The sequence below is a fragment of the Mytilus edulis genome, chromosome 10 (assembly GCF_963676685.1).
Source record: "Mytilus edulis chromosome 10, xbMytEdul2.2, whole genome shotgun sequence".
Classification (NCBI taxonomy): domain Eukaryota; kingdom Metazoa; phylum Mollusca; class Bivalvia; order Mytilida; family Mytilidae; genus Mytilus; species Mytilus edulis.
The window spans coordinates 7517629-7661807 of NC_092353.1; the positions used below are offsets into that span (position 1 = coordinate 7517629).

The 144179-nt window shown below is 32.0% G+C and overlaps 5 protein-coding genes and 5 long non-coding RNA genes across 10 annotated transcripts; 5 read left to right on the forward strand and 5 right to left on the reverse strand.

The window, feature by feature from the left end:
- The first annotated feature begins 10569 nt into the window (after window positions 1-10569).
- Window positions 10570-11754, forward strand: LOC139493271 (uncharacterized). The gene is made up of 2 exons (XR_011656961.1): window positions 10570-10659; window positions 11227-11754. It is a non-coding gene; the product is annotated as an uncharacterized lncRNA (long non-coding RNA).
- An 11650-nt stretch (window positions 11755-23404) lies between these two features.
- On the forward strand, window positions 23405-30748 carry LOC139493272 (uncharacterized). Its single transcript, XM_071281507.1, has 4 exons — window positions 23405-23532; window positions 23999-24316; window positions 27591-27674; window positions 28839-30748. The coding sequence occupies exons 1-4, from the start codon at window positions 23463-23465 to the stop codon at window positions 29363-29365; spliced, it is 999 nt and encodes a 332-aa protein (XP_071137608.1). The 5' UTR covers window positions 23405-23462; the 3' UTR covers window positions 29366-30748.
- A 3291-nt stretch (window positions 30749-34039) lies between these two features.
- On the forward strand, window positions 34040-39592 carry LOC139493273 (uncharacterized). The gene is made up of 3 exons (XM_071281508.1): window positions 34040-34153; window positions 36414-36792; window positions 39127-39592. The coding sequence occupies exons 1-3, from the start codon at window positions 34108-34110 to the stop codon at window positions 39566-39568; spliced, it is 867 nt and encodes a 288-aa protein (XP_071137609.1). The 5' UTR covers window positions 34040-34107; the 3' UTR covers window positions 39569-39592.
- A 4152-nt stretch (window positions 39593-43744) lies between these two features.
- On the forward strand, window positions 43745-57852 carry LOC139493274 (snake venom 5'-nucleotidase-like). The gene is made up of 9 exons (XM_071281509.1): window positions 43745-44105; window positions 48006-48219; window positions 50032-50217; window positions 50924-51121; window positions 51499-51630; window positions 53880-53999; window positions 54904-55059; window positions 56472-56675; window positions 57413-57852. Exons 1-9 carry the CDS (start codon window positions 43794-43796, stop codon window positions 57718-57720), a joined length of 1830 nt encoding a protein of 609 aa, XP_071137610.1. The 5' UTR covers window positions 43745-43793; the 3' UTR covers window positions 57721-57852.
- A 2733-nt stretch (window positions 57853-60585) lies between these two features.
- LOC139493275 (uncharacterized) lies at window positions 60586-63704 on the reverse strand. Its single transcript, XR_011656962.1, has 4 exons — window positions 63591-63704; window positions 62405-62497; window positions 61911-62027; window positions 60586-60608 (listed from the first exon to the last, which is right to left on the reverse strand). It is a non-coding gene; the product is annotated as an uncharacterized lncRNA (long non-coding RNA).
- A 24127-nt stretch (window positions 63705-87831) lies between these two features.
- On the reverse strand, window positions 87832-90232 carry LOC139493276 (serine protease inhibitor Cvsi-2-like). Its single transcript, XM_071281511.1, has 3 exons — window positions 90083-90232; window positions 89351-89467; window positions 87832-87982 (listed from the first exon to the last, which is right to left on the reverse strand). Exons 1-3 carry the CDS (start codon window positions 90117-90119, stop codon window positions 87870-87872), a joined length of 267 nt encoding a protein of 88 aa, XP_071137612.1. The 5' UTR covers window positions 90120-90232; the 3' UTR covers window positions 87832-87869.
- A 6210-nt stretch (window positions 90233-96442) lies between these two features.
- On the reverse strand, window positions 96443-99008 carry LOC139493279 (uncharacterized). The gene is made up of 2 exons (XR_011656964.1): window positions 98882-99008; window positions 96443-96568 (listed from the first exon to the last, which is right to left on the reverse strand). It is a non-coding gene; the product is annotated as an uncharacterized lncRNA (long non-coding RNA).
- Window positions 99009-107694: 8686 nt separating this feature from the next.
- LOC139493277 (serine protease inhibitor Cvsi-2-like) lies at window positions 107695-109868 on the reverse strand. The gene is made up of 3 exons (XM_071281512.1): window positions 109710-109868; window positions 109034-109150; window positions 107695-107837 (listed from the first exon to the last, which is right to left on the reverse strand). The coding sequence occupies exons 1-3, from the start codon at window positions 109744-109746 to the stop codon at window positions 107737-107739; spliced, it is 255 nt and encodes an 84-aa protein (XP_071137613.1). The 5' UTR covers window positions 109747-109868; the 3' UTR covers window positions 107695-107736.
- Window positions 109869-130641: 20773 nt separating this feature from the next.
- On the reverse strand, window positions 130642-134604 carry LOC139493278 (uncharacterized). The gene is made up of 3 exons (XR_011656963.1): window positions 134506-134604; window positions 131985-132101; window positions 130642-130764 (listed from the first exon to the last, which is right to left on the reverse strand). It is a non-coding gene; the product is annotated as an uncharacterized lncRNA (long non-coding RNA).
- Window positions 134605-136285: 1681 nt separating this feature from the next.
- On the forward strand, window positions 136286-141405 carry LOC139493280 (uncharacterized). The gene is made up of 3 exons (XR_011656965.1): window positions 136286-136402; window positions 138595-138705; window positions 141231-141405. It is a non-coding gene; the product is annotated as an uncharacterized lncRNA (long non-coding RNA).
- Window positions 141406-144179: the final 2774 nt, after the last annotated feature.

Genomic DNA, 144179 nt, shown 5'->3' on the forward strand with positions numbered 1-144179 from the left:
AAATAATATAAAAAAATAAGTTTATTCAATGTAAAAATAAACAACTTTTAAGTTAATATGGAACCGCAATATTTCACACAATATCTTATTGAAACTTCTACGGTGTGATCATTTAAGAATGGTCTACTATTTATTCAATGCTAACCATGTGGACTTTGTTTGTGAACAGTTACCGATTTTGTTTTATACCATAAATCGATTCGTTCATTCAGATATTTGTCAGTTTGACTTCACGGGCTCTTCAGTCCAACACACAACTTTTCACGAAATTAGTATTTTTCTTACAAAAATTACATTCATGTGATGTATTCTTTTGATGGAGAATGAATGTTGCACCTTATTTTTTTTGTTATCGTTTTTTTTTGTGTGTGTATCATTGACGTATAAGACAACCTGAATCTTCTTTATTCAAATTTAAAACATACGAGATGGCAATTATGACACAAAATAACTAAATTAAACTTACAGCAGAAGAAAGATAATGAACACCGCTTTTATAGTCTTCTAAATATCGAAGACGCGTGGTCTTTTTATTTAAAAATGATGTAAATTTATAAAGGAAACAACAAACAAAATAGTTCGAATATTTATATTGGAAAAAGTAACGGTGTGTACATCATAGCAATTATTTTATTTCAATTGAAAATCAAACTGTTGAATTTTTCCGAATTTTTAATTTTGGTCGCATATTTTAAAATCAATAAATCTTGTATTCTTGTTAGAAGTTGCACTGTGTAGTTTATACTCTTGTATTTTTTAATGCTACACAAAAATACAGACAAAAAAATGGTAGGCTTAAGAAATAATTGATGCACACTATACTTTATTGTAGTTTTAACATGGGTAGGCAATTCGTGATAGTTTTTGCCCAGGCGATATCGAAAAACTATTATAAAAAGTGTACTAGTTCAGTGAAAATGTACGTCATACTTAACTCCTAAACAAATAAATGAACAAAAATTAATAATCATACAAGACTACCAAAGGCCAGAGGCTCGATTAAAAGATGCGTCCTGTATGATTTTGTAAAAAAAAGGTGGAAAACAAAATTGTCTGTCCAATGGAAAAGTCGATGCCAAAAAAGATGAAAGGTGCATTTAATATAGAAACATAGAAGCTGGTTGCAAAAGTTGACGACAAGATCTATTTTATAACTTGAGTATGGCCTAATACTATTAACCTGAAATACATATATTTATAGCAATTCCCTTGATACGAAAGATCTACATGTTGCCTTGTGCTTTTTTTTGCTCTTTGGTTGGGTTGTTGTCTTTATGTCAATTCAATTCTTATTCTTATCATAGATATAACTACATGTAAAAATAAGAATATGAGGTACGATAGAGAATCAGAAATTTTTTTCCAGGTCCCCGTATGGCCTTCAACCATTAGCAAAATACACACTTTATAGGATGAAATCTCAAAGAGGTCTTGGCTTGTAAAAACAAACACAAAAGTTGAGTGAGAGAAAAAAAAAATAGGGATACCGCATGAAAATTGGAAAATGGTCCGCAATATTACTTAAGTCAACTTTGCTTTTTCCAATGAATGTGAGGTATGTTTAAAAAAAATCATGATCTGTTTGGACATTTTTGTAATTCAAGTCTTGGTTTTAAAAAGTATTTGGAAGTAAGTTTAAAGTCATTAACAAATAATCACTCACAGAAAGACGTCAAATCAATCAACAAAAGAAAAAAATGAATAGACGACCTACAACGCACAGAATATCATGTATGTGTTCCGGACCATATAAGTATTTGGACCATACGCGTGTCATGACCATACGCGTATACTCATATGGTCCGACCGTACGCGTATGATGGTTCAACTATTCATATGGTCTGGAACATATTTTATTTAGCGATCACAAAATGCACAAAGTCATCAATTTCTATGTAAATTGGGTCGATTTGAATATAAATAAGATGAATGCGTTTCTGTTGCCAAGTGTTTTTCATAAGTATAGTAGCAGTATAGCAGAACAGTTTCATATTATACACCAAATGATACAGTTAACCAATACAAAAACAAAAATGCATGCACAATTCACAAGGTTTAATCCAAATAGCTTTCTTACTATCCAATAACTTTCAAGAACGAAAAGTTTGTATTTGCACAACTTTTGAAAGTGGATTATGCATTCGTTCTAAAATAAAATTGTAGACCAGTTAAAGTTAAAAGATGACATAATTCGACAATCGCAATTTTTAAATCGCTTTGACGTCCTTAAAAGATAATCAATCAACACATGCATTGCAACTTTTAAAGCCAATAAGTAATTCTTTTTTCTGAAAGAACATGATATCATATTATGAAAATTGATTGTCAAAACACAAGTAAAGGACGTTTAATTATTCAATATAAATCAGAACACAAATTCCTAATAAGTATTTCGAATTATTTTATTTAGGCGTTGAGAACCTTTGGTGACCCCACGGTTTAAATGTCTATACTAAGGACGTCGTGAGCAATGGGCTTTATAGACGAACGTTCACCTAATCTGTCCCAATCAATGGGATAATAAAATGCGCCAATCAATGTCCACAGCCACACTGTTATGAATTCTATATCACAAAAAAATAAAGAGTGTTTTTTTAATTTCAATTTCAATTTGGTGTTGCAATACTTTTTTCCATGTGTATATATGCATCTTAAGAAAATATAAGACAAAAAAGGGAATACGAACTTCAAGACGATTTGCGTACACAGAACACAAGTTACTATGAGAATAAACTTTAACTTCTTATAAGCTCGGGGATTTATGTACACTTGACCAGATAAGCTCGCTATAAGTTTGGAAAGCCAACACTATATATAAACAACGGCAGTTCTATCCGGAATTAGTTATATTAGCAAACATGTACAGTTCTTATGTCTTGGCTTGTCTGTACAGGTACAGTGGAGATCACTTCTAACCTCTCATTAGAAGTCCCACGGCCCCAGCTTGTCTGGCAAAACAGCCGTTTGACGTCAGAGTAATCTCGGACTATATATACATGATATACATTTGCACCATCTCGTCAATTTAGCCAAACTTATTCATAACGATTATAAATGATATCTGGGAGTATGGAACGTCAGAAAAATATACTCGATCTGAACATGAATGAAACATTTGCCCCTGGACGTTCGGCTACAAACAAAATCATGCATTTTTCTTTGCCTTCTTCAAATTATATTAACAGTATACTATTCCAAGAAGAGAACTTCCCATACACATGATGCATGTACTTTTTATTTTAAAATAAAGTATATGAATCAGTCATGTGAGTGTTGGATGATGCCGTTAAATAGTTTGGTTTAAAAAAAAACCCATCACAAACTATTGACTAAAAAAGTCACTTTAGTGACGGTTCATTATTATTGATACAGAGGGGATCAACGGCGTGTAAATTTTTAGATATGGTATAAATACACCTTATCGCTATTTATCCGCCATTACTGTAAATCACACATGTTACCCTAAAATTTTGACGTCATAAAACAAAATATCTGACGCCACAATGGAAAAGTGATTGTTGTATGCTTCAAAAGTTCAAGCGGCCGGGTCAGCCAGGATTAGCGATAAGGTGTATTGTGTTCCAAAGTTGGTGTCATTTTTATCATACGATCGGTCCTGATATATAAATACTATTGGTTTACAATGAGGCCATATATATTTACCTGATAAAGTGTAAATATGTTCAGTTTTGGTTGATGCGGTCAAATAATTTCGTTAAAACGACTCAGTCCTACGGGTGCGGGAGTTTCTCGCTACATTGAAGACCCATTGGTGGCCTTCGGCTGTTGTCTGCTCTATGGTCGGGTTGTTGTCGCTTTGACACATTCCCCGTTTCCTTTCTCAATTTTATTTTTATGATATATAGAAACTACTGAAATTTGTTTACAATTCAATATATTTGAATAAAAAGAGGACTTGCAGCTGGTACTCTAAATTGATGTGGAATTTTTTTTGTAGCCAATGTGTTCCAATATTGCTGTCATTTGAATTATATAATCCATCTGACATGTAACTATAAGTGATGTACTATGCGGCTATATATGTATATTAAGATTTACATAATAAAGTGTAAATATCGTCAGTTTTGGTTGATGCTGTCACATATGGTCAGTTTTGGTTGATGCTGTCACATATGGTCAGTTTTGGTTGATGCTGTCACATATGGTCAGTTTTGGTTGATGCTGTCACATATGGTCAGATTTGGTTGATGCTGTCAAATATGGTCAGTTTTGGTTGATGCAGACAAATAATTTTGTTACATGAGTCAGTCTGAGATATCAAAACTACTGAAATTAGTTTACGATTCAAAATTTTGATTAAAAAGAGGACATGCTGGCACTATAATCTGATGCGAGCATAATTTTGTTTTCCAATATTGCTTTCATTTATATTAAACAATCCATCCTAATATAAAAATATCATATAGATTTACTTTGCGGCTATTAAGATTTACATCATGTACATCATACCCGTAGCCAGGGGGGTGGTGGGGGGTTCGGACGAACACCCCCCCCCCCCTTGAAAACAAATAATGACTGTTAAAGTCAACGTTCTGTTCGAATTGTGACTGTAAAAGTCGAGTTTTTGAGGCCAACGAACCGCCCCCCCCCCCCTTGGAAATTCCTGGCTACGGGCCTGTGTACATAATAAAGTGCAAATATGGTCAGTTTTGGTTGATGCGGACAAATAATTTTGTTATACCAGTCAGTCTGAGGTATGAAAACTACTGATATTTGTTTATGATGAAATATTTTGAATAAAAAGAGGACATCCTGGCACTCTGAATTGATGCAAACGAAATTAGGTAGCATTGTGTTTCAATATTTCTACCATTTGTATTATACAATCCATCCTTACATAAAAATATTAAAGATTTACTATGCGACTATAAGAGTTACACATGTACATAAAAAAAGAGCAAGTATGGTCAGTTTTTGTTGATGCGGTCAAATATGGTCAGTTTTGGTTGATGCGGTCAAATATGGTCAGTTTTGGTTGATGCTGTCAAATATGGTCAGTTTTGATTGATGCAGACAAATAATTTTGTTACACGAGTCAGTCTGAGGTATGAAAACTACTGATATTTGTTTCTGATGCTATATTTTGAATAAAAATAGGAAATGCTGGCACTCTCAATTGATGCGATGGTCATTGATTTCCAATATTGCAGTTATTTATATACTACAGTCCCTCTTGACCTAAAATTATAACTGAATTACTGTGCAGCTATATAGATTTACATGAATAAAAGCAAATATGGTAAGTTTTGGTTGATGCGGTAAAAAGATTTTATTACACGACTCAGTCTGAAGTATGAAAACTACCGTGCATGAGTTTTTGATTTTGGTTATGATTCAACATTTTGAATAAAAAGAGGGGGGCGGATCCAGGGGGCGGGGTTCCAGGGGTTGGAACCCCCCTTTTTTTGGACGATCAATGCATTTGAATGGGAGCATATAGTTGGACCCCCCTTTTTAAAATGGCTGGTTCCGCCCCTGCATGCTGGCACTATAAATTGATGCGATCAAAATTGTTTTCCAATATTTCTGTTACTTGTATATTACAGTCCCTCTTGACCTAAAATTATAACTGAAGTACTGCGCAGCTATATAGATTTGCAGAAAGAAAGAGCATATAATGTCAGTTTAGAATGATGCGGTGAAAAGATTTTTGTTAAACAGGTCCGTCCGAGGTGACTACTCGTAAACAGATATCACATTTGTGGATTGGGAAACAAGTTATTACATTTGGTTAATGAGGTCCCCCCCCCCTTCCATAATACAGGCACATACATGCAGAATATGGCGGGGTTAAACATGCCTATTGTTCTCTTGCCGATTATAAATCTGAAATAAAAGCGGCAAAATAGCAAAACTCTATATAATATTAATCGCTATTTTGCCGAAGCCTTCATATTTAGACAAAGAGTTCTTAAAACTTATAAATCAATTCTAGCCGTAGAATTTATAAATCAATTTTAGCCGTAGAATTTATAAATCAATTCTAGCTGTAGAACTTATAAATCAATTCTAGCCGTAGAATTTGAAATCAATTCTAACCGTAGAACTGTTCTAAAAATAGAACTGTCTAAAACTGTTCTAGGGTAGAACTGTCAGGATCAGTTCTAGCTCTAGAACTGTCTAAAACTGTTCTAGAGTAGAACTGTCAGGATCAGTTCTAGGTAGAACTGACCAAATCAGTTCTAGGTTAGAACTGTTCTAGCTAGAACTGACTAAAAGGTGTCAGGCTGACAGTTCTACGTACTGTCCTAGAACAGTTCTCCTGACAGATTCTGACAGATTTAATGAGAGGTTAGAAGTGATCTCTACTGTAAGTTCCATCAAGTTTTTTAAACCCCCAAAACAATTCTGATGTCAAAAACTGTCAATATGATCTGAGGTAAATTGCAACTGACACAAATAGATCATGCACTTCTGTGTGTCCTGAAATTATGAATTCTTTATGATAAGAAATATTTTTGGGACGAGAGTCCATCTCCGGCGAAAGTACAATGATGAAAACCAGGTCGTAAGTCTTTTCATTCAATGATTTACGTTTGATAATGAAATTCAAATGCATATACACAGTGTAGATACTATTCTGTACGCCATCCGGAAGTCGCGATTTTCGAAGCGATGATTTCCAACTGGCTAACAGGACGGTTTTGCCTACGGTTACTTTTCTCATCATTTGTTTACTTCTATATCTACAAAGTGCTTTGAACATCTTCAATGTATACATAGCATCATAAATATGAGTTACTGTAACAAAAACATGCATTAGAACATAAAATATACGTGTGCATCACATCAACTTGGTAGAAAAAAGTGAAATCGATGGACAATTTTGCTCTCGTAGTACAAAGCAAATAATCTTTTATTGCAAATATTTGCATCAGTTTTCAGTTAAATATATACTGTTTCAATATTCTTTTCGTATTTAAGTATAATATTCGTATTTCCCATAAAAAATATGTTTTCCTCGAGGATCCCAAAATAAATTACTGTACGATCAGTCTAGAACTGACTGTATTCTAGAAGCGATTTCAGATTTTTTGACTGTATGACAAGTCGTGATTTTGAAGAAAAAACAACAGCAATTTGAAGGTTTATACGTGTATATTTGATATTATGAAATATCCAGGGAACTGTAACGTGTAATTACTTTCATCAGACAATACAAATAGATTTCTGATGATTTTTTTAGACGGTAAAATAATTGTATTTTTGTTCCATCAGTCTTATTTAAAATCAAATGCCTAAAAAGTAATACATGATTCGCTTGTGGACTTTGTAATAGTGTTACTGTGTATCGTTACAGTTATCTGTTTAGCTATTACATTTTTAAAGATTATTTACACCGTCCGCCGATGACCAATTGATGATAACATAAATCAAGCTTGCCTCTTTTAAAATAATAAAAAATGAATAAAGACAGCTTTGCGTAGGGGGATAATTCATGTGATATAATTTTGGTAAGTTTATAGAAATAGAAGGTCCATAATGCATTAATCGAGTAAAAATGGAGCAATTTCAGAAAACTTTAATGATTGGTTTAGGAGGTGTTGGAAATACCTGATGGGTGCCCCATATAATGCAATGTTCAAGTCCGTATCTTATATAAAGTAATCCCATGAAAGATTTTTACTAAAATTCTAAATAGACGGTGCACAATACAGTCATTATCATTTATGATAAGGAATCCGAATGAGATTAATTAATAGTTATATCAGTGACGGATTAAAAAAAAGGGGGATCCGGCAGTTTAAAACCCTTTTTTGACTATCAATGCATTTGTATGGGAACATATATTTGGAATCTCCTTTTCTCCTGGATTGGATCCCCTCTCCATTTAAAAATGGCCGGAACCCCCAATGTATATTAAGTGGTTTATGAGGAGATGCCTTTACAAAACCGGCGAAACATATACCGGTCCAACGGACAAACGGAAAGACGGACTTCTTTATCACTATAACTGTACAATTGAGTGTCAAAGGGACAGCTCTACATCTTAAACAAAGTGAAGGAACTGTGATCAATTTTAGGCTACAGAACATGCATTTTTATATAACAATTAAACTGTGTGTTTGTACAATTTTAAGTATAACGGATGACATTTCTGAAACTTGTATATACAACAAACTTTCCTCTTATTTTAGCAACATTTAAACATCCTTATACTTAATGTAGTAAGTCGAGTACACCCTATCAAGCTAAACCATGTTTCATAAGTTTGCATGATGTGAATGTATTGAAATATATTTGTGTTATTTGGAAAAATGCCATCTTCTAATGTATCGTAAATAACTTTGAAATCACCACTAGAATACAGTGACATGAAGACTGATCATACAGTTTTAAAATATACAAGCGAGACTGATCGTACAGTGAGAAATTCAAACAAGTGTAATTTTCTTATTTCTGGCTTCAAAGATCTGGTTGAAACTTTTACCACCACTTGAAATATACTTCATTTAGTTAATTAAGTCTGGTTTTTACGTTAATTTGTACACTAAGAGGGTAAAAAGATTGTTTTTAGGTTCGCCGACTGATTTTTCTTAGTGATGCACTTGAAAATCTCTTGATTAATGCAAAGATATGAATAAGGAATGTGCGGAATTTAATTCTAAACCATTTGAGAATATCGATGTCGGCTGAATTAATCATTATAAAGCAATGTACAGATGATCAACTTACCGTTTAATTCAGTATACCCATCAAATTTAAAATATGATCCAAAAAGTTCTCGCTTCGAAAATCGCGACTTCCGGATAGCGTACAGAATAGTATCTACACTGTGATATAGATTTACTACTTTGCGAAAATATATCGTGTTGTTGTATTATGAATATTACAATTTCAGAGAAAGTTCCTCAAGGATATCCCTATATGTATAAGTGAGTTGTAGCAATCGATTTGCTTAACCATGTGTTCAGTTTTACTTCCTTTTCGATCATCTTTTATGCTACATTGTGTATTTATATTAAATATATATTTTCCTGTGTGTTAAATGCAAGTTGACAATATGAAGCCTATACGCGTGAAGCCTATGTCTGCGTTGATTTGATTTTCCTAATTTCAGACGCTATTTGATGGACATCATGTGCATTTCTTTTAAGAAGTTCGTTATGATAGTAATATTTTTTTCATCTGTGAAACGTAGAATAATAAGAATAAGAATAAGAATATTTTATTATTCCAATCAAGGGCCCTTGATGGGCAGCATAACATGTATACATAAAACAGTAGATGAGGTTAAGCAAGCACTCGGTTGATCTTGTACTGTGACACATTGAACACCGATTACAATGCTTACTTTTTGCAAATTTCTCAGTCATGGTTATTTTTTTTATAAAGATTTAAGACCGTTGGTTTTTCAGTTGGAATAATTTTACACTAGTCATTGTTGGAGACCTTAATAGCTTGCTGTTCGGTGTGAGCCAAGGCTCCATGTTGAAGACAGTACTTTTACCTATAATGGTTTACTTTCACAACATGTGACTTGGATGGAGAGCTGTCTCATTGGCACTCATACCACATTTTCTTATATCTATGGTATGGTAAAACGTGTGTTTGGTTATCATTTAAAATAGATTTGACTTGCACATGTAACATTTATCGTGGATGTTGATATTATTTTTAGTTTCGCATATTTCCAACTGATATACAACAGCAAAAGTTTATATTGAAAATTATTGTAAAGAGAAATACAATATAAAATTGAGAATGGAAATGGGGAATGTGTCAAAGAGACAACAACCCGACCATAGAAAAAAACAACAGCAGAAGGTCACCAACAGGTCTTCAATGTAGCGAGAAATTCCCGCACCCGGAGGCGTCCTTCAACTGGCCCCTAAACAAATATATACTAGTTCAGTGATAATGAACGCCATACTAATTTCCAAATTGTACACAAGAAACTAAAATTAAAATAATACAAGACTAACAAAGGCCAGAGGCTCCTGACTTGGGACAGGCGCAAACATGCGGCGGGGTTAAACATGTTTGTGAGATCTCAACCCTCCCCCTATACCTCTAGCCAATGTAGAAAAGTAAACGCATAACAATACGCACATTAAAATTCAGTTCAAGAGAAGTCCGAGTCTGATGTCAGAAGATGTAACCAAAATGTATACTTGGAACGAAAAGCTGAAAAAAAAAATTAAACGAAATGAATAAACGTAAGAGCTATACAATTTGGCAGGTTTAATTTTTAATTTGATGTAAATAAAAAAACATCAATAAACTTCACAACAAAAAATGGAAAGAACAGTTGATTTCTAATCCATTGACCTTCAAAAAGATAAAATAAAACACGTCAATCGAGAAATATCGTCCAATGACCATCACGTGATTCACAAAACATGACAGATTCATTTATGTTTGCAGTTTTATGTTCAAATAGCCATTATAAATGACTATATGTACGTCAGGTCTTAACGTCATGGTCATTGTAACTGATATAAACAATATATACACATCATTTGTTTTAGCCAATCGTTTAATTGATAGTTCTAATAAGGAAACCATCAACCATATAAAAGAAAGCTTTGGTACGTTGTTATCATTCATAAAATCTACACGCATTGGTCTACACCAGTATGAAGTCTATTATCTATTCTATCGTTCTCTTAATTATTTCTATTTATTCCATTGAAGGTATGTAAAATGCATAGAGTTTAGAGAACAACGAAGATACGTTTTAAAACATTAATTACTACTAAATTTTCTTGTTTATTTTCTTTTACTGTTTGTTGCTTTAAGATGACTATATATTAGACTTGTTAGATGGCTACTCCAATTAAAGTTAGAATTATTTCTAAGATTAAATGAATAATTTATCAGCATAAAATAAAAATAATTTGCAGAATTGAGCGTATGTTTCTTTTTTGTAGCACACACGTTGATAGAATAACAACGTTACAAACTTAATATTGTTCTTTTTATTTGTTAATTAAATTGAATTTATCAGCTTATATCCGTATTAAACGAGTTGTCTCCCTTGAAATCATGACAGTAAACTGCGAACGAGACTAGTTAGCCTGACAACCATAATAAATTGAATACAATGAATAAATATTTTTTCGTTTATTTCTAGTTATAATATAATATTATAACTAGAAATAAACGAAAAAAATAATGACATTTTGAATTGACTTAAAGTTTATGTATGCTTCATATAATTAAAAAAAAAAGATTCAAACTAAGTTTTAATCTATTTTGTAGGTCGCAGCTATGGCTACCACAAGAAGACGAAAAATCTTTCAGTTGTGTTACCTAGCAACAAAACTCCACTCTGTAACGTTGGATGTACAAGACAGTTTATATCTCTAGAATGTAGACAGGAAACATTCGGATTTGAGAATGGTGTGAGATGTCAGGGATGCGACATTGATATTTGCAGAGGCAGGGGAGATAATTTCAACAGATGGCAAGATAATGAAAGAAGAGAAAATAATGGGCGCTGGAGAAACCGGGATCAAGGAATCGATGTTGGATTCATTGATAACATTCAAAATGACTTTATAAATCAAGGACAAAGGTTAAATCAAGGTGAATGGTCAAGAAATAGATTTGATACCAGAATAAATAGACAATTCAGAAATGAATGGAATTGATAATCGGACTTTAGTTTTTGGAAAATTTGCTAACAGCTATCATGTTATAACTAGTCATGAAATCCACGTTATATAAGTGAAACATTGTGTATTTTTTATATATTTTTGCAAATAAAAATTATGTTTTTATCAAATATATATCGATTATTTTTTTATAAACAACGCAGTATAAACCCCGCTAAATATTCTCGGTATCAAGACTCCCAGACTTTTGGACTTCTTATGGTGGGGGAGGCAAAACAAAGCCAATGTTTTGGCTCCTTGAAATAGAAATTAAAAACATATTACATCTCTCAGATGTTCCTTTGGTGTAACGGATACCAGTTTTAAGAGTTTAGATAATAACTGCGAGCATAATCTTTAATGCTCTATTGTTTATTATCACTTGTTTTGTGTTCTTGTATCTATCATTTATGTACAATCAGTATAAAGTTATGTTTTATTTTTGTTAGTTTTTATTGAATATACAAATTAGGAGATGTGAAATGATTGCCAATGAGACAAATATCCACAGAGTCTAAGTATTCCTATTGGACCTGTAAATAATGTTATAGATAGATATAAAAAGACGTGGTATGAGTGCCAATGAGCCTATTGTCAAGATTTAAACGGGATATTTTTAGTATATCAAACCTCACAACATTTGAATGTGTCTGTCAAAAATCAGGCACCCCAACAGTATTTGTCATGTCAAGTACCTGAACGTAGTCAAGTACCTGAACGTCTTGCGATTTAAAACTGCATGTATGTATAAAACCTTGCAAAAGGTGGATCTTTTGTGGACTCTGTGAATTTCTGTTAAGACTGCTAGTCTCGTTATAATTTAGAGCTTAGAATATCGTAAAGACGCTGATTTATTGTTGACAACGTTGATCTGAATGTTTATTGTTGTCGGGTTTCTCTCTCATTGACACAGATCTTCTAATTCAGATTACAAATTTCAAATTGCTATAAATTGTATCTTAATGTTATCAACTGGGACAATCAAAACTCGTAATTAAGTTCAATATATTAAGACAACACACAAACAATCTGACACACAAATAAACCGAAAAAACAATAAGAATACATTTTGTTTTCTTCTAAATATAGCATATATATATGACAGACAAGTATATTGAAAAGTGAAACGGATATAATCCAACTCAAATGATTCGATTAATAACCATGTTGTTCTAATATTAAAATTGATGATTCCTCATTAAATATGAAATAAAAGTTATGGTAGCTATGACTTAGTTATATGGATTCGCTGTAATGGTCTTCATTCAAATCTTGCAAGCATAGATAAGGCAAAGAATGATCGACGTGTATATACGTCCCGGCTATTACATTGAATGTAGGCATAGTGACGTTTGGGGTATTTCAAAGGACGTTATTTTGTAAAACTGTTCAATGATTGCATTATTTAGCAATTTAGTTACCATAAATTACTCAAAACCTTTACCAAATTCTCTCAAATATACAGATATACAAAGATTTGCTATTGGGGTTTGACGGTACCTGTAACAGTCGTATTACAAACGAGATATCACATCCTTATTTGACGGTGATGTTGTTTTTAGAGCCTGTAAGATTAATATAAATATTTGCATGTTTTTTTTATATTTTTTAGATATAACCAAATACACATGTACGTATGGCTACAGTTGATTTATAATTTATGACATTCTGACACAAAATCCTTGTCAATCAAAATTTAGTTTAATCATTTAGTTGAAATTAGCTTTGTAAAGGGGCACTAGCTGTCAAATTCATGTTCACCGATTTGACTCAAAGTCTCATATAACAGTTGAGACTTGAATAAAAAAAGTAGTGCATATCAACTTTCTGTTTTGGGAAAGAATGTGTAAGGACACTCTATAGTAAAAATTGATTCAGCCGTAAATGGAGTTCATACGGGAAATGGCATTATCAATATTCAAAGAAATGTAACTTTACTAGATGCACTACAAATCATTTGTATAATACTATTGTAAATTTTAAAGAACAATGTTTTGATATATTTATTGGGAATAATTCAGATAAATAAATAAAGTTAACATTATTCATGTTATTTAATGTACAATTTTAGTGGTGTCATCCTGGTTTGCCCACTTTTAATTACATGCATATGTAAACATAAGGGGAATTGTTGTTTTAACAATTCTAGTTTATTTCTGAATTATAGTCATAATTTTTACCTTTTATCATGTTTATTTTACCTGTAAATTTTTATAAATGATACAATATTCTGCGATTAAATCAAGAAAAATGTGCAAAATGATTTTTAGTATATCTGTTTATTTAGATATAATGGGTCTCTGTTAATGTCTTTTCTAATATGCTTAGTCTGTATGCCTTTTTATGTTTCTTTGATACACATATGACGTGGCTCTGTACCTAAACACCCCGTCATTGTATTATTGCACTATGGTAAATATGTGTATTATTGCCTTTAATTTTTTCTAATATGCTTGGTCTATATGCAATTTTTCTGCTTCTTTGTTACATATTTGTTTGTTTGTTTGTTTTCATACTGCTTAAGATTATATCACAATGTTGTCTTTTGTATCCTATCTTTGACATTTTTACCAATTATGTCTGTTTGTTTTGTTCCCACATCGTTGTCAATATGATGGAATTTGATGCGACTGCAATACAAATGTTAGAGGTTTAACTAGCTTTAAAACCAGATAAAATCACTATATTCTACATAAGAAAAAATGTCTGTACCAAGTCAAGCATAAATATGGCAGTTGTTATCCATTCGTTTTATGTGTTTGAGCTTTTTGATTTTGCCATTTGATTAGGGACTTTCCCTTTTGATTTTACTCAGAGTTCAGAATTTTTGTGATTTTACTTTTTACATATCAACTGAGAACATGATGAGTATCAGTGGTAAGTAATCAGGTTTTCCTCTGGAAATAAAGATAATGTTGGTTGAGTCAAATATATAGAGTCTTTTTTTGGTAATCACATGTGCAGTTTGTTGGCGGAGCAAGTTCGTTCTATTATGAATAAAATAAGAAAGTAGACGTTTAGAATCTTTCGTAAAACGTACAGGAGAATTGGTAGGCTCACCCTGTGGAATCATAATTTTTCGATGGAGACCAATTTTTGTGAATTTCGAATGTACATGTGAACACACATTCAAATGTTCAACCAAAATACAAATGGTCTATAATAGGCTTTCTATTAAAACAAATCAGCAAAAACCACGAAATCAAATATCTACCAAAGTGCAAGTTTTCCTCAATTCGCGAAAATTGATACATAATTATTCAACCCTTATTTCTATTACCTATATTGCCATTGTATGCAGAATAAATTTATTCGTTCATTGTGTGTTAATTTGTGTAACTATGTTTTTTGATTGAGTTAAGCCTTCCAATTGATATTCTCTATGCTGTGATGTAAAACTATTGTTTCAGAAAAGGGGTAGGTTTGGTACTATTAAAACGTCTAATCCCGCTGCATTGTTTGGACCTGTCCTATGTCAGGTATCTGATGTTCAGTGGTTGTCGTCTGTTTATGTGATTCAGAAGTTTTTCTCGTTTCTCGTTTTTAATAGATTAGACCGTTGTTTTTCCCGTTTGAATGGATTTACACTAGTAATTTTGGGCCCTTTTATAGCTTGTTGTTAGGTGTGTTGAAGGCCGTACCTTGACCTATAATGGTTAACGTTTATAGATTGTTACTTGGATGGAATGTTGTTTCTTGACACTTATTGACACTCATACCACATCTTCCTCAATCCGCGAAAATTGATAACATCAAAAATAAAAGAATCCACAGTGGTGGTCTCTGTAAGGGTCTGTTACAACGAATACGAATATTTACTGTGTATCGTGGCAAACTGTGTATGATAAAATTGTGCTATGACAAAATGCATATCATTTTTGAAATTCTTAAATTTTACATGAATACATACAGAGATTCATATTGTAATGTTTATTGGTCGTTATGGTTATAAATCTGGAGAATCTTGTATTATATATGCATATTTTATACAGAAAGAAGCGTTGTGTGGATTGAGACGTTTGGCGGGGAAATTAGTGGCAGGGTCGAAAGTTATAGGGGTGATCGTAAGGGACTCTCTATGCTCCGTAAGGGTAACATTTAGAGAACACCCCTATCCAGAAAATAGTATATTCGCCCTGGGATATATAAGAGAGTGAGAAACGGCATTTGAGGCTGTCAGTTGGCTGTCGATGAGCTGACATCCTTCAACAAAGCGTACGTCGGATATATTAAGTGCTGGAAGAGCCTTGATATTCAGAGGACACTTTGTACTGGGTACAAAGTGGATGTACACGTTCATAGGATTGACATAGCAGACTGTCCCACTCGGAGGACAGGCTGTACCAGGTCGCACTGTCTGGTAGTGACAGACTGTCCCACTCGGAGGACAACTTGTACCAGGCTGCACTGTCTAGTAGTAACAGACTGTCCCATTCGGAGGACAAGCTGTACCAGCCATACTGTCTTTAAGTGACACATCGTCCCATCTTGATGACAGGCTGTTCTATTGTATTATAGTTGTATATATGTTCCAGACCGTATGAGTATTTGGACCGTACGCGTACGGTCTGGACCGTATGCGTACTTTTTCAAAATACGTATACGGTCGGACCGTACGCGTACGGTCTGACTAATATTAAGAAGTTGGTCAAGTTTATTAGATACAAATGTATATAACAGATCAACATAACTTATATCACAAATTAATATAAAAAAGTTCAATAGTAATTGAAATAAAAACTTAATATTTTAACTATTTAAAAAAAATCACGCTTATTAAAATCTGTTAATCTTCTGTATTTAGCATGTCAGTAATTCATTAATTGCAGCTCAGTATGCTCATTGAAATTGAAGTTATCGGAAGTAAGCATAATGTGGGAGGACAATTGTTATAGAATATCTAGGAACTTTACAAAAAAATGCATATGCAAAGGAACATGCATGAACAAAACATGTTAATGTAAAAAAAAATATGACGTTCCTTGTGGTAGCAAGACTATATTGTCACCTTGGGCCAGAGTAACAAAATAGGATTTCGATATACTATTAAACAAATATTTAATGTCAATTTGTTCGCTTATTCACTTCATCTATCTATTTGTAATAATAACAATTTGTATAACTAAAAATAAAGATTTTGATAAATGTTTGTTTAAAGTTTAACCCATATGATCTCAAAACATGTCTGGTCAGCTGGACCGTACGCGTATACTCATACGGTCCGACCGTACGCGTATGGTCGGACCGTACGAGTATACGCATACGGTCCGGACCGTACGCGTACGGTCCAAATACTCATATGGTCTGGAACATATATATTTGTCTGTTGTAACTTTATTCCGACAAAGAGTCAGTGTGTATATTTTAGTTCATTGTGAATAACGTAGATAGTTGTAGTTTTTAGTATTGCCGTATTGTTTGTGGACAACTTGGATCCAAGTATTGACTGGAACGGACGTTTCGGATATAAACGCCTGGTTACACGTTACAATATGTAGAAATAAAATGGCGAAATGAAATGCATGTATGAACGTTTGGGTAAATATTCAATCAGATGAATACACACCAAATTAATATTTACAACAATAGCAAATACAAAATATTTCGATTGCACACATCATTGATAGACAACAGATTATAAAACACGCCACTTCGGACATATTCATTTACAGCCTTCGTCAAATGACCATCACGTGATTTACAAAACATGACAGATTCATTCATGTTTGCACTTTTCTATATAAATGGTCATAATAAATGACTATGTGTACATCAGGTCATAACGTCATGGTCATTGTTACTGACCTAAATAATATATATACAAATCATGTGTTATAACCAATCGTCTAGCCGATAATCCCAATAAGGAAATCCTCAACCATATAAAAGAAAGGTTTGGAGAATTTTTATCATTCATAAAATCCACACGAGTATGAAGTCGATTCTTTATTCTTTCGTTCTCTTAATTTCAATTTACTCCACTCAAGGTATGTAAAATGCATAGAAACAATAGAACAATGAAGTCAGATAATTCTTATTATAATAATATTTTCATTTCTTCCGTTTATTTCCTTTTTGTTTTGCTTTCAGACGGTTTTAGATCGAGTAATTAGTTTTTTCAGTAAAAAGATAAAAAAAAATGTCGTCTCTTTTAGAATAATAACAGTAATAAAGAGTTTCAACACGAAAACAAATAATTTATGAAATACGATTTCAATTTTAACCAGCACTAAACGAGGGAATAAATACAATTTTTACATTCCCTATGAATGTGCATCTTCAAAATTAATTAAAAAAAAAAGTGTCGAACTAATATTAAAACTTTTTTTAGGTCGCAGCTATGGCGACCACAAGAAGACGAAAAAGGTGAAAGTTGCGTTACCTAGCAACAAAACTCCACTCTGTAACGTCGGATGTACAAGACAGTTTATATCTCTAGAATGTAGACAGGAAACATTCGGATTTGAGAATGGTGTGAGATGTCAGGGATGCGACATTGATATTTGCAGAGACAGGGGAGATAATTTCAACAGATGGCAGGACAATGAAAGAAGAGAAAATAATGTGCGCTGGAGAAACCAGGATCAAGGAATCGATGTTGGATTCATTGATAACATTCAAAATGACATTATAAATCAAGGACAAAGGTTAAATCAAGGTGAATGGTCAAGAAATCGATTTGATACCAGAGTAAATAGACAATTCAGAAATGAATGGAATTAATAATCGGACTTTATCATGGCTTATGTTCGTTCTATTTGTAAGCTATCATGTTATAATGAAATCCATGTTTTATGTGAAACAATATGTCAGTGTTATATTTTATATTTTTACAAATATTTATGATATTTCATAAAATTTATTTCAAAGCTTGACGCAATATTTTTCAATTTATTGACAATCAAATTTAAACACCATGACAAAAGTAGAACTCTCAGACGTTTAGACGTTATTGGAACGGGGAATATATAAGCAGGTCGTCTCTGTTGCACCCTTTTGAAAACCGAAAAGCATTATATCTACATGTGAACAAAAATATCAAATATACATGTATAAAGTAACATCTTTTAAAGGTGCGTAGGACATAAGTCTGAAAGGTATCTAGGTTTTAAGAGATTGGACCTGATCTCAATAACTCCGAGCACTCTTCAATACTATATCGTTTATCAAGATTTCCTTTGTAAGGGGTTTTGTTATATTATCAGATAGTCATAATACAGTTTAGTACTGATATTCAATATAAAAATAAGAAGATGTGATTTTCAATGCCAATGAGGCAACTATCCACTAGAGGCCAACATTTCCTTTCAATTTCCTCACATTGTGTTAAAAGCCTCGTGTACACATTTAAAAGGACAATGGGTGAGTTATTTACCCAAACACGTGTATACATACGTCTTTCGAATTCCCAAGTCATGAACTTTTCTCGTCTCGTTTATAGAAACTGATACAGAAGATTGACCTGTCATAGCCCTTGTTATATTCTGTTAAAATGAATGAAAATAACACTTCATTTATTATGCACGAACGAAGAGTATTTTTCTTGATTATACCGTCATCAGAAGCTCTCAAATATAAACATTTAAAAGACAATGATGTATTAGTACCGCAACACGCGAAGAGCTATAAGACAAGAAGGGACCTGATAAAAATAGTCAAATCCATCTAAGGTGCACATTACTTGAGGGAGTTGGAACCTTTGTTTCTAAATTATTTCTTAATTTATGAATGAATAATTTATGAAAAGTAATGAGATGATGTCAATACCAATGCACCTATTAAGCTTGTGATGCTTAAGAGCTTGTAATTTTTATAGACCTGTCTGTTATCTAAAACGTTAATCTCAATTGTTATTTTTATATTGTCTTTGTTGGATTTCTGTCCCATTGACAAATAACTAACATCTTTTTTTTTTTTTTTAGCTCAAATGGACTAATGGGCTAAGTGAGTTTTTCTCGTGACTTAACGTCCGTCGTCCGTTAACTTTTATACAAATCTCACCTCTGAAACCACTGGCTCAAATTTAACCAGAATTGGCCACAATCATCATTTGGATATCTCGTTTAAAGAATGAGACCGCGACAACCACCGCCTGCCTACCAACATGGCCACCATGGCTAACAATAGAACACAGGGATACAATGCAGTGTTTGGCTTGTATCTCTGAAACTAAATTATGTTAAAAATAGTTAAAGTAAATTTGACATGGATAAGCATGTTAATCAGGTTCATATATATCTGCCCTAAAATTTTCAGACGAATCAAACACCGTTGTGTGGTTACTACCCAATACATAGTAATTTTAAGGGAAGTTTGAAGTTTTTGGTTATTATCTTGTATATGATTATAGATAGAGATAAAATGTATGAAATAATGTTCAGAAAAGTAAGATCTAAAAATAAATTAAACTTAATCAAAATTGTTAATTGCCCTCTTCAGGAGTAATTGCCCTTTACAGTTAATTTTTGACAAGTTTTCGTAATCTTTTACAAAAATCTTCTCCTCCTATTAAACTACACAATAGACAAAATCAACAAAACTTGGCCACAATCATCATTGGGGTATCTGGTAAAGATCTATCTGCCCTGAAATTTTAATACGAATCAGACAACCCGTTGTTGTGTTGCTGCCCCTGATTTGGTTATTTTAAGAACATGTTGCAGTATTTGGTTATTATCTTGCATATTATTATAGATAGAGTTAAACCGTAAACAGAAATAATGTTCAGCAAATTAAGATCTACATATAAATCAACATGACCAAAATTGTCAATTAACCCCTTTTAAAATGAGTTATTGCCCTTTACAGTAAATTTTTAACACTTTTTAGTACAATTTTTGACCTTTTCCAAAAAAACTTCATCTCTGAAACTACTGGGACAAATTAAATCATACTTGGCTACAATTATAGTTAAGGTATCTAGTTTAATAGATGTTTCCGTTGACCCCGCCTGCCAACCATAATGGATGACATGGCTACCCATAGAACATACGGGTAATATGCAGTTCTTGGCTAAATTTTCTGATATTAAAGCATTAATAGGAAATCTGACAACGGGTAAAAATAGTCATCATTTTAATATCTATCTGCCCATTTTAAGACAATCCTTTGTGGGTTTGTTGCCCCTGAATTGGTTATTTTACGGAAACTTTGAAGTTTTTATATAGTAACAAACTTAAAGCAGCAATAATGTTCAGCAAAGTTAGAGCTACAAATCAATCAGCATCACCACAACTCAATTGACTCCTAAAGGAATTATTGCCCATTTAAGTAATTTTTCTACAATTGTTCGTAAATTCTTCTCCTCTGAAACTAGTAACTTGGCCACAATCATAAATAGAGTATCTTGTTGAAAAAATATGTCCGATGACATTTCCTGACACACCAACATGGCCGACTTGGCTAAAAATAGAACATAGGTGTAAAATGCAGTTTTTCGCTAATATCTTTGAAACTAAAGTAAAAGTATAATGGTTGCATTATTCCATGCATCAATTATAAACAAAAATATCAGGTGAGGGACACATGCTCCTTGAAGCCTCTAGTTTTATTCATTAAACAAACCATCTACCTCAAAGTATACTTTGACCTATAATGGTTTACTTTGAATTTAAAAATTGTGACTTGGATGGACAGTTGTCTCATTTTTTTCCTCATCTTCTTATATCTAATCAAATCATGATCGCGTTTAAGAGATTTCTTCAATGAAAGATTTCTGGTTGAAGAATTCTGTTATTTATGCAAAAGATCGATACTACACTTTTCCTCATTGTAAACACAAAGGCATAGCAAAAGTAAAGAATCATCCTTTTCATAGAATAAATCGAAATCATATGGGCATTCTTTGGCGGATTTTGGTTAAGAGTTTGGAAAAGGCAGTTTGCAAGCAATAGAATGTATCCTTTTGTTAATCTGATTGTATACCACTGGACTACCCGTAGAACCTGTTATTACGTCATGCCCAGTTATAAACAGCTACACGATGCCATTGTACGTAACGATTCTAAATTCACAACAAAAAAAATATTACTTTGATAATCGCTTCTTTCTCCAGCTCCAGATTTTCAATTGATATAATACATCAAATCCATGTACGTGTTATACATTGATACGTATGTGAATAAGCGTAGCACGGTTACGACATATTACAGCAACCTTCATGTATATAGGTAGTTTTTCAACATGTTAAGAGAATATTGAAAAAATAAGGCTTGTTTTTTATGTTGTAAATGTACAAAGATTATTGAAAGCTGATCCAGAATATGTCAACGGGAAATGACCTCGATGAGTTACTATTTTATCACACGGTTCATGTTATATTTTATCATATTGTTTTAAAAATAAGGTCAATTGGAAATAGTCATTGTAACCAATTATTAATAAGTGATCCTCTTTAAAATCATATGATACTTCAAATTTATATAAAAAATGTTTAACATATTGTAAATGTTACCAATATAACTAAGTTAAACTATACGTGATGCCCATCTCTGGGTGCGGGATTTTCTCTCTGCGTTAAGTTGTTGATTCATTGGTGGCCTACGGCTGTTATCTGCTCTTTAGTTGGGTTGTTGTCTCTTTGACTTATTCCCCATTTCCATTCTCAATTAACCATGACACCATTCTTTAGAAATTTCGACAAACGACCAAGGCACGTGCAAAAGAAACTCTTGAAGAACGAATCGGTACACATACATTGAAGGAAGATACATGTATAATGAAGTATGATTTGGATGGAAAAAAATACGCGACAATCATTTAACAACTTAACAATGTCAAAAGTAAACAAAAACAAAAAACAAATATACATCGTTTTATCATTTCACTTATTCTTTACGTTCTCTTTGATTTTGTGTTGATGTTTTTTCGATAGATGATAATTGTCAGCACCAGAAACTTAACAGTTAACTAGCAACAGACGTTTTTGAACATTAAATACAGAACGAAAGATGTTTTGTCGATTATACGTTAAAGATAAGTATTCACGTCCACTCTGTTTTACAGTTGGATGTATTTCTATTTTAATTCATTTGATGAGTTAGACTATTTCAACTGATAGTTATAGTTTGTTCAAATGTTGTACTGATACACCACTGTCCCAGGTAAAGGAAGTGTTTGATGGTAACATTCTAGTTTAAACCCGCAACATTCTGTTTGTGACTGTCCAAAGTCAGGAGTCTATATTTCAGTGGTTGTCGTTTGTTGCTGTGTAACATATTTGTTTTTTCGTTCGTTATTCTGTGCATACATTAGACCATATTTTTTTTTCGATAGAATTGTTTTAGATTTGTCACTTCAGGTCCTTTAAAAGCTGACTATGCAGTATGGGCTTTGCTCATTGTTGACGGTCGTTCGGTGATCTATAGTTGTTAATTTTTGTTTCATGTGGTCTCTTGTGGAGAGTTGTCTCATTGGCAATCATACCACATCTTCATATTCTTATATTGGTTAAATAAACTCCTAAAACCAAATAATTTTCAGGAGCTTGTTTCATATGAGTTTATTATTATTACTTTAAATATAATTCTGAATAATAATAAGATCTATCAAATGTTTTTTTTTTTATATCTTATTAGTATAAATAGTGAAAGAAGTATACACCAACAGGCATATTACTAAGAAATATCTTTTGGGAAAATTTATAGAAAATTATTACTTATACATTTTTCTGGATCAAAGTTCAGCCTAAAGTCATATTAATAGAAAATATAGCTACATGTATTTTGTACAATTGAACCAATTTCCGGATTTACACATATTTTAAGGAAATAATAAATATCCTTATATTATAATAATAAAGTCTACTATACATGGTTGTTATATTTACACAAAGAATCTATAATGGTGCCTAACTTCCAAGATTTATCATTTTTGTTGAAAATAATGTGGATCTGTATCACTGAAACAAAAGGTAAATAGAACTAAGATAAAAGAAGCGAAAACTCATTTGTTAAAAATATATACAGCTTGATTTGTTAAAAATTGTTTTTTACAGTTACGGCCTTTTATAGTGGACTATGCGGCATTGTTTTTTTCTCACCGATGAAGGCTGTATACACGGTTGCCTGTAATTGTTTAAATCCACTTCATTTGAACTTTGGTGGATAGTTATCTCATTGGCAATCATTTTACATCTCCATATTTATTAGAACGGATTCTAATTAATTTACTTTTGATATCATGAAAAATTAACGGATGTTATTATTTTGTTTTGTTTTGTGCAGCATGGCTGCCTAAAACACACCGTACGGTTAGGTTATAAAAAACCTAAAAACTAAATCACAATCAGAAACCGTTACGTTTATGTTAACACATTTAAGTTCAATATGTTTCTTCTTTTCTTAATGTCATGCTTATATTTTCTTTATTATGTACAGACACGGACAACATATTGACGACACATATTATGTCTGGTGAAACTGCAGTGCTGCCTTGTCAAAATATACCAGGAAACAATGTCATCCAATGGCTCCGTCTAAACCCAAGTAAAAATGTTACGGAAAACACATACACAGACGGACAGACCGTTAATAGTGAATTACCTTTCCATAGAAGAATTAGTATTACCAATTCGCCCGAGGATAGATACGACTTGACTATTGTGAATGTGTCTAAAAAGGATGAAGGAACATACAGATGTGCGTTTATTCAAGGTACCAAAGTAAGGTCACACGATGTTCGTTTGTTTGTACAAGGTGAGCAAATTCAGGATTTTATTATTTTTTTTATATTGATTTCATTCAATTGCACATCGTTTTCCTCTGCATTACAATATACGTGTTTTTTTTTTATAATTCTCAGATACAGTATGAAGATATAATTTTGAGTTGAGTTTATATTTTTACGAGTCATTTGAACTTTTTTTTTCGCATGTGACCAGGTTTTTCCCCGTTATTTATACTGAAGAGGAGGAAACATTTTTTTTTAAATACTAGATATAAAAGTAACTGAGATGTAACTGATAGATTCAGTCAATGGATATGCCAGGCAATGAATAAAAAAGGCAACAGTAGTATACCACTGTTCAAAAGTCATAAATCATTTGAGAGAAAACAAACAAGGGCTACACACTAAAACCGAGGAAAACACATCATCTATAAGAGGAACGACACGAAACAACAGAACATGTGGAACAAAAAAACACAACAATGCAACATAAATAGAAACGAAATATTAGATTTCAACTGCCATGATGATATTCATGACGTGGTACAGGACATTTTAAGAAAAAAAGGTGGGTTGAACATGGTTTCGTGACTAGCCAAACCTATGCACTGTATGGCAATGTTAAGGATATCGCTAAAATGACAACATCACATGACGGGAATACAGTGCAAATAAATGCGTGAACACACAAGACAGAGAAATACATAAATAAATAATATAATACATTTGTACTAATAGAACATTTAGACATGCTAACCACAGAATAGCAAAGAATAACTAAAATTAATTTCGGACAATACACAAACGCAGCTTATAAGAATTACGAATGCATCAACGAAAAACGAGAAAATTTAAAAATAAGTACTCTTTTGAAATGGATTTTTGCTGTGTGGTTAATGATACAAATCAAGATTGGGAAACTAAATGGTCAATCAATTATACCAATGTTACCTAAATCTTTAAAAACAAAATTGTTGCCAAACACTTGACAAATATGGGATTGCCCCCGCAGATAAATCCCCAAACTCCATCATTTTTGTGTGTAAATCACTGCACGATAAATGAAATAGGTATTGACCATTCACTTGGGAATTCAACATATAACCCCAGGACACATACTAAAGAGAAAATCTCGGTTTCTTATAAGTCTGTTCTATGTTTTTTGGGTATTTGAACTGGATCTTCCAGGTGATCCACGGAACTTCTTTCTAAATTATTATTATCAATTTTATCAGCGATCAAAGCCGGTTTTTAAAGTTATTGTGAAATTACCTATTCTATAGGTGGCGTAAATCAGATATGAATACTTAGAAATCATTAAGATCTTTTAGAGTACATACCATTTAAGATTCTTTCATTTTGCAATAGGATTATCTACACTTTTGGCAATTATTCCTGCTTCAAACAAAATAATTCTCCGAAAATGATATTATAAAAATGCTTGATTTCTTGATTGGCAACATATTTTTCACGTTTAGAGGACACGTTTAGTAACAAACAATCGACATTCTCATGGGAACCAACGGTACCACTCTTCTTGCGTCTGACGTATAAAATTATAATTCTGGTACCTTTATCCACTATAAGCATGTCAAAATGTACTATTGTGCTATTTATTTGATTATTTCTATGTCCTCAATGTTCTTGCATTTATTTGTACTGTAGTCTTGTCATGTTATGTAGTTATTTTAGTGTTAATTTTAACATTGCCATAAAAACGCGATGTTCGGCTAGCCACAAAACCAGGTTCAACCCACCATTGTTTCTTAACATGATCTGTACCAAGTCATGAAAATAACAGTTGTCATCTCATGGTTCGTTTCTGTGTGTGTTGCATTGTCGTTTGTTTTTGTTGCACTTCAGTTTTCTGTTGTTTCGTTGGTTTCCTATTATAGTAAATGTTTTTCCCTCGGTTTTAGCTTGTACCCCTGATTTGTTTTCCCTCATTAGATTTATTACTTTCGAACAGCATTATACTACTGTTGCCTTTTTTTTTTTTTGCTGACTTTATTCTTATGAGGTTGACATCTTACAGAAACGTTTTAGGAAGAAAGAAAAGAAATTTGCAGTATCGTTTAACTTTACTTTCCGTATGAGGAGGATGTTCTCAAACTAAATAATCCAAAATTTTGTGACTATTTTAAAAATGCATATATCCCGTAAAACTTGAGATAAAGGATACAACAGATACAGTTACTTCTGCATCAAATCTTATCAAACATCTGAAAATGGACATTGAGTGTTGGTTGGAGTATAAATCTCCAATTGATACGATAATCTCGGGCCTGTATTTCCTATCATGATTTCTTTAATAGAGACTTGCTGCTCATTAGGAAGCTATTTAACCAAGAGTTCAAAATAATGCAGTTGAAATCAGTCCGTCGTAAATTTTACGGACGCCATCACGAGTTGTTTGACCGTAATGGAATATCCATTTCGCAGATAATAGAGGATATATATTTATACTGTCGTCACTACAATCCCGTTCCTTTTTCATGAACGTGACCTACCAAATTAGACTTATTACCGGATGTGTACTAACTTGAGCTACTCGATAGGTTCCAAATGTGCAGCGGTATCTGCTGACCCTTCCGGAGCACCTGATATAATCCTCAGTTTGGCGTGGGGTTCGAGTCTAGTCTTTAGTTTTTTGTGTACCTTTATGTGTTTTTGTGTTTAATTGTTCTTTTACAAACGTATCTAAAGAAAATGCATTTTTAAAACTTATGTTTCTTAACTTTACAGACACTTATTAAATAAAAGACTATTTTGAGATTTTAATTTTTTTTATTCATTTTTAAGAACAGTCCAGGTTTTTTAAGGGGCGTCCAGTTTGTTCGACTGAATAAAAAAAAAACTGAATATACTTAATTATGATTCATTTAAAGTTAATATTATACGTATACGAACAGCTTCAAATAAAGTATTTTCAAAACACCAGGCATATCACACCCTTAACAGTTTTCTAATTATGCCGTACTTCGACATTTAATAAAAAAAAAATGTAACTGGTAAGTACATACTATTTTTATTAATTGCTAAGATGCCACCAATGCTGATCGAAAGAAAACAACAAAATATACGGACAAACAAACGCAAAAAAAAACCAGGACTTTTGATTTGAGTCTCTTTTAGTCATATACCTCTTTAACTGGTCCAGTTCTTATATAATCTTGACTTTCAAATGCTTGGCTTTCAGAATTCATGATGTAGATGCGTTTCGGGTACATACCTGACAAAGTATTGTTTTCATTTATAAGTGTTGAAGTTTATGTTAAACCTAATTCCTTTTTTTTTGTACAGAACAAGATGATATTCCACCAGTGAATTTAGAGATATGTGGAAATTCGACCTGTTCATACATAGTACCTGCAAAGTCCGAATTAAGTAAACATATAATTGTCATTTTTTTTTTAATTTGTCTTTTGCAATGCTTTTCATCTCAAAACTTGATAAATGCAGGCTTAATATAGCATTTTACTCTTTAAAAGATGGTGTTGTGATAACAAAATTCTGTAATGGCCTATTTCAATTCAGTTGGTATTTAAACAGAGGTGAGTTAATTTCTCTAATTATATCATGTATATGGCAATCTATCTCTTTCCGGATCCATTTTATAAAATAATTCAACCAACGTGTTATTGCCGATGAACTCATAAGTTTAAAGGTCATAACCTTTATTAAGACAAGTTTAGACAATTTTATTCTTTAAAACCACTTTATACACATTGGTACAAAGAATGAAATAGTAATACATAGTATACAAAATAAATTGTGCACATGACAAGATAAGAATGTGACAATTTCTATACAAGATCGTTTAGTTATTATAATAGAAAATAAAATAGACAACGGCTAATCAGGAAGACCTGCTAGTGAACTTATTACCTTTATAAATTTACATGTATATTTTTTAACTTATTCCTACATATTGTTTGTAATAATTTACAAAATCTAATTTCATTTACTCTGTTACAATAACAATTATCAAAAAATAGTGTTCTTGTGTATCTAGGGATCTACAATTCATGAGCTTAATGAATGAAACAACATGATCTAACAGGTGCTAATGCAATTAAAGCCTTGTGGAATGTGGAAGGCACTCGAAGGGTTTTTTGTTAATCAAAAATAGGAATTTATTTGATTATCATTAGAGATACATATTTTTACGTAGATTATAGGATTTATTCAATCTCGCCAAGGCTCAGACATTAAAATTTTATAATTAAACTATCTCTATTGGATTAATCCGATAATCCACTGGTACCAATGTACGAGTTGTCCATTGCCATCATTATCAGAAAATTATGCTGTTTTACAGTTTACAAGTTTCATCATATGCACGAATATAGATTTCGATTTGTTGAATTTAGGAGAAGGCTATTTATTGAAAAAAAAATAGTTATTGAATATAAGTTTAGAATAGGAAAGACTTATTATCATGATTTATTTCATTTATAAAATGTATGTCATGCAAATATTAATGATAACTCCTTTTTCCACCATTCAAATAATGTGTTTTATTTCAAACTGATATGATTACTATTTCAGGTTTTACTATCAATTCACTTTTTGGAATATCTGGCACAATTGGCGGCTGTATGATTGTTGTTGCAGCATCTGTTGCACTGCACGTTCTGTTTAGGAGATGTAAAGCCACTCCACGAGACAAAGGTACGACCATTGCAAGTGTAGATGCGTTTTGGAGTTCCCCGACATTGTCATCTGACAGTTATGTTTTTGATAATGACTTAACACAAGAAACCTTCCTGGAAAATGTACAAGAGTCGGAGAATGAACGTTTACACGGTATCCAAACACATTTGACCAACATAACTAATAAAGGGGCAACTAGAAGAAACCAGAAAGAACATAGTCCTCAACAAAATACTTCAGATGAAAATATTATGATAGTCGCGGACAACAATTATGAGGAAAGCTATGATCAAAGATTACAATTACATGTTGATATTCCACATGTGTATGATGAATGTGGAGGAGTACTTTCATCCACAGCGACAAATACATACCAATCTTTGACGAGGAACTGGAAAGATACCCCTCATCTTTATCAATGATGCGCATAACTTGAGTTTTCATTTGATATTTACTCTATTATATTTGTAAAATTATATCTTAATGAAGCCCGTACTACAACTAAGATTACGTTTTATCAGAATTGTCCTTCTGTGAAAGTAAACCTTCATATAATTATGTAAATGAATTTGTATTTCTTCATTATAAATTAAATAGGCAGAGCAAACAAAATTAATATAAATGGCAATGATTAATTCCATTTCTTGTATAGATAAATGAACACATCGTTATTGGTTGTCTGTCAATTGGCAAGCACATAGTAATGTTACTGCTCAATTCCGACGTTTTGGTGTACGATTTTGAAAATAAGAACCAGCGACTCATTTAAAAAAAAACACCTTAGGAGGAAATACACTGATACGTCATAAGCTTTTCCGTATGACGTACGACAATATCTACTATAAAACAAAGTGGTATTATAAATCACAAAATTACAGAACGCCTTCACCAAAAAATAATACAGCACGATAGTCTACATTATCGAGTGTAAGAATTTTTAGTAACAGTCAGGGAGGAACCATTTAACTTCAAAAAAGGGATATAGTTTTTTGTCGGAGTCAGAAATATTCTTTTCACGCGTATTTTATTTAGTTTTTAAACGTTATCAATCAAATTATTTTTGAGCAATCGTTACGCATAATTCCTGTTTTTACATGTACTTCAACATTTGTTTGAAACAAAATAAAAAATAATAATATCATAACTTAACAATACAGGGAAAACGTATGAAAAAAGAAGGAAAACCATTTAAACCCTTGAGAGACCAACTAGTATCGGTAATTTTCAAATAATGCTTAAAACATTTTTCAAGTCCGCTAAAGCATGGATTGAAATGTTAGGCATTCAACTTCCTGTGGAGGAAACTGAACCTCTTAACATTTAACTCATCACGTTTTGATTGGTTACTGTGAAAGTGGTACATTAGCACACATGGTATTAGAAAAACACACAAAAAACAATCGAGAGTGTTAAGTTTTTAAAATATTTCCTTGTTATGACCATGTACCATATCCATCTATATATCATTATACATTTATATAATAAATAATAATAAGTGTTACAATAATATATAATAAATAATAATAAGTGTTATGTCGCCCTTAACCGACAGAGAAACACATGACACGTTTGAATGCCAAAATATAAGTAAGGATAGATAATAATACCGTGAAAGTGCATATGTGTGTAACAGTCATATCTAGTATCTGGTTTAAATTTACTGATAACATAATCAATATTTATTACAACAAAAACAATATCAAATGTATAATAATTTCTTGGTTGATTGTATTTTGTATGTATTTACCTCTTGTTTCACATGTGAATGTGACGGAGTGTTTTTAAATAAAGCATATTGTATTGGTTGAATTTGTTACCTTTTATAATAAGTTTAACTCAATTATCTTGGTAAAAAAAGTGTAGACTCATCAATTCTTTAAGGAAGTGAGGGAAAATAATACAATGTAATGCCAATTTGTTTATGTTGTCATCTAAAATCTGTCATGACCCTTATATACCTTCAATAGCTCTAGTCTTCATTAAATAGGTATATGAATCAATCTTTTCGTCATCATATGCGGATTCAGTACACGCATTTGCATTACAACACACTTCCCTATTTTTGACACGAACACGTTCGGCACAGGACAGAGTTTGTTTGAGCTCAAAGATTTACCTTCGCAGGTACAAAGTTAATCTTGTAAGTAATCTGGTGACATTTGTCCCATGAAAAATGTTGAGGTTTATCCATTTTTGTCTTCCCAGTTGAATTTTTGAAAGAATTCCGGACACGAACAGGACCTCTTATACCTTTGGTACAATGAAACAGCCACCAACGATGATGCACTGTCAGTCAATTGAAAGAGTTATCTTGACCTCTCTTCACTTTTATCTGACGAATTCTGAAATCAATTGTGGATTGATAATAAAATTGAGAATGGAAATAGGGAATGTGCCAATGAGACCATAACCCGACCATAGAGCAGACAACAATCGAAGGCCACCAATGGGTCTTAAATGCAGCGAGCAAGCTGTAAGTCTGCTCCTGCAATGGAATGAAACGTTCCTCACAATCAATTGTCTTCGTGTTGGTGACTATATTGTCGGCACTTTGTTTTGTATTAAACATCCCCCTTTGTGTTTTGAAAAACTGTCATCTGGAGCGTAAATATCTTCTTGATTCAGTCAAACTCGTGCATGGCAATGCCTGTCAAGTACAGACTTACCTCTGCATAAGAAACACAAACACTCTATGAGTACAACGTTTATATCAATGTTCGTGTCCCATATTTCCACATTCATAATGTGACTGCACGGCCAATCCCAAATGTAATGACGCGAATGTTGCTACAGAAACTATTTATTTTGAAACACCCAACGAGGACATAATTCATAAGAGCGCTGGCGGCATAGTGAAGTAATTGTTCTTCTTTTAATGTATCCTTGATATATTCAGACACATCTTGGTGTAGTTTCGACAGACTTCAATTTTCCTGCAGTAGATATGGCATCCCTTATATTTAGTTCAGAGCTAAACTCTTTATTTGATACCCCTTGGCCCCGCCTGTCTAAATTGTAAGGTGTCATAATATCTAGTTAGTTTGTTCTGGAGTTTGGCATTTTGGTAAGCATCAGAGACAATCTTGGGCAAACGTGATCGGTACATGTCAAGGATGTGCTGCATGAGAAATGCCTTTTTATGAAAGAACAGATCATTACTTACAATTGTTATCAATGAATTGACAGCAAGTTCAAATTCTAATTTTTCAGTAACTATTTTACCTGATTGCACAGGTGTTGACGTCAATAAGTACTTGGTAATGCATGCTGAAAGGTAGACAGCATTTGAAAATAAATCTGTACTCGCAATTATCTTTACCATGCCATGCATGGATAAATGATAACTAACATTATCACACCTCAAAAGACTGTCAATACGTTCAGACGACTCATTTTTGTGTAGTTTCTGTCATTTTTAAAAATTGTGCTTTTACACACAAAACCTGTTTTCATTTCAAACTATAAGTAGTAAACTGAGCGCGAGATCGAATAAAAGTGTCAGGTTGTGAGGATACATATGGATCAGTTTGATCACATATATGGCTTTCTGTTGTTACTAATTAAAAGACGCAACAATTCTGCCTTCGGATATAAGTCTTATAACATCACTGGTGATTCACAACTCTTTCGGTCAAGGAAAACAGAATATCAAATGAAGTTGGTTGTAGCATCTTCTCGTCACATACCAAATCTCTGCGAAACTTTAATAGGACTGTTCCCCCTACCGCTTGCATGCATATTAATTTGCTCTGAGGTTGAGCATTCAATTTGACATACAATGTATTTTCTTCCACATAATATCAACTATAGTCATTATCCGGAAAAAACATCTTAACCGATATCAAAATCTTATTGACTAAAATATAACTTATTTACAGAAAATACACGATAAAACTACTATATATATTCAAATCTCTCAAAAATAAATTAACTTATCCTAGAAAATGTACATTATAACATCGGAACTATATATCAAATTCATTGTTTAAGGAAAAAATAAATGGTGGAGCTGATTGACGGATAGGAAATTTCCGTAATTCAAAAAGGTACAAATGATGTTTTTTTTTGTTGAGTTTTTGACACAATCATTTGGAATTTGCCTAACAAAAGTTGCATGCAGGATCGCAAGAATATATTGTGTCCTCTCAAATGTCAAATACTGTTTTTGAATCATATATTTTCTCGTTTTCAAAGAAAATAGCGTTAAGTTTCCATCTGAAAAACAGCCACCTTTAAGTTTGAAAGTTTTAATAGGAGATGGTATTATATTTATTTCTTTATCATTCCGATGATCCTTGATGATATGTGCATCGAAAATATTTACGAAAATACCGAGAAATTTGACATAAACAGTTTGTTTTTGGATTTGAAAGTGACTACCCAAAACCGTAAATTGAGAGGTACCTCATTAAAGGGTTAAAATACAAAAATGTGACCATTGAAACTTTTTACGACCAGACGGAAATTAAAATATAGATATTATTCTATCATTTAAAACAATTTGCAGCTGTGAGTTATTCCGGAACATGAAACTCATTAACTAGGCGTCTTTGTCGAGGTCGGTTGCAGTACTAATACGATAGAAACATAGCAGGAAAACAACATAACAAATACTGGATGATTCAATTAACATGTGATTTTTAAAAAAAAACGACATTAATCCCGACCAATCTTATTTTAGAAGTACTATTTGTAACTGAAAAAAAAAATACGTTGAAATATTAAAGAATTGTACATTAATCCAAACCAATCTTGTGTTAGAAGTACTATTTGTAACTAAACAAACATTACGTTGAAAAAACTAGAGAATTGTCGCATTACACCACTTTACTTCAAGAATTTGCAGAAACATGATTAATTTTACATACTACTCTTATTATCTGACATTTGTAGTTGTAGAATTATAATATTGAAAATGTATAGCAGTAAATAGACGTATGGAAAGACAAGAAACGAAAAAAAATAATATGAAAATAACACTTTTAATAAATACATTCATCCGCAAGCTCATTTCTTGATTTCATCCATCAGGAACGCTAAGATCCGAATATTTCAAAACACAGACACGTGATATTATATGACCAGCACTGATATGACTTACGATTGTAAAGGACCGTGACCCTATTAGATAGCATACGATTTGTCACAGATATACGTCACAATCATGTACGTTGGATATATTCCACTCGTCTGTTTATTTTATATATCTGGTAAGTTTTTTGTAGTTAATAATAGATACGTTCACTTCGTAACAAATATCTTTGAATACAAAATTACGGAAAACCCTTTGGAAGTAATTTAAACAAATCGTATCAGAAAACCACTTTACCATTCTCCATTAATGTCGTCTGGGTTACTGGTTATAGGATGCAACCGTAAAATATCAGAACGAAGTATTCAAGTCAGCAAGAGGGTTGAATCATTATGTCGATACTTAGCACAATCAAATAACAAAAAGAGTACCCAGTTACCGAAAGCTAGTTTAAGGTCAAAGCTTATCTTAAATATGGACCATGGTTTTACAGACATAATCTAAATTCCCAAACCTCAGACAAATCATGTGTCTATTTCCTAAGAATCCGTACTTGTCATTGGCTGACAACCATCGATAGCTTTCCAAAGTTATATTTTATCTTTTATAAAAGGCATCGTCTATGACTACACGTGCTTCCCTAAACAGCGACAGAACATGCATGGGAAAACAAACAAAAAATTGATATAACTCGTAAGTGTTTGGTGTTGTAAAATATCAATGCAATCATGAAAAATGAATTCTTCTTTTAATTTCATAAGGTGCTAAAGACGTTACGCACGGTATTCGGTCTATGTTTCATTTGACCATTTCTTGATGCATAAGTATGACAAAAACAGATCAAATCTACGCATTATTAAATAGTTACTTGTCTTGATTTTTCATTTAAATCGAAATTAAATAAAACCTGATTTTAATAAATTTAATGTTATGTCTCATTATATGATTAAACAATGATTTTGTGTTCATAATTTGTCGTATTTGCCGTGTAAGACGTAACAACAAGCGTCAACCATCCAAAGATAAACGAAGAAAAAATACTAACTACTGAATGGATTTCGATGAAATTTGTGCAGATGGGATATGATATGATCATATTTATTATGTTAAATGGTCACGATAAATATCCTGTTCGCAATCTAGCAGCCATTTTCGAAATTCCATATAGCTGTAAGGCCCAAGACCACAATTATTGATCCCGCTTTTCGTTGTCCGACGAATATAGTTCCCTTTAATTATAGTGTATTTTTTCTTTATCTTTTTTCTTTTCCTTCCTCATACATTTCTTAGTTTTTCTGGAGTTGAAATGAAAGAAGAGATCTGAAATAAACTTTTGGATGTTTTGTTTTAACTGATTTTGATATGGAATGAGTGATTAGGCCAGGTGCAAAAAGGTGATATTTACAGTTTTCGGAACATCTCTTGACTTGTCCATAGGGGTATGGATGTGTATTGGCTAAATTTGTAAAAAGCAACAGAGCAATCTTTCTGAATGTTGGATATATTTTTGGACTAGAACTGTACTTTACACACACAAAAAATTTGACAAAAAGATTAGGTGCATTTTATTTAATGAAACAAAACGTTATAAAAGAACTAATAGAGAATTTAATTGTGGTCTGTGGCCGTAAGATTTGAAAATTCGAGTACACAAAAATGAAAGCCAACACTTCAATATTATAATATTTTCATATAAATAATAGGAAAGGTTCGCCACCTCTACATAAAAATGTGATTTTATTGAATTTTACAAAAATATTTTTATTTTTAACATAGCTTCTCCCATTTTATATTTTTTCAGTATTTTCCGTGTCTCCCGTAAATGTTACCATAGAGACATTGTTCAAGATTTTTGAGTACGATGATAATTTAGGGTATGTTAGATTTGTGACAGACAAATGAACTATGAAAACAAATGTTATTACTGAAATGTGATTTTTTTTAAAGATTTGGTTAAGCCTTCAAGGTTAAGGACACACCAAATTTTACATCAATTTCCATCAAGTTGTCCGTGTCTCCCGTAAATGTTACCACGTCCAAATTGAACGATTTTTGCACGGAACGTGAATGTAACGTTATGATATATAATTGTACTTCCCATTTACTGAAAGTGTAGCATGTTGTGTCTTTAGCATTTGACACGTTCTGTGTGATGATATTATTTTGGGAGATATTTTTTTTGAATAATTATTTAAATCAACAAGAAAATTTGCGCTCATTATAATGGCATCTCTTTCTACATAATGTAACTAATATATAAACAATTAGTAATAATTAAGATATGGTTGTATATTAGGTATACGCGACGGCTATAACAATTGTTTTTTGATGTGGTGCAAAGATTTTGTATTTTAACATACTCTTTGTCTTAGACTTGTATTAAGTATATTTCAATATTGTACTAATTATCACTCACTACATATATCTTATCTTGGTAGCAAATGCTCAGTCACCATTCGGTTCTGGTATAACTGTGGGCACTTTAGACTCCACTCACTTAGATGAAGCATCTGGTCTGGCCGCTAGTCGAGTACACCCAAATGTCCTATATTCACATAACGATGGTGGAGATTTATCGCGGATATTCGCTGTAGATTCGACTGATGCCTCTGTTATAGCTGAGTTCGGTATCTCTGGTGCAGATCATTATGACTGGGAGGACATTGCAATGGGACCGTGTCCAGATAAATCATCATGTATCTACATAGCAGACGCAGGATTGAATCACCATAGGCCAGTCAATATGATCTATAGAGTACGAGAACCAGGGGCAGTCAAAGATCAGACGTTAACTATCATCGACAAGCTACCATTTATGTATGTATTTGTTGTGAATGAATGCTAAATATCATTTTCATCAGAATTTTGTTAAATACATGTAGTTGTCTCATTTGCAATCAAACCATTCACATGTTATATTTTAAAAAAAAACTATATATTCAATGTTAATTGAATTAAATTTGATATTTGCATTTAATTGATATAAATCAAATATGTTCCATTTAATAAATGAAGTTTTGATTAAAAAACGAATCACGAATAAGATGTAAAAAGACACAGTAATTTAAAACCAGTAGAAAGAAAATAATGACAGAAAACTTAATAAATATCACCCCAAGTTCAACTTTTTGCATCAAATTATCAGTCACATTATATAACCTATCCGGTTTAGATTTACTTGCTTATTCATATTTCTTTTGATTTATCGAACAGTGTTATAAAAGTTAGAACTTTTATATATACCAATTTGCTTTTTATATATGTTTTATAAGATGCGCATTCCCGTTTGTATGGTGCACATTATTTTTATGGTACGCATTTACATTTATATGGTGCACATTCCAATTTGTATCATTTGTATGGTGCGCATTCCCTTTAAATATTTATTATGATCCATCTATATATGTAAGTAAAAATCATTCTACACAAGGAAGAAAAAAGAAACGAAAATCAAACAAACACATACATGTATTTCTTTTATACATTGGATATACAGCTGTTGTCTGCGTTTTCTCTATCGATATCGGTGTCCTCAGTTCTAGATGATAAAAATAACATGCACCTGAAGTGTTTCGTATCTATATTCAAAACCTGTATATGTAATTATACAAATGACAGAGCTGTACACATACGTACTAATAACGGTGCGAGTGATGTGGCCCAGAATAACCAAAATTATCTTGTGCCAATCTGCTCTTGGGAGTTGAAACCTTACTCTTTTGGCAATTTCCATATGAATCACCTATTTTGTTTGTAAATACTTGTGGACCACGGACTTCTGAGCAGACGATGGCTTCAAAAACTAACACTCTACCAGACGAATTGAAAAAAAAATAATCTTTGTGTCCTAAACAACCAACTTGTAGTGTATGTTTCATTAAAAACATTCTTAATTTTTCTATTTCTTTTCATGTACATTGCTTGTGTTTAAAATTTTATCCCCATTATACTTAGAGACAATTTGGATACATTTTCTATGCGTTTGTTTAACGTGGCTCGGTACTTATACATCCCGTCAATGTGTTTGTATTGTCTTTCATATTTTGCTGGTGTGTTTTGTATATATGCGACTTTTTGTATTTCGTTGGTTCTTATAACGTGACTCTGTACTTTAAAAGATCCCGTCAGTATGATATTGTTCTATTTTATGTCATTATGATATATTTCTATATGCATTACAAAATACGTTGAACCACAAACGTCAAACTCATTCAATCGCGTAGTGGAATTAACTATTTGTGGATTCTTATAAATTCTATATAACTTTTGGGCTATTTTAAATCTCGGTCTTTTTCTGAAATTTATTCTTACATACTTTTGATTTTTTAACCCTGTATGCTAACATTGCCTATGTGAAATTTTTAAATTGTTTGAATGTACATTGACCGACAAATATATTTGCGTATAAAATTTTCTGACGTCAGACACGCGAATAAATGAATGTGTTTGTAGATAGATGTTTTTGTGTTCTGTTAAAAATTGTTCCTCTTAAAATTTTTACAATTGACTGTCATCAAAGTTAGAGGATTAGCGCTATAAAAGCAGGTTTAAATAAACTCATCATAGATGCCCGGACTAAATTTTGTATATATACGTCAGACGCGCGTTTCGTCTACAAAAGACTTATCAGTGACGCTCGAATCCAAAAAAGTTAAACAGGTCAAATAAAGTACGAAGTTGAAGAGCAGTAAGGACTAAAGTTCCTAAAGGTTTTGCCAAATACAGCTAAGGTAATCTATGCCTGAGGTAGAAAAGCCTTAGTATTTCAAAATTTCAAATTGTTTTAAACAGGTTATTCATAAATATAACCATATCAATGATAATTCATGTCAGCACAAACATGTGTTGACTACTGGGCTTAATCCACCATTTTCTACATTTGAAAATGCCTGTACCAAGTCAGGAATATGACAGTTCTTGTCCATTCGTTTTTTTGTTTTTTTTTTATTTGATTTTGCCATGTGATTATGGACTTTCCGAATTGAAGTTCAGTATTTTTGTGATTTTACTTTTTAGTAATTAACTTTAAACGTTATATCTTTAGAATGTTCTTTTATCATTGTGATTGATTTTTTTTTTTTGGAAAATGAAGTAATGTTATATATTGCTCTTATATTGTATATATATATATATTTGAATTATATTTTTCAGATGGACAGAGGTTGACGGTCAAACATTACTAGTAGATAACCATGGGGAAATATACATGGTTTCCAATGTTAATGGCGGGAAAGGTTTAATGGTACATATTCCGGCTTCAGCATGGGGATCTGCGACACCATTCAATGCAACATCATCTGTCCATCTGAATATCACCACATCCCATCACGACCCAGGGGCAGGCGACATATCTCCAGACGGGACGGAGCTAATCATTAAAGCAAGAAATCACGTTTATTATTGGAAAGTTCTAAACAATGACTATCTATCGGCAGTTGAAACTCCTCCTATTGAAATACCACATCACAGTGAACGACTAGGGGAAGCAATATGTTGGGATGTCAATGGTACAAATTATTATACACTCAGTGAAGGAAGACATGCACCTTTATATGAATTTGTAAGACTACCAACTGGTCCTGCTGTGGGATAATAAAAGAAAGTGCCTGATATATTATTTAGTTTGAAAATTTTCTTTAATATATTTACTCTCTGATGGCTTCATTAGCAGGAAATCTTCAAACCCATTCCATAGACAGTTATTTTTTTTTATCTATCACAGCTATTTTGAAACTTTCAAAGATACATTTGTAGTTTTGTTTCATTGACATTTTTTATTTATTATTTGAAACAAAAACGTTGAAATTGCTTGCGTACGTAGTGCTTTCCTGGAGATATAGATATAAATCTTCAACAAGAACGCTCAAACCTAAACATATTAAAGCGAAGAATGAATTAATTAGTAAAAACAAAATAATTAAGTTTATATATATGTAAGAGTCTTTGAAAGTTTGCGAAAAATCAACATGCAAGCGTATTAAGATATACCATTTTTCAAAAGGCCAATAATACATTGGATTTCAATATGTCGTTCGAATGTCCTACCTGCTTATTATATATTTAAAAGAGAAAAATAAGTAAATGAGACAGCAACCCAATGACAATAAACAGAGGAAAACATACAGTGTTCATCAATTATTCATCGTTCAAAAATCTTTCTCCTTGATTAGAAACATAATTAGTAATTGATTTTACTTAACTATGCATAGACTTTGATCTACCCACAATTACTGGCAAGAACTTGTATTTATGATTATTGTTGTCATCAATGTCCATGTTGTTATGTAAACTAGTGATGGTGTTTTCAGTACATAAAAAATGTTTGGTATATTATGCTATAATGCCGCCCAAAAGTATCGTCAATTTTGGATTACGATTGTTCATCCGTTCTTTCATCCTTCTGTCTGTCAATTTTAAGATCCGTCACCAATTTATCTACCTTGTGCCGCATACATTTTTGTACCTTCGGCACTTAATTAATGACACACAAGAAATGTGTTTTGTATTTTCTTAGCAACTAGCAACTTTTTCTTAGCCTCTAGCAACTTTGAACATTGTTGAAGGCCGTACGACGACCTTTAGTTGTTAAATTCTGCGTCATTTGGTCTCTTGGTCTCTTGTACCACTTTTTTTTTTATATTATATATAGTTTTGATATTTGTAACAATGCTTTACATTTGCATGGCATACCGTGTGACTCTTTTTCTAATTTTTCCAATGATCTATTGGTATTTCCTGTTTGCTACATACATGTTGTTTATGCTAATTTAGTATTAAGATGAAGGAGATTTTATAGGAATTTCTGGTACATTTAAATTCCGATAACCTTATATATCTATGAAATAACCTTTTATACATAACACATACATAACAGATGTCTTTAAAAAGCAGTGAATTTTCAACAAAAGAATTTTATGATTGCTGATATTGAATCAGATGAATTCATCTTCTTCAATTGCGGGGATTTTCGTTACCTAAAACTCGAATTCTAACTTAATCTTTATTTATGTAAATAGTTTTTTCGTTTCCTTTTGTAGAATGACGTCAAACTATATGACTTATCGGAAAAGATTTAGTTTTCGATTTTTATCATTCAAACTTATCTAACTTGAAAACGAGTTCATGGACTACTCTTTTTTAAAATGTCATTTGGTTTGATTATCAAAGAATATTATGTGTGCCAATTTTCATAAAAACGTCAATAGCGCAATTTTTTAAAATTTGATAAATATACAGCAAACAATGATGACTTTTTTCTACAGTTGTTAAATATCACAAATATTTTAAAAAACATACTGGACAAATTAAAGGGATATTTTTCAGAACAGAATTTACAAATAATTTAACAAAAAACAGCTTGTGTTTATCTTTTAAAACAAAAAAGTTATGTATTTCTGTCGAAAGGAAAAATACGTCCTGAAATCCAAATTTTGAGCATATATATAAAATTTCGACCTCATTTCACTAAAAAAAAAGTAGCACATGAAGGTATATCTTTTTATTACATATTTGATTTATTCAGGCAAAAAATAAAATATTTCTGAAAATTGACAGCAAAATTTCAAAATGGGATCAAAACTATATCGTATGCCCTTAAATCTGCCCTAGATTTGGAGAAAACAAAAAACTGCCCTAGATTTATGATTTGTTTTGCGTTTGTGACGTCATTTTACCATAGATTACTACTATGTTACACATAATTTGCATTTCACATATTTTAATATTGTAGTTCATGGTTAACATGGTTAAATTAAATATGTTACACATAATTTAAATTTCAAATACTAATATAATAAACTCGATGTCATTCGGTATATAGAGAAAATGATCGTTAAATAATAATTAACGGTGGTCAAACATCTTGATCGGGCCGTGAATGACCTGGAATGGGATGTTAAAATGTAAAATTAACTGTAATTCTACTTCAAAATAAACTGTTTTTTTTACAATTATATTTTTTGACTAAACTAAAAAAATAAATAACTGTAAGACCCATTTTAGTCATATAAACTAAAAATCAGGTTAAGAAAAAAAGTTTAATTCTAGAAATGTTTGGCTCCTCAGAGGCGTTAATCCTTAATTACTTAAGTTAAAGTTACTCAAACGTTTATATAAATAAAAAAAACATCAACTTTTGACTTTCTATTTGTTTTCTGATTTTAGATACTTTGACGGCATTCGTTTCACACTTATGTATTTGTTTTTGATGGAGTCATTCCGGGACTATTATACTAATAATAGTCCCAAACTGATTACAGTTATAAAATTAGAGTACGAATAATTATGCGTTTAGTCAAAATGAGAATGATATGTAAGTAGTGTGACAAAAATGCAGTTTATGCATAAGATAATATTTGCAATTGAATTGTGATCCATTATAAATAACCCATTTGAAAAATGCGTTAAAGAAATCTTCATAGAAAATCATCCTTGTATCCTTGGTTGCTATGAGACTCTCTATGAGGTCCGCGCTCTTGGATTGTGGAGACACCAATTCATTGCTCGAGTTTGTCATTTGTATTTGGCTGTTGAGGAAAGCATGAATAAATTATATACATTAAACTTAAAGATCTTTCAGAAGAATGTGGAGCTCAAAAGTTAGTTGATAAACCACTAGGATTAAGTTGAAAGTTTGTGGTTTGAAGCAAACAGTTTAAAGTCTTTACGATTGTTGCAAACTACCGGGTTGTTCTAAAACTGTAAATTTCCTCGGCAATGGTCCCACGATTTGAACAGGTATACGTAGCTTCTAATAGTCTGGTGACTTCGGTGGTACGGAGACTAGGTGTTTCAAAACTAGTTGTCTCAGAAACTAGTTGCTTTGGAGGCTAGGTGTTTCAAACCGAGTTGTCTAAGGAACTAGGTGTCTAGGAACGGACTAGTTGTCTCAGAAACAAGGTGTCTCGGGGACTAGATGTCTCAGATCTAGGTGTCTCTGGAACTTATGGTTTTGAGGCTTGTTCTTATTTAATAGTTTTTGAATTATTATACTTGTTGAGAAAATCCGTTGGGTCCTCGGAGTCAGTGAAAGGATTTAGGATGAATTGAGGTTAAAGTTTTTGTACTATTTTTTGATACTAATATAAGTCAATCTTTAAGTTTAAAGGTTGGTGTCGTAGTTCTCAAAATTGTAGTTATAGTTTATGAGTTAATCAAAAGATTGATATTGGAGTATCTCAGATTCTGTGAAAACGGATACGAACAGATAGTTTATAAGACAAACACTTTACAATAGTTTACGATATTTGTGGTCGTATAAGTACATTGTGAATCTGTTTTTGTTAAATAAGCAAATAGTTATACTTGTATGGAACTATTATGTCAAGATATGAAATGTACATGTTACCAATGAACGTAGTCTTTAAAGTAGGCTTTTAAAAAAAGTAGAAACAAGATAAAAGAAAAAAACCCAAATAACCCTTAGACTTTTCACGAGTATCGGCTAGATTAGACATGTCTGTTAAGTCTCTTTTTAACTATCATTTTTATGAAATACATTTGAAATCATTTGGAATTGTCAAAATGTAATGTTGATAGGTTTAATTAATATAATTTAAGAAAACAACTGTATAAAAAAAGAACAAATAAAACAGTCAAATTGTAAAACTGCTAAACATTTGTTCAAAAATTGATTATTCGTGTGTAACATATAAACTTGTCATTTTAAATATCATAATACATCGATTTGTTGAAATATTTTTATCCAGCTGTGATTTAATTATGCGCATGCATAAGTATTAATAACAAAAAAGCAATCTTCATCTTACTTATTTTAATAGTTCAATAAAATAATTATACATGATTTCAACATTTGCAGGATGAATGTGATTTTATTTTCTTATCTTATGCTTATAACTCGTGCGACGTCTTTTAATTTAACTATTTTGCATACAAATGATGTTCATGCACATTATAATGAAATAAACACATTTGGTGGTCAGTGTAAAAATATAGAAAATTGCTACGGAGGAATGGCGAGACTCAAGTACAAAGTGGATGAAATAAAGAGACTGTATCCAAATACATTATTTTTGGATGCCGGAGACCAGTACCAGGGCACATTCTTGTTCTCAGAGTTTGGTGGGACCATTGTTCACACGTACATGAATCTCTTGGGGTATGATGCCATGGTAAGTACACCAAAATGTATTAAGGAGGCTCGGGGGTAACAAAATTTCATTATCTTTTTTACTCTAAAAAACAATCGATTTGCTTATTATGGCCCCAGATGACTTTTAAAATGTTAATATCATTGTGAAAAAGCTCCAAATTATCTGCCTTTGGTGCAAACATACCATTTTTTACTCAACGGTGATAGATTTTTTTTCAGATAAGCTGTACTCAAAACAAACTAAATAATTGGAAATTCAAGCGATTTCTGTTATTTGGTGTTTTTTTTATATTTCTATATTACCTATTTTCTCCTATTATTTCAACAGAAACAATTACCTTAAATATATATGCTTCTTCCGAAGCTATATTGGGACCATAATTGAACGGTGACCCCGTATTTTTATTTTATTTTTCTATTAAGTATGAATAAATTTCATCTATAGAAAAATAAAAGCGAAAACCTACAGTTTGGTATAGCAAAAGGTTCACCAAGTTTAACTTCATCATTGACTATTGATTGACGATTGAAATATATATTCGACCATATATTAAGACGAACTAAGTACCAAATATATATCTGTTTATTTAGAAAAATAATAAGCAGACTCAATTTGGCAAATATCTCCATACATTGTATTACCAAATCTGTTTGTAACACAAGGTTAATTATGTCGCGAGTAACCGTATAGCTACACTTGATTGTTTTTTTTTAAGATACTCATCGAACAGAGAACGATATTTAGATATTCAATTTTTTAATGCTTTGTGTTGTATATTTTCTAGTTATTTAGTATATTTTTGCTAGTCTTGACCTCAGAGCATTTTCAAAAATGCTTAACCCAACGTGTTTAAGATACAAACGAGTCTGAAAAATTATTTTATGTAAGATGGTTTAAAATAGATGTAATAGCTAGTTTTGAAAGCAAAAACTCCTGGTATCTTTGATGAGATTATTCACAACCACTGGATTGATGCCACTGCTGGTGAATTTTTAATAACCTAACGGGTATCAACAGCCCATTTGTCTGCACTTCTGTGTCAACTTGAGTTAGCATTGATATGTTCATAATTACAAATTTTAAAACTGTTAAAAGAAAACTTTGAATTTTCAAAATACTAAGCGTTTAAACCTCAGGAATTACATTTAAAATTGAGAATGGAAATGGGGAATGTGTCAAAGAGACAACAACCCGACCAAATAAAAAAAACAACAGCAGAAGGTCACCAACAGGTCTTCAATGTAGCGAGAAATTACCGCACCCGGAGGCGTCCTTCAGCTGGCCCCTAAACAAATATATACTAGTTCAGTGATAATGAACGCCATACTAATTTCCAAATTGTACACAAGAAACTTAAATTAAAATAATACAAGACTAACAAAGGCCAGAGGCTCCTGACTTGGGACAGGCGCAAAAATGCGGCGGGGTTAAACATGTTTGTGAGATCTCAACCCTCCCCCTATACCTCTAACCAATGTATTAAAAAAAATAACGCATATCAATACGCACATTAAAATTCAGTTCAAGAGAAGTCCGAGTCTGATGTCAGAAGATGTAACCAAAGAAAATAAACAAAATGACAATAATACATAAATAACAACAGACTACTAGCAGTTAACTGACATGCCCGCTCCAGACTTCAATTAAACTGACTGAAATATTATGATTTCATCATATGAACATCAGACTCAATCCTTCCCGTTAGGGGTTTAGTATTATACCATCATAACATATATGAGAAGAACATAACCCGTGTCATGCCAACAACTGTTTTTAGAATAAATGTCTTTAGTTCCGACGCAAAGACCTTATCAGTGACTCAATATTAACGCCAAAATATGCAATTTTTAATGACTTGACAACAGTATCGTAATTATATCCCTTCTTAATCAGTCTATTTAAAGGTTTTGTAAGTTTCTGAGGTGAATACTGACACCTTTGTGCTTTATAAAGAATATTTCCATAAAAATATGGATGTGAAATACCTGAACGTATAAAAAGTCTGCATGTTGAGCTATATTTACGAATGATGTCTTTATACCGATGATAAAATTTAGTAAATGTTTTGACTAGTTTGTGATATCTGCTGTATTTGGTATAACTTTTAGGAATTTTCGGTCCTCAATGCTCTTGAACTTCGTACTTCATTTGAACTTTTTAACATTTTTTTTTCGAGCGTCACTGATGCGTCTTTTGACGACAAAACGCGCGCCTGGCATCAGGATAAGTAGATCCCTACAAACAACTGATGATATTTCTGTTTATAATGGATACCTTTGTAAATGATTACAAACATTTATATATGGCCAAATATTTTTTTTCATGTGTGATAAGACAAGGCTACTCATTTTAGTACAAATGGGAATTTGGGTGTGTGGGGGCTAGAATATTTATTTCTTAAATTTGCCGGACCCCAGCTTAGACTTTATAACTGTTCCCTGACATATCATGCTGATTTTGTTAAAATTATAATTTTTGATGAACATATTAATACATAACTTAACATTAAGTGGTAACATCTGTTTAAATTATACATCAGTATGTCACAGTAAAAACAATAATGTCTCCAGCATCGAATTAATGTTCGATAATAATGGATCAATACACAGGAGTGTTAACATTATTCCAGAGCATATGTTCCGAATATTTATGATTTAATGTGTCATAAGACAAGATTGTTTATTTATAAAATCTCGTCCAATATCAGCCATCGGGACCTTCGGCCATTGGGACTGGTATTTGTTTCTCGGTATAATACAGCATGCGATACGGATTTTAACATGCATTATTTCATATCGGTTACGAATATGCTTCTAGTATTGGATAAAAAGTGGCCACATGACATTCATTATTCTTCAGAAATAAATCGGTCATTACCAGAACAATACGTACAAGAAAACCGGTCGTTGACAATCTTTTACATGATAATGACGTGTGGGGCGTGGTTTCCGTCTGATAATGACCGTCGGGGCGTGATTTGTTCTGTTAATGACTGGTGGGCGTGGTTTCTCTGTTTAGAAGAGAGGTTTCACTTTAATAAAACATTTTCCTGTTTTCAATATTATATTTAAGTTGTTGAATTGTTTGTGATAAGTTTTCATTAATTATAAAATTATAGAGAACTTGAATAAATATTTATATACTGAACTGAGAATTGCACTAAAATGAATGGCAGTATTACTACGACTGGTCTTCACTCTTTGTTTTATGCATTTTGAAATTATGCGAATTTTCCAAAACATGGTTTCTCAATGAAATATAAACTGAATATTTCTTGAAAAACTGATCATTATCGTGATACATGGACTGCCCGTAGAACAGTGGTATTGACTGCAGTATTACTACGACTGGTCTTCACTCTTTGTTTTATGCATTTTGAAATTATGCGAATTTTCCAAAACATGGTTTCTCAATGAAATTAACTGAATATTTCTTGAAAAACTGATCATTATCGTGATACATGGACTGTCCGTAGAACAGTGGTATTGACTGCGACAGCGATGATGACATCGCCGTCGGCTCAGTCAATATCACTATCTTAGTCAACACCTCTGTCCTGTGGGCAGTCCATATATCACGATAATGACCAGATTTGCAAGAACTATTATATTATTTTTCTATATGTACCAAGTCAGGAATATGACATTTGTCTTCTATTCGTTTGATTGCTTGGAGTTTTCGATTTTGCCATTTGCTAAGCGACTTTCCGTTTTGAATTTTTCTTGATATTTTTTTTAATTTTTTTTTGCTATTTTATATATGTTCAAACAGTAATGTTAGTCAGTTTAATGAAGTTTGGTAATATTTGTTTTAGATCAACAATCTGTCAATATTCTAGATCTAACACAACATATACATTTCTTACTAATCTGCTGAATCCTTTTGAATATACAAATTAATCTTTTACCATGCTTACAGGCTCTAGGAAACCATGAATTCGATGATGGCATTGAAGGGCTCTTGCCGCTTGTAGAAAACAGTGATTTTAAAATTCTTAGCTGTAACATCGCTACATCTGGAGAGCCTTTGATTCAAAATAAGTTTCTTAAAAGTGGCATTATAGACGTAGATGGAGAAAAAATCGGCATTGTCGGTTACACAACAAAAGATACACCTATACTATCCAAGCCAGGTACAACAATTTCCTTTCAAATACTTTTAAATATTCGAACAAACATTATCCAGCTAACATGTTTAACCCCGCCACACCATGTATGTATGTACTTGTCCCAAGTAAGGAGCCTGTAATTCAGTGGTTTGTTTATGTGTTATCGTTTGTGTTTTTCTCTTATTTTTGAGATATTGAGATAAGACGTGACACGGTACTTGTCTATCCCAAATTCATGTATTTGGTTTTCATGTTATATTTGTTATTCTCGTGGTGTTTTGTCTGATGCTTGGTCCGTTTCTGTGTATGTTGCGTTTCGGTGTTGTGTCGTCGTTCTCCTCTTATATTTAATGCGTTTCCCTCGGTTTTGGTTTGTTACCCCGATTTTGTTTTTTGTCCATGGAGTTTTGAACAGCGGTATACTACTGTTGCTTTTATATATCTGTTTTTCGTTCATTTTTGTCGAGCTTTCGACTTTAGTTGAAAAAGCGAGACTAAGCGATCCTACATTCCGTCGGTGTCGTCGTCGTCGGCGGCGTCCACAAATATTCACTCTGTGGTTAAAGATTTTAGAATTTTAATAACTTTCTTAAATTATCCTGGGTTTGTAACAAACTTTGACAGAAGCTTATTTATGATCATAAGATAGTATCCAGAAGTAAATTTTGTTTTACTTTTAAATGGACTTAGATTTTCTTCCAGTTAACATTACATACAGTCTGCAGTTACAGTTTTTAAAATATTTATTAGATTCATTAACTATCTTAGATTTTTACAAAACTTGGACAGAAGTTTCTTTCAATCAAACGACAGTATAAAGAGGAACATTTTTATTGATTTTTTTCCTCATTTTTGTTGAGCCTGCGATTTACAGCAAAAGTAGGCGAGACACTGGGTTCCGCGGAACCCTTACATATTTTTATATAAATAAGGCTGTTAGTTCTCCGTTTGAATTGTTTCATATTGTCATTTTGGGGTCTTTTATAGCTGACTGTGCGGTATGGGCTTTGATTTATTATTAAAGGCCATACAATGACCTTTAGTTGTTAATTTCTGTGTCATTTAAGTCTCCTTGTGGAAAGTTGAAGTCTCATTGGCAATCATACCACATTATTTTTATACAATAAATTAAAAGTGTTTTTCCTACACTAGTAAAATAAGGCAGAAATCAGATCTTTTATCATGAATGTGGTAAATGTAAGAAGATGTGGTATGAGTGTCAATGAGCAACTATCTATCAAGGTAACAATTTGTAAACAGAAACCAGGTCACTTTACGGTCCTCAATTCGAGGTATCGGCTCACACAGAACAGCAAGCTATAAAGGTCCCCAAAAATGGTAGGTGTATAACCATTTAAACAGAAAACCAAACTGTCTAAATTATATATAAAAGAACGATTAACGAGAAACTCATGTAAATCAAATCAACAAACGACAACCACTGAACATCAGGTCCTGAGTTAGGACAGGTGCAAACAAATGCAGCGGATTTAAATGTTTTTTGTAATAGGTACCTACCTTCACACTTATCTGCAACAATAGTGTAAAATCCCAACAAAGAAAGACATACTATAAAATATCAATTGCAATGGCTGAACTCAATCAAAAGAAACATGTTTGCTTTTATTGTATTTTAATGAAGTGTAACAAAAATATATATGTAAAGTAGATGTGGTGTGATTGCCAATCAGACAACTCTTCACAAGAGACCAACTGACATAGATATTACCAAATATAGGTCAGTGTACCGCCTTTCAACAATGAGCAAATATAAACATTTGTAAAGCATGCACTCAAACACAATAGTATCTTATGTACCAATTTGTTTATGTACAGGTAATTTGGTGTTTTTGGACGAGGTCATATCCATTCAAACACAGGTCACCATGCTTAAAAACCAAGGAGTGAATAAAATCATAGCTCTCGGACATGCCGGATTTAATGTTGACAAGAAAATAGCACTTCAAGTGGAAGATATCGATATAGTTGTTGGTGGTCATACAAATACATTTTTATATACAGGTATTCTTATATGTGTAATATTACAATGCATATGGTATTTATAAATATCATGTATGGTTTGTAAATAGTTATTGTTCATGGATTATTCCGAAAGTGCCTGTGTTTGATATTTCCGTATGCTATACATGGTATTTTGTTGTAAGATTTGCTAATACATTCTCATACATTCTCATACCGAAACAGTGTGTTAAAAGCCAAAGAGCAAACACTTTAAACATTCAAAGGGTAATGTTGGTAATGTTTTAGTTTCTGAGGTCAATACTACATTTATTGCAATAACGTTGTTCTCGGGGAGAATGTACAGAACATTGAACATACGTCGGTTTAACAGAGGAGGTAATGTTTTTGACATCTAATGGACTACGGCAGAACTACGAAGGCAGTTGACATACGAAAGAAAAGTCTCATAAATTACAGCATTAAAAATTTGCAGTGAGTATAAAGAGGTATCATATCAATATACACATACTGTGAATACTTACATTTCAAGCGCATATATCTTTTCTTGTATGATTCATAGGAAGAAACAAAATGAGGAGGCTAACCGAAGAACACAATACAAAACAAGTATTCAAGTTCGTTCTTCATAATCTCATCATAGATACAAGGATTGTTATTACGAAGGCATGCGCAAATTTTTTTTTGGAAGTATTCTGATATATATCAAAATTAATACCTTACACATATTGTTTTTATTAATATCTAGGTAAACCGCCTTCCAATGAAGACCCAGCAGATGTTTACCCAACAGTTGTCAGTAACAATAATGGTGACGACGTTTTAGTAGTTCAAGATTATGCCTTTGCCAAATACCTTGGATTTCTGCAAGTGGAGTTTGATGACAACGGAAAAGTTATACGTTATAATGGAAACCCTATATTACTAGATAATTCTATACCTAAAGGTAAATACTTATATTTTTATTTCAAAATTCTTTGCGCCAAAATTTATTAGAGATACCAGACTGATTATTTTGTATGCCGGGCATGCGTTTCGTCTTATTAGTTATCAAAGGTACCGGGATTATTATTTAGTACACCAGACGCGCGTTTCGTCTACATGAGACTCATCAGTGACGCTCATATCAAAATATTTATAAAGCCATGAAACCAGTACAAAGTTGAAGAGCATTGAGGATCCAAAATTCCAAAAAGTTGTGCCAAATACGGCTAAGGTAATCTAAGACTTACGTAAATGTAACAGTGGAGCTTCAAATAAGTGTCGGAATCGCCAAAAAATATCTTTTAGAAAATAAATTCATAGAATATACTGCAATTTTAGATGTCCAAGTGCAGACTGTTACTGATGAATTTGGAAAGGGACTGAGAGAAAGAATAAACAAGGTTATAGGACGAACACTAGTTTTCCTAAATGGTGGAAGACTTGTCTGTAGATTACAGGAATGTAACTTAGGTATGTACAATACCAAAAGTCATCCTTTACAAGTTCATTGCTAGAATTAGCTTAATTTAAAGTCGGTTAAGCAGAATATTTTTGTTTAATGTACATACTGACGTGTGCATTATTGAGAGGCAAGTTATCATCCAAAAATCTCACTCAAAGTGTTATACAATTTATGTATCAGATGTTGTTTATATGGGTCTTTGTTGATTTTTGTTATAAAATGTAACTCATAACCATACAGAAACAGGTTTGCAATAGGAGGTACATAATTGGTCTCATATGGAATTCCGATAACTTAAAGATATTAGGAAACTTCATTGTGAACAAATATTTTTTCTAGTTTTCATTTTAGTGCAGTTATCGTTTTGAATTAGGACCAATTGACATAGTTCATTTGTTTGTTTAATTAAAAAGGGACATATAATACAAAAAAAGTTTGAACATATATACTCGCATTCTGAATTTGTAAATGCCCATATGATAACATGGAGATGTGTGAAATTTTCCTTTATAAGATGATGAGGCAAAGTGGTTCATTCTGTATATAAGACAGGAAAATCAAAACTTTTAACACATTCGAACTCACTAAAATTGAACATGCAATTAATCATTACAAGTACTAGTACTTTGAATTTTTTACACTTCAAAAGTGATTGATTCCGCTATTTTCAAAGGCATTATTTGAACAATTTATAATTACAAAAACGTCAATGCGAATTTACACTTAGTTAATATGTCACAATAGGATACATGATACACTCGGTAAAATTACAGAACTGGTAAACATATTGATGCTTTCAATAAAATAATTATAAAAGGTTATCAATTCAACACTGTAATTAGATCTTTGAATATTGTTTTAATGTACTGTAAACCAACTTATTTTCGCGAGCGATTTATTTTCGCGACTTTCGCGAGTAGAAAAATAACGCGAAAATAAATCGTCGAGAATATATAAATCTTGGATCTATCCTTACCAAACTACATCAAGTAAATTAGAAAATCGCGAATTTAAATAGCCGTGAAGATGACTAGAAAGAGGAAAACGCGAAATAAAGTATCCGCGAAAATAAGTTGGTTTACAGTATTGATTTTGGATTTCAGAAAAGTAAAATCAAACAATATATTATTGTTCATTAATTAACCTGCAATCTCTCGATACCTGTATTTCGACATTGTATAAGGTCATGTTTGTCTCTGACTGTTTATTACTCTAGTCTAAATTTATTGGATGTTGGATGTGTACTGATTGATAATTTAGTCTTAGATCCCTGATCTTTTAATTGATTGTTAGTGGCTTTGAACTAGCTTTCATTAATTGTGAATACTGTCAGATCTGTACTTGATGTATATTTATTATTGATATAACTGTGCCCGGCTACGTCCACTCTGTGTGTGTCGTTCATCTTTTTATAGATACATTAGGCAGTTGTTTTTCTCGGTTAAATGGTTTTATATTTGTCATTTCGGAGCCTTTTAAAGCTGACAACGCGGTATTGGTTTTGCTGATTGTTGTAGCCGTACGTTGACCTATAGTTATGATGTGTTATTTAATCTCTTGTAAAGAGTTGTCTCATTGGCAATAACACTACATCTTCTTTTTGAACAAGATATGATAAGACTTCCATCATTTAAGTTCACTAGAATAGCTTTGATTAGTTAGCACTAATTGGAATAAATGGGGATTGTTGTGTGACATAGCATCATCAATAATAAAATTAACGGTACCAATTGTCTTGCACCAGATGCGCATTTCGACAATACATGTCTCTTCAGTGATGAATCAATCTACAATGAGCTGTAATGCATTGTTGTCAATATAATGGAATTTGATGCGACTGTCATATAAGTGACAGTCTTTGCTAGCTAAAAAAAACCCAGATTCAATCCACCATTTTCTACATTAGAAAATGCCTGTACCAAGTCAGAAATTTGACAGTTGTTGTCAATTCGTTTCACGTATTTGTTTTTTTTGATTATGTCATTTAATAAGGGACTTTTGTAATTTTACTTTTTACTCGTACACCAGAACTTCCAAATAAGCATTAATCTACCGTCGATCCTTTCAAGCAATATTGCCCTTTCTACATTACGGTAAATATTGAATGTCAATTGTGATTAAATCAATGGGACATTACGTATCTATACCACACATTGTTTAATTTTACGCTGACCTCTTTAAATAGCATCCATATGTTATCAAATTGATATGTAGGTTATCAGTACCAGTGTTTATATTTTTCTTGTCATGGTTTCAGGGAATTTGATAGCTGACGGCATGGTTCATCAGAATCTTTTACACGCAGACAGCGTAGATGGAACTAAAGTTTTTATATCCATTGTCAACTCAGGATCAATACGATCATCTTTTGAAAAAGGTACCGTTTTAATCAGATGATACAACTCATTTAACAAGAGACGTAAAACCAAATTATGACATGTACGAAATCATGTCTGTTTTTAAGAAATTATACCGACACTTTTTAGTTTTGGTATTGACCTTACTTGTGGTCATTTCGAAAAATAAAAAGGGTAGAATAGAATGCAAAAATAATATAGAACAGTAGTTGAAATAATTGTTTCTGTTTCAGTTATCTTATACATTATTGCCAGCTTCATAAGTAATAGGATCGATATCAACCTTATCTATAGAAACATTATGTATAAAAAAAGAAGATGTGGAATGATTGCAAATGAGACAACACTTCAAAAGAAACCAAAATGATACACAAATAAACAATCATAGGTAACAGTACGGCCTTCAACAATGAGCAAAGCCTATTCCTCATAGTCAGCAATAAAAGGCCTAGAAATGACAATGGAAAACAATTCAAACGAGAAAATTAACGGCCGTTTTTATTTCTAAATAAAGAACGAAAAAATCGGTTACACATAAACAAACAATAACCATTGAATTTCAGGCTCCTGGTGTGTTTGTCTTATCATCTTACACAGAGAAATTATAATCACAGCACATGAATTGAAAGACAATATTAGTTCACATGAATCTGACATGAAATTAACGTTAATTTTAACTCAAAACTGCTTAGACGTGCTACTCATGTTCAACTGACGTAAACCTTACGTGCAGAGTTTAGATATTATATAACAATAACATCTCAATTTTCAAATTTGATTAAAATCATGATGTGAATTTCACGTTAAATGTCATCACAATAATTCACGTAAGAGTACGACCATGTAATAATACAAAGTAAAGAGAAAAAATACAGGATAAAATAAGTATTTTTACTGAAAGTCTGTATCATATTTTTTTTCCAGGCAACATTACAATTGGCAATGTTTTAGAGGTGAACCCTTTTAGGAATACAATTGACACAATTATGCTAAGGGGAGACTACTTACTGCAAGCACTAGAACATAGTGTAGCAGACTATGATGTAGACGGACCAGGTGGCTCCTTCTTACAATATTCTGGTTAGTTTTTTGTAAATTATTACTACATTCTTGTTTTCATACTTAAATGATAAAAGGAGAAGCAAAGGGTTTCTGATAATCTGTTTCATTATGGTTACCAATAGCAGAACGAATACGGCGTGGTCTATAAGAGCAACTATACTCATCTATGTTTAAATTGAGCAGTATTGATAATTTGTAGTTATATGCTATTTCTTTTTCCACAATTGCCCGTCTTAATTTTCATTGTTGGATATCTGTTGATTAATTTATTGACTACAAGATACTCGCAAAAATGTGATTTTCATTTTTTTTATCCTTTTACTCCAATAACCGTATCAGGTACGTTACATCCGTTTACATAACCGAAGGTGATCAAAATGAAGAACACTTGACAAAATCCCATCTAAATATGATGAAAAATAAAATGAAAGTCGACTGAGAATGTGCAAAAGCGTATAAGACACGAATCTATAACGATATCCGAATTTGGATACTTAAAAAAAATAAATAGGCGCTTTCTTTAAAGGAAAATAAAACGGTTTCAAAGACAAATTCAGGAAGTTCAAAACACTACATTTGTACGTCAGTTCACAAAATATCCGACTTTGTATGGTTTCATAGAAGTTGTGACTAAATGAAATGGATCTTTTCCTTGGTAGAATAGATATCAATTATATCTATAGCTTCGTATTAATCCATTCATATGTATACAGACATCGTAACCGTCGTTATATTGGACTTACATATTACATCATCTCATTGAATCTTTATCTATTCGATATTGCGCTTTTTTTAAAGAGTTTCGGACGTAAAAAATATATTAAATGTCATTTGCTCTGTACATCTATAATAAAGGTATATCATAAAAGGTGCGTCCAAAACAATTTCTGAGGAATTGAAGACATTTGAATTTTATGTATTGCACATTTACTCAAGTTTATAAAAAGAAAATCCAAACGCGACATACACAAAAAAAAGACAAAAAAGTTGCGACATTTTGAAGTTTATCATTGCAATATGGGCATAACTGCTTATAATGCTCACGTTAAATGCCACACTTTATACCATCAAATTAAACGATAACTGGTGTAACCTTATACCTACCTGTACATACGTCTGAATAATTTTGCATAACTTTGCAGCTTTTCGTCCTCGAAACTAACTCCGTGGTGGAACTTGTAGATTATTAAATAGAATTTGTAAAGAAAATCTACTTGAGGAAATCAATTTAAATTTCATAGTGTCGTGAGTTTAGGTGGTTTTGACCGTCGTAATTATCAATAAAACTGGCTCCTATCCGTGACACTATCAACACCAAATAAGTGAGCCCAAAGTTTTCCATGAATATTGTTGATCGTTGAATCAATTATGCATCTTTTTTTAGTTGATCACATGTATCATAAATTGATAAAATTAGATTATTCTTTCAGGAATAAAAGTAAAATATAATCTCGCAAAACCAGTACAACAAAGAGTAGTTGAAGCCTTAGCTATCTGTCAAAACTGTACCATTCCTGCATATGAACCAATTGATGCGAACGTAATGTATAGTTTGATATTAACTAATTTCATACGAAATGGTGGCGATGGATATACAATGATCAGAGACAATGCGGTACAATCACATACTATCGGTAAGCCACTTAGTGCTATTTGATTATGAATTCAAAAAATCAATATGGATACTGACCAGGAGACTAATCATTGAAAGTTAACAACACTATATCAGATACCAAATATCATAAGAAATATGTTTTTGTCATCAAATTTGATTCGATTGCAGTAAAACTGAAACTTTTGATACCATTGATTTGGAACCTACTATACTAACAAAATTAACGGACATGCAAACACGAACTATATCAAAAGTGACAAATCGTCAATGGGGTACAACCTCAATGTGTAATCAATTGATGCATTATATATTTGTTTTTATAACCAGATGGAACATATTTAATTGAAATAACAAATATGAAATAAGATATTTATAAAAGTTGAGAAAAACGGGTACATTTCATTAGAACGAACACCATTTAAAACTCCTTTTGTGATGTCAACCTTATTTGTTAATAGTTTAAACATAAACAAGGTACATTGGATATATTACACAACAGAATAAAATCACATTTAAAATGATTCGACACATCGAGGTTTAAAAAAACCTCAGTAAAGCATATATCATGTAGATAAGAAATACACAGAGCCTGTCATATTTATAGCTGGCATTATACTATACCAGGTTTTTTTTAATAAAATACAGATTCTTAGAGTGGAAAAAATCAATCGAGGTCAAATTGCTAAATATTGCATAAAGATAGAATTTTGCGTTCTCTAAAATATTATTAACACATATAATATTCCTATTTCATAGGAGATCTTGAGGCGGATGTTTTAATGGAATACATTAAAAATGCGTCACCTTTTTACAACGGCATTGAAGGGAGGATAATTCTGGGTAATTCTACAGAGACTATTGATAAATTAACATGTAATGACGGAAAAGTGATTACATGTGACGACGTTAATACAAACACCTGTGACAGTTTAACGTGCGAGAATGGAAATGTATATACATGTGATTGCATTATGAATTTAAAGCAATACACATACTCTAGGCTAGCAACACAGAAACGAAGGAAACGAAAACGAAAACAAAAACAAGTAAACAAAAACAAGTAAAAAGAGATGAAATAAGTCAAGAGGTAATAATTATTAAACTGATAGAATGCATATTGTTAAAAGAAATTATAACTGATAATTTCATTTTTTGAAGTTTTGCATTGGTTACAATAAATATACCTTAGGCATCAATCTAGTTGTTTCTGTATGTATTTTTGTTTTGCATAGGTTTTCTGTGCATGACGTGCGTTTCGTCTTCAGCTTTACGAGTTTAAAAGTTATGCGGATAACAGAAATACTAAAAATTTATGTTGGACAATATAAAAGACCACAACCATCAAAAACAGCATTTGCTTTCCAAAACACAAATATTAAAATAAATCACACACATTGTTTAGATAGCTTCAATATGGTGAAGGTATTTTTATTTTACAAACATTTTCCCTTTGTCTGTCTAAACCGTGCATGGTTAAATTAATACACACAATTTCAAATCTGCGCAATTTGTAATACTTCGTTTAGAGCTGTTGTAGTGCAGTGGCAGTGTTCACAGACGTTATGATATAATGGCCAATGAGAAAACCAACAGACACTAGTTCGATGAAAGACAAAAGAAACTAAGCAAAAACGCCGACAGCAGCCAGGAAGGGTAGAAAAATGGTCGACAACATGAAATTACGCAAGTAGCAAGTGACACTGACGATAAGAGCAAATTAAATTACGCAGAAAAATATGGCGTTCGGTACTCGCTATTCACAAATGAAAGCGGCTGCGGCTGAGCATAACAATAATCATGTTTCGAAAGCGCCATCTCAATTTAATAAAAATCAACCCGTTCGTTATACCAATCCTGGTACAACAGTCATTAGTGTTAATAGCAGGCTGAAACACAATATCTGTATGTTCTGATTTTATTTTGCACACTATTTTGATAATGCTCCACTGTCTATATATATTAACAAGTAATATTATGGCAATCATCCAAACCGAGTTTGTCCTAAAAGATATTCATGATCTTTTGATAAGGAGATTTATTGAAGAATAGTACATTCAATCTACAAATTTACTTACATTTTATAAGTCTGCCGGTAAAAGGAAAAGTCCTTTCAGATCTCAGACATATAAATAACTATTTTTTTGAAAACTAGTGTAAAATGTGTGAAGATATTCGTAGTGACATACATTCATTACAAACAATTCTTTCTGTTTCCAGTTTAATGTTATGTCACTATATCACATTTTTATCTAACATATAGAATTTTAGGATTTTCTTGGCAAGTTAAATACATTGTTCGTACTTTCTTTTTGGCTATGGTCAGCTTAATATATATTAACCTTGATCACCAGACCACTTATAAAAATAGAAGGGTGAAGGTTTACAAGTATTATTGTACATATCTGATAGTTTAGATACGGAAAGAGACAATGTTATTTATTCAACTGTGTCTGAACAACTGAGACAAAAAATCATTTATGAGCGGTTAAGATCTCAGTGATCACCTTTGATTATTGTGGTATTCTTTGGTTATTCAATTGACAACTACCAGGGTACAATTTTATATATGACATCACTTAGCGTTGAGGTTTTAACTTATTCGGATGTGTCTAATTTTTGTACATTTAGTCGAGTTAAGTAATGTATCGGTTGTTTCCTGTAATTACTTAATACTTCAGTTTTATCATATATCTTTTGTGTAGTCATTTTGTAAAATGTACTGTTTGCAAAAGTATAAATAATTCTTCATAATAGGGATTTTCTGGTACCTAACATAAACCCTGGCCTTTTTTTGGCAACTTTTTGAATTTTTGGTCCTCGATGCTGTTCAAGTTTGTACTTGTTTCGGCTTTCAAACTTTTGTATCTGGGCGTCACTGGTAAGTGTTGCATGAACAAAATGAACTTCTAGCGTATTGAAATTTCAAACTTGTTGCTTTTTGTTAGCTATTATTTGTGTGTTTCTTTATTATTTGTGTTCTCCACATGAGAGCAAAAAGAGGGACGAAAAATACCAAAGAGACAGTCAAAATCATAAATCAAAAACAAACTGACAACGCCATGGCTAAAAATGAAAAAGACAAACAGACAAACAACAGTACACATGACACAACATAGAAAACTAAAGAATAAACAACACGAACCACACCAAAAACTAGGGTTGATCTCAGGTGCTCCGACAGGGTAGGCATATCCTGCTCCACATGTGGCACCCGTCGTGTTGCTTTTGTGAAAACAAATCCGGTAAATAGTCTAATTCGGTAGATCACATTCATGAAAGGGAAGGGGACTGTAGTTACGACGTACGAAAAATATCCGATATCTTTTGTGAAACGGTTATTCCATAACGGTCAACCAACTCGTGATGGCGTTCGAAAAACCTACAAAGGGAGGAAAGGATCACCATTTGAAACTCTTGGTTTAATAGCTTCCTTGTGAGCAGCAACCCTCTATAAAAAAATCATGATCGTAAATGCAAGCACGGGAATATCGTATCAATTGGGAGATGTATACACCGTATGATGCTGTTGAAATGACACAGAAATAACGAAAAACAAATATGAATATAAAGGAACACTAAATGTATTTTAATCTTTTATTCAGCTATTATTGTGTGTTCGCAAACTGACTTTTCTGATCGTTAATACTAGATTAAGCATGATTGTCTCTTATTAAAAAAAAATAAAACAGTTTGTTCTGCTAAGCTGGCTTTAAAATATTGTTACGACTCATATGATGAATCACCATAGTCATAAGATTAGAAAACAAATAAAAACAATTAGTCTTATTTTTACAAGCATGCCAAAGATAAGCCAACAGTTAAATAAAATGTTTCAAATTTCATTATGACTTTCGTTATTTTGTTTATTAGTTTCTGCAGTGACACCTTCCGTCGATACAGTGGGCATTTCTGTCATGACAATCGTGACGGCATTCGTCGGCGGACGTGCAGGCTGAAATGAAACAAAACCATATCATTGTATATCATTTATATTTGTATCATTGTTTTCAATAGCTTAAATTTGTTTATTTAAACATTCAAAATCAAATAAAATTGAGAATAAAGAACAAGGAGAATGAGTGCGCATCTTAATCCAAATATTAATAATAGTCTAAATACATTGCATATGTCCCATTAACTTTAAAACTTGTTGAATATTAGATACAGATATAAGCCTTTTATAGCTGAGTTTCTGGTATGGACTGTGTATATAGTTGAATACCATACAGGGACCTACAGTTGTTCATTTATGTTTTATTATGTTGTTAATTATTCATTTGGCATTGTCAATCATACTACATCTTTTTATTGTTATAAGATAAGTCCTTTTTTTAATATTAGTATTTCAATTCAAATTTATCTGTATTTGTAAAATGGTGGTTGTTAATATGAAAAATAAAGAAGATATGGTATGATTTTCAATTCAAAAACTATCACGAGAGACCAAATGACACAGACATATCAAATATCAAACAAATTAAACGAGAAACCTAACGGCCTACTGTATGTACAATGCAATAATCGAAATGAAATACATCAACATACGACAACCACTGCATTACAGTCTCTAAGCCATGGACAGACACATACATACAGAATTTAGCAGGTTTAAACCTGTCAGTAGGATACCAACCCTCCAACTAATTTGGTACAGTGGTGTAATAGTACAACATAAGAACGAACTACAAAAATGTATACATGTCAGTTGAAAAAATCAGACTGATACAAACACCAATACACATAACAGAAACACAGAGTGGACGTGTCTGGGTTATTGTTTATCCCAACATCAAAACGACACTTAGTACAGATCTGAGAGTTCTAACAATTACATGCACTGAGATCTAGTTTGAAGCTGAGAAAAAAACAAGTCATGCATCTAAGACTAAAAAGTCGATCAGTACACATCCAAGATCCAATGAAAATTGAAAAAACGTAAAAAACAGTCAGGGAAAACGTGACGTTGTGCATAACCTATGTTTTTAAACTGGGTTGTGAGAAATTATAATATGGTAGAAACAACAAAGCTATGGATGAGAGTTGAATGACACTTTAAACTAAATATCAAATCATTTTGTTGTTTACTTAATCTTCACCGGACCTTTCAAATTCAAAAAAGAATATACAGGTCTACCTCTATTTATGTGTTAGCTTTGTTATTTCCATTAGATGATATTTCACAGATTTAGTAGTCAGTTATATTTGGAAATAAAGAAATAAAAGATATATAAAATAACCAGGCATTAAAACTTACTGGCTCCACTTGATGTTGTACAGGTACATTCACCATGTAAACACACTAGGTTAGCATTTGTAGCACACGTTGTTAAATGGCAGTCATTCGTTTGACGGCACTGCTCTCCCATTACGGCTGTAAATACGAATAACAATAGTATGTATTATGGTTCTACAAAATTTAAGTGCATCTTTTTTTTTACAGGTATAACATTACTACTAGTAAACATAAAAGCAATATTTCAAATCAAAACATTTGTAAATTGCGTTGACAATAAATTATTTGACAAAACAGATATAAATTGTAAGTACATGATTATGATTTTTTTCGTAAGTAATGTCTTTCTAACATCCTCGACAATGGTTAAACATATCTCTACAAAAATTAGAGGCACACTTAGAAAGGTTTGTTAAAATTGAAATTATAAATAAATTCACGGATCAGGCAAGCTAAATCAACAACATAAATTACAATTCCCACAAATGACAATTTGATCATCCACAGATGCTAACGTTTATGTATGTGTATTCGTTCTTCATAAAGTTTATCCAGAAATGCGCCTCCGACCCATACAGTTGATAAAATTCTCGTTTATAATTTGCGTTCTACAATAAAAACGATAACAATCATTGATCTTGAATTTTTCATGTTAGAGAAGATCATTTCCTTTTTTTTATTTACAGTGATGTGCTCATTAAGCATAATTTTTTCCAACAGCAGTATGAGTGAGGACAATTGACTGAAATCGACCTTGCACTGGCTTTATGGGCACCATCGTGCAAAAGTTAACTGAAAATTTACAAACGACATATTATCGCGGGTTTCGATAATTAAAAACAAGCATATGGTCGTCTGATTTTAGATTTTACAAAAAGTAAAATTCGCATTACAGGTGGTGCATACTTACAAAGCATGCAGAACGCTACGCTGTCACTGAGCACGGTCTTTGTACTTTTGAAAATTATGCTACTCGCTCGATGTTTGTTTTCTTGATTTTGTTTAATTTTTTAACGATTTACAAGATTTGTCTAATATTTAATCAACAACACTTTTTTTAATAATCAAATTTTGAAAATAACGCCGTGTAAATCTTGTATAAATCATGACAGTATCATAACCTCATATATGATCATTCATTTCGGCCATCGAAGAGATCAGTTATTTAAAGTTCTGGATCAAATGCATTGATTTGGTGAATTAGTTTGCTTTTTTTTTTTTATAGTTTTGTTTTCCGCTTGAGGTGATGTTTATCTAGTTAAAACAAATTATTGGATATGGAAATATGTAAAATTGATTTCGTACTGAACTTTATACTCAAAATAGGAACACGAGATGAAATGTTGGATTTGGAGTTTTTTTCACTAGAACATTTGCGTAAACCATTATGCTGTGTGCGCATAAATTGTTCAAGTACTGTTTCCTTTTCACTTATTTTACAGTCCAATAGTTTCATAGAATATATTATTGTACGTAATGATTTTACAACATTGAAGTTCAACCCATGAGCCTTATGTAGACGAAACGCGCGTCTGGCGTATAAAATTATAATCCTGGTAATTTTGATAACTACTTACAATAAAATGAAAAAAATAAAATATGTTTTAATTTGAAATACAAGTTTGATTATACTGATAATATCAATGACTGAAAAGGTTCGAAATTAAGAAATAAGTAATGTAAAAGTAGGCAGTCACTTACCGACACAAAGAGCCAAGCACAAAATAACGAATTTCATTGTTAGTTTTTAGTTTTGTGAATAGTTTGCTATGCAACTTTGATCAACATGTGTGTTCTTTTTATAGTATATCGATGTGTGCATAAGACCTACAATGCTCTCACATTATAGATAATATTCCCTATATAGAATATGATGTCATGATTGATATGTGAGGGTCAACCTATGCATGTTTATGTAGACCATATCCCTAAGTAGTAATGATCACGATTTATGTAATATGTAAACAAAATGTGTTGGGAATCGCACGCTGGTTCATAATATAACCTTACTCAGGATGTCTAAGAACAAAACCAAGTCATAAACTGTGAATAATTATTATTAATTTCATTGTTGATATGGATGTTGAAGGCTTTCTATAACGACTGATTGTATCAAGGTTTCGGCTTACTGGTTAGGTATTGAAAAAACTTTCATTACTGTAATGTTATAGTCCACATCCACATGTACGGAGATTTACGGACCCTATAATGCTGTTTTGACCATTATATCATAGTGTTGCCACACGTTCACATAAACATATGTTCACGATTTAGTTGCCAAGATTGTGTTTATCGATTTCAACCCCTTTAACGTTAATTTGTTTTGTCATAATAATACTTTGTTAATTTAGATGAAGGGAAAATTGCTTGTAAACACGTTATTTTCCCTACATTCTCTGGTCTTATGTCTTTCTTGTATCAAGAAACAATATCTTTTTATAATAAAAAAGGCGGACGTCAATGTCACTTCGACAAATTGGATTGTTTTATGATACACTGATAACTTAATGTTGATTATAAATCTTTAGAGCACTATATAAAAATAAAGAGATATGGTACATGCCTTCTGCTGTTGTTTTTTTATTTGGTCGGGTTGTTGTCTCTTTGACACATTCCCCTTTTCCATTCTCAATTTTACGAATATATATAATATAACTTTGCACGATAACATAAAGTAGAAAAAGCAATAAAAGGGAAATGTACAGACCTCACCTTTTACAGAAAAACAAACATTATCGCATATTTTGTTTTGAAAAGCCTCTTCAAGAAACACGTGAAACAATGCAATTGAGAAAACAAAGAAAAGATTAATTATCAAAAACAAATATGAAAGACCTCTAGCAACGACAGAGACTGCACTGAAGGTTCGTGACTTAAGACAGTCTATAAAAAAAAGATGTGATATGATTGCCAATGAGACAACTATCCACAAAAGATCAAAATGACAAAAACAAAAACAAATATAGGTCACCGTACGGCCTTCAACAATGAGCAAAGCCCATACTGCATAGTTAGCTATAAAAGGCCCCGATAAGCCAACGTTAAACAATTCAAACGAGACAAATAACGGCCTTATTTATGAAAAAAATGAACGAAAAACAAAAACGTAACACATAAACAAACGACAAACAATGAATTACAGGCTCCTGACTTGGGACAGGCACATACATAAATAATGTGGTGAGGTTTATAAAGATTGTGATTCAGTGAAACAGGTTTGAGGACGCTAACGGCCTCATATAATATATAATATATAATTATTATATATATATATATATATATATATAGTCCAGTAATAATGAACGCCATACTAATTTCCAAATTGTACACAAGAAACCAAAATTAAAATAATACAAGACTAACAAAGGCCAGAGACTCCTGACTTAGAACAGGCGCAAACATGTTTATGATCTCAACCTTCCCCTATACCTCTAGCCAATGTAGAAAAGTAAACGCATAACAATACGCACATTAAGATTCAGTTCAAGAGAAGTCTGAGTCTGAAGTCAGAAGATGCATATACGGGCCCTGGATTTAAATCAGATATGATCTGGCGGTTTTTGTCTTTTTTTCAAAATACATATTTTTAATTGTGACTATCTTTAGTTTCGAATCTTTCTTTCATTCTAATTAATTTAGTTTAAATGAAAATAAGGAAATTGGAATTAAAACACTGTTGAAGAGAAACTACATATTCGGGTTAAATTCACCTTAGTTTGTTAATTCAAGTTTGACATCTAACATCTTAATCCGTAATCCACATTTACCCGACAACCTTAAATTGTTTATTGAATTTTATCAATCAAATATCCTCACACAGGAAACTAGACAAAATAAGTTATTTGTAATGGTATTTATCAAAACTAAAATGATTGAAAATATCTTTGTAGAATATGAATTTGCCTAATAAGCGAATAATTATAATACATATATTTCAACATCTTCAATAGAGAGATTACTGATAAGATGCCCAAAATATATGTACATGTATACATATTGCGATTAGTGCTATATAGTATGTCAATGATATCGAATGCCCGCTGAGTGTTAAACATGTTTGACACTGCTGGTTTTAATTTTATGACTCAACTATAAATTTAAGAAAAGTTAATAGTTTCTGAATATTTTTAGATTCAATATTTTATCATTATTATTATTTTTTAAAGTCTCACCGCATACAAACATAAAATAATAATCACAGAACTAAACAAAACATTTAAACATTTGCATTGTGTGCATCAATCTTTAAAAAGATAAATGAGACGCGTATAAGACACAATATATAAATATAAACAAATTTACATTCAAAATTTACAGTGTCCGTATATAACAAATGAAATGAAACATCTTTTTATTTGAGAACAAGCGAAATAAAATGCCGTTTCTTTTCAATAAAATATTGTTGATGTTTTTGGCATCTATTGCAGCAACATTGTCGTTATTGAATAAATATATATTTTTTTCGCTATTTGATATTTATAAATTGAAATGTTAAGCCTAATGTATTATTATATGTCTATAATGGGCATTTTAAAAGGACAGGAATATAAAAAAGAAGATGTGATATGATTTCCAATTAGACAACAGTCCACAAGAGACCAAAATGACAGAGACATTAACAAATATAGATCACCGTACGGCCTTCAACAATGAGTAATGCCCATACCGCATGGTCAGCTATAAAAGGCCCTGATATGACAATGTAAAAACAATTCAAACAAGAAAACGAACCGCCTTATTTATATAACAAAAAAAAATGAATGAAAAATAAATATGTAAAACATAAACAAACGACAACTACTGAATTGCAGGCTCCTGACTTGGGACAGGCGCATACATAAATAATGTGGCGAGGTTAAAATTGTTAGCGGGCTCCCTATCCTCACCCTAGTCTCGATCAGTGGTATAACAGTACATGTACAACATAATAAAAAAAGAGGGTTTGGATGGGGTTCAATGATTAGAGAATAATGCCCTTGAAAATGAAGATTAGAGAATAATGGGCATCAAAAATAAAGATTAGAGAAATGCGTGGTCTAAAAATATAATGAACATTGAATGATCAATAAAAGAAAACGCTAAAAGATACCTGAATTTTATTGAATGATTAATAAAAGAAAATGCTAAACATTATCTGGTAACAGAATTTTCTCTTCTTAAAATTTAAAGAAAATTATCAAAGTTATCATTGTAAAAATATGATAAAAGTGAAAACAAACTTGGTAAACCTTTTTTGGTTTCGTGGTAACAGACTATAGGATTCAGTCAATATGAACTGGTTTCCGATACTTCTACTCGGGCTTTAAATTCAGTGGCAGATCCAGAGGGGGCGTAGAGGGCGTACACCTCCCCTTTTGCTTGGACTTTTTTTTTAAATGATTAATCAGACTAGACTTCGTGAATTAATAGGGAGATGCAGCATCTAAAATGTCCAACCCTTACACCTTACCAGCAACTACAAATAAAGGCAACAGTAGTATACCGCTGTTCAAAACTCATAAATCCATGGACAAAAAACAAAATCGGGGTAACAAACTAAAACCGAGGGAAACGCATTAAATATAAGAGGAGAACAACGACACAACACCGAAACGCAACACACACAGAAACGGACCAAGCAACAGACAAAACACCACGAGAATAACAAATATAACATCAAAACCAAATACAAGAATTAGGGATAGATAAGTACCGTGCCACGTCTTATCTAAAAAATAAGAGAAAACACAAACGACTCAACGTTAAAATGCAACACACACAGAAACGAACAATATTATAACAATGGCCATCTTCCTGACTTGGTACAGGACACTTTTAAAGGGGAATAAAAGTGGTGGGTTGAACCTGGTTTTATGGCATGCCAAACCTCGCACTTTAATGGCAAAGTTAAATATAACATTGAAATGACAACATAATATTACAGGACTACAATACAAATAAAAAGGAGACCATATTAGACAAAGAAAAGCATGATTAATAGATAACAAAAAGCATCAGGTTTAAAGTTCAATACGCCTAAAACGCGTCTTGTCCACACAAGACTCAATAGTGACGCCCAGATATAAAAGATCGAAAGTGAAAAAAGTACAAAGTTGTACAGCACTGAAGATCAAAAGTTGAAAAGGTTTTGCCAAATACGGCATTGTTTGTATGCCCGGGATAAGAACATTCTTATTATATAGAACAATTCATGCTATTGCAAACAGTAAATTTTATCAAATGAATATGAAAGAGATATACATAATCATGATAATGAAACTGAAGTATTAACTAATTACAGAAAACTAAACCCGAATACATAACGCCCAGATATAAAAGATCGAAAGTGAAAAAAGTACAAAGTTGTACAGGACTGAAGATCAAAAGTTGAAAAGGTTTAGCAACACTTTTTTTTTTATAATTTTTTTTTTTGTTGTTTTTGGAAAAAAATATTTAAACATCATTGATATAATCCTTAGTTTTACCTGTAACAGTCGTACTTTTTTCCTGCTGATTGATTTCGCACCATTTCAGCTTTGCATGTGTCAATGATGTTTTACCTTCTGTACCTGTTATTTTAAAACGATATTAAAAAATTCTTTTTCACTAACGTTCAGAAACACACCATTGGTAAGAAAAACACAAACACCGTTGAAAAATTTGCTTGGGACGTCAACCAGGCCACCCCGAAAATGACAGTCAGAAAGGTCTTGAAACGGTTGATGCCGGAATGAGGGTTGTTGACATCATGGCTCGATTTAAAGTGCACTAGGCAACAGTTCAGAGACTAACAAACAGATATCGACAAATTACAACTGCATAGGATAGGTCAATATCTCGTAGTCAAGAAAAAAACTATCGTCAAGGGCGGAGCGCTTCCTTCGCTTTACGTCAACACGTGACAAGTTTTTTTCGGCTAAAAAAGTACTGCATTGACTAAGGGAAGTTGCTGGTGTTCCTGTCAATCCTTCATTGGTGCACTAAGGGCATGGCTGAGAAATTGATTTTGAGAAACACTATACTCATTTAAGCATTTTGACCCTCCCGCGCTCCATACAAAGAAAATCCTAATTAATGTGAGTGATAAACATGTTGCTTCTGACATATCATAATTCCATTTTTGTGTTATTAAAATTATATGTTTAAATTTTATGATTTTGTAATAAAACAAAATTTCACAATTTTGTTGCTAAACTTTTTTGGCTCAGTTTATATATTAAAATAACTTAAGAAGCAATTCAAAGGATATCCAATTTGTTTCAACATTGCCGAAAACTGAGGCTACTATAAATTTTATACATGTAGTCGTCTCAGCCGAAAACAATACATAATATTGATAATATAAGCAAGTGTGACAAACCAAATTGAATCACAAATTTGTTGTTTGGGATTATTCATGGTTCACTAGTATTCCTTTCACGAATTTGGCTATACTTTTGGACCTTTTGGATTATAGCTCTTCGTCTATTATATTAAATTTGCTTTTGATTTCATATATTTTGGCCTCGAGCATCACTGAAGAGACATGTATTTTCGAAATGCGCATCTAGTACAAGAAAATTGGTACCGTTAATTGTATTCTATATTAACCAGTGACACGTGTCCTAATTTTTAAGAAAAGGGATAGAAAAAGTATGAATCAAAAATATCCGGTTTTTCAAAACTATATTTTCAAAATGCATTGCATAATTTAAACCGATTTAAAGTGTTTCATTTTATTGTATGTTTGTGCGTATACGAAAAAAATGATAGAAAGTTAAACTTCAATGTTCATGACTTACAAGTATTATAATATTTCTTGTAAAATTGATAAATGAGCGGTTTTCACAAATACTGAACATTAGAATATATCGTAAACGTCAATTAATGAACAAGCAACTCAACGAGAAAAATATCATTTCAGAGGCATCTACATGTACATGTATAACTAGTTTTGAGTTAGAGAAATCATTCAACATGTTCATTGCCATATGATTCTATTCAGATTTGTGAGTTTTTTCGATTTACGAATAAGTCTATAAGATAAGATTATTGCGCCAATAAATGAAACTTGACACATTCCCCATTTCCATTCTCAATTTTATTAATTGTGTCATATTTATCTCGAAACTATTAACCTATTTACACGTACATGTAACATTAGAATACCTACTTCAACTGTTGAATAACTTTATAATTACTAAAATTCAAAATTATGTACTTCTCCTTCCGTATGCTATGTTTTTTTGTGTCAATTCTATCTTTCCATCAGGTCCATAGTGCACTTTTTTTGTCAGTCTAAGTGCACTAAGGAGGCCCTTTCAGTTTGCGATTTCTGTACCTACATGAAAATACCTAAAAGGACCTCCTCAGTGCACTAAGAAGAAACATTTGAAAAGAAGTCTATAATATTTGCGCAATTAAATGATTGTTTTATTGGCGCTAATGAATGTTGCAGTTTTTATGATAAATTTGTGCCAAAAAAGAATTCCGTTATTAACTTGTGGTGCAAATTAATTCTTTTTTAGCCAAACTGGATATCGGCCTTCAAAACATTGTGTATACACAAACAAAGCAAGATTTATCTTTTGCGCAGTCTAGCCGGAGAATACAAGTTTTTGCAATTTGTGAAGGATTTTAATTTTAGAATGTAATGAACAAGTAAGAAGATCGTTAAATCGGAAAATGAGCTATGCACGATGAAAGTTTGGTGCGTCGATAAAAATTTCATGGATTCACTTGATAATTGTAAAGTTTCAAGTCTTTAAAAATAACACCCATTTGTAGAACTGATTATTTCGATCCTTCAAATATGCATGTGTAGAATAATAATAAAAAAAATATATTATTAAGTCTCTTTCATATAGATACTGTAGATTTGTATTTGAACATCGATTGCAAACATAAAGTTCAGTGAGAAATATTTCATGTATTCGTACAGAAAACAAATCAACTTCTTTCAGAATACAATTGATTGGTTATTGAAGTAAATGATTTGCGACAGAATCAGTGACACTTGGCCAGAAGCTTACCTCTAAAATAAAGAAATAAAAAAAAAGGTAGAGTTATTTTTAATTCTGTATTTTACTCATAAAGGACTTAAGCACTTTTTACAGTCAATGCCGAAAATATGAAATACATCGATTTAAATTATGTACACAATAAATAATTTTTGTGTACATAGTTTTCCGTGTCTACATTTGAATACGAGTACAATATAGAAAACCATCATGTTATATATTTAACTAATTTTTTTTCAACAGATTCACAAGTTTTGCATTTTTAAACCGCGTGTGCATATATATTTTAATGTTTTTATTTTAATTCCTTACATATGAACATGATACGTGTATTATTCATTCGTTTCAACGTTTTAAATTGTGAAGCATGTGACTTTAATAAGACTATACGCATTTAAAGTTTGAAACAAAAAACGATAGATACATCGAGGTCGTTTTGCTTGGGTGATTTACCTGTAAAAAGCTCGGGTCTCGTCCATGTTTAAAACGAATTAATGCATGTTTGAAATAGTTTAACGGGGGCGTGGCCTATTAGTTTAACGCAACTAACCAGCAACTTGATTTCAATTGATTCACAGCAGAGAAATCTATTTGACTGGCGTTAAAATCAATTGATATGAATTGATATGAATTAAATATAATTTTTAATTTTTGTCAATCTTTATCAAATAACGATCAATCTCATTTAAATAGCGTTAACACGTTTTTGTCCGTTCAAGTTAAATTCGGGTTACTAGTGCAGTTGATGTCTATATGTGTATCTTCTTCTTCTTTTTTTTTGCAGCAAGATTGTTGAACAAGTTATTAGCATATTGTTTAATTTTAATCCAATTTGTGTGAACTACTTTAATTGGAACTTGTACTTGTACTGTCATATTCAGTTCGATAAATTAGCATTGAAATTAAAGAAAACGTATCAATGGTGACCGTTTAAATCGATACAACCGTGATTTGTTATTAAAGATAACAAAAATAATAAAATCCCTGTGCCTTTGTCAATTCTTGTAGCAAGTGTGTAGTTTTGTTGTTTCTGGTCAATACATTTAATACTTTTTACAAAGATAGTTTTTTCTATCAATCTAAATTGATTACAGAACTTTTTACTAATTGAACCACTTAACAATGTTGAAACATATACGAGCACGCATGTAGTATAAAAAAAAGAAGATGTGGTATGATTGCCAAATGAGACAACTCTGAACACATGACAGAGAAATAACGAAAAACAAATATTTATATAAAGGGACACTATTTCTATTTTTATCATTTATCAGCTATTTTTGAGCGTTCGCAAACTGACTTTCTTGATCGTAAATAGTTATCAAAGGTACCAGGATTATAATTTAGTACGCCGGACGCGCGTTTCGTCTACATAAGACTCATCAGTGACGCTCATATCAAAATATTTATAAAATCAAACAAGTAAAAAGTTGAAGAGCATTGAGAATCCAAAATTCCAAAAAGTTGTGCCAAATATGGCTAAGGTAATCTATGCCTGGGATAAGAAAATACTAATACTACTCAAAGCATGATTGTCTATTTCATTAAATAATTAAAATATTAAGTTGTGGTAAGCTGGCTTCAAAATAGTGTTACGACTCCTATGATGAATCATCATAGACATAAGATTAACAGAGAACAAATACAAACAATTACACAAATAAAAGTTTTATTTTTACACTTATGCCAAAGAAAAGCCAAAAATTGAATAAAATGGTACAAAATTTATTATTTTGTTTATTAGTTTCTGCAGTGACACCTTCCGTCGATACAGTGGGCATTTCTATCATGACAATCGTGACGGCATTCGTCGGCGGTCGTGCAGGCTAAAATGAAAAAAAATTATATCATTATATACCATTTATATTTGTATTATTGTTTTCAATAGCCTAAGTTAGTTTATTTAAAATAAAATAAAATAAAATTTAGAAAAAAGAACGAAGAGAATGAGTGCGCAACTATTAATCCAAATATGAATAATAGTCTAAATACAATGCATATGTACCATTAACTTTAAAATTTGTTGAATAAAAGATTCAGAACTTAGCATTTTATAGCTGAGTATGTGGTATGAAGTTTGCTCATTGTTTAATTATTTCTGTTTTATTTGGTTCCTTTGTCGAGAGTTGTTAATTAGGCATTTGGCATTGTTAATCGTATAACATCTTTTTATATTCATAAGGTTAGTCTTTTTAATGTAAGTATTTCTAATCAAATGAATCTGCAGTGAGAGACGATACGGTATGCTTGCCTATGAGACAACTCTCACAAGTCACCAAATGACACCGAATTAAATAAATACCGAATTGTCAGCTATAAAAGGCCCCGTAATGACCAATATAAAACAAATCAAACGAGAAACCGTACGGCCTACTTTATGTACAATATAATAAACGAAAAACAAATATGTTATACACCAACATAAGACAACCACTGAATTACAGTCTCTTGACCTTGGACAGGCACACACATACAGAATTTTGCGGGTTTAATTATGTCAGCAGAATACTTATCCTCCACCTAACCTGGGACAGGAGTGCAACAGTCATTGACAGTGCACCATAAGAACTAACTATAAAAATCAGTTGAAAAAAAGTTATCAGATTGATAATAGAAATACATATAACAAAAACACAGAGTAAACGTGGCCCGGTACTTGTATATCCCAACAAAAAAGACAATAACTATAGATCTGAGAGTTGTCGCAATTACATGTACTGACAACTAGTTCAAAGCCACTGACTAACAAATCATGGATCAAAGACTAAATTATCAATCAGTACACATCCAACATCCAATGAATTTAGTCAAAAACGTCATACACGTTCACAGAATAACATGGCCGTGTGCATGACATTTGTTCTTCAATTGGATATTAGAGAAGTTATAATTTTAGCCATACAATCAACGACGATATGGGTGAGAGTTGAATGACACAGCAAACCAAATCTCTAAATCATTTTTAGATTTTTAAAAATTAGTGTTTACTTTATATTCACCGGACCTTTTAAACTTCAGAAAGAATATACAGTTGTACATTTATATATGTGTTACCTTTTATATTTCCCTAAGATAATATTTCACTAAGATTTAGTAGTCAGTTGTGTTTGGAAATAAAGCAATACAATATATATACAATAACTAGACATTAAAACTTACTGGCTCCACTTGTTGTTGTGCAAGTACATTCGCCATGCAAACACACTAGATTGGCATTGGTAGCACACATTGTAACACGGCAGTCATTCGTTTGACGGCACTGTTCTCCCATTACGGCTGTAAATACAAATTACAATATTATAATTGTAATACATAGTTAAACGTGCATCTTTTATTTTACATGTATATCATTAATACTAGTAAACATAAAAGCAATATTTCAAATAAAAAACATTTGTAAATGGCGTTGCCGTGTATTTTTTTGTTAAAACAGATATAAATTGTGCATATATGAGATTATGATAACATAAGTAATGGCTTTCTAAAGTTCTCGACAAAAGTTTTACATACGTCTACAAAAATTAGAGGCACATTTAGAAAGATTTGTTAGATTTGAAATTATTAATAAATTGTGGAATTTGGCAAAGGTTTATCAACAACATACATTACAATTCTCACAAATGATAGTTTGGTCATCTATAGCTACTAATGTTTATTTATGTTTGTTCCTTCTTGGTAAACGTTTATTCAGAAACGTGCTTCAGACGCACTACGTTGATAAAATGTTATTTTCGTTTATAATTTGCGTTTTATAATGTAAAAGATAGGAATCATTGATCTAGAATTTTTCCTTTGAAAGTAATTTATTTGTATCTCTATCATTAACAGTGGTGTGGTCTTTAAGCATAAACAACAACATTGTGGGCGAGGAAAATTGACTGAAATCAACCCTGCACTGGCTTTACTGTCACCCTCGTGCATTGGTGACATATTATCGCGGGTTTGGTGTTTATACATCAAGAACATTTGCGTAAGCCATTTGTAATAATCTTTGTTCTGTGCGCATTAATTGTTCAAGAGTTGTTTCGTTTTCTCTATTTTTACAGGTCCAGAGTAACATAGTTTCCCGTAATATATTATTGTACTTAATAATTTCGCAACATTGAAATTAAACACAAGGAAAACAATCAAATGAAAAAACAAAAAGTGTATTTTAACTTGAAATACAAGTTTCATTATACTGATATTATCAATGACTGAAAATGTTCGAAATAAAATAAATAAGGAATATAAAAGTTATCTTACCGACACAAAGAGCCAAGCACAAAATAACGAACTTCATTGTCAGTGTTTAGTTGTGTGAATAGTTTGCTATACAACTTTGGTCAACTCGTGTGTTCTTTTTATATTATGTCGATGTACACGTAAGACCTTCAATGCTCTTAGATTTTAGATAATATTCCATACATAGAATATGATGTCATGAAATTTGAGGGTCAGTCTATGCATATTTAGCAATGATCACGATTTATGTAATATGTAAACAAAATGTGTTGGGAATCGCACGGTGGTTCACAATATAACCTAACTAAAGTTGTCTCACAACCAAGCCATAAACTGTGAATAATTACTAGTAATTTGATGGTTGATATCGATTTTGAAAGCTTTTGTTTTCTATAACGGCTGTATTTTCAAGGTTTGGGCTTATTGGTAAGGTATTGAAAAACACTTTCATTACAGTATTATTAGAGACAACATGTCAATGATATTGTTACCGTAATATAATGGTTCTGTCACACGTAACCAGAAACATATGTTCAGTATTAAGTTGCCCAAATTGTGTTTATTGTTTTTAACCTCTCTAAATTTGATTTTTTTTGTCTTTTATTACTTTTTTAATTGAGATGAAGGAAACATTGCTCACACGTTAAGTTGTCTGGTCTATTGCCTTTCTTATTTCTAGAAACACTATTTTTTTATAATGAAAACGGCGGATGTAATTGTCACTACGAAAAATTGAATTGTTCATATAATACACTGAGTGTGGATTGCAGATCTTTAGAGCACTATGTAACAATAAAGATATGTGGTGCGAATACAAACAAAACAACTATGCACTAAAGTTAAAATTAAGTGGACTAAAGCAATAATAGACAATTGTACAGCCTTCACCTTTTAGAGAAAAACAAACATTATCGCATAGTCGGTTATAAATGGCTTGGACACGAAACATGTGAAACAATTCAATTGAGAAAACAAACGACAAGATTAATATCAAAACAATTTAAGAAAAAAACAAATTTGAAAGGCGTCAATCAACGACAACCACTGCACTCTGGCTCCTGATTTGGAACAGACACATAACTATTGCGATTCGGTCAAATAAGTTTGAAGGCGCTAACGTCCCTATACCCAGGACAATTGTTAAACGGCAAAACAGAAGAACAAACTACAAAAAAACAACATTTAACTATTAACAAATATGACAGATCGTAATAAAAAAAAAACACTCAATTACAGGCTCATGACTTTTAAAATATCTAAGCTATTTATATCTCATATGTGCAAAGTATGTTATCATTAGGTAGATCATAGGGATTTAAAAGAATGATAGATTCGGCAGATCTTCAAAGAAATGACTCAAGTAAATTTACTACACCAAGACTTGAAGTATTAAATTGAGATAATGAAATGTGAGAGTTTGAACGACATTTACATCAAGCGTCACGTATTTAACATATATTAAATGACCTGGTCTGAATTAGTACAATGTGATTCTCCAACAGGAAAATCAAATATTTCTAATATGGGAATGCAAGAATTTCGTGACTACCATCACGAGAAAGGTTTCACGTTCTTGCATTGGAGAGGAACCTTAGGGAGCTACCATTTAATTTTTAGGGGGGGGGGGAGGGGGGGGGCTAGGATGAAATTTGAAAAAAATAGGCAGGACAGGAGTTATGAGTGAAAAAAAAGGCAGGATGAGACACTTGTAAAAAAAAAGTCAGGACGACAATTTAGGTAAAAAAAAGTCAGGATTAACTAAAAAAAAAAAAAGGCAGGACCGAACAGAGTGAAAAAAAAGGCAGGACAGAGATTACCGCTAAAAAAAAAATGCAGGACAAAATTTTTCCTCCTAGCACCCCCATAAAAATCAAATGGTAGCTCCCTTATTGACGTTTTAAACTATATCTGGTATATAACTTGTAACCTTTTATTTGCAAACTTTATGCCGTTGAGAATCATTTTAAATACATTCGGGATCAGTGACTAGTATTTCGATAAATATAGACTCTACATGTACATAAAAAGAGGCTAAAGATCCCGAGGTACATTTATACACATAGATAAAATACTAAACTGATAACGCCAGGAGTACGAAAAAAAGACAAACAGACAAGCAACAATACACAAAACACAACTTAGAAAAAAAAATTAGCAACACGACCCCCCCCCCCACCCCCCCCCCAAAAAAACCAAAACAAACTAGATTTAATCATAGGTGTTACGGAAGGGTAAGCAGATAATTCTCCATATGTGGTTTCTCATTCTATTACATGCCCGGTAAATAGTCTCTTTCGGTAGGTGACATTCATGAAAAGGGAACGGGATTGTAGTTACGATATAAGGAACATATCATCTGTGAAACGGATATTTCATGGCATCGGTAAAATTTACGAAATGATGGTTACAAAGTAGGATGTATCCCTCAATGAGACGAGATACTTGTTTCTACGTTAGGTATTTTTTTAATGAAACAAAGCAATACAGACTCTTTCGATTTGTCTTTAAGTTTGGAATGGGGAAAACTTGTGTAAAGTGTAGAATGTCAAATGTATAAATACTATTTAAGGAATGTAATATTTTGTCTGTCTGTTAAGAAATAACATAAAAATTTGGTGCAGACTTCAAAATAACCCGCTTCGCGCGTTATTCAGTGTGCACCACATTTTTTACCGGCGTCAATCATGAAAAAACGTTGATGACGTCATGGTCACATGACAAAGTTGTGTCTATGATATGATAAACGAAACGACGCCAGCCAATCAGAAGACGCGTTACATCCAAAATTAATTGATTGAAAAATAAAGAACCTAAGTTGTACATGTATGCATGCTTTAAGATTTTTGGAATTTGTTGTTTCCACATCTGATACACGCTACCTCTTGAATAGGCAGTTTCACAATAATTTTGAAGCCCACCTTTGATTGATGATAATAAAAAAAAAATTAGAAAGATGTATCGTGTAGTACTTGTCAGACTTAGCAATATACTGTTGTCTGGAATGACACTTGTATAGTTTAGGTATATAATATGGTAATGACGTATCAAGTTTTTGATCCTTGTTTGAAATTCCAAACCTATGCTTGAATATAATTTCCTTTGTAAGTGTCGTATGTGTATACCCAAGTGAATTGTAAAAACTTAATTCATTTATCAAACAGTGTATGTTGTGTGCACGTGATTTAAACACAAATACGATAGTGTTTGGGGCTTTACTTAATGTCATTTTTTTGTTATGATGTACTACTACCCAGCCACGTCCACTTTGTGTTTTTGTTAGATGTATTTTTATTTGTATTAATCTAATGAGGTACGCCTTTTCAACTGATTTTTAAAGTTTGTTCTTATGTTATACTGTTAAACGACTGTCCAAGATTTGTGGAGGGTTGATCACCAGTTAACCTGATAAACCCCGTCAAATTCAATAATTGCCTGTCCAAAGTCAGAAACCTGTGATTAAGTGGTAGTTGCTGTTGATCATATGCATTGTTTCTATATTGTTTTGTACAGTTAATGTATTGTTATTTTGCACCACGTCCGTAGATTAGTGGGAAGTTTAGGCGCCCACTGATATGTATAACCCCGCCACATACTGTATGTATACCAAGTCAGAAGCCTGTAATTCAGTGATTGGCGTGTGTTAATGTGTTGCATATTTGTGTTTTTTTTTGGTTGTGGTTTGTACATGAATAAGGCCGTTCTTTTTCTCGTTTGTATTTCTTTACATTTGTCATTTTTGGGTTCTTTTATAGATGACGAAGTAGTATTGGTATTGCTTAATGTTGAAGGCAGTTCGGTGAACTATAGTTGTTAATTTCTGTGCCAATTTGTCTCTTGTGAATAATTGTCGTATTGCAATCATTGCAAGCATCCCCTTTTTTCTATAGACTTTTTATTGAGTCTGTGTCTAATGTAAATAGGAATAAATTGGCAAAAAAGAAGATCAGTTAATATTTACTGAACGTTTGACATTCAAATCACTAACAATACTAACAACATGTGTTAGATCTGTAGATGTCTGTATTGTCGTATGATTTGCAATTTTACCGTCTACGAAACTTTGACTGAACAGGTATGAGGGTCTGGATAGAAATTATTGATTAACATTGGATTGAAGACAGGTATTGTCTTTATCAAATAAATGATATGTCTTGGTCAAACAAATGTTTAAAAGACGTTCGTTGAATAAAAATTAATACGTTATATGTATTTTTCGATTTTTTAACCATCTTACCTATACTAATACACGTTTAAAAAAGTTTTGTGTATTTTATGGGAATGACGTTTAATCACGACTGAAATTGGCCATTCATTATCTAAAGCATCATGGGTAATTTCATTGTTCGTACCTCAAAATGAACATAACGTCACGTCATTGGTAAAATTTCCATTGTTTATGACATTTTTAACCAATGAGGCTTTTCGGTGTACACTTTTGAAAATATTACTCAGGATGGATTAGATTCTGAAACAGCGAATTAATCACCTTGTGTCTATCATCTCTTGTATTTATCACATATAAATTTCGACTAAAGTGTGCACTTTCAAACGCGTGTGGCAGGTTAGCATTAGTGATTCTAAACCAATTAATTAGAAACACCACTCAAAAAAGCATAGGGATTCAATTATAGTATACCACGTTAGTGCACTAAACACAACCTGAAAGCAGAACGATTTAAGACCATGACGTCGCTGAAACAAATGAAAATAGAACAGCATTAATGACTCTCTTACATTGTAACAATGTTAAAGCCCATAATAAAAAAATACCTTAAGACAAGCCATTATATAGTATACAATACTAGTGTGTTAAAATTACATTGTGGGCCGATCTATAATTTTATTTGTGTAATAGAATTATTCTCTGTACTTAGTCCACACTCTCATAAATTTGTATGTCTTGTGCTGCTATTTATAGGCACTTATATATTAGTGAAGATGCATATAAACTGTACTTTTGTAAAGATGTGTATAATTTCTCCATCAGTAAAGATTGATATAAACTGCATATATTTTTCAGCCGTGTATTCCCTTCACTGGGTGGATCTATCGTAGATTTGTCATTTGTTAAGACGTTCTTCAGTGAATGTATCTACAGATCCTTTACGATTCTGTACGATAGATATTTAGCTAATATGCGATCAATTCCATTGAATTGCTACCGTTAATTTGCAGGTTAAACATTGTTTGCTGTAAATAAGAGTAGCTATTTATATATCGCTTTGGTAATAAAACGTTTAATCAAGTCGCGTACAGATATATTTATACATGAAAACCATAAAAGCAGTAAATACAATAAAATATTAGTATCATTGTGCTAAGCTAAACGAGGGGTGAAAAATACCAGGGGGACAGTCAGACTCATTGATTGAAAATAAACTGACAATATCATGGCTATAAAATAAAAAGACAAATAATGGTACAGAAGACACAACATAAACAACTAATAACAAAGCAACACGAACTGCAACAAAAACGGGGGGTGATTCTTAAGTGTCCATCCTTCACTGGGCTCACAAGCTATGCAACTTAGTAACTTTAACACGGGGTGGTTTGACGATACGTTATTGTTTTACGCATATATATTTGCTTTGCATGTCTAAATAAAGCATCTTCTGTATAATGGAGAAACTTTTAATTTTCCTTGTCTTAGTGTTCACTTTGTGAAAATAGCCGTTATTGCGGGAGGCGGATTTGATGTTTGAGGATTGCTTTTCTTTGTCTTTCACGTTTTGCTATGACGTTGTCAGTTTTTTCCCGAGGTTTTTATATTTTTTCATTTTAGTTTTGTTTATTATTTCAAGCATCAATGAATGAGTAATTCTAATGACTTGCTCAAAGTGTCATATTTGCAGGTCGATAACAAAACATGTGCACCTCCGATCACCGCAGGTTGTTAGTTTTGTAAGAGTAAACCTGTTTCTTTGGTTTTCTATGCTGTATATTTGTGTAATGTTGTTTGTCATTTGATAGTTTTTCGTTTTAGTACTGCAACTGACATCGAAAAAGACGCTTAGTTAACGAGTTTAATGGTCCGGAATAACACACGGCTGCAATTTGTTTTAAATGATAGAATAATATCTATATTTTAATTTCCGTCTGGTCGTAAAAAGTTTCTATGGTTACATTTTTGTATTTTATCCCTTTAATGGGGGTACCCCTCAATTTAAGGTTCTGTGGAGTTACCTAAAAATCCAAAAATATTTTTTTGGTTAAATTTCCCCCTATTTTCGTAAATTTTTTCGATGCACATATGATTAAGAATCATCGGAATGATAAAGACATAAATATAGTACCATCCCCAAGTAAAACTTTCGAACTTAAGGTCGACTGTTTTTTTTTAGATACAAATTTAACGCGTTTTTCTTTGAAAACGAGAAAACATATGATTCAAAAACAGTATTTGAGATTTTAGAGGACAAAACATATTATTGCGATACTGCATGCAAATTTTGTTGGGCAAATTCCAAACAATTTTGTCAAAAAGTCAAAAATAAAAAAATAATTAGTGCCTTTTTTAATTACGGAAATGTCTTATTCGTCAATCAGCTCAACCATTGATTTTTTCCTTCACAATGCAATTCAAAGTTTCGATGTGATTATGTAGATTTTGTAGGATAAGTTAATTTATTTTTGAGTGATTTGAATATATATAGTTGTTCTTTCGTGTATTTTCTGTAAATGCGTTATATTTTTGTTAATAAAATTTAGACTTTTTATAAAAGTTAACCAAATCCTTCGGATAAGAGGTTTTTCCGGATAATGACTATTATAGTTGATATTGTGTGAAATTACATTGTAGGTCAATGTTTAACCTCAGAGCAATTAATATGCATGCAAGTAGTCGGGGAAATAGTTCTATTGAAGTTTCGCAGAGATTTGGTGTGTGACAAGGTGATGCTACAACCAACTTCTCTTGATATTCTGATTTCCTTCGGCGAATCATCAGTGATGTTATGATAGCTATCAAAGGTATCAAGATTATAATTTAGTACGCCAGACGAGCGTTTCGTCTTCACAAGACTCATCAGTGACGCTCATTTCAAAATATTTATAAAGCCATACAAGTACAAAGTTGAAGGGCATTGAGGATCCAAAATTCCAAAAAGTTGTACCAAATACGGCTAAGGTAATCTATGCCTGGGATAAGAAAATCCTTAGTTTTTCGAAAAATTCAAATATGAGACTTGCACCAGAAGGCAAAATTGTTGCGTCTTTAAATCAGATTGATTGTTGGTTGCTTAACGTCCAGTGGCAAATATTCCATGCATGCTCAAGACGAGAACAGGTAAACAATAAAAACAATAGGTAGGTCTAGTCATAAAAGAGGCCATTTGGGATGATGGTCGGGAAATTTTGGACTGTCACTGGAAAATGATGGTATATTGGATTGGGACAGAAATTTTGCATTGCAACAGGCCAACTACGGACACATCAAAGAGTTGTTACTAACGTGGCACTCTCTTTACACGAGGAATCGGATTTAACGTCCCCATACTGCGAACGTGATACATCCCGCACAGCCAAACGGAAATCCCACTTCGTATAACTGCCGGTCGGGAGAAGACCAAGTGACCATATTTCGTTTCTTCAGTCACTCTTGGGAAACTTTAAATTAGACACAACAGAAATCCATATATGTGATCAACCTGACACTTTTATACGATCTCGCGCTCAGTTTCTTCCTTGTAGTTTGGATATGAAAACAGTTTTTTTTTTAGTAAAAGCAAAACCTTTAAAAAAAACCAGAAAACTACACAAAACTGAGTCCGCTAAACGTGTTAGCAGTCTTTTAATTAAGTTGTGCTAATTAATGTGAATAATCATTTATCCATGCATTACCAAGTTGTACCAAGTACACATTGAAGTCAACACCTGTGCAATTAGGTAAAACAGTTACTGAAAAAATAGAATGTGAACTTGCTGTCAGCTCATTGATAACGATTGTTTGTGATGATCTGTCCTTCCATAAGAAAACGCCTTTCTCATGTAGCACATCTTCGATATATACCGATCACTTTTACCCAATATTGTCTCTGATGCTTACCAAACTGCTAAATTCTAAAACTAACTAGATATAGTGACACCTTACAATTCAGACACAGTGGGGCAAAGGGATATGCTCTGAACTCAATATAGGGGATACCATATCTGCTGCAGGAAAATTGAAGTCTATGTTAAGACTTCCAGAATAACACCACGGAGTGTCTGAAAATATCAAGGATTCATTAAAAGAAAAACAATTACTTCACCCTGTCCCACGTGCTCTTATGAGCTATATCCTCGTTTTGGTATTTCTATGGAAAAGATGCCAGCATAGCTTCTTAAGGATGTACTTATGTGAGGTTTTGGAAATTGGGGTCAAATGTCCGAGTCAGCCTTTTACCACCATTTTTTGAAAACTCAAATATCTCGAAAAGGAGCTCCATGACCTATCAATATTTTTAGCTTATTTTGTTCCTTAACTGGTACTCTTTCAACATATAGTATCGATTGTGATTTGTTGATTTTTAAAATTTCACCTACCTAAGTACATCCTTAATAGATATAGGAAGATGTGGTATGAATGCCAATGATACAACACACAATCCAAGTCACAATTTATAAAAGTAAACCATTATAGGTCACGGTACGGTCTTGAACACGGAGCCTATGTTCATTTGTTAGTTGATTGATGAAAAATAACACAAAGGCGCTTCTGAACCGTATATTGTCCCTAAAGTTAACAAAAATTCGTAAATGTATGGCTATTACAAAATAAATCGTTTCTGTAGCAACATTCGCCCCATTACATTTGGGATTGGCCGTGCAGATATATCATGAATATGCATATGGGAATATGGGTCACGAACATTGATCCAAACTTTGTACTCACATGGCTTTTGTGTTTCCTATGCAGAGGTAAGACTATACCTGACGAGTTTGACCGATCAAGACGGTATTTACTCTCCAGATCGCATTTGTACTCAAAAACTGTGTTTGCTTTGAACAAACTCTGTCCTGCGCCGAACTTGTTCTTGTAAAAAATGGGAAGTGTGTTGTAATGCTAATACGTGTACTGAATCCGCATATGATGACTAAGAGATTGATTCATGTCCCTATTTAATGAAGACTTGAGCTATTGCGTGTCGCTTTAACAAAAGTTATATAAGGGTCATGACTGATTTTGAATTACAACATTAGCACATTGGCATAACATTGTATAATTTTTCATCCTTCCCTTAAAAAAGTTTTTCACTCAACCAACCCCCTTATCAAGGCAAGTAACACTTATGATTTTTTTAAACCTCGCATTTTCCTCGGGTGACTATGGTATTTTTTGTGTTATAACTGATCTGTCCAGTCTTTGCAAACACACAATATGTATTTATCTATAACTAGATACTAATTTTCACAAAATACACAACCTTTTTGATGCAAAATAGAAAACACTGTTTCAGCGCTTGAATATTGTTGTTTTCAAAGATAGAAAAAATATTGCAATAATTTGAAAATGTGGTGTTTTATAGTTTAAAAATAATTCTGTAACATATTGTAGTGAAACACTATACACAATATGAATGTTTATGGATGTGAAAAGGTCAAGGCCACTTCTTCTTTTGCTAAGTCATAAATGGGAAAAAAAAATCAGACGGTTCCAAATCGACGCCATTTTGTAATGGCAGCTTTTCACATAAGTAGTCAAATTTGTAGTTTAAACATCGCTAATAGCATATGCGTATGCTTGAATTGTTTTTGTAGCATTCTATTGAATAAATATATAGAAAATTTTTCCTTTTGTCCTTGTGGTTGAAATATTGATATTTCTAGGTCTGACCTTTGACCTCAATTTGACAAAGATGTGACCACTCTGGATTTTTACGACCAAATCTTTCTTAATGTATACGTTTTCCTTTTTCCATCGATATATAACTTTGGTATGTGTTTTTCCGGACCATTAAAGTTTTAAAAAATGAACTCTGTTTGCAGTTCTATTTGTTTCACATGACATGAAATAGGAGTTTCGATAGCTTTTAGTACCTTTCGTCTATTTTTAAAGTATTTTTGTTTAATTAGATAGTTTTTATCATTATTCTTGTTTATGTCTGTTTTAATTTGCACCATACAGTTTGATAGTTTCTTGCGTTTTCTAGTCTGTTTTTTTTTTTTTTTTGAATACGCGATAAACCTGATCAAGCCTAAGGTTATCTACTACTTGCGATTAAGGTGTGTTGGGATGAGAACTGGGAAAATAAATTAGTCATTAACCTCTTAAGTGATTGTCTTCAGTTCATCTCATACTTCAAGTAGTCTACTAAAGACTACTGTCACAGTAGTTTACGGATGTTTAACACTCGTAGATAGATAAAAGAGAGACAAACCAAGGTAACGAACAAAACTGTAAAAAACAGCCTGAATTATTCAGAATCCAGACTGTATGCATCAACGTTATAAATAAAGGCAACATTAGTATATATGTACCACTATTCGAAAGTCATAACTATCAGTTAACTGCGAGTTCTCTCATATGTGCACCTAGTGTCTTGATGTTGTTGGGATTACAATTACCCGGTCACGTCCACATGTATATGTTAGATATTTGTTTTTCGTTCATTTTTTGTACATAAATAAGGCCTTTATTTTTCTCGTTTGAATTGTTTCACGTTGTCATTTTGGGGCCTTTTATAGCTGACTATGCGGTATGGGCTTTGTTCATTGTTAAAGGATGTACGGTCAAAATCTGGGTTACAAACTAAAACTGAGGTAATCAAATCAACTATAAGAGGAAAACAACGAAAAAGCAGAAACACTGAAGTGTAACAAAAAACCAAAAACGACAATGCAACACACAGAGAAACAAACTATATAACAAAAACTGCAATTTTCCTGATTTGGTCTCTAGTAATGCATGCGTCATCGGTCATGTAAAATCACAATTAGTCAAAACCATAAGACAAAGTCTGTTCAACTACAACTTTACTGGTTAAAAAAAACGTAAGATCGAAAAAACAGATGGTTCAGACATCTTCACATCATATCGGTAAGCGCACCATTTTTAAAGGTGTCCTGTACAAAGTCAGGAATATGGCGATTGTGATAAATAACTCGTTGCTATGTATGTTGGAGTTTGTTTTTGTTGATCTTCAGTGTTCCTGATGTTCCTAGATTGTGGTTTAACATCAATGTCGTCAATCAGCTAAGTGCCGAACGTGACCTATTCCCGAAAATGACTGTTATAGTGAATGTATATTGTTATAGGTCGTCTCTCGGTATTTTATACATCAAATAATCATGTTTTCCTTTCTGATGTTATATATATTATGGTTTATGTTTCATAATCTGTTATGTCCTATCGTTTGTAGTCAATATGATTATAGAATTGACTTGCTATAACATAGTTGTCACGAACATTGTTTGGACAAGTATTGAGAAAATAATTGTGTAAAGTTCGAGATTGCATTTTAGTTACGTTAGCGAGTCTTTACATCCTGTTGTGTTTCTCGTTGTTGAATACTTTCGTTGTCATCAGATGGCAGCATATGTCGACTATTGTATCATTTGTTTGTGCGTTTCTCTGTAATGAATGTTCTTGCGTGTGTTTGTGTTGTTTGTATTTCACGTAGTGTTGTCATTTCAGCGATACATTTTAACATCGCCATATAGCGGGAGGTTAAACTAGCCATTAAACCAGGTTCAACTCACCATTTTGTTTCTTAAAATGTCCATTATAAAGTCAGGAATAGGGCAGTTGATACCAAATAGTTCATGTATATGTATGTATGTTGTTTAAGGTAGCACAATACAAAGATTTTTTTACTTCCAATCACTAACATTTGAAATGCTGTAACTTTCTTATCAATGCATAGAAAATAATAAAAGAGGTATATATAGATAGATAAAAGATTAATTTTTTAAATGAATGTAATATTTTTATTATGCAATCATTATGTAATCAATTATTATGTAATTAGTGGCAAAATCTGGGTAAGTTCACTTGAATGAATTTAGCTCTATCATCTCTTTAACTATACAGAAAATTTTAACGAAATCTTAATCAACACATCATGGGCTTCAAAAGGGTGTCTCAGATTGTCTCTATGGTATTACATTCTCTCATAAATCTCTAATTAGTGTAAACATCCTAACCACATAAAAGAAGATAATGTTTAATTAGGTGTAAAATTTGTTCTATACATTCTATCTGAAATCTGAGACACCCTTTTGTAGATAATGACCGTAGGAACAACATATAATAAAATCAACCCTCTAGGGATACCTATGCGGAAGCTAATTTCATTTGAAAGTGGAAATTTGGTGAAAAATATTTTAGACACAGTTAACATTATAATTGGTTACATAATTGTTGCATAATACTAACATTGCATTAATTTGAAAGAGTTATCTGTTAGCTACCCAAAACTACCACTTTTATAAAATTTCAAGCAATATTGAGAAAGTTACAGCATTTTAAAACTTGGGAGTTGGAGTTATAAAATCTTTGTATTGTGCTACCTTAAGTGTTTTTCTCTTATAGTTTATGTGTTTTCCTTGGTTCTAGTTTTTAACCTTAAGAAAAACATTTTATTAATCGAAAGATATGTTGCGCCTGTTATGCAATGCATAAGTAGACATTAAGAAAATCACATATTATTTAATATTGGTCTTCAATTAATATCAAATGTGTATATATTGCACAACATATCGTTTTTAGGGTAAACCTGATATATCTTTGTTTATGAAATAAAATGAAGGTATCTTGATAATCTATTGAATATGTTTAATGGCTAAAGTGAAAAAGTTATCGACCAAAATTTTGACTATTGCCGCCATGTCTGCAGTGACAACGTCCGTCGATACAGTGAGAATCTCTGTCGTGGCATTCCACGTGGCAGTCTTGGGCTGTGGTGCATGCTGAAAAAAAACGAAGCTCATTAGTAAGTGGACATGATCAGATTTGTTTTACCAATTTCTTCTCTGAACAATGCATACATAAATATAAATTGACAAGAAAATGTTGTTGTGATTATCGCTTTACAACTGCATTGATTAATCGTGTCAATAGTCGGATGTCCCGGTTTAGGGTTATAAGCGTCTCAATTTCTTTTATATGGATCCATCGATTAAATCAGAATTGTTCATTGAGATTGTACCAATATAGTACGTTTCATTATCTTACATGTAATATAAAAAAGAAGATGTGGTATGATTGCCAATGAGACAACTATCCACAAGAGACCAAAATGACAGACATTAACAACTATAGGTCACCGTACAGCCTTCAACAATAAGACGAGTAAAAATCCGATAAGTTTGTAAATGAAAACATTTTTTTTTTGTGATTTTGTTTCTTTTTTTTTAATAACATTTCATTCCAAAAGTTTCTTTCGGCGTGACATTTGACTAATCAATGCTTTGGAACAAGCAAAGTAGCAAAATTGAAAAGTTGACTTCTAACGATAGTTATTTTTGTATATGCAAAGAATTTATTTAGTATGCTATATCAAGCTAAAGGTAACGTTAGGGCATATGTGACAACGTAACAGAAGGTTATTTTTGGAAATGGTTGTGGTATCATCAATAGTGTATAAATGTATTTGCTTGCACAGAGAATTATGAAAATACTAGTCTTTTTATATTTTAAAGTAGCAATTTTCTATCGTTTTGAGCTCGTGACTCATACATTATAATTTTACATAAACTGTTTTCGTAATACATGCAAACTAATACATTTGATTTTTTGAGATAATCATTGCTCCAAGGAATAAAATACATCGAAAGTAGAAAATCATTGCTCCAAGGAATAAAATACATCGAAAGTAGAAAATCATTGCTCCAAGGAATAAAATACATCGAAAGTAGAAAATCATTGCTCCAAGGAATAAAATACATCGAAAGTAGAAAATCATTGCTCCAAGGAATAAAATACATCGAAAGTAGAAAATCATTGCTCCAAGGAATAAAATACATCGAAAGTAGAAAATCATAGGGATTAAGCTAACGTATCAAATAAAACAGTTGAATTTTTTATCTGAAAAAAAAAAACATGACAGATCAAAATATGAAATAAAATTATCATGTTTCTAATCAACATCAAGATATTATTGTCAATGCAAATGATAGGCTTCAAAACATTAGGAGGGTGCTGTCAGTGATGTGAAAATCAGCTGTCAAAAGTCGGATATACATGTTATTGAAAAGTATAATGTGTGCAGGGTGTCCAATTATTCGTGTTTAATAACATTATCTTGGTGTTAATTAATGTAATTTAAAATATCTTACTAGATCCAGATGAAGTCGTGCAGGTACATTCACCACGGATACACATAATACTGGCGCCTGTGGAACACAGTGTTAACTTGCAGTCATTTGTCTGTTGGCATCTTTCAGACATAACAACTACAACAATATAATCATATTATACAATTTACACTTTATCAATTAGATGCGAAAAATGGGTTAAACTTCAATGCTCTAAAGTTAGTTGCACTGCATTATTGCTAAAATATGAACGATATTTAAATAACGGCAACAGTAGTATACCGCTGTTCAAACTCATAAATCCATGGACAAAAAACAAAATCTCTATGTTACTCCGGTACAATTCAACCAATATATTTAGAAACCATGGAAGTACAAGTTATGACGTATATGAGGAGATACTTTGAACATTGATACGAACAAAATAGCTTATTCCATTTGAGATCGAACTTCGTCCCACTTTTCAAAATCTGAACTGGATTTTGTACGACAACGTCCAGAGGTACTTGAGTATTATTATTTAAGAAATCGCATAGATTTTCCCAACTTTATGAGTAGCATGCCACTTAGAAAATGATGTATAAGTGAGAATATGCAGCAATACGGTGACCTATATTTGTTAATAGATGTGTCATTTGGTCTATAGTGAAGAGTTGTCTGATTGTCAATCATGCCAAATTTTCATTTTTATTTTTCGAACGATTACAGCTAAAGTAACTTAGCTCTTATGATCAAAACAAGAAATAAACTTACCTGCACAGAGAGCCAAGCACACAATGAGAACCTTCATCTTAATATTCAATAGTGAGAAGAATTTGAAATCTAACTAACAATCACTTTAAACTTGATCTTTTATACTGAGATAATCGTTACAGGTCACAGATAATGCCATAGTAGTCTACATTTCCGTGACACTGTAACATTGTAGATCATGTCCTAGATAAGGAATTTGCAGGCATGAAACGTCAGTCTTGAACATTGAATGCATGTAAATATTTGATACATGCATATGGTCCATTTTCGCAATTTCAGGTTTTGTTCTAGAAGAAGTGTGGTCCGCTGTCCAAAATTAGTAAAATATGATAATATCTATATTACCGTTTTATACCTTTACTATTTTTTTTTATTCAATTATGTACGGTTAATTCCCAATATTTCCCCCAAAAAAACAGATAACATGGTATTTTATAAATTTCAGAGACAAGATAGTTCAATATAAACAGTAATCTACATAACTAATCAGGGAATGTGAAAGTCATTCATATTAGGTGTGGAAGTTGATATGTTAGTTGTGTACTAATTGATGATTAAGTCTTAGATACGTTTTTTAGATAAATTAATATTGGCTGCGAACTAGCTGTCATTAACACAAGTATTCTCAAATCTGTATTTTGTGGTTGTGCATAAATCCTTGCAATGTCCGGCCTATATTTTATTAGATGGTTTTCAGGTGAAAGTCTATTTGATAAGTTGAGCGAGTTTTCGACTTATTTGTATAATTATTAAGAGACTTTCATTTTCATTTCCTCATTTAGTATTTTAAACACAACTGATAAATTGAAACTAATAATTGAGAATAAACTCTCAGATATAATAAGGAATAATATGATTTTGAAATTCTTCATATAATATTTCGTACATAACTAACAGTACATCATAAGCTCTAAAGGCAGGTTGGTATAAATAAAACATGTATATGTTTTAATTTGTAATATAATGAATTTCATGCATATCTTTTCTGTTGTACTTTAAAAAGAAAATATCTATCTATTTTTCTGTTACTTTCTATTATGTTGTACTACTACATCACTGTCCTTCGTAAGGGAGGTTTGGTTTATTCAAATATGATAACACAAGTGCATTAATTGTGTGCCTGTTCAAATTCAAGATCCTGTTATTTAGTAATGGTCGGTTTTTTCCTGTTTTTTTGTATTTGTTTTTTTTTTCATAATTTGTTCTTGTGTTGTGTCGTTTTGTCATTGTTCCAGATTAGGGGACGGTTGACATTCTCAAATATGTTTAACCTCGCCAAATTATGTATGCACCTGTCCCATGTCAAAAGCCCGTTGTTACGCGGTTTTCGTTGGTATATGTCAGTCATATTTGTTTATTTTTGTAATTTGTTTATATCAATTTGGCAGTTATTTTACCTATTGAATAGTTTCATATCTGTCATGTCGGGCCTTTTGTGAATGACTTTATGGTGAAGGTTTTAATAAAGGCCGTACGATGGACAATACCTGATCACATCCACTTTATTTTGACTTTAGTGGTTATTTGTCTGTTTGGCAATCATACCATGTTTCTTTATTTTAAAAGTATGATGAAGATATTTTTACACGTTGATAGTATAGGATATATACCATCAAAAGTATTAAATGTTATCATTTTTTATATTGAACAACATTTGACAAGATTGGCTGGTCCCGTTAATGCTCAAATATAGACTTAATCTGCTGACCCTTTCAAAGCGACGGGTTCACTTCTTTGAAAGTAAGATTTGTGTAAGAAAATCAATTCTTGTTTCAAATGTTTCAGTCATTCTTCTTTCAGCCATGATATAATCTTAACATTAATTAATGTTTCCTTGTTGCCTCCACGTATCTTCTTATCGTTTCAGGAATGCAATTCGAAAAGATCAGGATACAGTAGAAAGTACAATAACTTTTATATAAAAACTGATTTGCTAGGAAAATTCAGAACGGCATGTCCCTTTTCAAATGGCAAAATCGAAAGCTCAAAAATATCTAACGAATGGAAGATAACTTTTATATTCCTGACTTGGTACAGACATATGCATGTTCTTATGTATATAATGTACACTTGGTTTGATAACTAACTAAAGGAGAGGCAAAAAATACCAAACACATAAAGAATAATGACAACACCATGTTTGAAAAAGAAACTTATCACGTGTATGACAGTCGAAATATTTCCATTTTATTGACATTAATGTGTGAATTAAACAAACAGTTATATTCAAAATGACACCTCTTTTTGTTTTATTATTTTATCACTATAAAACAAATAACTATTGCAATGAAGAAAAGCAAACTGGCATAAAGACACTTTAAACATGTTGTCAATTAGAAACTTCACCATATTGATCACATGTTACTATGTATAACTGTACATTTGTGAATAAGTCAAATCTATTACACAGCTTTATTAGAGTTGTTCGTTGAAAGCATTCAAATTACAGGGAGTTTTTATAGACATATTACTTGTAAATATGGTCTATAAGTGACAAGTGCTTTTACACTTTTGAAAATACTTCTTGCTTTGCCTGAAACAGTGTATTTTGTTCATTAAACATTTAACAGACATTTGAAAGAATGGAAAAACTTTGAGATTGGCTATTGAGGTATAATTTATATTTCAAGAAGTTATATCAGTAAAAGCAATAAGTAATTGAGATAAATAAAAACGTCTAATCTCTTCCTTTCAGAAAAAAAAACAAGTTAACTTCTTATCTACTCTATTTACATTAACTTACAACGATTTGAATTAACTGTTTGTTGGTTTTGTCATTTTTATACTGTCAATGTTCTAAAACATCTTAGACAAATAATAAATAATATAGAATTTTGATTGAAATGTATGCTAAGTGGTTCTGTATGACCAATGGCAGGAGCATATAATGCAGTTGTTTGTTTATCATGTTTATGTTTATCATATTTATGTTTATCATATTTACTTTTTGATCTTTGTTTTATACATTCATCAGCTCGCTAGTTTTCTCGTTTGAAATGTTTTACATTTGTCACTTCGAGGCCTTTTATTGCTGACTTTGCGTTTGAGATGTTAACATATATGTTTTTTTTTTGTCTTATGAGTACGAAACGCGCGTCTCGTGAACAAATATATTTTGTAAGTTCATATTGTGTACTGTAGATTTCGGGCCTTCACTCCATTATTTCCCAGGGAGTGGACAGTTGGTTGTACTTTCTGTATAACGTTCTCAACCCAAAAGGATGTAGAGGACCACAACATTGCTTGTATGCGTTATGAACAGTTTTTGTTTTAGTTTAAGGTCGGTCTTATTGAATTTGATAAAAATCTGTCTCAATATTGCTTATTTATTTCCCCCCTGTATTTTTGTAATTCCAAATGCAAAATTTTAAATACAACCTACACAAACATTTATTCAGTGATAGTTATAAATAGTATAAGCTTATGTTTATTACGTCTATTCTCCAGAGTTTCTAAACCTAATTCAATATAAAGTTTTTGTCTGGAGGAATTACGTCGTAATCCTGAAATAATTCTAGCAGCTTCTATCTGAGTATTTTCAAGAAGCCCAGTCTCATGCTGGGAGCAATTGCCCCAAATAGCATCACCATATTCTCATATAGGTCTAATAAAAGCATAATAAATACGTATAAGTGAACTCCTAACTAATAAGTGTTTGACTTGACGAAGCACAGAAAGACGAGAACATGCTTTTTTATAAATAATATCAATATGCGTTCGCCATGAAGCTGATGACTGATATGTTATCCCAAGATGACAGTGAATATTTATTTTCTCAACCTCTTCGCCATTTATCCCAAAAAAATACAGGTGGATGCTCCCTTTCCCTTCTAGTAAATACAATATTTTAAGTTTTCTTAGAATTAAATTGAACAGCCCATGAATTTGCCCAATTTGAGATTTGTTACGGGCTGTATGTGGTATCAATACCAGCAATTTTTCTGGAGGGACGGGGATAGACAATTTATTATTATGTACAATGCACAGGCACAAACACGTTCAACACGTTTGAGTACACTAAATACTTTTAAAAGTTTAAAAGCTCAAGTTCCATACAAAATATACAATTAACATAACATACAAAAAAGGAACACAAATCTAAACAGCTTGTATAGACAACTTAAACATATGTACAAAGAAAACAATATAACTAAGATGGCTGTTTTATGCAGTATCTTATATGATTTATCACCAATATAACTAAGATGGCTGTTTTTATGCAGTATCTCATATGATTTATCACCAATATAACTAATATGGCTGTTTTTATGCAGTATCTCATATGATTTATCACCAATATAACTAAGACGACTGTTTTTATGCAGTATCTCATATGATTTATCAACAATATACCTAAGATGGCTGTTTTTATGCAGTATCTCATATGATTTATCACCAATATAACTAAGATGGCTGTTTTTATGAATCCTTAAGCTTTTGGTCATACAGATCCTGAAAACTTAAAACTTGTTTTTTTCTTTAGCATTTCAGATGAAGACTAATCGTAAAAAGCTGATAGGAGACATCAAATTAATAATCGTTCATGTTTATGATAAATAGCAATGCCATCTAGTTGAAAATAACTACTTGCCTAGTTTTATCCTTGATTTGCTCATTCAGTTTTTTTTCTATAGTTTCAAGCCTGATTTTTAACATTATTTGTCATTCCTTAAATGTTGTCGTGTTACATGTTTTGTCTGTTGTTAATTATCTTTTGGTTATAGTTTGTACTGCTCTCTTGGTACATGTATCTTGTATTTGTGAATGTACATTCTCTTTTATTCAATATCGTTATATAGAAAAATACTATAAATTGAAAACAATTTTAACAAACAAAATCAGAGAATCTCAAAACAGTATAACATGGAACTTAAATTTATGTAGTAAGTTCGTTTCGATAAGGTACAAAAGGTTGACAAATATTTACTAAATTATTCTATATATCTTAATTCAGGCGGATGTTTCTATATAATTAGTGAAGTCGTATATGGTGCCATTTTGAATATTCTCATACTCAGATAAAGTATTTCCTGCTTAGCTGATTTACAGTTATAAAATGAAAATATGATTGCCAATGCACCAAATCAACTGTCCATCAAATTTCAAATGAAATTGACGTAAGCAATTAAAGACAACCGTCAGACTTTCAACAATGAGAAAATCCCATATCGTAATCTAGACTATAAAAGACCCCAACAGGAAAATATGAAACACTTAACATTTAAAAACTTATTTTTAACACAATATTGTACTAAAAACAAATATAAACCAACAACAACCACTAAACTACAGGATTCAGATTTGTTTGCAATTAAAATAGAAAATAATAGGTTGTCCGAAAATATAGATGATAATCAATATGTGAAAATAAAAAAATATGTAAAAGTTATTACAGAAATGAATAATTAACAACTTTTTATACATAAAAATAATAATTGATCAAAAGGAATTTTGAAAATTGTCGACATTTTCTAACCTGATATTTTTACAATACGAATATTTTCCTCAAAAGCTAACGCGCTTTTTTCTGATGGATGTCATCAGTATTTAAATACAAAGACTAATGTGAAAACAATAACTTGTAATAGTTGTGTTGTTTAACAATGAAGTTTAATAAATTGTTGCTACAAAAAGATATAGGAAGATGCGGTATGAGTGCCAATGAGGCAGCTCTCCATGCAATGTACGTTTTATACATACAATGAACATCATATTTATATCGGGTAGTTTATATAAGTGAGGTACATTGTAGCAGCCCTTTTATTGAAATCATGTTATGTAATAACAAAAATACTTTTATTATTAGGTTAATTTGGATTTTGCTTTAATGATGGGAATGCTCTGGAATAAGTGTACAAGACAACTTTTTCACTTTTGAATACAAGTAAAACGGGTCAATTTGATTTAAACTTCAATTTCAGTAGTTCCATTTTGGCTGTGAGATCCATCCGATCTCTTGTAAAAGTGGCCTTGACAATACAGATTTAGTCGACAAATGACCAACTTTTCTTATCAATTTGTTCCGTATGTTGGTGGTAGACCAATACCCCGCTATATATATGTCTACCTTCTCTAGTCATCAAACAGACACGATTTAACATTTAACGAAACAAAATATGTATATAATTGGGACACTATCATTTATTCAGCTATCATTTAGCGTCCGCAAACTAACTTTTATTATCGTAAATACTAGACTAAGCATGATTGTCTATTTCATTGAATAATTGAAACATTGTGTTGTGCTAAGTTGGCTACGAATCATAAGATGAATTATCCCAGACATTAGATTAAAGAACAAATAAAAACAATTGGTTTTATTTTTACAATTATGCCAAAGATAAGTCAACAACTAAAAAAAATGGTACAAAATTCTTTATGACTTTTATTATTTTGTTTATTAGTTTCTGCAGTGACACCTTCCGTCGACACAGTGAGCATTTCTGTCATGACAATCGTGACGGCATTCGTCTGCGGTTGTACAGGCTGAAATTAAACAAAATTATATCATTATATACCATTTATATTTGTATCATTGTTTTCAATAGCCCAATTTAGTTTATGTCAACATTTAAAATAAAAGAAAATTTAGAAAAAAAGAACGAAAAGAATGAGTGCGCAACGATCAATCCAAATATGAATGATAGTCTAAATACAAAGCATATGTACCATTTACTTTTGAATGTGTTGATTATAAGATGCCGCACTAAGCCTTTTATAACTACGTATGTGGTATATGTTTTGTTCGATCATTGTTGAAGGCCATACAGGAACAAACAGTTTGTTAATTTCTGTTTTATTTTGTTTCCTTGTTACTTAGGTATCAGGCATTGTCAATCATATCACACCTTTTTTTTTTATTTTTATAAGATAAGTCTTTTTTTAATTTTGGTATTTTGAATCAAATGAATTTGCAGTAGTGTCGTAGTTGTCGTTTATATATATAAAAAAAAGGTATGATTGCCAATGAAAAAACTCTCACGACAGACACACACTCACAAATGACTTAGAAATATTAACTATAGGTCACAAATATAAAACAAATTAAACGAAAAACCTAACGACCTAATTTATTCAAAATAAAAAAAAAAACGAAAAACAAATATGTCTTACATCAACATTCGATAACCACTGAATTATAGTTCCTTCACCTTATGACAGGCATATACATACATAATTTAGCGGGTTTCAACATTTCAGTAGGATACAAACCCTCCCCTAGCATGGTACAGTGGTGTAACAGTACAACATAAAAATGAACTATAAAAATCAGTTGAAAATCATCAAAAACACATACGTGGCCGGGTACTTGTATATCCCAACAACAAAAAGACATTTAGTACATATCTGCGATTACTCGCAATTGCATGTACTGACAGCCAGTTCAAAGCCACTAACAGCTAATAAAAATGCCATGGATCAAAGACTAAATTATCAATCAGTACACATCCAACATCCAATTGATTTAGTGTAAAAACGTCATAAACACATGAAACAGTAATTGGGAATTGGAGAAATTATAATTTGAGCCGTACAATCAACGAAGATATGGATTAGAGTTGAATGACACAGCAAACCAACTCTCTAAATTATTATAGTGTTTACTTTATATTCACCGGACCTTTTAAACTTTAAAAAGAATATACAGTTGTACTATTGTATATGTGTTACCTTTTATATTTCCCTAAGATAATATTTCACTAAGATTTAGTAGTCAGTTATGTTTGGAAATAAAGAAATACAATATATATACAATAACTAGACATTAACACTTACTGGCTCCACTTGTTGTTGTGCAAGTACATTCACCATGCAAACACACGAGGTTGGCATTTGTAGCACACATTGTAACACGGCAGTCATTCGTTTGACGGCACTGTTCTCCCATTACGGCTGTAAATATGAATTACAATATTATAATGGTAATACAAAGTTAAACGTGCATCTTTTATTTTACATGTATAAAGTTAATACTAGTAAACATAAAAGCAATATTTCAAATCAAAAACATTTGTAAATGGCGTTGACGTGTATTGTTGTGCCAAAACAGATATAAATTGTGCATATATGAGATTATGATAACATAAGTGATGGTTTTCTAAAGTCCTCGACAAATGTTTTACATATGTCTACAAAAATTAGAGGCACATTTAGAAAGATTTGTTAGATTTGAAATTATTAATAAATTGTGGAATTTGGCTTTATCAACAACATAAATCTACAGCTACTTACGTTTATATATGTTTGTTCGTTCTTGGTAAAGTTTATTTAGAAACGTGCTTCCGACGAAGTACATTGATAAAATGTTATTTTCGTTTATAATTTGCGTTTAACAATGTAAAATATAGGAATCATTGATCTAGAGTTTTTCATGTCTAAATAATTTATTTATATCCCTATCATTAACAGTGGTGGGGTGTTTTAGCAAAATCAACAAAATTATGTGCGAGGAAAGTTGACAGAAATCAACCCTGCACTGCTTTACAGTCATCCTTGTGCTATTGACATATTATCGCGGGTTTGGTGTGTATACATCAAGAACATTTGCGTATAGCATTTGTAGCAATCTATGTTTTGTGTGCATTAATTGTTCAAGAGTTGTTTCGTTTTTCCTATTTTTACAGGTGCAGAGTCACATATTTCCTCGGAATATATTATTGTACAATTTCGCAACATTGAAATTAAACACAAGGAAAACAATCAAATGGTTAATTTGAAATACAAGTTTCATTATACTGATATTATCAATGACTGAAAATGTTCGAAATAAATAAATAAGTAATATAAAAGTTATCTTACCGACACAAAGAGACATGCACAAAATAACGAACTTCATTGTGTTTAGTTGTGTAAATAGTTTGCTATGCAACTTTGATCAACTTGTGTGTTCTTTTTATATTATATCGATGTGTACGTAAGACCTACAATGCTCTTACATTTAAGATAATATTCCCTATATAGAAAATGATGTCATGAAATGGGAGGGTCAGTCTATGCATGTTTAGTAATGATCACGCTTTATGTAATATGTAAGCACAATGTGTTGGGAATCGCACGGTGGTTCACAATATAACCGTACTAAGGCTGTCTCAGAACAAAACCAAGACATAAACTGTGAATACTTATTATTAATTTGATGGTTGATATAGATTTTGAATGCGTTTGTTTTCTTATGACGGCTGTATATGTCAAGGTTTAGGCTTATTGGTAAGGTTTTGAAAAACACTTCCATTACAGTATTTTTGAAGACCACATGTCAAGAGATTTACGAACCCTATAATGATATTGCTACCGTAATATAATGGTTCTTCCACACGTTACCAGAAACATATGCCCAATATTAAGTTGCTCAAATCGTTTTTATCGTTTTTAACCTTTCTCAATTTGATTTTATTTTGTCTTTACTTTGTGAATTAAGACGAAGGAAACAATGCTCACACATTAAATTGTCTGGTCTACTGCCTTCTTATTTCAAGAAACAATATTTTTTATAAAGAAAAAGGTGGATGTAGTTGTCACGATGACAAAGTTAATTGTTCATATGGTACACTGATTGTGAGTTGAAGATCTTTAGAGCACTATATAACAATAATGAGATGTGTTACGAATACAAATAAAACAACTATGCACTAAAGTTAAAATGAAGTGGACTCAAGCAATAATATGCAACTGTACAGCTTTAACCTTTTAGAGAAAACACAAACATTATCGCAAAGTTGGTTATAAAAGGCCTCGACACAAAACATGTGAAACAATTCAATTGAGAAAACAAACGACATGATTTATTTCAAAACAATTTAAGGAAAAAACAAATGTAAAAGGTCTCAACCAACGATAACCACTGCAATGCAGGCTCCTGGCTTGGGACAGGTACATACATATTGTGATTCGGTCTATCTTTGACAGCGCTAACGTCCCCATACCCAGGCCAATGGTTTAACTGTACAACAGAAGAACAAACTACAAATAATTTTTAACAATTAACAAATATGAGAGACCGTAGTAAACAAAAACACTCAATTACAGGGTCGTGACTTGGAAAATATCTAAGATATCTTTATCTCGAGTTCGTGTGTGCAAAGTATTTCAGAATTAAGTAGATCATTTAGATGGGAATTTTAAAGAATGATAGATTCATCAGAAAGGACTCAAGTACATTACCACACCAAGGCCTTAAGTATTAAATTGAGATAATGAAATGTGAGAGTTTAAACGACATTCACATAAAGCGTCACGTATTAGTAACATATACAATGACCTGGTTTGGATTAGTTGTATATAAATCTCAAATAGGAAACCAAATATTTTTAATATGGGAATGCAAGAAATTCGTGACTGTCGTCATGAGAAAGGTTTCACGTTCTTGCATTGAATAGAAACCCTATTGACACTTTAAACTATATCTGGAATATAACCTGTTACTTCTAGTTTAAAAACCTGATGCCGTTGAGAATAATTTTTGTTTTATTCGTGATTAGTGACTAGTATTTCAATAAATAAAGACTAAATATATATATAAAAGAAGGGCGAAAGTTACCAGAATTACATTCAAACACATAGATTAAAAATAAACTGACAATGCCATGGGTACAAAAGAAAAAGACAAACAGACCAACAACAATACTAAAATCGCAAAATAAGACTAATTAGCCACACGTACCCCACAAAAACTTAGAGGTGATCTCACGTGGTTCGGTAGGGTAAGCAGATCCTTCTCCACTTGTAGAATCCGTCGTTTTGCTTATGCTATTACATACCCGGGAACTAGTCTCATTCGGTAAGTGACATTCGTGGAAAGGGAATGGGATTGTAGTCACTATATTAAGCACATATCATCTGTGAACGGGATATTTAAACTCGTGATGGCATCGGTAAAATTTACGAACTTAATCATTTGGAACTCTTGGTTTGAAAGCTTCCTTGTGAGCAGCAACTCTCTATAAGGAAATCATGATAGAAAATACAAGCCCGGGAATATCGTATCAATTGGGAGATATATACTCCGTATGCAGGAGCTGCTGAAATGTTGCTTCAAAGAAATTCACAATTTAGAAGATGTAAACCACTCCTGTGTCGTAATGTTTTGTTTTCAACCGATCATACTAGTCTATTTCTAGATTGTCGTGAAGATACATTAACTAAATCTGATGTATCCTTTATCTCTAGTTTGATGGGATAGTAAGATACAAAGTAGGATGTATCCCTCCCTAATACAAGTTTCCACGTTTGTTATTCTTTTTATCAAAAAAAGCAATACATACTCTTTCGATGTGTAAAGTCTAGACATGTCAAATGTATCGATACTACTGCATGATGAAAGAGTCTTAGATTGTATGCACTTAAACAGATCTTTTGAATTTTTTGTTTCCACATCTGATTCACGCCACTTCTAGAAAAGTATACATAATTCCCTCTGTAGTAAGTGTCGTGGGTGCATATCGAAGAGCATTGTTAATACTTAATTCATTTATGTTTTGTGATTTACAAACAAGTACGATGATGTTTGGGGCTTTACTTTGTGTCGTGTTGTTGTCAGGATGTACTACTACCCGGCCACGTCCAATGTGTGTTTACTTTAGATGTATTTCTATTTGTATCAATATGATATGTTACGCCTTTTTTAACTGATTTTATAGTTTGTTCTTATGTTATTCTGTTAAACGACTTTCCCGGTTTTGCTGAGGGTTGATCACCCGTTAACCTGATAAACCCCGCCAAAGTCAATAATTTCCTGTCCAAAGTCAGAATCCTGTTTTAAAGTGGTAGTTGGTTTTTTGCTCTTCATTATATGCATTGTTTCTTTATTGTTTTGTACAGTTTTGTATTTTTCTTTTGTACTACGGCCTTAGATTAGTGGGAGGTTCAGGTGCCCACTAATATATTAACCCTACTACATTCTGTATGTTTATGTTCCAAGTCAGTAGCCTGTAATTCAGTGGTTGGTGTGTGTTAATTTGTTACATATGCGTTTAACGTTGTGTTTTGTATATAAAAAAAAGCCGCTATTTTTCTCGTTTGTATTTGTTTACATTTGTCATTTTTGGGTTCGTGTCTTGCTGACGAAGTAGTGTTGGCATTGCTCAATGTTGGAAGCAGTTCGGTGAATTATATAGTTGTTAATTGCTGTGTTAATGTGTCCCTTGTGAACAATTGTCGCATTTACAATCATTTCAAATCTTCTTTTTATAATAGACTACGGTTAACGTATTTTATTGAGTCTGTGTCTTATGTAAATAGGAACAAATTGGCGGGAAAAAAAATCAGTTTATCTCTTCTGAATGTTTGACTTTCAACCCACTAGCAACACATGTTCGTGGTCTTAGGTCTTTCAATGGCTGTGTATGATCGTATGATCTGCAATTTTACTGAATTCGAAGCTTTGACTGAGGATTCGCATAACAGGTATGAGATCATAAAAAACATTTTATTAAAATAAAGTATGTCAATAAAGGTTTTGATTTTGTAAATATTGCCGGTATTTTTAACGACCATTCTGTTAAAGACCAAATTCCTGGATATTTTGATAATACTGAACTCCCTCTCATTTGTTATATTTACAAGAAATCTACCCGAAAATATGTGTTTAATTATAGCCAATTGTGTAAAGATGTAAATATCACTGAAAATACACCTATGTCGTGTAATTGCAGTAATTCAGAATACACCTATGGACCAATTTCCCATGTTATAACAGGAGACCTTAACATCGTTCGCGACCGAGAGTTAAAATCATTCCTCAGTAAAGGACCTAAATATCGTCCCCCGTCAACTATTAACTGGAATGAGTGTCGTAATATCATCAACGACTCACTCCGCGCCTACTGTTTGAAATGGGTAAAACGGGAAAAAGCTGACAAAAAATCTTTGGACTCTTTTTTTAATTCAGTAATGAAGATAGTTGATATTCGAATACAACATTTTAAAGAACATTTTACCCTCAACAAAAACTATAAAAACCCTATTTCGCGTATCAAAAATAAACTAACAGAACTAGCCAAGGAATTTGTTTTTGTCCCGGCTGATAAAACTGCTAATATTATCATTATTGTTTGACGTAAATTTTATATAGAGGTTCTGCAAAAGGAAATCACGAATTCACCAACATTCCAACTGACTTCATTTTCAGAAAACGACATCTGTAACAAACATAAACTTTTAGCTACTTCTTTACAAGCAGAACCAAACACAATGAAAGTCCCAACTATGTACTGGCTTCCGAAGCTGCACAAAAAACCTTACAAATATAGATTTATTTCATCTTCCAGCCATTGTTCAACTACTAAATTGTCTGTTTTACTTACTAGTACACTTGGTACAATTAAAAACCTGATAATAAATTGTTCAAATAAGGCCTTTGAAAATAGTGGAATTAATTACTTTTTGAGTGTCAAAAACTCGTTGGAAGTACTTGATAAATTGCATGCATATATTGGTGATTTTGAATCTGTTCAAAGTTTTGATTTTTCTACCCTATATACCACTTTGCCTCATATTCTTATTAAGAAAAAATTCACATCCCTAATTAACTGGGCATTTAAAAAGTCGGAATGCGAGTACATATGTTCAAACTCTTTTAGATCATTTTTTAGTAGCAATAAACAAAAGAACTATGTCAATTGGACATGCTTTGATACTATTTATGCACTTGAATTTTTACTTGATAACATTTTTGTTCGCTTTGGAGATTCCGTATATCGTCAAGTTATTGGAATTCCAATGGGGACTAACTGTGCACCACTTATTGCGGACCTGTTTTTGTATTGTTATGAGTTACAATTTATGACTAAAATTAGCAAAGACCCATCAAAACAACATTTGATACAAAAATTTAACAATACTTTTAGATATTTGGATGATATATTGGCTCTAAATAATGACGACTTCAGTATGTATACTAAAGAAATTTATCCTGTAGAACTTACTTTAAATAAAGCTAATGATAACAATGACCACTGCCCTTTCCTCGATCTTGATATCTATATCATAAACGGGAAGCTTAATACAAAAATTTATGATAAAAGAGATGATTTTTCATTTCCTATTGTTAATTATCCATTTTTAGATGGTGACGTTCCCTTGTCACCATCTTATGGTGTTTATATATCTCAACTTGTACGATTTGCTCGTGTATGTAACAATGTATTAGATTTTAGCGAGAGAAATTTATGTATTACTGAAAAATTATTACACCAGGGTTTTCGATATCACAAACTGGTCAAAACATTTACTAAATTTTATCACCGGTATAAGGAAATAATTCGTAAATATAACTCAACATGCAGACATCTTATACGTTCAGGTATTTCACATCCAAAATTTTATGGAAATATTCTTTATAAAGCACAAAAATGTCAGTATTCTCCTCAGAAACTAACAAAACCTTTAAATAGACTTATTAAAAGGGGATATAGTTACGATACTGTTGTCAGGTCATTAAAGATTGCATATTTTGGCTTTAACATTGATTCACTGATAGGGTCTTTGCATCGGAACTAAACACATTTATTTCTAAAAAAACAGTTGTTGGCATGACACGGGTTATGTTCTTCTCATATATTTTATGATAGTATGATACTAAACCCCTAACGGGAGGGATTGTACCTGATATTCATATGATGAAGACATAATCTTTCAATCAGTTTAATTGAGGTCTGGAGCTGGCATGTCAGTTAACTGCTAGTAGTCTGTTGTTATTTATGTATTATTGTCATTTTATTTATTTTCTTTTGTTACATCTTTTGACATCAGACTCGGACTTCTCTTGAACTGAATTTTAATGTGCGTATTGTTATTCTTTTACTTTTCTACATTGGCTAGAGGTATAGGGGGAGGGTTGAGATCTCATAAACATGTTTAACCCCGCCGCAATTTTGCGCCTGTCCCAAGTCAGGAGCCTCTGGCCTTTGTTAGTCTTGTATGATTTTAAATTTTAGTTTCTTGTGTATAATTCGGAGTTAAGTATGACGTCCATTATCACTGTACTATTATGCATATTTTAGGGGCCAGCTGAAGGACACCTACGGGTGCGGGAATTCTCGCTACATTGAAGACCCATTGGTTGCCTTCGGCTGTTGTTTGCTCTATGGTCGGGTGGTTGTCGCTTTGACATATTCACCATTTCCTTTCTCAATTTTATGAGGTTCTGGATAGAAATTATTGATAAACATTACTATTCGGGACCCCAATGGAATGACTACAGGTATTGGCTTTATCAAATACAATGAAGATACCTTCTGGTAAAACAAAAGTTAAAAATACGCTCCTTTGTTTATAATGAATACATTACATATATTTGTTTATTTTGTTAACATATTAACTATACCCATACATGTTAAAAAACGCTTTGCATTTTGCAAACGGCGTGAATGAAATTTATCACCCTGTTTCTATCTACTCTTGTATCTATCACGTACCATTTTCGACTAAAGCGGTAATTTTCAAACGCGTGTTGTAGGTTAGCATTTGTGATAATGTCAAGACCTAATATGTGATTACGTTCCTAATTCATAGCTATTTCGGCTGAGTGGTATTGCTGGTATTGTCAACAACAAGTCTGTTCATTTTCACTGAACTAGTATATATATTTGTTTAGGGGCCAGATGAGGGACGCCTCCGGGCGCGGTAATTTCTCGCTGCATTGAAGACCTATTGGTGACCTATTGTTGTTGTCTGTTCTATGGTTGTTGTCTCTTTGACACATTCCCCATTTCCATTATCAATTTTATTATCAAAATAATTATTTCTGTGACTGAATCCTACGATCCTTTACGATAGCAATAGATAGCGTTTAGCTAATCTGCAATGAATTCCTACTTCATGCATTATGTAATATGTACTGTGTTACAACTATAGCTTCTGCTTACGGGGGAAGGTAACACTAGGCCTACGAAATCTTAATTATTAGTTCTGTATATGTCGCTGAGTGGTCTAGAACGATGTACACAGTGCAGACGGTGTAGTCTCGATATCAAAATAGCATGAGTTCGTGGTATTTTGTACATCTAAGATTCATGTCTTCATTTTCGATGTTTATGTTATAGTTACGGTTTGATAATCTGTTATGTCTTATCGTTTGTAGTCCAAATAACTATAAAATTGTCATGATTATTCCTTAAACAATTATTGTGAAAATATTTGTATAAAGTTCGAGATTGCATGTTATACAATTATTTACGTAAGCGCATGTCTGTTTTTTATATCATGTGGTGTGTATCGTTGATGGAATATGTTCGTTGTAGTTTGCAGTTTGCATCATGTGCCGACTATTACAGCATTTGTGTGTGCGTTTCTCTGTGATGAATGTTTTGGCGTGTGTATTGGCTGTATGATTGGCAATTATCGTTAAACAGTGTAATAAAGCGGGAGGTTTTAGTAGCGATTAAACCAGGATCAACCCACTATTTTTTTCCTAAAATGTCCTGTACAAAGTCCGAAATATGACAGTTCATATCGAATAGTTTATTTATATATATGTAGGACTCTAAAGTGCGATGGGGACGCTAAAGTACGATGGTCACGCTAAAATGCGATTGTCTCCGCTAAAGTGCGATGCTTCCATACGCTAAAGTGCGATGGTCCGCCAAGGTATAGACGTACTAAACGTAGTTGGATTATGACGTTAACAGTCGTTTATACAAACCAAGAATGAAACGTGCTGGAAGATGAAATAAAAAATGGAAGCGAAAAGATGCATATTAATGTTAAATTAAGTTTACGTTAAAATATTGTTGATTTTATTGAAGAGTATAAACGTCGGTAAAATTAAGGTACACCTTTTTCTAGCGTAAATCATAAAGTGCCCAAATATCAGTGTGTACGTTATAGTAAAATACATGTTTTAATACTCACTACGAAAAAGGGGAAAGCTCGAACAGCAACCCCTTTCTCTCGCATTTGAATTAAAGCATGTACAAATAAATTTTATCTTTTCTGACAATTACCAAATTTTGTATTTGAAACTGACAAGGGGATGTGTTGTCATTAATAGGCTGTGTAAACGGCAAGCTACATCAATTTTCCAATACGCCCCTACGGTCCTGAACATACATGAACTATTTGTGTAACTGGACGTTAATCAACCAACAATCAATCCAGTACGATCGAATTGTTTAAAATTCATTTAAAGGAAATATAGTATTTTGTGACACCTTAATTACCTTTTAAGCAATTATTACTAGGTCATCTTCTAAATATAGAAACAGTCACATAAGACTACCGGTAAAGTAAAAGCCTATCGCATTCATATGTTATATCCTAGCAAACTAAATTCTGCAAAAAGACTTGTTTTTAACATTAGTGCCCTTGAACCTTTCTCTTTTGTTCCATCGCACTTTAGCGTGATATACCATCGTACTTTAGCAAACAAACAACCATTGTACTTTAGCGTGAGACACCATCGTACTTTAGCGTAGACCATCGCACTTTAGCGTGACCATCGCACTTTTTCTTAATCGAAAGATATGTGTCGACTGTTATGCAATGCATACGTTTAGGTAGACATGAATTAAATCACATATTATTTGGTATTGGTCTTAAATGTGTATATATTGCACATATGTCGTTTTTAGGGTAAATCGGATGCATCTTTGTTAATGAAATAAAATGCAGGTATCTTTATAAGCTATTGAATATGTTTAATGGCTAAAGTAACAAAGTTATCGACCATTTCCGCCATGTCTGCAGTGACAACTTCCGTCGATACAGTGAGAATCTCTGTCGTGACATTCCACATGGCAGTCTTGGGCTGTCGCGCATGCTGAAAAAAAAACAAAGCTCATTAGTAAGTGCACATGTGTTAATAAGATTTGTTTAACCAATTTCTTTTTTATCAATGCATTAATAAATACAAATTAAAACTGTTGGTTCAAACATCGCTTGATAACTGCATTGATTAATCATGTCAATGTTCGGCTGCTCCGTTCTGGATTATAAACGTCTCGATTTCTTTTATTATGATTTATCAATTAATTCAGAATTGTTCATTAGTTTATAAATCTGAATATGCAAATTGAGATTATACCAACATAGTACCTTTCATTCTATTACATGTAAGACGAGTAAAAATCAGATAATGTCATCATTATAAAATTGTAGATTAGATTAAAAAGTTTGTAAATTTAAACATTTTTTATCGTGATTGTTTTACCTTGTAAACAAATATCATTTCATTGCAAAAATATCTTTCGGTGTGCTTAACATATGTCTTGTGTGATTGAAGGTACCATTTTGTTTTTATTTTGCATTGCTGTAAATCACATGATGTGAGCATGTTACTAATAAATGCTTTTCAATAAGAAAAAGTAAGGAAATTGCAAAGTTGACTTCTAACGAAAGTTATTCTTTTGTATATGCAATGAAACTGTGGGAGTTTGCTATATCGAGCCAAAGGTGACGTAAGGACATGTTTGACAACGTTTTATTTAACAGAAGGTAATATGTAGAAATAGTTTTGGTATCATCAATAGATAATTAATGTATTTGCTTGCACAGAGAATTATGAAAATACTAGTCTTTTTAGATTAAAATTAGCAATTTGCTATCGCTTAGAGTTATTCGATTATACATCATAATTTTACGTTATTTGTTTTCGTAATACATTCCTTATAAACTGATACATTTGAATTTTGCAGATAATCATTGCTTCAGAGAATGAAGTAGACAGAAAATATGAAATTAAAGCAATAAAGCAATGTTTGAAATAAATGAGAAGAATTTATAAATCAAAAACAAATTATTGTTTCGTTAACAGAACAGAAATATAAAATAAAATACTCATGTTTCTAATCAACACCAAGATAGTATTATCAAAACAACAGTTTTCAAAAGATGAGAAGGGGGCGTTAGGTGATTAAATTCATCATATGTTATTGAAAAACGTGATACATGCAAGGTATTAAAAATTAATAATGTTAAATAACGATATTTTTTTGTGAATGAATGTAAATGTCTTACTAGATCCAGATGAAGTCGTGCATGTACATTCACCACGGAGACACATAATACTGGCGCCTGCAGAGCACAGTGTTACCTTGCAGTCCCTTGTCTGTAGACATCTTTCAGCCATAACAACTATAACAATATAATAAAATATACAATTTACACTTTGTCAAATTAGATGTGTCAGATGCACTTTCATGACTTTTCATGGTTAAACTTCATTTGACAATTGAAAGGCAATAATCTATAATTATTTGCACTGCCTTATTGCTGGAATATGAACGATATTTAAGATATTTGGTGTGTTCAAAGAATATTTATTTATGTTACTCCGGTACAATAAAACCAGCATATCTAGAAGCCATTGCTGCATAAGTAATGACATACATTAGAAGATACATTAAAACTTGATACGAATAGAATCCATTTAAGATCAAACTTCGAGTATTATTATTTAAGAAATCGCACAAAGTTTTCCCTAACTTTTTTATGAGAAGGCATGTCACTTAGATAATGATATATAAGCATAATATGTAGCCATACGGTGACCTATATCTGTTAATTTCTGTGTCATATGGTCCTTAGTGATGAGTTGTCGCATTGCCAATCATATCACATATTCATTTGTATATTTAGAAAGACTACTGTTGAAATAGCTCAGCTCCTATGATCAAAACAAGAAACAACTTACCTGCACAGAGAGCCAAGCACACAATGAGAACCTTCATCTTAATATTCAATAGTGAGAAGAGTTTGAAATCTAACTAACAAGGACTTGAAACTTGATCTTTTATACTGAGGCAATCGTTACAGGTCACAGATAATGCCATGATATTATTATACGTTTCCGTGACACTGTAACATTGTAGGTCATATTCAAGATATCGAAATGTCACTCATGGTCTAGGAATGCATGTAAATATTCGATACATGGTCTATTTTCTAAATTTTCAATTATTTCTAAATAAAATGTGAACCGCTATCATAGATCAGTAAAATTTGATAATATCTATATTACCGTTTTATATTTTTTCTATTCTTTTTATTCAATTATGTACGGTTAATTTCCCAATATTTCCAAAACAAAAACATATCATGGTATTTCATAGATTTCAAAGACAAGATAATTCAATATATAAACAGTAATCTACATAACTAATCGGGAAGTCATTCATATTAGGTTTGAAATTAGATATGTTAGATGTGTACTAATTGATGATTAAGTCTTAGATATGTTTTCTCAGATGAGATAAATATTGGCTGTGAACTAGATGTCATTAACTATAGAATTCTCAGATGTATATTTTGTTGTTGTGAGGAATGCATAAATCCTTGAAATAACATGTCTATGTCTTATTAGATAGTTTTGTGCTGTGAGTCTATTTCACGAGTTAAACGAGTTTTTGACTTGCTTTAATAGTTATTAAAATACTGTCATCTTCATTTTCTCATTAGATATTTTAAACACAACTGATAAATTGAAAAAAATTTTGTACGCACATTGAACGACAAATTTATGTGACTTATAAAATTTTCTGACGTCAGATACTCAAATCAATAAATGTGTTCGTAGATAGAAGATGTTTTTGTGTTCTGCTAAATTGTTCCTTTTAAAATTGTTAAACGATGATGACTGATGTACCCATATTTTGACTATTTTATTTATTATGTCTGTTTATTTAACGCATCAATGTAAAAATATCGGAAATTGATGAGACTGTCATTAAAGTGAGAGGGTTAGCGCTATAGAACCAGGTTTATTCCACCATTTTCTACATTTGAAAATGCCTGTACCAAGTCAGGAATATGACAGTTCTTGTCCATTCGTTTTTGATGCGTTTTGTTTGATTTTGCCATGTGATTATGGACTTTCCCAATTGATCTTCCTCTAAGTTCAGTATTTTTGTGATTTTACTTTTTTTAGTAACTATCTAATAAGAATAAAGCGTCAGATATAATAAGGATAACTATGTTTTTGAAATTTTACTATTTTACTATTTCATACATACATAACCATCAATACATCATAAGCTCTAAAGGCTGATTGGTATGAATATACATGTTTATTGACTGTATAAGTTTAAATTTGTAATATAATATTGAATTTCATGTTAATGTTATAAGTTGTACTTTAAAATGAAAATATATATATAACTATTGTTTTTTTTTAATTCTGTACTATTACATCAGTGGCCTTAGTAAGGGAGGGTTTGATTAATGCAAACATGATAACACAAGCGTATTCTGTATGTGTCTGTTCAAATTCAAGATCCTGTTATTTAGTAATGGTCGTTTGTGCTGTTTCTTGTACTTACTTTTTTGTTAACTTTTTTTTCATAATTTGTTCTTGCGATGTGCCGTTACGTCACTGTCCCATATTAGGACACGGTTGGCATTCTCAAATATTTTCAACCACGCCAAATTCTGTATTCACCTGTCACGTCAGAAGCCTGTTGTTAAGTGGTTGTCGCTGGTACATGTCTGTCATATTATTTTTTTTATTTTTTTTGTAATTAAGTCTTTCCACTTTTCTGTGGAACGACTTATTGTATTTGTTCTGATTATTAGGTCTTTCCACTTTTCTGTGGAAAGACCTATTGTTTTTCATCTGATTATTTTTTTTTTCTTTCGACTAATTTTGTTCTTGCGATAAATATTTGTTTCGCAATATGTCGCTTAAATATTTGGTATATGATATCGAACAGTTTATGCGCCTTTGAAATTTACCCTGCATAACCGAATACTTTTCTTAGTAGGAGTTATCTCCAGAAACACTGTTTTCCTTTTGTCCACTACTCCTTCGCAACCGTAAAAGATTACGACAAATTTATTTTATAAAATTGCTCGTTATATCCTTCGCAGGATTTGTCCTGTTTTGGCCGAAGCAATATGAACGCTCCATATGAGAGTTATTTCCCCTTATGCATTTGATATAAGTGATATGCATTTCTATCTTGTAAACCATAAGTGATAGAGACCTAAGATCTTTTGATTTGAGGTCCTTGGTCCAAGAAAATGAAAATTAGTTCAAGGTCATATTGTTATTTTTGAATTTGGCTTATTTTCACTTATTCCCAAAAACCGTATAAGATATCAACAAATTATATTTACTAAATTGTTAGTTGCGACATGTCGTATCACGTAAATTTCGATTGCAAGGGTACTTTGAACGTAAACGGGATTTTCTCCCCTCTTGTATTTAAAAATATGCGTATGGTGATATAACACATTAACCAAATATAATTAAACCTATGATCTTTTGATTTGAGGTCCTTGGTTTATGACCTTGAAATTGATCTCAAGGTCAGAGCTTAATTTGACGTTCTAGATTTTGACCTTTGCTTTTACCTCATATGTATACAGGATAAAAACATGAGACTTATGGCAATAGGTATCAAACCATTTAACCTTGAAACAAAACCGGAAGTGACCTTGTGTTAACCGGAAGTAGCATTTTTTTTGTACTTTATTAATATATAAGTATATAGAACCAGATATTTTTGGAATTAGTGTCAAGTTAATATTCAAATATTATCGGAAGTAACATTTTTCAAACCTAAAGTAACGAATTATCTCCCTTAAACTTAATTTTACTACTTTCATACTAAAATACATTGTTTTTGGTGGAAAGAACTTCAATTGTTCTCTGCACAATTTGTTTTTAATTTCTTTTTTTTTTCTTCCGCCTAATTCTGTTCTTGCGATAAATAGTTGCTTCGCAATATGTCGCTTAGATATTTGGTATATGATATCGAACAGTTTATGCGCCTTTGAAATTTACCCTGTGTAACCGAATACGTGTCTTTGTAGGAGTTATCTCCAGAAACACTGTTTTACTTGTGTCCACTACCCCTTTGCAACCGTAAAAGATTACGACAAATTAATTTATTTTATAAAATTGCTCGTTATATCTTTCGCATGATTTGTTGTATTTTGACCGAAGCGATATGAACACTCCATATGAGAGTTATTTTCCCTTATTCATTTGATATAAGTGATATTCAATTCTATCTTGTAAACCATAAGTGATAGAGACCTAGGATCTTTTGATTTGAGGTCATTGGCACAATAAATGAAAATTAGGTCAAGGTCATAGGTCAAGGTCATATTCTAAATTTTAAATTTGGCCTATTTTCACTTATTCCCAAAAACCGTATAAAATATCGACAAATTATTTTTACTTAATTGTTAGTTGCGACATGTAAAACGTAAATTTTGATTGCAAGGGTACGTTAAACGTAAAAGGGAGTTTTCTCTCCCCTCTTGTATTTAAAAATACGCGTATGGTGATATAACTCATTAACCAAATACAATTAAGACCTATGGTCTTTTGATTTGAGGTACTTGGTTTATGACCTTGAAATTGATCTCAAGGTCATAGCTTAGTTTGACGTTCTAGGCATTGACCTTTGATTTTACCTTATATGTATACATGATAAAACCATAAGACCTTTTACAATAGTTTTCAAACCATTTAACCTTGTAACAAAACAACCGGAAGTGACCTTGTGTAAACCGGAAGAAGCTATTTTGTGTACTTTACAAATATAAAAGTATATAGAACCAGATATTTTTGGAATCAGTGTCAAGTAAATATTCAGTATCGGAAGTAACATTTTTCAAACCGAAAGTAATTAATAATCTCCCTTATTTAAAAAACATATTGTAAAGAAACCTTATACTTTTGAAATCAGCGTACAATAAGCTATCATTTGACCATTGATATTACATTTTAAACTTAATTTTACTACTTTCATATTAAAATTCATGGTTTTTGGTGGAAAGACTTTCCAAGCTTAATTATTATTATTATTATTATTTTCTTCCGCCTAATTTTTTTCTTGTGATAAATATTTGTTTTGCACTACATCGCTTAGATATTTCATATATTGTATCGTATAGTGTATGCGCTTTTAAATTTCACACTGCTAAGACGAACAATTTTCTTTGTAAGAGATATCTCCCTATTCACTGTTTATTAAATGTGTGCATCTCCTTCGTAACAAAAAAAGATATCGACAAATTTCTTTTTCTAACTTCTTCATTACATCCTCAGAAATATTTGGCTAATTTGGATCGAAGCAATTCGAAAAATGTTATAGGAGTTATCTACCTTTACGAAATAAATTTGTCGGTATGGTTTTTTTTACTCATAAACCGTTTAGCGTATAACCCTGGAATGTTTTTATTTGAGGCCCCTGGGTCCTAACTTAGACAATTAGTTCAAGGTCAAAAGTCAAGGTCAAGTTCTCAATGTTGACTTTTCCTTGTTTCGGCATTTTTTCAACACCTTAAACGATATGTATAAAAGAAAAAGTGCAAAATGTTTGCTTAATTGTAATGTAGATATGTTACTTTAGGTCTGAAACAATCTAATGGCATCTTATAGGAGTTAGTGCCCCTGAAATGTGTAGTTATCAGGTTTATTGATTATTTCTTCAACTTGGTTCATTATATAGCCATATACCTTTACCAAAATGTTGGGTGACATATAACCTTGAAAAATGCCAACCGGAAGTGACCTTGAGAAAACTGAAAGTAGCCATTTTTGCACATTTTTCATGAAAAGTACTCGGAATCAATATATTTTGTAATCTAAATACATTTAATTATCACTGTTGACTAAAAGTTACTTTTGATAAACCGGAAGTGGCCAATTATCTTCTAGTTAAAAGGTTTAAGTATATAGAAACTTTATATTTTCGGAATTACTGTTAAAAAGGCTATTTTATGAGACTAGAAGTGACATTTACTTCACCGGAAGTAGCACATTATCTCCCTTATTTAACTTAAAAGTATATGAAAACCATTCATGTATTGAATCAGTATGAAGAAACTTGCTTCATTTCATAATTTCTTTGATGTGGAAAGATTTTTTAATTTTTATTATATCAATTCGGCCGTTAATTTTAACTTTTTCATATTTTTCATGTCGGACCTTTTGTAACTGACTTCCTTGTGGTGGTTTTTCTCATTTTTGAAGGCTGCACGGTGGCCTGTACCTGTTCAAATCAACTTTAGTTTGACTTTAGTGATTATTTATCTGTATGGTAATCATACCATGTCTATTATTTTTTTAAAGTATGATGAAGATATTTCTAAAATTTATAGTATGGGATATAAATCATCAAAAGTATTAAATGTTATCACTATTCATATTGAACAATATTTGACATGTTTCACTGGTCCCCTTGATGCTAGAATATAGACTTGATCTGCTGACCCTTTTAAAGCGACTGGTTCACGGCTTTGAAAGTCAGATTTTTGTAAAAAAAAACATCTCTTGTTTAACAATGTTTCAGTCATTTTTCTTTTGGCCATGATCTAATATTAACACAATGTTTCCTTGTTGCCTCCACTTTTTTTCTTATTGTTTCAGCAATGCAATTCGAATAGATCAGGATACAGAAGAAAATAAAATAACTTTATATAAAAAGATGAACTGCTAGGACGGAATGTCCCTTTTCCAATGGCAAAATCGAAAGCTTAAAGAAATCTAACGAACGGAAAATAACTTTCATATTCCTGACTTGGTACAGGCATGTTCTTAGGTAGATAATGGCGGATTAAACTTGGTTATAACTAACTAAAAGAGAGGTGAAAAGTACCAAAGACACATTCTATAAAGAAAAATAACAACACCATGGCTAGAAATGAAACTTATCACTTATATGACAGTCGAATAGATTTCCATCTTATTAACATAAATGTATGAACTAAACAAACAGACATATTCATTGAAAATGGCACCTCTTTTTGTTTTATTATTTTATCAAACAAAAATTAACTATTTCAATGAAGAAAAGCACACTGACATAAATACACTCTCAATATGTTGTCAATAAGAAACTTTAGCTTACAGAACACATGTTCCTCTGTGTTGCATTTTTCACATTTAGTTTTGAACCAGATATATACATGTATAAAAACAAATAGAAAAAAGGTTTATTGTATATAAGATTTCAAGGCAACTGATTGCACACACCATAACCATAGCAAACACAAATGGCATGTAACATAAAAAAAAGTAAATACTGTTCACACGATGATCGGGGCAAAATTTGCTCACATGAATTTCACATGAATCTCACATAAAATTCACATGAAAAATATCACGTTAGATTCACCTCAATCGAGTTTATACATGAAACTCACGTGAACATGTTCACGTAAATTGAGATTAACATGAATCTGGTGTGAAATTTTTCATATGAATTACACATGAAGTTTACAACAACAAAAAATAATATTTTTCATGATGTTAATCAAATTAGAAAATTTAGATGTTATTTAAATTACTTTTCAAATAACTGTAATATTTAAGTGGTATTTTTGTAAAATGAAACTTACGGCCACCAATGTTATCTTAAATGCAATTAAGTACAATTTGCCAGCACATGCAAGGATAACGTATATAAGAAGTTTCACATGAAATGACTGCCACTTTCTTTTGGAAATTTCTGATTTTAACACAGAAAGCGATGGGGCTATGATTTCTAGGTATAACTGTACATTTGTGAATAAGTCAAATATTCGGGTAATGTTGAAGCAAAGGAACACTAAACGATCACTGTAGAATGTTTAAATAATAAACTTTGAATTTTTATTACACAGGTTAATTGGAGTTGTTCAATGAAAGCTTTCAAATTACAGGGAGTTTTTAGAAATTGTACATGTATGTTTGTTCTACAAGTGCCAATGTGTTTATGATCTTTCCAAAACACTTCTCGGTTTGCATACAACAGTGAATTAAGTTTATTAAAGGATTGCAAACTTTAACAGACATTTACACGAGGGTAAAACTTCACTTAGAGATCGGCTATGTAAGTATAACTGGTATTTCGGGAAGTTTTTTTTTTTCAGTAAAAGCAATTTGTAACAAATAAAAAAGTCTAATTGTTTTCTTTTCCTTTCAGAAAAAATAAGTTTCTTATTCACTTGCTTTTCAACGATTTGAATTTTTATCATTTTTATACTGTCATTGTTCTAAAAATTCGTATCTGAGACAAATAATAAAAAATACAGAATTTTTATTGAAATGTACTTAGATGTTTTATACATTTTATATGCGCCCATGTCAGGAACATATAATTCAGTGGTTGTCGTTTGTCACTTTCCTGTTTGTAAATATATTCAGTGGTTCAATAGCAATATATTGATTTTACTGGCCAATACCCTATAATAGCTAGACCATTGGTTCTAGCAATAGATGAATTTATGGTATGTAATCATAAAGTTAACAACATGACATAATATCTATGATTTCTTCTCATTTGAAAAATGCATTTGTGCAACAAAGGTAGAATGAAAAATGAAAAAAACCAATTTTCATTTTCATTGTTTCCACGGTGCATTTCATCTTTCAATACTACACAGTTTTGAGTGTTTTTGAATATGAATATATATTTTCTCCATTGTTTAGCCATTTTAAAGATTTATTTTAACCATTTGTATCTCAAGGTATATTCAAAATGCTGCAATGACAGAGACTTCAGGTAGCTTTTTGGTTTATAATAATTTCACAGTATCAGTATCGCTGAATAAATGTGTGTGCAGGTTGTATTGGAATGTTTGCATTTTGAATTGTCAAAAACCAGGGTGGGGGAATAAATAAGCAATATTTAGACAGAATTTAATCAGATCCAATAAGACCGACCTTAAACTGACACAATAATACTATTAATAACGCACACAAGCTATATTGTTGTCCTGTCAATCCTTTTTGGTTTTGAACCATTCAATAAAGCAATTATGCTTGGTTTTTAAACGTGAACAACCTTAGACATGTTTTACTTTAGATACGAAAAAATATATTGTTTTGTAATGCTTGCAGGTTAGATGTCTTCTGGTTTGCCACTCAAAACAAAGCTAAGTGAATTTGTCTCAATCCGTTATATTAAAGATCAGACGACTTTCCTGGTATATCAATATTTTAAAATACCTAAGACCAAGAAAAAGCTAGTGGACTTGTAACAACTACAGATGGTCAACCGATTTATGAAGGTGTCGATTTCAGTTGTTCTTCTTCATAAATTGTTAGAGCACTTTTTTGTGTCAAGAGCAAAATGTATATTGAAATCAGAGCTTATTGAAGATATTTGAAAAGTATCTGTATGATTTAATTCAAAAACAAATCTATGGTGAGATAACAAGACATATCGAATTCTGTGAATCATATTAAGATAAATAGTACAATAATGCAATGATTCATGTAAACGAAATATTGCTCTTTTATCTTAAAACAATCAAATAGCAAATATGAAAAAATATGTAATAAAACAGTTTTCTTTTTTAGATTTAACGTATTTGTAAATTTGCCGTATTAAGTAACACTGACAAATTTCATCAATATAGTCTTTAGACTTTAGCATTGCTTTTGCCATTATATTCGGTGAAAAATTAGATATGTGGCTGCTGTTATGAATTGCATACGTAAAAGTACACCTAATTATCATCATATAATTTTTAGCTGTGCTTTCCAATTGATGATTTTTATGTATACATTGCTAAACACAAGGTACTGATGGTGGTCAATTCATTATTATCTTGGTTAATGAAATGAATATTATAAGTATCTAAACGTGGCTGACTTGGTTAGCCAATATTTAAAAGCTTGCTCTAAACTTCTATACTTCATATAGATTTAATGTGTACAGTATCGGTGACAAAAACACATTTTATAATTTGAAACTTTTAATGTTTAACCCTGTTGTCTGCAGTGACAACTTCCGTCGACACAGTGGGAATCTCTGTTATGACAATGATGTTGGCACTCTTGAGCTGTGGTGCACGCTGAAATAAAAAAAAGTGATGATAAATACAGGCATAAATAAAGTTGTTCTCGACTTATTATGTGAAAAGGCATAACAAAAACATTCTACTGCAGGGTAAAATAAAAAAAAAGGGGAATTCATTTAGACTGACTAAATAAAACGTTATTAATCAACGGAACATGTGACAAAACAACTGCAATACTATTGCCTTAAAACAGTTAGAAAACGATGTGTTAAATCTGATTTTGTAGCTATCAAAACTTTCCACCTATATGACCGTTGGTGATAGTTCCATTAACTGGGATTCAGCAATCAATAATTTACAAACTCTCCATATTGTATGACTGATAAATACTAGTAATCAGTGTATGTAAAGTGCGGATCATAAAATACCATTTTCACTGTATATGCCATAAATTTCTGATGTAGAATAATAAAAAAAAAAACAGACGAAAAATTTATGAGTTTTTAAGAAAATGAAGAAATATAGTTCAAAGGTATATGTTTTAAATATACAAGTATTACAAGTATTACAATGTTAGCGATGCGGACGGGTTTTTATCACGCATATATAGAGTCCTCCAGGTGTGAAATACAATACCGAAATTGGTGAATATTTAGTACTTTCACATACAGATCGTGCAGGTGATTAAAAACTAGCAGGTTAGATGTCGAAAAATATTCATTTCAACTCAATTATCAATGTTGTATAACGTAGAATAGGTTTTATTATTCAGTTTGTTCATATTAAAGTAAATTCCACTATGATGCTTTCTTTATGCGAGTCATGTTGACTGTCGAATAATGATACTGTACTTTCATTTTCACTGTAGGCTGATTCATTAGTATTGTATATGCGGTGCATTTTCACTATATTAATTTTATTCATTTTCATCTATTAAAATCTTAATTTAACCGACTTGCTCGAACAATAGATAAAGTAAGAGAAGGATTTCATGATGCTTATTTTGTGAAGGAAAGTTTGAATTTACACTCCAATAAATTCAATAGAAATAAAATTCATTTCAAATGTATTTCCATTAAATTTCTTATAATTCGTCGGCATGCCATCTATAAGTGTGGTTATATTTATCCAATTGAATGACACTTCATCACTAAATACGTACATCTATGACTCAGATTGCAATGGGATGGGACAAAAAGGGATAAAAACAACACTTCTTTTCAATATTTTTACAAAAATTACTTCTTGACCAATTTCAATGGGACTTAATATGCTAAATCTGACCGTGAAGTTATATTTTTGACATTGGTTCCGGTTTCAAATTGACCCACAGGGTCCAAAATTAATCTTTGTTTATTAAAAACGAAAACGAATTATTGAGGTTCTTGGTAGGCTGAATCCAAAAATGACTTATGTTCAATTTGTCTTAATTTTTGGCCCATTTTTCAAGTTTGTTAGATCCAAAATGTCTATGAAATATTGAATATTTACAAGTTTGTCCCACACAACTTGACTTACATTTTACACTTTTATGACTTTGTAAATATTGTATTTCACATGCCGTCACATCTTATACAGTAAAGAACATGCAAGCAATAATCGAGTCAAGCAAATTTAGTTTACCAAAAACTATCTTTCCTTCAGATTATGAATATTGTAGCAGTTGAGGACTAGTGTGTACAGGCATAAAAAGATCCACACTAATGAGTTACACAAATGTAACCAGTGTAAATCAAAATTTCAAGACAACGCGCTTCTCAATGAGCATACAAACTGCAAGCATGAGAGGGCCTGATCTGTACTCATTGTTACAAACAGTTTAAAAGTAGAACTGGCCTGGCTTACCATATGAAGAAAGCAACAGGAGCTTCTAATCACACCTGCCCGTTTTGTAGTAAAACATTTCTACAAAACAGCACTTTGATGGCAATGTCAACAAGCACCTGAACAATACGCCATATAAATATGGGAAATGCGAGAAGTCCTTTGTGTATAAACATAATTGACACGACATGCGCAATATGTACCATGTTGCCAAAAATGAAAACAACAATAAGTATCAGTGTGATTCATGTAAACAGCATCTTCAAAAAGCCAGCGAATCACAAGAGAGAAACATTGCAATACAGTTCAAACATGTCAATACTGTGGGAAAACGTATAAGTGGTGAGCAAGTTTTTATAGACATCTAAAAAGTCATAAGAAGATATAGATATTAAAGTAATCAACTATTTATTTTTCATTTGTTGCAAGTCCATCTATCACATTAATCTACAATAAAAATTCATCGAAAATTCGACATCAGAAATGATTGCACATACAGTAATAATTCATCGCATTTATAGGTAAAATGGGTCGCTTTTAATAATCGATGTGCTATATGGGCGTTTTTCAATAAAAACGTACTTTCTTGTCCCAGCCACTTTAAAAAAAAATGTGTTTGATCTTTGCAAGTATTTTTTTGTGCAGTCAGTACATTGAATTAGATATAACATTTTTAAGCAAAGAAACAGTTTATTTTTTAGAGGGATTGATAAGATATTGATTCCTGAATGGTCCAAAACAACCAAAATGGCATGTCCCTAGACCGCCTGTTCAACATTCATACTCTCAAATATCGTAAACAAATGTAGAAATAAATATTAATTTTTAATAATTCAAAAGTATGTTTAGAGCCAACATATTTTAATAAACAGCTTTTAACATAGGATTTTTTATTTTAGAAGGTGTGTCCCTAACACAATGTCCACTACGAAACGAAGTCATTAAAACTTGCTTATAAACAGTTTTATAAAATCAATGTAATTTTTTGTTTGCAAGAGAGATAAACATTAGGGTCTTACAAAAGAAGTGATGCTTTTATAACGGCAATTAAACTGTTGGTAAGAAAAATTGAGCACATCAAATGGACCAGAGAGATACCGTATTTTTGTAAATGTCCACTACGAAACGGGTCAAATCTCCTTCAGTAACTGGTTTTAAAATTATGAAAAAAATACCAGTGTACAGCTTAATAACGCGTTGATGAATACAGTCAGTCTTGTTACTATTGCATTATTGGGGTTGTGAGAAAAAAATAAAACATGTGAATACGTCCCCTACGAAACGGTCCCCTATGAAACAAGTTTGGGAGAAAAACGTTTCGTAGTGGACACTACCACTACCATGCAGTCTTTTTTTACTCTTTTTTCAATTATATTCGTGCAAAGCAAATAACAAAGGTTAGTTTCATGTAATTTTTATTACGTTTTTGATAACACAAAATAGGGTTGATGTCAACTACGAAACTTTTTGTCCACTACGAAACGGTTTTGTCAACTACGAAACGCATCAAAATGTCCACTACGTAAGATGAGTTGTACCTTTATATGTGAAGTACTGTCTAATCTTTATCGATAAAAAATGGTTCTCCAATTCAGAAAAAAATGAGATTTTTCTAGTATATAAAGTAAACAAACTGGAATGTCTATAGGAAACATTTAAAATTGCAAAAATATGTGTGTTTAGAAGCAGTTTCGTAGGGGACAAAAGTCCCCTACGAAACAGTACACAAATTATGAAAATAATATTATTTTAAAGAGTATTTAAGATTGCACTTTTTGTTTACAAACAGGTCTATAATAGAGGTATTCAAAATAACTCTTGAAAATAAATTTAAGACTAGTTGATTTTCCATTTTTTTTAGGTCTGAAAGGAACGCTTTTATTGAAAAACGCCCATATAATGTTGCTTGTATAACACATATTTGAACTTTAACACTGTTATTGTACATTAAAAAGACATATCACAATTAAAATATGTTAAAACTCAGTTGCATATCAATTATTTTGTTATTTTCGAAACGTAAGCAAATACAGTTTTCCCATGATCCTTTATTCTACAATAGACATACTCGCATACAACAGTGAAAATTAACTAACTGGATTTGCACTTTATATACACTGGTAATATCAGTAGATAAATAGTGCTTCACAACAAAAATGAAAAGTGTAATTCAAACAACTCTCAAATGTTTGAATCTGCATTGATGAATATACGGGCGGTTAGTTTTATGATTAATGACTCACTTTGTATCAAATAGTTATTATTTTTATTATGAAATTAGAATTGTGAATGTAGTGCTTTTATAAATCTGAATGTCAAAGCTAATCATGATATAACATGTGAATTTTTGTATAGACTGTTATATGATTTACTTTATACTAGTAAAGAAGCACGCAGATCACCTGCATTGTTTCAAACTAGAATAGTTAATTACGTTCAATATTTTGTAGTTTGTTAATTCTTAATAACATAATAGACGGAAACTTTGCTGATATGTTTCATGAAATATTTGCTGCCATAAATATTGATGAAAAAAGCCTCTTACTTACTAAATTTCCGGCGAATACGTTAATACATTTGTCATAACGTTATAATAAAATAACCAAAAATTAAGCTACTCATTAAATAAAATCGATGAGCTTTTAAATTGAACCAATAGTTTATTTCAATGACAATCAACAATATGAATGTATCCTGAAAAAAGATAATGAAATCTGATTATCTTACTATTTCCAGACTGTGTCGTACATGTACATTCATCGTGTATGCATGTAAGACTGGCGCCTGTTGAACAGAGTGTAATCCTGCAGTCATGCGAATGTTGGCACCGTTCGGCCATAGCAACTGTAACAGTACAACATAAAAAAATAAACTTACTGGGTTTCATTTATGACCTGTATAAGGAATGCAATTAACTAAACGATTGAAATTTTTGGATCTATAGATATATGAATATAAAAAGCCTTATGAATTAAATGAACCTAAAATATAGCAAAATTCGTTTTCATCAAACGTTGCGTTGAAACATTCGTTTTAAAAGACTTCTAAATAAATTTAGGGATAATTTGAAAACAAAATGTATATATGTTATGTATGAGTTAGTACCGAAGTAACTAATGGTGGTTCCCCAAAGCAAGAACAGATATATTGCGGAAGTATCGAATCAATAATAGCGAATGAAGGTAACTCTTTTATACTAAATAGCTACAGATATAAACGTCAAGAAAAACGTGAAAAGTTATATTAACAAAGTGACTTTCCATAAGGATCTTTTCTTATCTTTTGGTCTTGTAACAGGTAATGTATGTTACCTAAACATTCTTATTAAGCTGAAGAAGATTAAGTATTATAATACAAGGTTTGATATAAGTACTCCTGTTAGTGAGATGTTTATATTATAGTAATTTTCATAAAAAAGGAAATATGTTTTTGAAAGATGACTGCTAACCGCGCTCAAGTTTTAAAGTAGATTCATGGTATACCGCCATCTTGGATTGTGCTATCGCAATACACAATCAGCCTAGTTATTTGCCAAAAGATGTGCAATTTTATAATTTAGACTGTTTATTTATATGACTGTGACGAAAACTTGCTGATTTATTGCAAATTTGTGTTTTAGAAATAATGTTTTCAACTAAGCCATTTAAGGGGCCATAACTCTTTTAGTAAAACTTGTATACTGGATTGATAGGGTAATTTTTAATTATTACTTGTAGCAAGAAAACAAGTTGGTGACACCATATGAAACATATCTTCTCACAGTTTATTTCAAAATTATATTTCATAGATTTCTTTTTATATACAAAAATGTGTTTTTTCATAATCATTCTAACCAAATTTAGTCAATTTTCAACTAATAGCTTTAAAAATAGCACAGAGACCCATACTTTTTATCTTATTTTTGAAAATGGCATAGAAAAATCTATATTTTTGCAAAGTACCACATTTTTGTTATCTCTGGTAACATATACCGATGATCTACCTTAACAATAAAAAGAATCACTTACCGACGCAAAGAGCAAAGAACAGAATAAGAACCTTCATGGTAATGTTCAATGGTGAGATAAATTTAAAACCTAACTAATTAGAACTTGAAAACCAGATCTTTTATACTAATGCAATAGTAACAGGTCATAAATAATGCTGTATTATTATAGATGTGCATGACACTTTAACATTGTAGATCAGATTCTAGATATAGAACTCAAAGTCATGAAATATCGATCTTGAAATTTGAATGGATGTTTATATGTGATACAAAGTCACATTTTATTGTGTACGGCTATTTCGTCACTGACTTCACATAACATTGTATTTATAACGATTGTCTTTGATAGCATTCACAAAGGCCAGATTTTATAATAATTTAATAGTCACAGAAAAGAACATTACTTATAAATTAATATAAAGTCATAATTATTAAGTTTGAAAGATGTGCGATGTGGACGTTTTTTCAACAATTAGTATCTAAACAATTCAAAACTACTGGCCATGGGTCATTTGTATTTCGGCCATTTTCAACGTTATACGGTTTTTACGGAGGTCTCTCCCATCCCAAGGATGACTGGGGAGTATAAGTACGGTCACCCTCGGTCTTAAACCGATCGTCAGTAAAACCCTCGCCAGAGTTGAGCGTCTGTTTGGCTATGTGGGATGTACAAAATTAATATGCAGCCCCTCTTTATATGAATGATGATAGAATTTTAGAAGTAGAAAGCCATTAACACCTTGATTCATTTTTTATGAGGATGTTTCATGGCATTCACATATCAATAAAATAAGTAATTAACACCTATATTAAATTATTTTGTGCTTCATAAAAATTCACACTGAACAGAAAGTATTTACAAGATAAATATTTAAGTTGTATCCGACCTTTATTTGAATATATATATATATACAACAATATATATATATATACACACACATAGATTGAAAGGGGGCCTAGATAAAATGTAAGTGTACTTATATTGTTTCAATTTGTATTCTCATTGTTTGACCTCATGATGTAATGAATCTAACAATTAAACTGTAAATCAAAGTCATTAAAGACATTATGATTTATTTGGCTGTAAATTTGTTATGGTATTTATTGCAACAAAGAAACACAACCAACTTGTCAATCAAAATTTGATGACGATTGAATTACTGAAGCGCGATCCAGCAGTAACAATTTATATCAGGAGACACTGGGTAGTCCATAGCAGCTTGAAGTAAATTCGACCTGTCCATTCACAATACATAAAATCTCCATACTCAGTCTGTTATATATGCCATGACGCTGGTTCTATAATCATTCTTCCAGAACTCTAACGATAAATGAAAAGCAGCAGAAAATATTCATAATGGGAAAATGGGAGGGCGGGTAAATTCTATAGCTTTGGTCAAGCTCCGTGTAAGGTTTGAATCCAAATGACCAAACCACATGAGGTAAATTGCACGGACTAACATTTCTTTCGCGGGCTAAACTAATTAGCATATGAAAGTGACCAGTATAAAATGAATCGAACACACCGTCAATGTAAATCATTATAAGCATTCCAAGTTATATAATTACAATAACCGAATTTAATTACTATGTTATCATCCATAAACAAATTATACGACAAAACAGGATGTGAGTTACCATCAGAAAGACGTAATTAAACAACACAAAATTCAAACTTTCATCACTCAAAAAGGTTTAATATTCATAACTATGACACAAGACGAATGTATGACACGAAACATATAAAGTGTACAACATAGAGAATAATACATGGTAAAATCCTTATTATATGTCGTATCATCCCGAGAAACCAATATGTTGTACACTTTATATGTTTCGTGTAATGATACGGATTTTGCCATGTTTTATACTCTTTATCATATATTTCAACAGGAGAGTATAGTATTATATGAACTGTTTTCTGATCTATGGCACTGGGTTGCCTTCACTTCTAAAGATACCAGAGAGAGAGTCAAACTCATATATAGAAAATAAACTGACAACGCCATGGCTCCACATGTTCACATGTGGCACTCGTCGTGTTGCTTATGTTATTTTGCTTATGTTAATACCGACCGTGCGAGGGCTGAAAAACCAGTCAAGGTCGATAAAAACTTCTATCATCATCTTACAAATCCGGTAAATAGTCTAATTCGGTAGGTCACATTCGTGAAAAGGGAAAGGGTATTGTAGTTACGACATAAGGAACATATCCGATATCATCTGGGAAACGGTCATTCCGTAACAGCTAATATGCCTTTGAGTTTATATCAGGTTCCCAGTTTATATCGTATTTCTCCTACAAGTAGCTTTCGTTGCTTAAAGCCCCGGTCACAACAGATCGGACGATTTTTTGTCGTGGAAGATCTATAAAATAGTTGTCGTGGCGCTGTCGTGAAAAATGTCCAAAAAAATATTTCGAGTGGTCACATTAGCTACGACATGTCCATGATGGTTCCACGATGAGTTCAAGACAAAAAAAAAACGATTTGTAGTTGTACTGTCGTGAGTTTGTCGCAAGTCGGTCGTCTGACAGTCGTGCGATAATAATACGACGACCAGTGTATTTTTCAGGTTTTCAATGGTTTTCATGTCATGTCATGGAATGCGCGTGTTAGTGTCGTGTCACTATCGTGCCACTGTCACACGACTGTCGTGCCACTTTGATGCGACTCTAAACAAAAGCTGTTGAAACATACCAGGCTCTATCCGCATGAATCCAGCGAAATCACCGGCAGATTCCCGTCTCTTACATCAGTGTACCATACTTCCCAAACATCAGGCGCCGTTTAATCCATGGCCTAACAAACCAAGGTCGGGCGTTTCGCTTGTTCTTATAATATTCACGGGCTCAAATCAACGCTAACAGGACCATAGTTTGCTCTTGTTGTAGTCCGCCAAGGCGCCTATTCAGCAGGGCCAAGCAGAATTGTTCTGATGAAATAACCATACTGTTCAACACTCATTCCCGTCGAATTTTATTCTTCTAAATACAACGAAAATATGTTGCACGACGAACGTACCACTGTCGTACAGTGTTGTGCATTCATCGTACGAAATTTGTTATTCGTGAGACAATCGTTCGACTGTATCACGAGGATCTTGCCACAGTCGTGGGATTGTCGTACGACAGCCGTGCGACGATTGTTTGATTAAAATGCATTATATTGATAACCACGACAATGTGTTTATCGCACGACAGTCGCACGACGATTGTAAGACACTATCACGACAGCAACAAGACAGTGACACAATAGAAAATCGTAGAGCAAAAAATGTGCATGTCAAATTTTCGTCCCACGACACACGACAGCGCCACGATGCTCAAAATATCGTGCGACTGTCGTGCAATTGTCGTACGATGACCACAGATAACCCGCGATTTGACCAAATTTTATGTCGTGGCGCTGTATAGATGTGTCATAGGTTCGTTGTGACCAGGGCTTTATATATAACGCGAGAAAACAGATCACGTTCAATGCGTAAAAATGATATATATGTGAACTTTGAAACAGGTTGAACGCAAGTTCAAATGACTTGTATTAATACCGAGCTACGTCAAATAGCCAGTTTTTTTAACCAAAACATAGATTAAACAGTAGAAGTAATAATTTACAATGACACATAAAAGAATGATATAGCACGTTATGTAGACGGTACATATAATCTATACTTCAAGACCATCATATATTATTTGTAAAAGTGATACAAAATATTTATCAACAAGTCTCGGTATCTTCAGATGAACTTTTGTTTACTAAAAGGACGAGACCTTCTTTGGCAAAACCCTGGTTCATCAATTTTTTTCTCAGACATAGGTGATATTTAACAAAGTCTGAGTAGCAGGTAAGCTTTTGAATATCAAATGAGTCGGGAAATGTGTATCCTATATGCATGTGAAATTGGTATATTGCTACTAATGTGGTGGAAATTGATAATTTCAAAACTAAAATTGTTTGTCATAGATTCTGATTCTATGATGACCGCTTCTTTTAATTGTTAATGGAAATTAAAGAACATAATCAATCTATCTGAATGTGAAATTAAGTGACCTGGTTTTTTTTATCTTCTTTGTTTTCAAAGTGTCTGAAGGAACTCCGATTCATATGATAAAAAAGAAGATGTCGGAAAGGATATGGGCGCAGTTTCCATAGGAATACCTCAATTTTAACAAATATGTTAATGTTCCAGACCACATGAGTATTTGACCCATACCGTAGGCGTATGGTCGGACCATATGAGTATATACTCGTTTGGTTATTAAAGGGCCGGACCATATGAGTATTTGAACCATATAGGTATTTTTTCAAATATGCATTAGAACCGTGTCTATAATACAATAAACTTTATAATTCAAAGGCTACATAAACATTAAATATTGATGTTATAGTTAGTTTTCATCGCTACTTGTATTATTGTATGTATGCGCAGGGTGAAATGTATTTCCACATGGTACTAATCGCCGTACCATAACTTTTCTGCATTATCTCGTCTTGGTTGTACACGATCCTTCCCAGTTATACTTTTTGCTTTCGAGTGAAAAGTTAACCTTCTTAGCAGCTTCGTGCAGTGATAACGAGGTCTTGATAATTCCATAATGGTTCTTTTAAGAAATTTTGGAAAATATCTTCCCAAGTCGACATGTTGCAGTTCTAGCGTAATAACGAATCTAAATAATTAAGTTATTTAACTGGTTATTTTTATTTAGTTAATCTTTTAATCATTATAAATATAATAACATGACGTTTGATGTCGTCTTTTAAATGACGTGACACCTGGAAGGGTCATACCTTATGAAAGATGGACGAATAATACCAAAGGGACAGCCAAATCCAAATTGAAAATAAACTGACAACGTCATGGTTAAAAATGAAAAAGACAAACAGACAAAATATAGTACACACAACATAGAAAACTAGAGAATAAGCAACACAAACCCCATTAAAGACTAGGGTGCTCCGGAGGGTAAGCAGATCCTGCTCCACATGTGGCAACCGTCGTGTTGCTTATGTTATAACAAATCCGGTAAATAGTATAATTTGGTTGGTCACATTCATGAAAAAGAAGGGGCTTGTGGTTACGACGTAAGGAACATATCCGATATCATAAGTGAAACGGTTATTCCATAACAGTCTATCAAATCGTGATGGCGTCTAAGTATATTTTAATGGATCTGAGATACTAGACAAACAATAAAATTTACCTTTATTTATGAGTGAATCGTTGTTTAAGTTAAGACCAGAGATAAATATTTCCGTGTACGTCCAGTCGATGCGGGAAGACCTTGTCGTATGAATTATGTGTTCGGCATTGATAATTATTTTAGTCTTGATAAGGGGCAAATAAAGCTGTCTAAAGTTTTTTTCTATAACAAATTAATATATCTTAGTCAAAGTTTAGACAAATATTACTGTAAAGAACTTTATTATATATATCCGCTTTGAAATTAATTTTGAGGTCGGTATTTTTGTTATGCTATTTTCCAAACCAAGGGTTAAAGTGGTGAAATAAGCGAAATTTCTTTTTTTGAAAAAAATTACGGTCGCCATTACAAGTTGGTGGACCGTAAAGAATAACCTGTCTACAGATGCAGACGGGGTAAAATTGCCGTAAACACACACATGTCCTCTTTTTCTTGAATATGACCTTCCTATGTAGGCTAATCACCTTTTTATAATTTCATAGTATTTTAACATCATGACGACCTGACTGGTAAATAATTATCTTAGACTACGAAAACATGCCAATAGTCAGTTCAGACATCGACACATTGATCAACTAATTCGTGATGAGGTCCGTTACAGTCGTCCTTCCTCATAATTCTGTTGAACAGCTTTTCTATAATGAATTCAGAAAATCAGTGCTGATTGGAAAACGTTCTCATTATTTAATTTGTAAATTAGCAGATTTAAATAACACTGGCAAATATGATAAATTTGATATAAAAACAAATGCATTGCAATATTTGTTGAAAATACTATCTGTTATGCAGAGATTCTGCATTTTGAAAATTTATTCGTTGGATATGTCAATCTGTTACAGTTTCTGTAAAAATAATTATAAAAAAAACTGTAAAAAAAACTTTTATAATTTTAAACTTTTAATGTTTAACCCTGTCTACAGTGGCAACTTCCGTCAACACAGTGGCCATCTCTGTTATGGCAATGCTGGTGGCAATCTTGAGCTGTGGTGCATGCTAAAATTGAACAAAGATCATAAATACATGTATAAATATAGGTTGTTTTCGACTTTGTGTGTAAAGTAATTACAAAATTACTAAACAAAACTATAAATAAGTTAGAAAAGATCAAATAAACGAAAACAAAAATCGTTATTCACTTAAAACTTTAATAAATGAATGATGTAAACTTGATCTGTGTATCAGCATTGATGAATTTACTGATTTTTGTCCGATTATTGGCCAATTTTGTATTTATAATTGAATATTATACAATGTAGAGCATGTGTTTTTAAACAACTGAATACATAATGTTTTAATAATGAAGTATGGATTTTTAAGAATGGGAATTGGGAATGTGTCAAATAGAAAACAACCCGACCAAACAACGGAAAACAACCTTTGAGAAAATTATGCACCCGGAGACGTGCTTCAGCTGGACCCCAAAAACTCTTTACTCGTTCAGCGAAAATAGACGTCATACTTATCCCAAACACATTTCAGTTACTTGTCTAAATACATAATTCATTAAATTGATATTAGTATACTTGAACGAGAGTTGTCTGTTGAATGGCAACACAATATTGTTCTTTTCAACATTCAACCGTTTACAGTTGCAGTCTAATAATTTGCCCCTTGACGATAAACAAATAATACTTTAATTGTATTGGATTGTTTTTTCTTTCTTCTTACACATATGTCTTGGTTTGTTTTAATTCACCACTCCTTTTTATCTTTAATGTTTCTGTAAATCGTATATATGCGATGAAAAAGTGATACTTTTAACATTAAGATATAAGAGAATTGCCTGGTTTATGTCTAATGTCTAATGAAAGTTTTTTCTTTTATATTTGATAATAAGTTGCGTGATTCTTAACTGTAGTACTTGAAAAAACTAAACTATATAACAATACTATTATGAAAACAGCTGCTTAACATTTTCGATTTTAAAGAAGCTGTTTTCAATTGCAATGTTTACCTGACATAATCTTCTTATGCTACATATAAGTGAATACATTTGTCATAATGTGATTATTATTCTTCTTCACAAGGACAATAATGAACCGAAGTTTAAAATTTTAAAATGAAGCTATTCAGGAAATAAAAAAATCAAAACAAAAACTTTTAAATTTCACCAATCGTTTATTTTCAAAGACCTAAAAAAAGATGTATGAAATTATAACTTCCATATTTATTAAGGCTGTATAAGAGTTTTAGATAATTTAAATTTATCTTACCATTTCAAGACTGTGTTGTACATGTACATTCATCATGTATGCAAGCCAGGCTGCTGCCTGAAGAACACAGTGTTACACTGCAGTCATTTGCCTGGTGGCACCGTTCGCCCATAACAACTGTAAATATAAAAACAGCACATAATAAATTAAGGCATCCAAGGCGCTTAACTGGAATGACGGTCATTAGAAATGCATCCAACCAATTAAAAGCTAATATATTGTGATTGTCTAAATACAAAAAACAAAATGTCAAACATATCAAAACCAAGTCAAAACTCCATTTACCTAAACGAGAAACTCCCTTCTTTCTAAGTACTTCTAAATGAATCAATGGATAAGATCAGAAAACATCGATATAATTGTGTTTAAAGTATTAAAGGAAATAATTTACATATTTCTAGCGTCAAAATTAGTTTCTACATTAACCTTCATAGAAACGTTCAAAGAAAATTTGAATATTCTCAAATGGAAATAACACTGAGTCAGTACTATATACTGAACGAGAACGCCTTCCAAATAGTTTAAATGACACATTAGTGAAGATATAAGGATTATGTTACAATTGCAGTTACAAATAGTCAACAACTTTTATAAACGAATGTTACCGAGAACATGAGTCAATGCTAAAAACATCTACGGTATAAGTTTATGAGTCTTTTGTAGACGAAACGCGCGTCTGGCGTATATACAAAATCTAGTCCTGGTATCTATGATGAGTTATATTGACTGCAAAAGAGGGACAAAAGACACCAAAGGGACAGTCAAACTCACAAATCCAAAACAAACTGACAACGCCATGACCAAAAATGAAAAAAACAAACAAACAACAGCACACACGACACAACACAGAAAACTAAAGAATAAACAACACAAACCTTACCAAAAAACTTGGGGTGATCCCAGGTGCTCCAGAAGGGTAAGCAGATCCTGCTCCACATGCGGCACCCGTCGTGTTGCTTATGTGATAACAAATCCGGTAAATAGTCTTATTCGGTAAGTCACATTCATGAAAGGGAAGGTGATTGTAGTTACGACTTAAGGAACATATTCGATATCATTTGTGAAACGGTTATTCCATAACAGTCAACCAACTCGTGATGGCGTCCGTAAAATTTACGAAGGGATGATTTTAACTTCACCATTTGGAACTCTTGGTTTAAAAGCTTGCTTGTGAGCAGCAACCCTCTATCAAGAAAATTATAATAGGAAATACAAGCACGGGAATATCGTATCAATTGGGAGATATATACCCCGTATGCAGGTGCTGCTGGAATGTTGCTACTTAGAAATGGAAAGTTCACAATTGGAAAGCTGAAATCATCTCTTTTGTCGTAAAGTTTTGTTTTCAACTGACCCTCATTGTCTATTTCTAGATGTAAGTCAAGATATGAGGCCGACTTAACTGTATTTGTAGTATCCTTTATCTCTAGCTCGATTGGATAGATGCGTTCCACATAGTCACCAAATTTTGAATTATTTAGTGAAAGAACATCATCTATATAGCGAAAAGTAGAGTTAAAGGATATTGCTAACTTCTTATCTTTCTTCCTAAGAAGTTCCTGCATGAAGTCAGCCTCATAATAATAAAGAAACAAGTCGGCAAGTAGAGGGGCAGTTTGTTCCCATTTGAATGCCGACAGTCTGTTGAAAAACACGTCCTCCGAACGTAACAAATATGTTGTCAATCGAGAAATTAAGCATCTTGATAATATCAGTTTCAGAGAATTTTTTGTTCGAATCAGAGTGATCCTTTACAAAGTAGGATTTATCCCTCCCTAAGACAAGATACTTGTATCTACGTTGGCCATTCTTTTTTACGAAGCAAAGCAATACCAACTCTTTCAATTTGTCTTTCAGTTTGGAATGTGGAATACTAGTGTACAGCGTAGAAAAGTCAAATGACAAAAGTCAAAATATGAAACAACTCAAAAGAGAAAATCGACGGCATCACACATGCTACCACAATAAATGACATTTCAGGCAGACTCCAGCAGAGTGTGATTGTGTTCAATAATTAAAAGTGGTATAAATTTGGTAATTGCTATAAAAGTTTGAATCAAATTTGTTTTAAAATAAGATATTTTTTCCTTTTTTCCTTCAATCATTTAAAAAGGTCTTAACTCATCAGATGGATACTAAACACACATATATTTACAAAAATGCAAACGACACAAAGCACAGATTTTAGACTACTCGCAGTTACTAATGAACTCATCATAGATACCGGCTTGAAATTTGGTATTTGCGCCAAACGCGCGTTTCTCATACAAAAGACTCATCAGCGACTCTCGAACTACAAAAACATTTATGTAAGATCAGTTTAATAATATTAAGTTATGAAATGATTATTCATAATTAACATAATTATACAAAAATATGAAGGCAATGTTAAAAGATCTTTATAAAATTTATTAAACAAAAAAAAACATTGAAAACTCTGGCAGTTTTGACCTCATGTGAAAATTGATAGTAGGTGCATGTACCGCTAATTGATCAACTTATAAAATAAGATATAACTTACCGACACAAAGAGCCAAGCACAGAATAAGAAGCTTCATGTTAATGTTCAAAGGTAAGAAGAATTTAAAATCTAACTACCAATGACTTGAAATGATCTTTTATACTGAGAAAATCTTAACGCGTCATAGAGAATACCATATTATTACACATTTTCATGACATTGTACGATTGTAAATCATATTCCAAATATAGAATATACATACACGTATTAACACTCTAGAACTATTAATGAATGTGTTTATTTTTTGAAAATGGTTGCATTTCGCGATTTTACCTTCTTTCTTAGGAAATATATTTCAAACAGCTCTTCTAGATCAATAGAATTTGATTTATTCATATTTTCCCCTTTGTTTTTTTTTTTTCTTATTTTTAATAATTTTGTAGGGTTACTGTCCAATTGACGTATCTTCAAATATCATTGTACTCATAAAAATATAACAGCAAGATTAAATCAATGCTTCAACATTAACAGCAAACTTAATAGCAATATTCCAAAGGCAAGGGGTTTGAAAGTTGCGTAACGTTGGAGAAGTATCTAATATGCGGTATACCTTGCTGACGAGACATATTTCCAAAAGCTACACAGGCAAACTTTGCTCACTTGAAATTCCCTTGTGAATCTCACGTGAAATTCATGATAAACATGTAATATGAGATTCACCTCAAACGAGCTTATACCTGAAACTCACATGAAAATTTCATGTAAATCTTATGTTATTTAAATTCATGTGAATCGCATGTAAATTTTACATAAGAAACATTCATTTGGTATTTTTCATGATTTTATTTAAATTTGAAAATTTAGAGGTTATTTGTATATCTCTATTTTTCATATTCACGTGAATTTCATACGAAAAAAAATGATGTGATTTTCATGTGAAACTCATATAGGTGTCACATGAACTGATTTTACGTCAGTTTCATGCAAAAGTTCGTTTGAGGTGAAAATCAAGTGAATTTTACGTAAGATTAACATGAATATAAATTCACGTGAAATTGATGTAAGTAAAATTTGACTGTGTATATAAGGCCCCGAAATCCTTATCTAAACCAATTTAAATGAGAAATTCCTTTATACATGTAGTTATAATCATGTCATAATTTTTTAATTTTTATTTCATATGTTAAAAAACACTAAAAAATAGATTGGTAAGCCGTTGTGTGGACCAGCCTGTAGTAGATTTTGTCTGTCTGCTAAAACAGGCATTCATATGTATAAAAAGAAATAAATCGAAGAAAATACATTAGTTTTAGTTATGTTTTTTATTTTCTGTATTATTTGATAAACTGATAATATTTCAGTTTCTTTATTATGCCTTTGAGTTTATATCATGTTCCCAGGTTGTTCAGATTCACAAAATGAAATAGCAGCCGTAGGGAGTTTTTTTCTGATGGCAATCCTGACAACCCCATTTGCTATAGTCTTCATTGTGAATTTGAGCTGAACATATACCTTAACTTTTTGTTACGTCAAAACTTAGTTCTTGTTTGGAACTGGTGTTGTATCCTTTCTCTTTCCTGCAAGTTACTCTCTCTTAAACAAATTAAAACATATCGAAACAGACTATATTTCATTCTCAATAGATATAAATATGTGATATATCTAAACACATTGGAAATTGTTTTGGTCAAAAATAATAGTACAAATTGATACAAAAAAAAGGTTAATGCAAATCTGATAAATTAATGATTTTAATTTGAAATATGCCAAATCATTTTCATAATCAACGTGGGATTTCTTCAACATTTATATTGTCAATACTAGAATTTTTAAAGGGTAAGCCTGAAATACCACGTTCACACGGATACAAGCACCAGCGAAGAAAATGGACCACAGAAGAGTGTTTACCATTGTTTACCTTGTCTGTATTGTAATTGTAAAATCTTACAATTTAGATGTGAGTAGTTTACTGCAAAATCATAAATTCTTGTGAGTTTTTTTTTTATTAATGCGTAAAATGTGGCAATTATTTAAACTCGCATTTTGAAATATTGTATATGAATAAAACAGGATTATTCTCAAAATCGTAAAACTTAAAATCGCACTTCAGTTTTATATGACAAAATCGCAATAATAAATGCACGCAATAATTTCTGAATTTACAGTCTTGTTTTAAATTTTTCATTTTTATACCCTTATAATAGCCTGAATATTGATGTTAACACATGCATTTTGAGTACCGGGATGGGGAGGTATAATGAGTTGTTTAAAAGAATTCAGACTTGTTGATAAACATCCAAATATAAATTACAAATTGTTTCTCAATTTTTTTTTATTTTTTTTTTGTGTTTGTTTAATGGAATCCGTAATAAATGTACAAAAATCATGTTAAGTTCATTTATGAAAATTATTATTACATTTAAGAAATATGATAAGATGTAGTAAAAATATTTACGGTACCAACTGCTCTGCAACAAATGCGCATTATTATAATATAGTTTCCTCAATGATGGATAAAATATATGAAAATACATAGCGTATAAAAAGATTGAAGTTATATCGAATAAGATGCAGTGGAGAGGAAATAGGACGAAAGATAAAAACACAACAACTACAATGTTATTATAACACACACGATATTACAGATGTTTCCATTCTCAAAATGTTCTCACACTTATTGAAACAAGTCTAAATGCAAAACTAAAATCCAATGATAATCATAAGGGAATAAAAGTGGCAAACGAATCTACAGGAAACACCATTACCAAAAGAATACTCAACTAAAACAAAACGAAACGAAACGTCAATAGAACTTAACTAAAATGACTGAAAATTCACAGATTTGATTTGTTGTTCTCAAGAATAGCAAGTATCAATTACCAGGCAAATTATTTCTTGACGACATATATAATGTTGTTAGGTTATGTCAAACTTATTAGTGTTAAGCTTGTCCCTCGTTTGCCTTCATGTTAACTGTCTTACAACAAGCTTCACGTAGTAAGATATAATTTGTGTAACATGACATGAAAACCAAAACATTGTGCTGAATATTCAGGAAAAACGAGAATATATATGGCTATGAAAACCAAAACATTGTGCTGAATATTCAGGAAAAACGAGACAATAAATGGCTATGAAAACAGGAAAATAACAGTAATCATCGGTATTAAAGATATGACGTATATAAAGAGTAACTATTAAGTAACTTCAACTTTGGAAGACATTAGAATGACTCTTTTTTCCTGTGTTCATCATTTTGAAATACTGGGTATAAAATTCAAGGATAATATGATTTGATTTTCATATCTACAAATACCTGACTGTAATTGTTCCCTTACAATTGATCCATGTTTTTGTCTTCGACAGACAATGATAAAACTTCACAATGTATAGTTAATCAAATATGGAAGAAAGAAAAACACAAATAGATATTTTTTACCTTAGTAATGTCAAAAAGATTAAATGGAGTGATAAAGACAGTGAACCGCTAGAAGACTTACATTTTTTCTCCGTTATGGAAACGTTGACAGTGGTTATATATACAAAACACGTATAAATATGAACAAACAATTATTGACAATAAAGTTTTCAACACATACTTCTCTAAATTAGATTTGTTTTATCAAATCAATTAGGTTATTAAAAAATATGATACACAAATCAGTTGTCTACAATTATAGAGATTAAACGTAATGAACAAATTTCTGTTGTAAAGAATTTACTCGTGCAAATGAATCTGAGTTTCTTTTCTCTTTAAAAACTTCTTTAATAAAATCTGAATTTGGAGTATCAAAATTGCAGAGAGAAAGCTTCCCATTATCATACTTATAATTGAAGATGAAAGCAGTTTTGAAGCATATATCATTTGGAATATAATGAGTTATGATACCTGTAACCATATGAAGTCTCTATCTGACCAAATAGAATATAAAGGTTTTTTTTATTAATGGTGTTTTGGTGAACAATTATGATTACAATGTATAAGAAGAACCTGTCCAATGATAGTCTCTGTAATAAGTACTAAAAGATGACTTAACGATTATCAAAAGGAACAGAAGGAACACCTTTTGTTTGTTTGTATTTGGGGTGGGGATTTTTCATTTTGAATATATAATTTGTTGGATTTCGCATTTCTAATTTCTATTTCAGACTAATAACAGACCTATGAAAAACATATTTCTCGACGAATACACAAGAACGGATAAACAGCAACAACCCCTATTAAAGTTAAACCAAATCCTTCAAGAGTCTTATAAAAAAGTAAGTTGATAAATTATAGTCTGCTTAAGTGAATAAATGTTTCCGCATATAAAATTTATATGTTCGAAAGGCTCTTCCGGATGTAAAATGTAGTCAACATAAACGCTCAAAACCAAATATTTGACAACCAAAGGCTAACAAGTTAACCAACTGCGGTCATGCTTGTCCAACAGATTTTTTTAAACAGAATATTCGAATTCGATTGTTGGGTTTGTTTTTTGTTTTTTGTTTTTTCATTTAAAAATTTCTAAATGTTAAAGGATGATCGAGGGTAAAAAAAAAATTAAACATGCTTTTTTCAGTGCAAATTTTATCTATTAGACATAGGAAGATATGGTATGAGTGCCAATGAGACAACTCCCCATCCAAATAACAATTTATAAAAGTAAACCATTATAGGTCAATTTACGGCCTTCAACACGGAGGCTTGGCTCACAACGAACAACAAGCTATAAAGCACCCAAAAATTACTAGTGTAAAACCATTCAAACGTGAAAACCAACGGTCTATAGATATAGGAAGATGTGGTGTGAGTGCCAAAAGTAAATCATTATAGGTCAATGTACGGCCTTCAACATGGAGCCTTGGCTCAAACCGAACAACAAGCTATAAGGGCCCCAAAATTGCAAGTGAAAAACCATTCAAACGGGAAAACCAACGGTCTAATATTTATAAAATAAAAAACGAGAAACGAGAAACACGTATACTAGTGAATTACATAAACAAACGACAACTACTGTACATCAGATTCCTGACTTAGGACAGGTTCAAACGTTTGCAGCGGGATTAAACGTTTTAAAGGATCCAAACCTTCTCCCTTTTTCTGAAACAATAGCATAACATCACAACATAGAAAAACACACGATAAAATATCAATTGGCAGGCTTAACTCAATCAACAAACGTACATTAATACACTATAAACTAATACGTTTGATCTGCGTTTTCACCAGGATTAAACTTTTAATTACTCTATTAGTTTTTACTTTATCATATGGTTCACAAATCAAATAAAAAAATCAATAAGTTTTAGCCCCAGATGACTTTTAAAATGTTTATATTATTGAAAAGGCTCCAAATTATCTCCCTTCGATGCAAAAACAATGTCATATTTTTGCATTAAAATTGAAATATCTTTTTAAACTCATCGGTGACCTATATTTGTTTATTTGTTATTATTTTTTTCGATTAAGGTGTACTTAAAATCAATTATTGTAATATTTAAGCGATTTCTGTAATTTATTTCTTTTTTTATTTCGATATAACCTCTATTTCTCCGAATAGTTCAACAGAAAAAAGTACCTTCACAAAAATTTGTACTTCTTTGAAGGCATATTGTGAGCTAAAATGAACGGTTACCCCCATTTAAATATTTTATTTTTCTATTAAGTATATGATAAAGTTTATTTATAGACAAATGTAGCGAAATCCTGTATTTAAAAAAAAAAAGATTTATACTCGAGAGCCTCCTTAACATGCTTCAGCTGCTTCATAACACTACAGAGATAACTCTGTAAAAGAGGGACGAAAGATACCAAAGGGACAGTCAAACTCATAAATCTAAAACAAACTGACAACGCCATGGCTAAAAATAAAAAAGACAAACAGAAAAACAATAGTACACACGACACAACATAGAAAACTAAAGAATAAACAACACGAACCCCACCAAAAACTAGGGGTGATCTCAGGTGCTCCGGAAGGGTAAGCAGATCCTGCTCCACATGTGGCACCCGTCGTGTTGCTTAAGTGATTACAAATCCGGTAAATAGTCTAATTCGGTAGGTCATATTCATGAAAGGGAAGGGGATTGTAGTTACGACGTAAGGAACATATCCGATATCATTTGTGAAACGGTTATTCCATAACGGTCAACCAACTCGTGATGGCGTCCGTAAAATTTACGAAGGGATGATTTCAACTTTACCATTTGGAACTCTTGGTTTAATAGCTTCCTTGTGAGCAGCAAACCTCTATCAAGAAAATCATGATAGGAAATGCAAGCACGGGAATATCGTATCAATTGGGAGATATATACCCCGTATGCAGGTGCTGCTGGAATGTTGCTACTTAGAAATGGAAAGTTCACAATTGGAAAGCTGAAATCATCTCTTTTGTCGTAAAGTTTTGTTTTCAACCGACCCTCATTGTCAATTTCTAGATGTTGATTACAAATCCGGTAAATAGTCTAATTCGGTAGGTCATATTCAGCTGAACGTTTAAATCAGGTGTGTGATTCAAGTTATTTAATTTTTTTATATTTTTGTAAAAAGGTGAAAGTAAACATCTAGTCAAAATGTTATGATTAATAAACGAGCCAAATTAATTTTGGTCAAGGGGTTTGTTACCACCTTAAGGAGAAATGTTTTTGCGTCATATAAATATAATTATTTTTTATAATTAGCTAAAGATATCTTTTCTGAAAACATAGTACATAAATCGCTGTTACTATTATCTAGCAATCAGCAAGTCTATTGCATTACTGATATTGAAAGACATATATGGAAAGTTATATTTTTCTTGTAGGGCATACATGTACAGGACAAATACAAGAGATTTTCAGTGTGCAAAGTAGTGGGATGTTGAAATAATTGAATTATTGAAGAAAAAATGTTTGCAGAAATACTGGAGTCTGTTATTTTTCATATGAATTTTACGGTGCATTTTTTTGTGGAGTTTTATTAAATGAATTTTCAAGCAGTTTTTTTTTTACATTTTGCGTATTATTGAGTCATTTTGTATCCTCATTGCTAGAGAAAATTTAAAATACGAGAAAACCATTAAAGATACATATATGTGGTATCAATACCAGCAATTCTATGGAGGGACGGGGATAGAAAATTTATTATTATGTACAATGCACAGGCATAAAAACGTTTAACACGTTTGAGTATATTAAATTTAAATACTTTAAAAAGTTTAAAAGCTCAAGTTCCATAGAACCTATTTAATTAACATAACATACAAAAAAGCACCAAAACATCTAATTACAGCTTGTATAGACAACTTAAGCACATGTACAAATAAAACAATGCTCAGATTACTGATTCACAGATTATTCGCAGTTATCAATAACAGGCTCACAGCACGTGGCTCACAGTACCGAAACTATGGTCATACAGATCCTGAAGACTTCAAACCTTTTTTTCTTTAGCATTTCAGATGAAGACTAATCATAAAAAGCTGATAGGAGACACCAAATTAATAATCGTTCATGTTTATGATAAATGGCAGTGTCATCTAGTCGAAAATATCTATTTGCCTAGTGCCTAGTTATATCCTGGATTTGCTCATTCAGTGTTTTTCTATAGTTTCAAGCCTGATTTTTTACATTTTTCATTCCTTAAATGTTGTCGTGTTACATGTTTTGTCTGTTGTTAATTATCTTTTGGTTATAGTTTTTACTGCTCTCTTGGTACATGTATCTTCTATGTTTGAATGTAGATTCTCTTTTATTCAATATCGTTATTTAGAAAAATACTATAAATTGAAAACAATTTTAACAAAAAAAAATTTAGAGGAACTCAAATAAGTATAACATGGAAATAAACTTTCTGTAATAAGTCCGTTTCGATAAGGTACAAAAGGTTGACAAATATTTACTAAATTATTCGATATATTTTAATTCAGGATGATGTTTCTATATAATTAGTTAAGTTGTATATGCTGCCATTGTGAATATTCTCATACTCAAGTAAAGTATTTCCTGCTTAGCTGATTTACAGTAACTGTTATAAAAATGAAAATATGATTGCCAATGCACCAAATCAACTGTCCATCAAATTTCAAATGAAATTGACGTAAACAATTAAAGACAACCGTGAGACTTTCAACAATGAGAAATTCCCCCCATACCATAATCTAAACTATAAAAGACCAAACAGGAAAATATAGATGATAATTAATATGTGAAAATAAAAAATACGTAAAACAAAAAGTTATTACAGAAATGAATAATTAACAACTTTCTATACGTGAAATTAATAATTGATCAGAAAAGGAATTTTGAAAATTTTCGACATTTTCAATCCTGACAGTTTTACAATATGAATATTTTCCTCAAAAGCTAACGCACTTGTTTCTGATGGATGTCATCAGTATTTACATACAAAGACTAATGTGAAAACAATAACTTGTAATAGTTGTGTTGTTTAACAATGAAGTTTAATAAATTGTTGGTACAAATAGATATAAGAAGATGTAGTATGAGTGCCAATGAGATAACTCTCCATCCAATAAAATTGAGAATGGAAATGGGGAATGTGCCAAAGAGACAACAACCCAACCATAGAGCAGACAACAGCAGAAGGTCACCAACAGGTCTGCAATACAACGAGAAATTCTCGCACCCGGAGGCGTCCTTCAGATGGCCCCTAAACAAATATATACTGGTTCAGTGATAATGAACACCATACTAAACTCCAAATTGTACACAAGAAACTAAAAGTTAAAATAATACAAGACTAACAAAGGCCAGAGGCTCCTGACTTGGGACAGGCGCAAAAATGCGGCGGGATTAAACATGTTTGTGAGATCTCAACCCTTCCCCTATACCTCTAGCCAATGCAGAAAAGTAAACGCATAACAATACACACATTAAAATTCAGTTCAAGAGAAGTCCGAGTCTGATGTCAGAAGATGTAACCAAGGAAAATAAACAAAATGACAATAATACATAAATAACATCAGACTACTCAGCTCCGGACCTCAATTAAACTGATTGAAAAATTATGTCTTCACCATATGAATGTCAGGCACAATCCTCCCCGTGAGGGGTTTAGTATCATACCATCATAACATATATGAGAAGAACATAACCCGTGTCATGCAAACAACTGGTTTATTAATAATAAATGTGTTTAGTTCCGATGCAAAGACCCTATAAGTGAATCTATATCAACGCCAAAATATGCAATCTTTAAAGACCTTTAATGAACAGTATCGTAACTATATCCTTTCTTAATAAGTCTATTTAAAGGTTGTGTTAGCTTCTGAGGTGAATACTGACATTGGTGTGCTTTATAAAGAATATTTTCATAAAATATTGGGTGTGAAATACCTGAACGTATAAGAAGTCTGCATGTTGATCTTTATTTACGAATGATGTCCTTATACCGATGATAAAAGTTTTGTAAATATTTTGACTAGTTTGTGATATCGAAAACCTTGGTGTAATAAGTTTTCAGTAATGCATAAATTTCTCTTGTTAAAATCTAAAACATTGTTACATACACGAGCGAATCGTACAAGTTGAGATATATAAACACTGTAAGATGGTGACAAGGGAACGTCACCATCTAAAAATGGATAATTAACGATAGGAAATGAGAAATCATCTCTTTTATCATAAATTTTAGTATTAAGCTTTCCGTTAATGATATATATATATATCAAGATCGAGGAAAGGGCAGTGGTCATTGTTAGTATTAGATTTATTTAAAGTAAGATCAACAGGATAAATTTCTTTAGTATACA

Excerpts from the sequence above, each read along its gene's own strand:
- LOC139493272 (XM_071281507.1), top strand. The coding sequence starts at position 23,463 with ATGGTGCCTAACTTCCAAGATTTATCATTTTTGTTGAAAATAATGTGG. Across the intron at positions 23,533-23,998 it reads CTGTATCACTGAAACAAAAG|ACACGGACAACATATTGACG; the intron begins GTAAATAGAACT and ends TATTATGTACAG. Across the intron at positions 27,675-28,838 it reads ACCTGCAAAGTCCGAATTAA|GTTTTACTATCAATTCACTT; the intron begins GTAAACATATAA and ends TTACTATTTCAG.
- LOC139493273 (XM_071281508.1), top strand. The coding sequence starts at position 34,108 with ATGTACGTTGGATATATTCCACTCGTCTGTTTATTTTATATATCTG. Across the intron at positions 34,154-36,413 it reads CTGTTTATTTTATATATCTG|CAAATGCTCAGTCACCATTC; the intron begins GTAAGTTTTTTG and ends TTATCTTGGTAG. Across the intron at positions 36,793-39,126 it reads ATCGACAAGCTACCATTTAT|ATGGACAGAGGTTGACGGTC; the intron begins GTATGTATTTGT and ends TATATTTTTCAG.
- LOC139493274 (XM_071281509.1), top strand. The coding sequence starts at position 43,794 with ATGAATGTGATTTTATTTTCTTATCTTATGCTTATAACTCGTGCGACG. Across the intron at positions 48,220-50,031 it reads ACCTATACTATCCAAGCCAG|GTAATTTGGTGTTTTTGGAC; the intron begins GTACAACAATTT and ends GTTTATGTACAG. Across the intron at positions 50,218-50,923 it reads AAATACATTTTTATATACAG|GTAAACCGCCTTCCAATGAA; the intron begins GTATTCTTATAT and ends ATTAATATCTAG.
- LOC139493276 (XM_071281511.1), bottom strand. The coding sequence starts at position 90,119 with ATGAAGGTTCTCATTGTGTGCTTGGCTCTCTGTGCAG. Across the intron at positions 89,468-90,082 it reads GTGCTTGGCTCTCTGTGCAG|TTGTTATGTCTGAAAGATGC; the intron begins GTAAGTTTATTT and ends ATATTGTTGTAG. Across the intron at positions 87,983-89,350 it reads CACGACTTCATCTGGATCTA|CATGCACCACAGCCCAAGAC; the intron begins GTAAGATATTTT and ends GTTTTTTTTCAG.
- LOC139493277 (XM_071281512.1), bottom strand. The coding sequence starts at position 109,746 with ATGAAGGTTCTCATTGTGTGCTTGGCTCTCTGTGCAG. Across the intron at positions 109,151-109,709 it reads GTGCTTGGCTCTCTGTGCAG|TTGTTATGGCTGAAAGATGT; the intron begins GTAAGTTGTTTC and ends ATATTGTTATAG. Across the intron at positions 107,838-109,033 it reads CACGACTTCATCTGGATCTA|CATGCGCGACAGCCCAAGAC; the intron begins GTAAGACATTTA and ends TTTTTTTTTCAG.